Source organism: Camelus dromedarius, chromosome 23, assembly GCF_036321535.1.
Source record: "Camelus dromedarius isolate mCamDro1 chromosome 23, mCamDro1.pat, whole genome shotgun sequence".
NCBI lineage: Eukaryota > Metazoa > Chordata > Mammalia > Artiodactyla > Camelidae > Camelus > Camelus dromedarius.
This window is the reverse complement of record NC_087458.1, coordinates 26644804-26776557: the sequence shown is the minus strand read 5'-3', so window position 1 is coordinate 26776557 and position 131754 is coordinate 26644804. Positions and strand designations below refer to the sequence as shown.

Sequence of the window (131754 nt, the reverse complement as noted above, 5' to 3'; positions counted from 1 at the left end):
TCCAGAGCCTCTGGTGATGGGTCCTGTGGAGGGGACCACGGGAGAATAAGAAGTATTTGCTCGCAAAAGCTAATTTTTTGGGTGTGGAGATGAGACAGAGGTATACAAAATATTAATAATTCAAAATAATTAAAACACACAGAGAAGGTCTGTCTTTAATGGAAAATTGATATGTCTTCAAAGGTGGCCACTTGGGTTAAATGAAGAAGACTTTTGCTACGCAAACTACCCCCCGCCTCAAGTCCCAGTTTCGTGGGGTGGCAGTGAGCGCTGGCAGCCTGGACGGCTGCGGACAGAAGGCCCCTGCTGGGGAAGGGAAGGGGTAGGCTCCCCTCTTCCCAGCTCTGCTCTTCTGCTCCTCCCGCCCCAGCTGCCCCCCACCAAGACTGAGAAGAGCAGGGAGGGAGGCAGGGTGAGGGGTAAGGGGCCCATGCCAGGTGCACCTGCCTCCTGCGACAGGCCTCCGCTCTCTGAAGCTCGGAGGCCTCGGTGGGTCGTTCCTGGGCTCATTGGAGACCCTGCCTCTGGGGAATTCCTTCCTCCCTCTGGCTCTTCCAAGCAGGATCATGCTTTCCTCCTCCGGTGGCTAGCTCCTTCCTGGGTGCTGCCCCAGCATCTGCCTGCAGCAGTCTGGTTGTCCTTCCAGGATATCCTCTTGGACAGCTCCTTGGATGACCCCACGCCAGTGTCTCTCTCAGAGGCCCACAACTGGCCCATTGGAAGCATCTGGGCCTGATTTGGCCCTAGAATTACAAGGCAGCAGCTGCTCTGCGGCCAGAGCCTCCAGCCAGCCTGGCATTTTCAACTTTCCAGGCTGGAGTCAGGTCCCCAAGCACCAGGGGGCACAAGTCAGTCTCTCCAAGGGACCCACCGCACCTGCAGTCCTGGGGGGTGAGGTGAGAGGCAGGCATTCAGCCCCGTGTGCATCGGGGGAAACTCACAGGACACTAACAGCTCTCTCCAAAAACCATCACACTTTCTCTCAAGCCCTGACGTGTTTCTCCTGGGGACAGGCTTTGAGTGCCCCTCATTGGTTCTCCACGCCCTCCCAGTGGTGTTTGCTTGGTCTGGAACCCTTTGGATCTGAGATCTATCTTCTAGGCCTTGACAGAAGCCTCTTACAGGTGGAAAACACTCAATACAATGCTGGGCATTTCATTAACACCTTGTAAATGTGGTTAAAAAAAAACCCAAAAAAGTAAAGTCCCTTCTGGCCCCATTGTTTACGTCAACAAAGTGAGAGCCGTGGCCAGAGGGAGACAAAGCAGACGTCATTGAGGTCTCCCTCCTGTGGATGCACTTCCTGGTTGGGGTCTGTCCTGGTCTCCCACCCGGGAGGTGTGGCTGAAAGCTGGAGGGAAAGGCGGGGCTGCACCTGGGTGCTGCTTCTCTTGTCTGTGCCTCATTCATTCCACAACACAGAGGGGAGCCTGGGCCCGCCACCCCACGACAGCGGAAGGCTGCACACCCAGCTGTGGAAACAAAGCCATGAGCCTGAGAGAAGACGCAGGACCAGGGCTTCATCACACACTCTTCCTCATAAACTGGGCTCTGGTGCAGACGTCGGGGTGAGCATCCCAGCTTTAACTCCTACAAGCTGTGTGACCCCAGGAAAATCACTTCTCTGTGCCTCAGTTTTCTCATCTGTAAAACTAAATTAACAACAGAGCCAGCCGCTTGGGGCAGTTGTCAGCATCATGTAAGTTAACGCAGAAGATTGTTTATTACGATGTCCGGCACTGAGTAGGGACACGGCGTGTGCTAACCAGCAACTTCTCTCACACCGGGATCACTGGGACTCAGGCCAGCACCCCCATTTGGAGCTCACTTGCTTCTCGATTGAAAGCAAAAGAAAACCACTCAAAGCAAATGATATTACAGGTTCAATGTCTCCCTTCCCTGCTAACCCATGATTCCCTAAGGGCAGAGACTGTCTGCCTCATGCCCTGCTCAAGTCCCTAAATATTTATGGAAAGAATATTGTATCTACAAATGTTTTTTGAGCACCTCTTACAGATTAGCACTTGGGTTGAATGGAGGTGGAGGCAAGAAATCCACAAGCTAGGCCCTCAGAGAGAACTTATTTATCTTAACCCTTCACAACCCTTCCCAAGGCTTAGGAGACAGGGCACAGGTACCAACGGAATTACCAAATGAGCCGCAAAGGAAGTAAGTGGCTGCATATTCGTAAGTGGCAACACTAACAGAAAACACCTAGGAGCCAGGAGCTTTGCAGAGCAATTTCCATGCTTCACCTAGTTGAGTGCCCACAATTCTAAGGTAGGGCCACCATCACAAAATACCGCAGGCTGGGTGGTTTATAATAACTGAAACTTTCTCTCTCCCGATTCTGGAGGCTGGAGGTCCAAGGTCAAGGCGTAGTCAAGGTTAATGTCTCCCAAGGCCGCTCTCCTTGGCTTCTACGTGGTACCTTTGCACTGTGTCCTCACATGGCCTTCCCTCTGTGCCGCGCCCTTGGTAGCTCTTCCCCTTCTTGTAAGGACGCCAGTCAGATTGGATCAGAACCCGCCCTAACGGCCTCCTTTTAACTTAATCACTCCTCTGAAGGCCTGTCTCCAAACACAGCCGCATTCTGAGGTACTAGGGGGTGGGACTTCAGCACCTGAGTGTTGGAGGGCTGGGGTAACATAATCCAGCCCGTGACAGGTAGATGCGGTTGTCTGTGACTCCCCACTTCTACAGGTGAGGAGACTGAAGCACAGAGCGCGTAAGTAAACATCCAAGGCCACTCAAACTGCAGATGGCAGAATGGGGATTTAGAACCTTTAAGTCCAGAACCGGAGCTCTTGGCCCTGCTAGGCCAGTAGACTAGAAAGGAAGGGGGGTGGGGGGCCAGGGTGGGGTGGGGTGGGATGGGGAAGTGCGGAGGTGTGGGCAGGGGGAGCTCATGGGATGGGAAGCATGCAGGTGTACATGCCAACGCAGCCGAGGTAGGGGTGAGGGTAGGTGCGGGAATGCGAGTCAACTCTGCTCCATTTGCTAGCTCAGAAATCCGGGCTCCTGGAGAAGCTGGGGCCTGGTGGAAAGTGATGGTGGCTGAAAGACACGAAGCAAAGCCCACTGGAAATTGGATTAGCCAATCATCTGCCTGAGCTGCTCCCGGCCCTGCGTCCAGGCGCAGTTTTGTGGGTTTGTTTTGTTGCTGCCCTGCCCTTTGTGCTGTCCCTCCGTTAGTACAACAAATCCCCTGCTGTCTCCCAGCACAGCTCGGCCCCGAGCCCACCACTCACCGCCTCGCCCACAACCTGTGGGCAAGTTTTGGCTCTGTCTCCTACATCTGCCATGAGGCCAGCACATCCTGGTGCTGCGGGGCTCCAGGCATGACTTTCCCAAGGAGGAAGAAATTGCCCCATCTTCTTAGGCACTAAGACCAGCCTTGCAGGCACCCACAGGGGCAGGGGACTCTCCTCCCAGCCACATGGTAGAAAAGAATAAGGGATTTGGATGCGCTGGCTTGAGACTCAGTCCTGACTCTGTTGTTTACTTTGTGTGTGTGACTCTGGGGAAGGAATTTAGCCTCTCCTAGCCTCTGTTTTATTATTAGCCAAAGGGGGATAATAATATCCACATTTCCAGGCAGGGTGGCTGTAAGAGTTAGAGATTATAAGGGTGCAAAGCACTTGGGGCGGGAGCTGGTATGTGTAGGTGGTCAAAAAACAGTGGCTGTAAGTATGTGAGGGGCTGGCCCTGGGTTGCAGACATCCCAGCGTTAGGCCTCTAAACCTCTTCTGGGGTCAGAACCTGTCACGGAGCTGTTGGCAGTGGGTAGGTTGAATGCAACTGTACTTGCAGGAAGAAACAGGGCCTCTGTCAGCTAGAAGCAAAACGAGGTGCCTCTCACTCAGGAAGGGGCCCTGCCCTGGCCAGGGTGTTGGGACCGCTCCCAGGCGTCCTAAGAGCTCCATGTACCAGGGATCACTCCCTGGTCACACAGGCTTTTCAGTGCACACTCAAAGGACAACAAATCAACTGGACTTTGAGTTGGCAGAGTTAAAAAAAAAAAAAAATCCCTGCGTCTTTCAAAGCCAATTCAACTGACCAGGCACCTCCAGTGTGCCCTTTCCTAATTTATCCCGGGGCCAGACTTACACTTTTGACTTGTAGCCTTTGGAGAAACACAGGCGCCGTAACTGACGTGGATTTTCTCATTGAAGGTGCAGAGTACGCAAGGGGCTCTGGGCAGATTGAAACGGAGCCCACCGTGACTGCAGAGCTGCTGTGTGGAGGTGCGCCCGGGAGTTAGGGGAAGTAATTTCAAGCACGTGTTTTAAAAGTGAACTGGTCAGGGTTTTCCGTTAAGTGCTGTATCAGGTCAGTTTTAACCAATAGTAAGAAAGTGGGGAGGAGCCGGGAAGGGCGCTTCTAGGACGTGTGCATCCCCGTCACATCCAAATCTCGGAAGCCCTGGGACGGTAGCGTGCCGGGTCAGGGTGGACTTCCTCTGCCTGCATCACAGGGAGAAAGGGAGTTGACGCCTGGGGAGGCGAGTATGGGGCAATCACCCAGAAGTAATACTGTCCCTCACTGTGGCCCTGCCTGGAGAAAGACTGGACCTGGGCCAGAGGGCAAACAGGCTTTCCTTCCCGACTCAGACGTGGCACAAAGGGACCTTGCAAGAGAAGAGGGCAACTAGTGCTCGTGGGCGGCCGGGGAGGCGTGGGGCCCTCGCCCCTCCCCCTGGCAAGTGGCCCTTGGCAGGCAGCGCAGCAGGGACTTGCCGGGAGGCAGCATTCTCACGCAGAGGGCGGCATCTGGGCTCAGCCTCGGAGACAATCTTGCTCTGTCAAGGGAGCAGCTGTCAGCCACCTGCTCCCAGCCTGGGTTAAGCCCTCTTTTGAGCAGGAGTGAAGGAGGCCGATCTCTAGAATAAAGGGTGCGTTCATTGCCGCCTGCCTGGGCCATTAGCTGCGGGAGGTGAGCCGTGGGAGGGGTGTGGGGACCCAGACACCCGTCACGTTCCCTCCCGGCCCCACCTAAGGTCCCATGCACGGCCCCCTCAGCGTGCTGGCAGCTGTCCCGTCTGCCGGCCTTTCTGTCTCAGCAGCACCTGGCCCTGCTCGTCCTTCCCTGTCCCAGAGGATGTGTCTGTCTCCGAGCCAGACAGGCTGTCAGTCCTCTGGGCAGAGAGATTCGGGGGCATCAGCCTCCCGCCCCTGCCCTTCCACTGGAACACAAGCAGACCCCAGACAGAGCCAGCCACCCACCTTTGGGGTGTCTGTGCTTACCTATTGGGGGGCGGTTGGTGGGGGTAGAGGAACAGAGACACACTTTCTGAAGCTATGGAAGAAGAAGCCATGTGTATGTAGTCACCACCGAACAAGAAAGAGAGGACAGAAACAGACCAGAGGTGAGGAAGTAACACGTCTGCAATCACGGGGTTTTAGCAGAGACCTTGAGGCGGGTACTCAGTTCCTGGTGCGGGAATAATCCTGCCTGACAAGCCCCGCTCAACCCTGCCGGCAGCCCTACGACGCGGGCATCAACATTACCCTGCCCTGGGCGGGGGGGGGGGGGGGGGGGGCGTCCGCAGCCGGATCCGCAGGTGCGTGGCGGGAGGGGACTGCAGACTCCGCCCCTGCGCCCTGAGCCCTGGCCGTCCACCTCCTCCTGTGTCTGTGCTCTGCCTTCCTAAAGACAGAACTTCTCTAGGCCTCTCTCCCAGGAGAGAGCTGGGTTGTCTATTTCACTTTTCACTTCTTGTTCATTGTCTCTCCTTTTATCCAGAATATAAGCCTTCCAAGGGCAGCAGCCAAGTCTGAGACTTCCCGGCAGGCAGTCCCTGCCGCCCAGGGCCCTTCGGTGGAACACGCTGAACACCCGTGTGCTCCTCGGGGACCCAAGGTCGCACTGGCCGTCCTTCTCACTGGAGATGCTATACCCGACCCTCTCTCTGAGGGGCTTCAATATTAGAGTTTTCCCAGTTGGGACCCCCCCCCCATTCTTTCCCTTAATCGTCTTCAGCAAATTCCATTAGAAGGCGAAGACCTGAGTGAGGGCGTCTGTGGCCTTGGGAAAGAGTGATGCCTTGGTCCAGAGGAACAGGATCTGCGCCTAGGGGCCCTCTGAGGAGGGGTTTTATAGGCCCTGCCATTACTTAAATACACACAGAGCTGTGAATCCTCTAAGCCTGGGGCCAGGGAACAGCTGGTCTGCTGAGGGCATATTCACCCAGTAATTCTAAGTTTTATTTGAATGCCCATCGGCCCATCACTGACGTCACAGCGCAGCTGCACGTCTTGTTTTCCCTTCCGGTTGCCCGCGCCTGTGGTGTGGCCTTGCTCTGGGGATGATTAAATGGCTCTGTGGGTGGCCCCATCCTGCAGGGTGTGAGCATGGGGTGGGGGAGGGGGGCAGACAGGGCCGGAGCGGGAGGGGATGGATGTCACGGAGCGGCAACCACAGGGGAGGCTCCAGCACTGTGCGTGCGCCGTGGGTGGCGGAAGGCTGGGCTGGGCGGGCAGAGTCTGGGAGCACCTTGGCCACACGGATGCCCTGGAAACAGGCTGCTCCGGACGCCTGGGGAGGTTTGCCCCGTCTGTAACAAAGCGGTCAGCCCTGGGCATTAAAGGGCCCTAGTAACCCTTTGTCTAGAACCCGAGCCAGGGTTTCCCCCTACTTCTGAGTTTCCCTAGCCCAGCACAGGCCAGGGGCCCATGAGGACAGGTGTGTAAAGTGCTGAGCACACTCAGTAAATAGAAGTTCTCATCTCAAGATAAAATTATAAGATAAGTTTCCTCATTTCTTTGATACTCCTGACTACCCCCTCCTCCACTTTTCCCTCATCTTCGGTTCTTCACAGAAGTCCTGGAGTCAAATCCTCAATCTGGTTATTTACTAGTTATATGATCTTGAACAGTCTCCTTAACCTCTCTAAGCCTCAGTTTCCTGATCTGTGAAGTGGGCCCAGCATTTCCACCCCTAGACATATAAACCTCAGAAACAGTCATATACAAGGACACTGGTGGACACGCAAAAGAGTGTTCTTAGCAGCGCTGTTTGCAGTAGCAGAAGTCTGGACACCACACACAAGGCCTTTGAAAGAGGAGTGAATAAATTGTGGCACATTGGCACACTGGAATACCACCTAACTGTGAAAATGAGTGGCCTGCAGTGATAATTTAGTAACCCTATGGCTGAATCTCAGCAAAACCATGCTGAGCTAAAAAAGCAAGTCCTTTTATTGAAATTCAAATATAGCCACAATAAACAATCTATTTTGAGATTTCCATGCTTATGAAATACAACTAAAAATGAGCAAGGGCATAATAGGAGTTGGAGTTGGCTTGGGGAAGAGGAGGTCGGGGAGGATAGAGAAGGGTCCTGTGAGTAGATGTAAGTTAGCACCTAATTCCTGGGTTGGATTAGGTTCAAGGGTGTTCATCAGATCACTAAGTAAGTGATAGAAACAGCAAATGAATAAGCAGGGCCCAAGCATGGACCAGTAAGGATAGTATGAAGTGAATCAAGGATTGTACAGATTAACTCGATTTTGCACACTGAGGTCCATTTAAAAACGTGATTGCAAGATTACATTAAATGAGATAATATTTGTAGCAGCCTACCAGTGTGCATGACCTGGCATCCAGTAGGTATTTAAGAAGTAAAGTTAACCTCTCTATTCTCCCAGCCAACCAGAGCTCTTATCTTGCCCCTTGTAAATCAGGATTCTTGGGGCTTTGACCCTTCAGGGCTGGATCCTAAATCACTGGCTAATGTTCTTCTGCTTCCTTCCTCCCTCCCGCCCACTCTCCTCTCCCTCCCAGGAGCAAATGAAGCTTCTCTCTCCTATGTCACAGGTCACGGGGACAGTATGTATGAAAAGGCTCTGAGACTAAGTGTCCCCCATAAACAGCTGCTTTCCTACATGCCCTGCATTCTGTCAGTGGGTGAAACCAAGAAGACGCTGCTCCTGAGCTGGGCAGCTCCTGTGAGCGACATGGACGAGTGGCCAGGAGGTTGGTGTTTGGGGAGGAGAGGGCTGATGTGATCAGCAATATTCTAGGAGGATGCAGGAGGAGGGGCCAGGCGTTGCCCCTGGAATGGCACCTGTGGGCGAAAGGAAAGAACCCTGGGCTTGGACATGCAGCTATAAAACCTAGGCTAGGGTCCTACCCTCCCACACACTGGCTGCAGGTGAGTGAGTTACTCAGCACCACTGAGCCCTGCTGCCCGCATCCCTACGATGCAAACTGGAATGTAAATGACACACACACACACACACACACACACACACACACACACACACACACAGAGAAATAGCAGACATTCAAAACTTACTTCCTGAGTCTGAATCCCGTATCCTCTCCAGAGCCGCAGTTTCCTGCTGCAGGACTGGGACACTCACTTCAGCTAGAATGAAAATGGCTGAATCCAGATTTGACAAGACAGTATCATTTCAAGTCTCAATGCTGATAAACTGATGGGTTAGCTGGGTGACATTTGGGGTTGGAAGGAGTTCCCTGACTCCCAGCCTTACTTCCCAAGCTCCATCCATTGGCACTGGATTACCTGGAAAGGATCAACAGATCACATATACTGGTGGCTCTTTTCTTAACTTTTGTGTCCAATGGAACCAAGGGAAGGAGACAACCAGAGCAGTCCTGGGACGGAAAATAAGTTGCCGGAAATTGATTCTGGAGAGTCCTAATGGTGACTGACGTCAGGAGGAAGGTTTGAGGGTACCGGTCATTTTATAACCCATGGGCCTTTTAAAAACCATGAGGCTTGGCCTGAGACAGTTACCTCCTTTTCCCTCAAGCAAATGACTGAGCCCAGCCCAGCGCATGATTAGTTCTAGGTCTGTGACACAGACCGGAAGCCAAGGGCAAACTCTAAAACTCACTTTCAAAACAGAGCTATTTTGAACACCCATTATGTGCCAGCATGGCGCAAAGGTTTTCATGTACTTAAAAAAATCATTACAGCAGTATCTAACCAATTTGTCTCCAAATCTTCCTCTTCTAGACTTGGGACAGTTTCTTAGATTAGATGGGGTTACCCAGAGATAAAGAGTGAAAATGTGGGGGCAGAGAGCAGGCGTCGGGGTGGAGGTGGCTGCTGCAGACAGGAAGTGAGGGCATCCTGTACCGTAGGTCACACTTGCCTGTCTACCTCAGAGGCGGGGGTGGTGTCTGCGGATTCTGACCGGAGCACAGCTGTGAGACTTGGGGGCCCCAGGCTCCCCAGTTGGAAGTCTCTCCTAGCAGTTCTGACTTTGCACACTGCCCGTCCTGGCACACCAGGTGGAGAAGGGAGGGTGACTAACGTCGCTTGTCATCCCAGCACAGTCTGCATTTAACTGGGATAAAAGACTTGGCCTGAAGGGGTAGAGCTTGGTGAGATTCTGAGCATTGGTAGGAAATTGGGAGGAGGGTAGGTTTTAAAAGGACTCACTGGGTGCCCTTCTCTGTGCTCCAAAGGGCAGAATTTTGTCCTCGTTGGAAATGTGGCCAGTCTCCTCACTCCCCACACCCTCCCATAGATTTGAAGCGCTGGGGTGTTTGCTTGTCTTTGTGAGTGGGGACAGGCGTTTTTACATTTAGGAGCGGGCTTTTTTGGGAGATAAGGTATATGAAAGCGCTTTATAAATAGTAAAAGGTTACATAAGTGTAAGGCGATGCTCTCCTTGCTGCTTCTGATGGAGCCCGCTGCCGGCAGCGGCCTCTGATCTCACTCCCCCGGGAGCCTTTCTCCCTTGCTAGGAGCCTGACCCAGATTTGAAGCCCAGGAATACATCTTATGTAAGATTTGGCTAAAGTGAATAGAGCCCCTCTTCCCGGTTCAAACTTGGTTCCATTTATTTCAATTAAACATTTTTTTAAATCAAGTGTTTACAGCATGCCCAGGCACTGTGCGTGGCTGAGGACATGAAGACTAACACATGCGGGGGCTCCTGTATCCAAGGAACTTACAGTTCAAGAGTAGCTTAAAAAAACAAAGTAGAAATCTTCTTGTTAAATGAAATTTTAGTTAAAAAACTCTCAGTCCATAAAATGAAAATGGGTTGGGCTGCTTTGATGGAGGTGGAGACAGAGGAAGGAGGGGGTGATGGAGGCAAAAGTCAGGGGTCATGTTGGCTGGTTCTCACCGCATCCCTTCAAGACCCTTCTTAGGGCTTCTCAGAGGCCAGTTTGAGGCCAGTATTTGCCAAAAGGCATTAATTTATATAAGGCTTCTAGAAGGAAACTGCAGAATAGTTTCATGGCTGGGAGATAGGCAAAGATTTCTCAAGACCCAAAAAACCCTAAGCATGAAAGCAAAAAAAATGATACATTTGACTATATTAAAATGTGAAACTTCCGTTTGTAAAATGACATTGTTAAAATAAATAAGAGGGGGAGGGTAGAGCTCGGTGGTGGAGTGTGTGCTTAGCATGCACGAGGTCCTGAGCTCAATCCCCAGTACCTCCATTAAAATAAATAAATTAACGGAATTATTACCCCCACCCTCAAAAAAAAAGAATACCTAAAATAAATAAGAATGACAGAGTGAGAGACCACATTTACAGCACATGTATCTGACAGTAAATCTGTATCCAGAATACATGAAGAACTCCTATAACTCAACAAAAAAAACAAAAAACTATGTGAAAAATGGGTCAAAAGACTTACACAGATACTTCACCAATGAGTGTATCTTAATGGCCAATAAACCAAACTAAAAAACTAGCCACCATCAATCATTAGGGGAGTGGAAATCAAATAGTTTGCTAACAGTTTGCACTTAAATAGCAGCGCCACCGCTTGAAATGGCTTTGTGTCCGAGATAGTTCCATGGACTCCCCAAGTGCTTTTTCTTATTTTTGCTATAAACCTTTTTCTCACATCCTTTCTCTGCCTCCAACTTACATTTATCGACAGCACAAAAGCTGTGAAGATACAGCTCGATTATCCACAGATAGAGGCCATGGTTTTGTAATCCTCCACTAGTGGTCTCCGAGGCTGCTTTTCTAAGTTCAAAAATGACATGCTAGTGTTTCTGTTTGCTAGGGAGCCATCTCCCACAGGCGGCAGTTCGTCATGCTCTGCAAACAGGCAAACCCGCGTTACTGCCCATATAGCACCAAATGGATTTCCTCTGGCTCCAAAGAGCCGCACCTGTGAATTGCAAATGACCAAAAAGGGATTCCTGTTCGAAGCTCTAAGTGGCTCCTGCAGGGACTAGGGAACGCTTGGAAAGATTACGCCAAAACCCATGGTGAAGGTCCACTGTACACCCACCAGGTAGGTCAGATGAAAGTCCTCACCACACAAGGGTTGGCGAGGATTGGGAGCAACCGGAATTCTCACATGGTCCGGGTGTGAGTGCAAATTGGCACAAAGCACTTCGGAAAGCAGTTTGGCAGTTTCTTATAAAGTTAAATATGTGTCAACCCTATGGCTTAGCAACCCAGCTCATGGAGTTTTCATATCTGAAAACGTCTGTTCACAAGAAAGACATGCACACGAATGTTCATAACAGCTGTGCTCACCACAGGCAAACACTCCAAACACCCTAAATAAGCAGGCAATAGATAAGCAAATCGTGCTGTAGTCCGGGAAAGTCCCACTCGGCGGGTCAAAAGAAACGTGCTACCGAAACACGTGGCAACATGGATAAATCTCAAAGCCAAGCTGAGCTGAAGAAGGCACACACACAGCACTGCGTTCTGCATGATTCTGTTCATGAGAAATTCTGCAACAGGCAAACTCGTCTATGGTTAAAAATAAATTTAAAAAAAAAGCATAAGAGCCTGGTTGGGGATGGAGTGGAGTGGGATGGTAGCAGGGAACTGGGAGGGGCCACGAGGGAATGATCTGGAGTGAGGAGACTGTGCTAGCTCGTAACAGCGAGGTGGGCAACGTGGGTGAGTGCCTGTGTCAACACTCCTTGAACTAAAACCGTTAAGATTTGTATATTTTGCTGTATGTAAATTAGATCTCAGTAAAACAAAATGTGAGGCAGAGAAATCACTAGCCTCCAATTTCAATAAGGCAGAGTGGAGACCTTGTGGTACCCTCTTGCGTCAAAACCAACTCACGACTAGGAGAACAAACAGCGGAAAGAAAAAAACAACCCACCGTACTTATGGGTGAGTTGTATCCCATTACATACGTACGCTGCATCTTCTTTATCCATTCATCTATCAGTGTGCACTTAGGATGCTTCCATAATTCGGCAATTATAAATAACGTTGCTGTTAATAGCGAAGTGTGTGTATCTTTCTGAATTAATTCTTATTTTGTGATTGGCTTTATTCCTTTGATAACTATGTAAGTTTAAAAAGCTAAAGCTCTAAACATTCTTAGAAATAATGAACAGTGCATATATGTAAATTTAAAAAAATATGTGCAGTAAAAACAAAATGAAACAAAAACAACAACAGGAAAACCCCACTGTAGCTCAACGAAGCTAGGTAACATCTGTAACCTACAATAAGACCTGAAGACGGGGAGCAGAGGGAGGAATGACACGCAATTTACCAGAGAGGACAGAAGCCAAGTCTGAGCCCAGAGGGATGGGGGTGAAGTGGGAATGCTGGTTGATTGACAAGGGGAAAGTTCATTTGCCTACAGGATTCCAGAAAGGGTCTGGTGTTACAGGACTCAGCAGGGGTGGGGTGGGTGAGAGGTGCTGGAGCAGGAGGACTGTCTGAGAGCCCGGTGGGAAGTGTGAGCTCCACCCTCCCCACTACTTCCCCACGACTCCTCCTCCTACTTTCCTGCAATCCTGAGCCCTTCTCAGGGTTTAGGGTCTGGGGAAGTCTTCCAAGGAAGCCAGGACCATCTGCAGTCTACTTCTGTTTTCCTGCTCTATACAACACTTTCCACACAAAAGAAGATACAAAGTCAGTTATTTGCTTGAAGAGAGGAAGCGAAAGAGGAAATTTTAGGTAGGGGGATAAAACCCAATTAACATTGCCGAGTATCGTTCAGCTGCTCACACATGTGCGTGCACTCTGTTTCCTAGTCTTATACCTTACGCCGTATTTCCTCAATAAATGAATCTGTGAGGTGGTGCAGATGTGGTTATTCCCCACCTAACGGATGAGGGAAACTGAGGCACAGAAGGGCGACATAAGCTGTCCAAGGTCACACAACATGTTACTGTCTACTCAGAGCAAGGGGCCTGGTCCCTCGGCTCCAAGGTAAGTATTCTCCCATTAGCGATGACCGTGTGCTGCTCTTCAAAAATACGGGCAGATGAACAAAAAAAAAAGAGAAAAAGATACCAATTCCTTTTTTATACCATCCTAGAAAATACAGTCTAATCCATAGGGACAGAGAGCAGGTCGTGGTTGCCTGGGGACGCGCGGGCAAAGGGGACAGTGAGACGGGAGAGGCTTCGGGGGGCAGGGGGTATGCTCGCTGTTTTGGTCATGATGGTCTCACCAGTGTTTACATAGGACAAAACTTCAGATTTTACACTTTGAATATGCAAACTTTATTGTGTGTTGATTACCTCTTTAAAAAGCTATTAAAAAAAAAATATGGGCAGAAGTGAATCAGTTGCTGGGAGGTCCTACAATGATCATCCCCACTTTTTAAACCTCTCTGAAATATCCAAAAATATACTAGACACAAGGGCAAAATGTAGACCCTGCCTTTGTGGGGACAGGTTTAAAGAAGAAAACTTCCAAAAAGGAAGTAAAGGGAACAAATTTTACCGAGTATCCATCATGGACGGTATGTTCTGCTCAAGTCTCCCCCAAGTTCATATGTTGGAAGGCCAGCCCCCAGTGGGATGGCATCGGGAGGTGGGGCCTTTAGGAGGTGATCAGGTAGAGATGAGGTCATGAGGGTGGGGTTCTCATGATGGGATTGGTTTCCTGATGAGAAGACAAAGCGCTGAGGGTCTGCCCACTCGCGGGCCCACGTGCGGCACAGTGAGAAGGCAGCTGTCCACACGCCAGGAGGTTGACCCTCACCAGATTGTAGGTCTGCTGGGGCCTTGATCTTGGACTTCCTGGCCTCCAGAACTGTGGGAAATACATGTCTGTGGCTGAAGCCACCTAGTCTGAGATATTTTTGTTAGAGCAGCCCAAACTGACTAAGACATTATGTAACACAGTGTCTTAGAACATGTGCACTGAGCCCTATGTGATGGCCATACCATCATGCCCATCCTACTGGCAAGAAATTCTCCAGGCAGTAAGGGTTGGGGTTTGGGGGAACCAGTGACGAACACCCCTTAACCCCCACTCACTTCCTGAATTCTGAACCCTTTGTCTGACTCAGGAGTTAGACATACAATGACGAAAATGTCAGCTTCGTTATAGACAAATCTGGTTTGGAGGGCTTGGCTGAGAGGTGCTGTTAAATGGTTCTGCTAATAGGTTCTTCTGAGCTGAACTGAACTCTCAAAATTTTAGGCTTTCCCTCAGGCCCCACTAAACTTAGCAAAGAGTACAAATTTCAGGCTTCTTGGGGACAGGCCACTTTGGAAGGTGCTATTTCCCTGGGCAGGACTGAGTCAAGTTGGGGAGAGAGGCCACAAGTATAGCTCTCGGGGAGCCCCTTCACCTGAAAATGCAAGGAGTTAGAAATAATACTGCCCCTACCCTCCACCCCCCAGTCAAGTAGAATTCAGACGCAGGTCCACACGCCAAAGCATTTACTACGTCAATGGGCTTCATTCTAAAAGTCGTGCGCAAAAATAACTTCTGTGCACTGAGCTTTAAATTCAACGGGTCAAGGGACATTTGAATGAAAGAAACCCAGTGGTAAACTTTTTGTTAATGGGATAATTTTCTATATTCTTTCATTCATTTAAATATGTTCTATGCACCTACTCTGCAGGCCTTTGAACCCGTGTCCAGGCAGGCGAGGATAAATGTCACAGTCCCTGTCCTCAGGGAGCTCAAGGAATGATCTCAGTTGTATCTCCTGCCTCAACTTTCCTTTTCCACATGTCTTCCCTTGATCAATTTTGTGCCTCCTGTTACCCACAGATGGATTACTGCTTGTGGCTCCTGTACACACACCCCATACCCTCTCTCATCCCTCGCCCTTACTTAGACTGTACCTTTTGCCAATTCGATTAGGAAAAAATCTTTGAGCATCTGCTGTGTTAGGAGTGTGGGAGCTGGAGCTACAAAGAGGAGCGACACCATCTGGCTGCTGGAGATTGTAAAGGTTGGCCTTTTAAATATCTAAATCCTGTCCATCCTTTAAGGTCCATTTCCTCCATGAAGCCTTCCCAGGTTTCCCGACCAGCTGTGCTCTCTGAACTTTGCCTTGTTGGAGTATTTGAATTGTAATTTTGAATGGTGAATCTACCAGGTGACTGGTGATTCTTCAGCCTCACCTACCTAGGGGCGCGCAATGGAAACACCCCACAATTCAACGGCTCATCTCCATAGAGGAGTCCCTGGAAAGCTGGTATTTCATTCTCTCACCCCCAAATTTTGCTGCCTGGCATTCCACGGACAGGAAAGGACATGGTGGATGGATGGCAGAGGTACTCCAGATTGACCCACCCCTGCATCGCGTGTGGCCACCTCCTCCTCCAGGTCAGCTTTGCATTGTGGCTATGCCCCTTCTTTCTTCACCTGGTCTCTCCGCCTCCCCCCTCACACCCTTCCACCCCAGCCTCTGCGCTTTAAAATTGAATGAACCCAGCCACGGAGATCCTTGCCTTCTCCCACAGCTCAGAACCTCAGCCTTTCCTGTCTGCCCTTTCATCCCATCCCACAGACCAAGTCCATGCCAGGAAGCCAGAGCTGCTCTGTCCTGGGCCCTGAGCCAGATTACATTTCAAACACAACCCTAGGGATTTCTTTGGGTTTTTCCAGGTTTAGACTTACCCAGTGTCTCACCAGGCCGGGAAATATGGCCAGACTTTTCTTTTTTTCTGCTGCCTATACAGGAGGGAAGAGTGTGAGAGGCCCCTTTATTACTGAAGACTTTTTAGTTTGCAACATAAATTCAGCTCAAATCAGCATGAATAAAAGGAAGCCCTGTCTCTCCTCCCCTCTGTTTCTCTCTGTGCACCTGCTGCAGCCTTTTCTCTTCTTGCAGACTGCTTTTCTCCGTTTCCCAGTTCACCTGGCCAAAAACGGCTGGGAGCTCCCATGTTTACACATCGGTCCTAACACAGAGGCTTGGAGAGGGGGCCCATCCCCGGACCAACAGGCCCAACTCAATTCGAATGTGCTCCCTTGGGTCATGGGAGCAAGGTCACTCTGCTGTGACTCTGGAGGCAGGAGGAGGAGGGGAGGTTCCTAGAGAAGTGGGTACTGGAGTCACAGTAGGAAAGGTGTCCCCCAGACCCTCCCATGGAGCGACCTTGACAGGCTCCCGCTCTGGGAAACTAGTGCCCCCAGTTCTGCCTCCGGTCACCTGGACACTGCTGCTGGTAATACGCTCATTACGGCGCGTCTTCTCCCCTATGCCTACCCCTCCTTAAGCTCCTGGAGAGCAGGGATGGGTTAGAGTTCTCTGTACCCCCTGCTGCTTATCCAGTGCCCACACTTGGCAGGGCTGCCTGGTGGCTACTGAGAAATATAATACTTACACGTACCAAGAACTGTTCTGAGCCCTTTACACGTTAACTCTTTTTATCTTTGAAATAACCCTGTGGGGTAGGAACATTTGAAGAGACCAAGGTAGGTAAGTAACATGTCCAAAATGACACGGTAGGTGGCAGAGTCGGATTCAAACCCAGGTGGAGTGATGCTCAGGTTTGAGATTCTGACCAGCAGATCCTCCCAGCGTCTCCAGGAGTGTTTGGTGAGTTCCTGCCTGCGTCCCAGGTTTTCATGTGAGCCGCATGTGTATACGCACACTGGCGGCAGTGGCCCTGGATAAGAGGAAAGGGTAGAAGCCAGGAATTCCTTGGCCTTCCTTTCTTGGGTAGAATTCGCTGCTCTCTTTTATGCCCACCCCTTACGTGTGCACAGGTAGCACCTGTAACTCCCTCCTGGGCTGATCTGTTTATGATCCTGTTTCACACATATGACCAGTGGGGTCCATTTTTAATATTCATTTAATATACTTTTCCTTTAAATAAAAATATTGCTGGGAAATGAGTTGTAAGCTGTATATGTAGGAGAAAACACAACAACTAGCTATCTCGGGGGGTTGGGAATAGCTCAGTGCTAAACATGAACGAGGTCCTGGGTTCAATCTCCGGTACCTCCACTGAAAAAAAAACATAAAGTAAAGAAAAAAAGTCTGGCTATCTCTTATTCCCCTCCCTTCTGCTCCAGATCCCTTTCCACAGAGAAAACCACCGTCAACTCAACGTTAAGTTATTTATTTGGCAATTTCCCCTGTATTTCTAACTCACAGAGGGGGCCATTCAGTTTTGATTCGTCGACCTTAGACGTTAGTTCCAGGCTCCCCATTATGCAAATGAAGATTCTAAACTGTACCTTCTCCCTTCTCTTCTTCCCAATTTCTGGTAACAATGCTTTTATTATCATGATTGCAGAAATATTGTTTACTATTAAAGCCAATTCATGTATTTTAATTACATATCAATTCTTGAGCAATTTCCCCCCCTGGAATTAATAATCGCTCTCATTTTCATCTGTTTAGTTTTCTGTCAACACCTGATTCAGTCTGCTCACATGCTCCCACGGCTGTAAAGCATTACCCTGTAACATCTGCACATGGTCGAGCCTATCAGGTCATCCCCACACCCCACTCCACCACCCTAGACATCTCTCCCGGAGCCCCCCGACCCCCTTAGGGAGGGGCTGCTGTCTCAGTCTGCTGTTTAGATTGTGTAGCCCTTTCCTTGGCTGATTTCCTGAGAATTCCTTCCACTTCTCTCTTGTCTCCTCATTCCTGTCTCCCTCTCCGCCCTCTTTCTTCTTATCTTCACTTTTATTTCAACAGAGCACACTTTCCAATAGTCACCTTTTAAGAAAGGGTGATGGGAAATAATTTTTTGAGATCTTTGAACTAAAAATCTCATCTCTGCTCACCCTGGTTTGAGTGGTGCAGGATTCCAGGCTGGAGATCATTTTCGCTTAGAACTTCGGAGGCGTTACTATTGTCTTCTGTTTTCTATGTTGCTGTTGAGATTATTCTGATTCCTGCTCATCCTTTGTGATCTGTTCCCCATACCCCCCCAACCCTGGTTTCTCAACTTTTAGGAGCTTTTGTGTTGGCTTCAAGCTTCGGGATTTGCAGTCATGTGGGGCTTGACGTGGGGCTTTGCCTGTTCAGTGTGAGCGCTTGGCGGGCCGTGCCCATTTGGAGAAGACCACGCTTCACTTTGGGGATGGTTTGCTTAAATTCCTTCTTTGATAATTTCTTCCCCAATGTTTTCTCTGTTTGTTTGTTTGTTTGTTTGTTTGTTTGTTTTTCTGGCACTCCTATTAGTTAGAAATGAGACTCCTGGGCTTTATCCTTTAGTTGTCCTATCCACTTTTTCCTATTCTGCCTTTCTTTATCTTCTTTCCTACTTTCTGCGAAACTTCCTCAACATTGTCTTTGGACACTTCTATTGGCTGTTTTTTCTTTGTTTTGCTGTCGTATTTTTAATTGCCAAGAACTTGTACTTTTTCTCTGATTAGTTCTCAGGAAACAAAATTCTGTTCTTATTTCATGATGTAATATTTTCTCCTACTTCTCCGAGGATATTTATGATGGCTTTTGTTTTGTTTACTTTTTCCTTCTGTTCCCTGCATTGTTCCTGTTTCTCCCAGGTTGCATGTTATTACTTGCTTTAGTCTTTTTCTTTCGTGTTGGAGAGTTTGCTCTAAGGTCCGGAGACCCTTGGTTATTCACCCACATTTGAGACTGAAGCACTGAGAACAGGAAGCTGTGTGTGGGTGAGTGGGGCTTTTCCTGCGGGGAACCCCAAATGTCAAGCATGGGTAAGGCTTCCCTGTGGAGCGGTTTGATGTCTCCATTGGAAAGGGATTCCCCTGGGGCTGGGGTAGGAACGAATACACAGCTGCTGGTCATCAAAGCAGAGGAGACCTGGGACCTGTTTTCCAGGGGTGTCCTCAGGGAGGTGGCACGACCTAGAAAGGAATGGCTGGGAGGGCGAGGGGTCCATGGACCATACAACAAAATGTCGCTGTCCAGCAAGAGGAGTTGCAAAGCAGCGGATGGCTGCCGGGGCTGGCTCTGGATGGGGACTGTGGCTGTCTGAGCAAAAACCTGAGTGGACAGAGGACCCAAGCCCAAAGAGGGCCACTCACTCCCATGACCTGATGCCTCGGTGTTGTGTAAATCCTCATCACCCTGGTACCATCTCATGGAGAGTTACCTCGAGTGGGTCTGATTTCTTGTTTTGTTTTTGCCTTTCTAGCAGTCTGCAGACTGGGTGCTCAGATTGAGAAATTAGGTTAACCTATAGGAAATAAAGAGAATAGTACTTTGTGGACTGGGATTCATAGCCAGTATGTGTACATTTGCTTATAAACCAATGCCAGGTGTACCCCCTAATAATGACATGAAATAAATTCCTAGGCCCTAAATGCGGGCGTTCTGGGCAGGCTTCTGTGGGCTCCCTGGCTTCCCTCAGCCTCTGCGCTGTAAGTCTTGCCTGACTTCATCATTGGAGGAGGCTAAAGAATGATTCTACCTTGGACCATCTCACTTGCAGATCCTCAGGGGACCTCCAGCCCTCCAATGGAAAAGTCACATCAGCACAGCTGAAACTGCAGACACGTCTAGAGAGAATTTCAGTCCTTCAGTTTAAGAATCACATGCATGTGCACGTGTGCAGCTGTATATGTGCGTACAGACTGGGTTCCCAACTCAAGTGATCAGGGGAGAGATGGGGGACCAAGTTCATTGCCAGCCCGATTCCTGCCCAGGGCTCTCCAGGCAGTGCCCCAGTGGCTCTGGAGATGCATTCACAGTCCCAAACAGGTGTCAGGGGCAGCTGGGGGCCAGCCCTGCTTCTTAGAGTCTGGTCATTCCAGAAAGGCAGGGTGGAGAAGAGAGACGGTGTCAGGGCCTGGGGGCACACAGGGAGACTGTGACAGGGACAGGACTCCCTCCCGAGCAGCGTGAGAAATTACCCTCCCTCCCCTCCTCCGCCGCCCTGAGAGCCCCCGTGCTGGGGCAGCGTGTCACCATATTTTCAGTAATTCTGCTAAGCTGTGTCTCGGAGAAGTGAAAGACAAATCTCCCGAGGTTTGCGTGTTTGATCCACACCTAGCACGGCGGCTGTCAGCTGCTGGGGGAAACACTGCTGTGCGGCTCTCCGGCAGCAGCCAGAGGCTGCGCCGGCAAACTTAGAGCCGTTTTGCCTGTCTTGTTGTTTGGGCCTTGGGGAAGCGTGTCAGTGATGCAATGCCAGCCCTCCTTGCGAGGGCTGACTCAGGCATCAGCACTGTGGGAAAGCAGAAACCTGGCCCAGGAGACAGCACACAGCAAGAAAGGCCAGCAGCTTCTTCCTCATACCACAGGTGAGGTGCTGCTCCGAACAGACGCGCGTGGCCCGGGGAGCCTCAGTAAAACCTCCTGCCAGCCTCAGGAAGTATACAAAAGACTCTCTGCTCTGTATTTCAAAGAGAGAAACTGAGTCCCGAATGGCTGGCCGGGTGGCCATGATCAACCAGTAACAAAAAGACACGGAAATTCACATTCACTCTCACTGCCTCCCTCTTCCTCTCTGCCTTCTCTTTAACCAAATTGCCCATTGGAGAGGGCCAACTTGTTACCAGACCTCCGAGTGTACACGCACAATCTGATGAATAAAAACCAAGGGGGAAGAATCCAGTTCACGATAGGAATGGCTTTGGGGGTGATCTTTCTTGTCGAAAAGCAATTTTTTTCACTTTAGAAGATGACTTTCCCTTGGCAGCCCATTCATGGTGAGCTTCCATAGTGCATGTAAATATTGGCTTATGGAAAGGTATAAAGGCGGGGGGGCAACGAACCCTCAGGCTGAAACAGCCAGTTGTCGATGTGCGCCGAAGAGCGGCTGGAGATTAGCAGTGACTTCTGAAATGACGGTGTAAGCCAGTGAGTATGCAGAACTGATTCACAAAAAGGCAAGTCACGTGCAGCTTGGGTGGCCATATGTGTTTATGAAAGTGAGCCTGCCTATAGCAGTGCAAACCCAGAGCTGTAGAGCCCCAGAGGAGCTTTATGGAGGCTCAGTGGGGTGGAGAGGTCTGCCTTGACAAAGAGGAAACAAGAGATTCCGGCCAAATGGACTCATAGAGCTTGGCCACCCGGGAGGCTGGGACAGCTGCAGTCCTTGGGAATTAAGAAAAGCTGGAGGTGATTGTCAGGTAAAGGGTTATAGGCCCCTGGCCCTAAATCCAGAGGGAGTTTACTGTCTCCTCCCTTCCCATGGGTCCTGGCTGGGACTTGCCAGCAGGGATCACTCCTGTGACAAAAAATTGTCTACATTTTAACCCCCTTGGGAGACAGCATGGGCTCCTGAAAGCATAACAGATCTGAGTTCAGATTTGGGCTCAGCCACATCCTGGACAAGATTCTTAATCTCTCTAAGCCTTAGATTCTGCATCCAAAAATGGAGGGGGTAAGTAGCTACCTTGCAAAGAGGTAGTAAGCCTGAGAGATGATGTCTGTAAAGGATTTGCCTGTAACAGGCAGTCAAAATTCATAGCTATTATTTTTATCGAAAGAGAGGCTGAAATCCCATCAAGAGGAAAGAGGAAGGCTGCCATCAGCCCAGATGGGTTTGGAGCGGGGTGGACTTCAATAAAATTGGACGGAGACGCAGCTGCGAGCTCAGGTCTGCACATTCAGCAGCAACTGGACCGGTGCCAGAAGCTGCCCGTATCTGCCCAGTGCAGCTTGGAACTTTGCATCAGAAGCATCGGGGTGACAGTTAGGCACACTCATCTGGGACTCTGAGTCAGGAGCTGGTGATGCGAAGAAACGGGGGTGTGGAGAATCCACTATGAGGTCGGTGGCGGCGGCAGTATCCGGTTCCAGGGGCCGCAGAGCCAGCAGGGGTGTCTCGGGGAGTTCCAGCGTCGTCTGTGGAGCAGGCCGAGGCGTCGAGGCTTCAGCTGTGGCACCTGTTGGGTCTTCATCAGAGCGGTTTTGTAGAGGGACTTTCGGCGGCCAAGCCTCCCTTGGTTCTTGTCTGTGTTCTGAGACTTCCTGAAAATTCTGTAGGCTACCCCAAACTCCCTTCGATAATTTTTTTTTCTCTTTAAGTCAGAGACAGTCTATTTCTGTCCTTAGCAACAGAAACCTGAGCTTTCAGACCACCTTACTTAAAGTGTTCCCCTTTGCTCTCTATTTCCTTTGCTGCATTCATCACTGTTAGTGTTTTTTTGGTTTTTTGTTTTACCAGTTTGATGATTGTTCATTTTCTCTCTCCTCTCTCCAGATGTAAGCTGCCCGAGGACTTCGTCTGCTGTCTTCATCTATGGTCCGTCCACTGCCTGACTCCTAGAAGCTGCTTGGCGCAGCATCCTGGCTACCCTCAAAGACTCTGGGGCCAGACTGCCCGGGCTGGGACCATGGCACTGCCATTGTGAGTTCCTGTGTATAGTTGTTGTGAGGATTAAATGATTGCCCATATGAGAAGAGTGCCTGGGGATGAGGGGTGTAGCTCAGTGGTAGAGCGCATGCTTAGCATACACAAGGTTCTAGGTTCAATCCCCAGTACCTCCACTAAAAAAAAATTAATTGAAAAAAAAGGAGAGTGCCTGGCATAGAGTGTCTGTGAATGAATTTAGGAGAAATCCAAGTAAGAATACAGTCACTTTTCAGGATTTGATGATCTTTGTTCCCTCGCTTTAACCTTTGCTCTTGGGGGAGGACACTTCCCCTAGAGTCAGGCTGAAAGTTTACCAGCTTGGACTCTGGGGTCTGTTGGGTCACAGAACCAAGGGCCTGGTCTTCAACACGCTCTCCTCTTCCGAGCATTTCATGCTGCCTGTGTTTTGTTCCACAAGCATCCCAGCCCTGGGGGCTCAGAGCCTGGGAAGCCAAACTTCTCTGAAGCCCCGGCATCATGGACCCCCGCTCCTTCCTCAGAATCCTGCTGGGGCCAGAGGAACTGCCACTGCTTCCAGGAAGAGCTGCTCCTTCCGGACCCCCAGGCCTTGAACAACACAGGCACAGCGTTTCACCCGAACGGGCTGGGGCAGGGCAGCCAAGCAAAGCACCGCATTCCTGGACGACTGCTTTTCTCCAGGATCAGTTTTTTCCTTGGCCTTGGCTCTTCCAGTGCAGTGGGCTGGAAGCCACATGAGCCATCCGTTTCTCCGAGTCTGCTGCCCAAGTCCACTGAGGGTGCAACCAAGCCTGGGGCTATTGCTCTCTATTTTAGGATTCCTAGTTCTGTCTGTTTCCCAGAAGTTGTCAACTGGTCAGAGGAAAGGGAAAGCGGGGGTGGGAGACGATGAGGCCCCAGCCACAGGCGCTCGTTGCCTCCAGCTGGGTGGAAATTCCCACCCTTCAACCAGGCGAAGCCCTGCGCCCCAGCCCCAACCGAGTGACTCAGAATTCTTCACTGGTCACAGTCAGGACAGTCTTGCTCATTTTAATAACAAAAATGAGGATAGCACCGCATTATTTGCGTAACCATTTAACTTCTCAGAGCACAGTCACACACTTTCCACCCATTCATTGGGTAAGACAGTTTGTAACTCCCTGTTGGCAAGTGAGAAAATGGAAGCACAGAGAGGTTGGTGATTGCCACTGGTCACAGAGCTGCTTGGTCCCAGAGCCAGTCACGGAGGTCAGGTCTCCTGAGTTGTAAACCATGTTCTGCCGTTCAGTAAATAGCCGTTTATTATCTTTCCCCACACCAGGGTGCCTTTCCTGTGCTCGGGCATCCACGTGATGGAGAACAAAGCCCGGGGCTGGTCTGTGGTAATTCGCTGGACTGCCTGTTCCCATGGCTGACTGCTTCTCGACATCAGCCTCACAGGAGAAGACTTTCATTCATACAAGTGAACAGCTATTGAGCACCTACTGTGTGCAGCGACTGTGCTTTTGCAAGTTCACGATTTGTGGAAGAGAAAGTTGCTCAAGGCAAGATGACAATCAAGTGTAGTAAAGTGCTGTGTTGTTGGCAAATCCAGAATCTCTTGGGAATACAATGAAAGAGGTAATTCACTTTGTTGGGGGCAGTGAGGAAATTATCACGGATGAGGTGATCTCCCCCGCCCCCACTTTTAATTGTGAAAAGTTTCAAGGGTATAAAAGCATTGAAAGATGATTACCACCACCACCTGGATTCAATCATTGCTAGTGTTTGCCATCTTCTTCTCTCTCTTGCTATGTAGACAGGTGGATATACATACATAGATATATACACATTCATATGGGCATATAGCTGAATCATTTCTAAGTCAGTGAGGGATGTCATGACATTCACTCCTAAATATTTCAGCGTATGTCTTCAAAGAATAAGGACATTTGGAGAGGTGAGTTTGAGTTGGGTTTTGTCAGATGAATAGGAGTTTCTCAGACTCTATTCCAGGTAATGGCAATGACAATCATGTGAAGACAAATGGGTGAACAGCATGGAGTGTTTGGGGGAAAGGTGCTGGGGTGTGACCAGAGCTGAATGGGCTGAGAAGCAGGTAGAAGAAGAGGCTGGAACAGTATGATGGGAGCCAGACTCTGGAGGAACAGACATGTTCTGCTAAGGGGCTTCAGTGTGACCCTGGGGAAGGTGGGGGCTATTGGAGGCTTTAAAGAGGGTGAGGACAGGCTCCAATTTATCTTTATCTGGCACCAGAATAGGTAGGATGGGTAGGATGTGAGCAGGTGGTTTAGGATGAGAGAGGGTGGCCAATGGTTATAAGGATGGAGGGGGAAGATTCCAGAGATCGGATTAGAGTAGACAGGACTTGGGGGCTGATTGGAAGTAGGAGGGGTAAGAGTGAGGGATCATTGACTGTGGGTGAGATGTCTTTCAAGGGCAACTTAATGGATGCTTTACTGCCGTCCGTGGACGCTATTCATCTAGTCACATGTGATGGTGTGTACCCCATACTGAGTGAGGCTTGGAAAGTCAAGTATGAAGACACCTAATATGCAGGTGGAAATACGGGGCTTTTTTTATTGAAGTATAGTCAGTTTACAACGTTGTGTCAATTTCCGGTGTACAGCATAAGAGTGCAGTCATACATGTACATACAAAGATTCATTTTCATATTCTTTTTCATTATAGTTTACTACAAGATGGTGAATAGAATTCCCTGTGCCGGACAGTAGAAACTTGTTTATCTATTTTATATACAGTAGTTAGTATCTGCAAATCTTGAACTCCCAATTTATCCCTTCCCACCCCCTTCCCCTACTGGTAACCATAAATTTGTTTTCCATGTCTGTGAGTCTTTCTGTTTTGTAGATAAGTTCATTTGTCTTTTCTTTAGATTCCAGATATAAGTGATATCATATGGTATTTTTCTTTCTCTTTCTGGCTTACTTCACTTAGAATGACGATCTCCGGGTCCATCCAGGTTGTGCAAATGGCATTATTTTATTCTTTTTTATGGCTGAGTAGTATTCCATTGTATAAATATACCACAACTTCTTTATCCAGTCATCTGTTGATGGATATTTAGGTTGTTTCCCTGCCTTGGCTATTGTAAATAGTGCTTCTATGACCATTGGGATGCATGTATATTTTTGAATTAAAGTTCCCTCTGGATATATGCCCAGGAGTGGGACTGCTGGATCATATGGTAAGTCTAGTTTTAGTCTTTTGAGGAAACTCCGTACTGTGAAATACAGGTCTTGAACGCTAACACGGACCAGAGAGATGGGTTTGGGGGGTCAGCAGCATACAGATAGTGTTGACGCAGAACCCACTTCCTCTGGCAGAGGCTATCGCACCAGGAGTGAGGCCGCCCAGGGCCACCACCTTGGGCAGCACCTGTATCGAAGGGACACATAGAAAACATGAGGGGGCAGCCACGGAGGTAGGAGACGAGCCACCTGGCAGGTTCACAGACAGCATTAAAGGAGCACACATGTGAGATTCCACACTCCGGGCTAGGACTTGGAAGTTGCTGGGTGAGTGAAAGTACCACTGAGAGTGGAGAACGTTCTAGATGAAGAGCCGGGCTGCAGGGTCAAGGCTGCTGGGACTGACACAGCTGGCCTTCCATGAAGCGTGCCCTGGAAGCTACAAGTCCTTTTCCTGCTCCCAGGAGGGAAGACCAGATTGAACTAAAAGAGACGGTAACTGTTCATCTCTCGAAGCCTCTTGGAGCTGGGGATGAGAGTGTTTTGAAACTTAGGGCAGGAAAGAGTTTTCTGCAACTCTGGAGGGGGCCGTCTACACAGCGAGTGGTGCACTGCCTGGACGCTGGAGCCAGACGATCGGCTGGCTCTGCTCCCTTGTCCCTTCCTCAGTTAGGCTCTCCATGCCTCAGTTTCCCCACTGCGAAAACAACAACTGTTAAGTGTACCTTCTGCAGAGACTGGTGTGAGGATGAAATGAGAGGGAGGAACCATACACGTGGAGCACAGAAAGCGCTCGCTCCACATTAGCAATTGTCACCACCATTACTGCCGCCGGGGCTTGGGGTCCAGCAGGGTCTGCTGTGGCCACACTGGGGCAGCACAGCTGGACGGCTGGTGGACGGGGAGAGGCTCTCTGGGGCTCGGTCACACAGCTGGGCGCATGCCTCCCACACCATTAGGCAGAGCTCATTTCTTTCTCTGCCAAACATCACGCAGCCCCCCCACGGTGCTCTTCCCTCTGTCCACCTGGGCCTGTTTCTAGGACATCTGCGATGTCAGGGGCTGATGGCCTGGGAGCCTGTGAAAGCACCACCTGTTCCCATGGCTCCCTCGCCCCCTTCCCTCCCCTCCAGCTCTGCCAGCCGCTCACACACCCTGCCACGTTCCTCCCTCTGCTCGGGCGCCGTGGACACACTGTAAGAGGCACGTTTCCTCGCAGCTTGTTATGGTGCTGACAGCTAGAGCTGAGGCTTCGTCAAGCCTCCCATTTTCCTACAAAATTGCTTATCCTCTGTGTCCCTGCAACAACCGTCCCCGGACCCCCCCACCCCCACCGATTCTCCCTATTGAAATGGGGGTTCATAGACAGTCTCTCAAAGGAGGGGAGAGGGCAGCAGTGAGGGCTGGTGGCTAACTCCCAGGAGACAGCAAGCCCCTCCTGTAGCTCTGACCCAACATCTCTGCACGTGGGAGACGTTCACGTGCCGGGGGCTTGCTGCTCCCCCTCCTGTGTATCCTCTGTGGCCTGTGTAAGCACTGAGCACTCCCTAACTAGGGCAGTGGAGAAACAGCCAGGGGGCCACAGGGAATGCGGCTCAGAGACCAGAGGACAGGGCATTGAGCAGCCCTGCCTTTGGATCTCCTCGACAGAACTGAGTTCCAATCCTGGCACCTCTGTTTACCGAGTGCGTCAACCGCGAGTAGATTACTTACCCATGGCTGTCAGGTTCCCCGTCTGGAAGGCACTGGGCTCGGTATTTGGTCAAGGCGGGCCCTGCAAATGGCATTTCCCTTCCTCCAAGACAAGGTCCAGAGCAGAGCCAGGTGTTAGCCCACTGTAACCCGCCGAAATCTCTTCTTACTACCAAACACAGAGCTCGGGTGTGGCCCCAGCTTCTCCCTAGCATCGGGCCCTCTGGAATACCAAGGAGTGGGGGTTGAGGGGTGCCAGAGAGATGGGACGAGGTGGCATAGTGCCATATGTGTTTGGTGCCCTTTTCCCAGCTGGAGCTGGACCACTGATGTCTGCCAGACCTCCCCTGATTTTGCGCCAGTTTGCCTACCCTGGGGGACTCTGCAAGCCCCAGTGGGGGCCACATTTGGGAGGTGCATAATAGTGAATTTCATTGCATAAGCCAGCCCGTCTGTGACCTGTTTCCAGAAAGTCACATGGTTAAAGTTCAGCCAAGAATGCAATCCCAAGGAGCCTGGGGAAGCTGGCTTGACAATGGCTCCCCAGAGACATGCACCATGTCCAGTGGGACGCATTCCTTCATTCCTCGTCCAGTATTTCATGACTACTTACACTATGCTGGACACTGTGCCCAGCACCAGTTCGAGGTTCCAGGCTACCCCAAGGCCATTGCAGCCCTGCCCAATGAGCGCCCACATCTCACAGGCAGCTTTCCAACTGAGGAGGACACACGAAGTGCCTGAGAAGCAGGGATGGTCTGGTGCGCTGAGCTTTCCCAAGAAATGAGGGTGGATGGAGTGGGACTTACACTGCCACTCGTACTCCGTCTGTGAGAGTCTTTCAGTCCCCTGCCCTACACACACACACACAGACACACACACACACCACACACACACACGATGTGCAAGTGAAACAGTGTTTCTTCTCCACTTGTATCCCTGTTCCCCTTGACACACAAGCTGTTCGCAGAGCAGGGGTCCTTCCAGAACACTCCCTATCAGCGCTGGTGGTGGCGCTGGCTGGGGAATAGGGCAGAGGGAGTGAGCTGGTCAGAAGCCCCCCCTCCCCTCCCCAACCAGGGGGCAGCATCTATGACTCCCCCGGCCCCCACCTCGTGCTTGCTTCCTGCGGGAGGGCGGCACACGCCCGCGGGCAGCCCCTGCCTCACTTTCCAGTTCTGGAATACAGACGTGCCCCTCCTCAGTGCAGAAAAGAGCAGGCAATTGGAAATGTAAACCGCACCTTGCAGCCATTTGCAAATCCCAGGCCTCACTCCCTCCCACCCCTAACCTTTCATTCTATGTGGCTTCTCAGGGTCTTGGAAAATTATTACATGACAAAAATCCAGATTTTGATAAACTTTGCTTCTAAGTCTTAGTGAGTGGAGGTGTGATGAACTCAGGAAAATGACCCAAGTGAAGAAGAGGGTGGGGAGGGAGGGTGAGAAAAATGAAGGTAACCCTCCTATTTGAGAACTGGCAGTATTAGGGGGAGGCAGGGCTAATTCATTATTGCCATCAATTTAGCTGGTACTTTGGGGGACATGTCAGCATGTGAGCACGGGCAGGTGAAAGCTGGTGGCACGGGGCACCCCAGGGAGGGGCCTGGGACGGCCCGCTGCAGGGGGTCCCTGGGCACCGGGAGAATTCAGGATCCTGAGGCGGGCAGGCCATCCGGTTGGGGTGTGGGGTGAAGCAGGCCACCACAGCCAGGCAGGCATGCCCACCTGCAGGCAGCAGACCGCAAAACCCCACGCCCAGGGCCTGTGAAGGGCCCACCAAGAAAGCGTACCCACCAGAGGCTCCATCCACCGAGAGGATAAAGAGGAGCAAAGGTCCCCAGGGCCCAACACATTCCAAAGGCGTTGGGAACTGGAGCTCTGCCTGCCTGAAAAGCTGCCCCCGGAAGCACAGAGGGCAGGGAGGCAGGGCAGAGCCGCTGACCTGAGGTCTCCTGAAAAGATGCTAAAAGCCCAGACGTTGACCGAGGGACTTCAGCAGAGAAGGGGGCTCGGCCACGCGTGGGAACTGCATACACAAGGGACTGACGAAGCAGGAAAGTCCAGAGCCAGCAGTGACACAGCTGAGGGCAAAGACGGGAAGTGGGAAGTGTGATGGCGAGGGAGGAATGGGTTGAGCGAAGAAGGAGGAGGGGATACAGGAAGGAGAAACACAGAAGACAGAGGATGAGGGTAATGTCCTCCTCAGGCTCCCTGAGCAAATTCTGAGTTCCAGAAAACGCCACACAGCCAGCTGCGTGGTGAATGTTTGGAACCCAGGCTCTGGGGTTGGGCTGAGATCAAAACCCAGCTTGACCGCTCGCCAGCTGTGTGATCGCAGGCAGGTTACCTAACCAGTGTCTGCCACAGTTTACTCAAACATAAAACGAGGACAAGATCGTCCCCCATCTTCTGGGGTCATTGTAAGAGGTGATTATTCAAGAGAAAGAAAGCACACAGGAATGAGCCTGGCGCACAGCGAGTGTTCCATAAACATTAGCTGTTACTACCTGGATTGAAACAGAGGCCGGCCGGCCAGCATTTATAGAGCACACACCCAGCGGGGATGGTGCTCGGGTTAGGCTGAAGGCAAACAGTGACCAAGGCCCCGGCCCCTGCCCTCCAGGAGCAAACAGAGCAAACACACTGGAGACCAGCTCTGTGCGGTCCGGGCGGCAGAGGGAGGGGCACGTTCCAGGGATGAGAAAGCACTTGAGCTCGGCCTCAAAAATAAGTGAAAAACGGACTCAAGAGACAACAGGAGTTCTAGGACTCAGATCAGTGGTCGCCTCTGATGGGGGAGGTGGGGTGGGAGGTGGGCTGGAAGGAGCCCGAACGTTTCTGGGGTGATGGATTTATCCTGTAGTGTGAATCTCGGGTAAAACGCCACACAGCAAGCGGGCATGGTGCAGCCCGTGGTTACACGGCGTCTACGGTTGTCTAAACCCACTGAACTATACACTGAGTGTCTGTGTGCTTACAATTAATAAACCCTATCTCAACACACACCAGTTAGTTCATTGAAAAAAGCTCTTAAAATGAGTGGAACCTGATGCTCAGGGCTTGTAGGTGCGGGCAGCATGGTGCGGGGCTCACCCACCAACTGCTGAGTTTGGCTGGGTGTCAAGGTGCGAGGTGAAGGACATGAGATCGGGGGTGAGAGCTTTGTATGCCCCACAGAGGAGTCTAGACATGATCCTACTAGCCATGGGTACCACCGAAGAGTGTCGGCCTCCTCCCCAGGTGGCTGAGACAGTCCCGCCTTGGAGGCTAGGGGTCAATCGGTCTAGCTGGGTAGAGAGAAGCAGGTCTCCCATCTCCTCCAAACTCCTCCCAGAGAGGAGGGAGGGAGGGAAGAGGAGAAATCAGAGATGAATTGTGCAGCCATCAAAGTGAGCTGCACCCGGTGCCCTAAAGGATGATCAGGGAAAAACCGTCATCTCCTGCACCCAGGCTGAGCCCTGTCAACTCGCCCTGCCCTGGAGGGGAGGGCGCCCAGCATTCTTGTCCTGACCCAGCGGGGAACTGGCCCCCAGAGACGGTCTGTTACACGTCTGCTGGACGTGATCACTCACTTCCTAGTCCAGACACCTCAGGAATGTGCTGCCTCTGCTGTTTTTATGCTTCTAACCTAAAAGTGGCACCCAGATGTGCATCCTGCCAGCCTAAAAGCCTCCGCCTGTATGAAGGGAATTCCTAAATCTTTCTGCACCTTTGCTGTCCCCACAACTACAGCTGGATTTCCCTAGCTCTTTGTCCCACTCGAAGCATGCTTCCTCTACCTGCCCTGCGTGCTCTGACCTTCCACGGCACTCAGACCCCTCTCACAGCGCCCCCCCCCCCTTAACGCTGCTGATCCTTTCTTTTAACACTGCGGGTCACTTCCTCTCCTGGACACCTGTTGTCACAGGAGGCAATAATTTCTGGTCACCTTTCCCTCCCCCCTGTGGTCGTTCTGTTTCCTCGGGTAGGAAGAAGTATAAGGCCATTAAAGTCAGGGAAGAGACTTTAAAAGCTGTGGTTTCTCCCACCAACTTGGAAACATAGTAAATTCTTCCTAAATATTTACTGGAAGATTGATGATTGAGTTGGGAAGATCCAGACCACTGTGCAGATCGTCTGTCCCAAATCAGAAGTCGATAAAGTGTTCTCATTTTCTTTAACCATTTTTAGCAGACAAAGGTCCCATCTCGACTTAAGGCTCGGTGGAAAGAGGGGTGTCGGGGGTCAGAGGGGCTGAAGGAGGTGGGAGGCAGTGTGGCTGGGACATTGTGGGATGCTGACCCCAGATGACCCAGGCAGCAGAGCCATGGCCCCACACCCTCCATTAAAGACAGTGCAGCTGCGCTGGGAGCGGTGGGCAGAAACGAGGTCAGGGTCTGTCAGAGCCAGTGCGATTTGCAGGCGAGCTCAACTTGCTGGATTGACAGTAACTGTCGAGTCATTACGTAAATTGCAGACATGAACCGACCTACCTGCTGGGAAGAGAAATTTGGGATAAACCGTGAACTTCAAAAAGTTTCTGCCTGGAAGCTGAAGAGGTAACCATGGCAACCGGGAGGCAGGTTGAACTCGGAGAGGGCGCTTCATCCTGCGGTGGGAGATTTGTGCTCTCGGATTTGCCCGTCTGTGCACCGAGCATCAATCCCTTTGTCTTTCTTTGTCGAATGAAAAAGTACTAGCTCTGGAATCTGGAGCCTGGGCCCGGGGTTCAGCTGTTTTCAGCTCCAGTGCACTTAACTGTGGGCGCCTTAGGCAGGCTGTTCCGTTGTCTGCAGAATGGAAATGAAAAAGCTCCCCTGGCCCTATTCACGGGGATGCAGAAAGGACAGGAAGGCTTGAGGAGGTTTTCTGCTCAATCACTATTATTGTTGTCACGTGGCCACATCCAGGCTGATTCCAACATGGTGCTACTGAGGGTAAGACGGGGGGGCTCAATCCATCCTTAAACTCGCCTTTGTTGCTTAAAGAAAAGCTGTCCCAGACACCACGCACATCCCCATTTGGCAGCTGCATAATGAAAGCGTGCGCCGGCACAAGCGGCACCAGGTGAAACAACAACTCTCATCTCAGCCGACAAACCCCTCCAGCAGAAAGCCCTGCCGCTGGGCCGCGGGGTCTGCGTCACCGCGCGGACAAAGGGCTGTGCTGAGAAGCAAGCGCTCGGAAAGGCGTCCTTCCATTGCCTGGTTGCTCCCTACCGCCCGCCCCCCGCCCCTGTCCATCTCCTTGCCCCACATCAATCCAGCCCTGGACTTGTGAGGAAGGAAGAACGGGAGTCAAGAACAGGAGGAAGCAAGGACAGGGCGAGATGGGGATGCAGGGGGGAAGCCAGCACCTAAGACGACGCAGCCAGTGTGTGCTCCACTCCCAGCCCACTAGCCCCCGGGACGCTGCGGGGACCTCAACTCTGGCTTTTCAGCGTGCATTCGGTTTTGACTAACTGGCTCATCTTCTGCAGGCCCTGGCTTAACAAGGGAATCTGCTTTGACACAGACCCCGTCCACTGCTCCGATTTGGACCTCTTGGCTCCAGCAGTGACTGTCTCACAGCCCTCCCTCCCCTTCCCCTCTGCGATTTCCCTCTCTTTCCCTGACCAGCTTTTCTGGGCCTTTTCACTCAGGTTCTCTCAGGTGGAACTTCTTCTCCTCGTTTCCTCTTTTCTGACCCTCTATTTCCAGGCCTTGCTAAGCAATAGCAACTCTTAAATGCCCCTCAAGAAATAAACACTTAAACTCCAAGAGTCACACAAAACTTGCTACTTTTCCTCATTGAGTAGCAACCCCTGTACCCCTACTCAGTAAACCCGAGAGCTAACGTCGACTGAGGGCTGGTTATGTGCTGAGCCCTGTCCTAAGCACCTTACAGGTGAGGCTGCCGGGGCTGTGGAGCGTTTCCCAGTTCATTTGGGACCAGCTCCTCATCCTCAGGGTGCTGTCTGCTGGAGGCTCACAACGGTCTCTCTCAGAGGGAACTGCCTTGTTTAAGATTAGACTTACCATATGACCCAGTAATCCTGCTCCTGGGCTTATATCCAGAAGGAACCCTACTTTAGGATGACACTTGCAGCCCAATGTTCATAGCAGCTCTATTTACAATAGCCAAGACATGGAAACAACCTAAATGTCCATCAACAGATGACTGGATAAAGAAGATGTGGTATATTTATACAATGGAATACTATTCAGACATAAAAACCGACAACATAACGCCATTTGCAGCAACATGGATGTTCCTGGAGAACATCATTGTAAGTGAAGTAAGCCAGAAAGAGAAAGAAAAATACCATATGAGATCACTCACATGTGGAATCTTAAAAAAAAAACATAAATACAAAACAGAAACAGACTCATAGACATAGAATACAAACTTATGGTTGCCAAGGGGGCGGAGGGTGGGAAGAGAGACTGGGATTTCAAAATACTGTAGATACTGACAGGCATATGCAGAATAGATAGACAAGATTATACTGTATATCACAGGGAAATATATACAAGATCTTGTGGTAGCTCACAGGGAAAAAAAGTAACAATGAATATATGTATGTTCATGTATAATTGAAAAACTGTGCTCTCTACACTGGAATTTGACACAACATAAAATGACTATAACTCAATAAAAAATGTAAAAAAAAAAAAAAAAGATTAGGCTGTCCAGTGAGTGGCTGATGTGGTGCACAAAGGCCCGCCCCTTTGCTTCACTGGGAGGACGGCTCAGAAGGCCGTTCTGCTCCAGGGCATCCCCTGGGACCAGTTATGGCATTTGTTTCCTCCCTCTGCCCAGCCCTCTTCCCTCCCACCCTCTTAGTTCCGAGAATGCTCCCCAGCAAGTCTCTTCCTCGGAGGAACTGAGTTTCCGGTTTCCTGGGGAACTCTTGAGGATTAAATTTACTTAGTCCTCATAACAACTTTATGAAGTAATTGTATCATGTTTCCATCTTAGAGATGCGGAAATGGAGGCATGGAAAGGTTGAGAAGCTTGTCCAAGATCATCCTGGATACCTGTAAACGGTGGAGCTGAGATGTGAAACAGAGAAATCTCTCTAGATCGCGCGAGCACTTTTAACCTCATGTGCAGCCTCTTAATCCCAATCCCAAAGAGAAGAGAGGGGCAATGGGGAGGCTGTGATGCCTTTACGGGAAAGTGAGAGGGAGAGGCAGGGCATGTATTACCTTTATCTCACAGCTGAGGACACTTAACTAGCAACTGCTTAAAGGCAGGATCATCCACCAGTTATAGAGGCGTTAGGATTCTAATTTGTGGAGGGGCCGTGCAAAAAGCATGGTAAATTCATATCTGAGTTCTGGCAAAACACTTACTGTGTGGCTTTGAGCAAATTATTAAACCCAAGCCTTAGTGGTAGATGTACATGGTACATCTTAGGAGTAGATTCTGTAGTACATAGTAGATGCTCTGTAAAGCCATCTCCCCTCCCCGCCATTTGTCTGTTATTTCTAACTGTGATCTCGGGCAAGTCTCTAACTGTCTGACTCAGGTCTTCGTCTATAAAACGCAGGCGAGGACGATAAAGGGCTTCCTTAGACCCGTGGCCATCTGGGTGGGAGCGCAGTAAAAGGAAGTTACCAGTATAACCATGATGCTGTCTTGGCCGGCTTGTACCCTTTGCTCGGGCGCCCCTGGCTCAGGCTCAGGCTTAGGCGGTGATCGACACAGCGAGCACCGCCCCGACCCACCAACCCCCACTCAAATCCCCCTGGCCCCGCTGAGTTGGCTTCCTGCTTTTACTCCGGGCCCGACAGGTGTTTTCCTAATAAACTGGGTGTGCGCGTCTCGTCTCCGTGTGGCTTCTCTGCCGCTTCCCGCTCCCCACGCCGCCGTCCTCCCGGAGGAGGGGGCAGCCCCGTGCGCACCCCCGCGGGGAGAAGGTTGCACGAGGGTAGGGGCGGTGCCTCCTGGGCGGATCGCCCCGCCCCGTTGAGCTCCTGGGCCCCGCCTCCTCCTTCGCCTGCGCTCAGTACCGCTCTCCGATTGGTCGGCAGCGTTCAGCCCCGCCCCGCCCCTCCAACGCATTAAAAGCCGCTGGCTCCTCGCGTGCTGCTTGATAAACCCAATCCGCGTGAACAGGCGCCGGCTGCCGCCGCTGCTCTGCCTCCTCGCGCCCTGCAGTGCCCGCTGGAGCCCGCTGCCATCCTCTCCACGACGTGCTGCCCTGCGCCCGCAGCCATGTGCCGGACCCTGGCCGCCTTCCCCACCACCTGCCTGGAGAGGTAAGAGGAGCCCGTCCCCAGCTGCCTGGAGGAAGAAGTCCAAGTCCCACCAACCTTAGGGAGTGGAGCGGCAGGCTTGGGGACCGGGGTGGGCGGGAGAATGGGAAACTAGTGATTTGAGAGGCAGGAGTCAACTTGGTTCCACGTTCTCAGATGCCTCCCTTAGAGTCTTAGAGAAGGATGAGCCGTGAGAAGGGAGAAGGTGGAGCAGGGGGACCACTGCTTACTGTCATTCCCCATCCTCTGACAAGTGGCTATTGTACTCAGGAGACCTGCTGAAGACCTAGATCACGTTGGAATCACCAGGCAGAACTGAGTCTTCCCTGGTTTCTTAAGCGCTTAGTTTTATTCTAAAACACAGATACAGGGGCATGGCCTCCTCTGGCCCTGGGAAGGCAGAGATGTGTTTTTCAGGCCCCCTAGTGGGCACATCCCAGGGAGCTGCTCAAAAGCCCAGCTGGTGGCTGGGAAGGAAAACGTAAAGACAAAGGTGGAAATCAGCTTCCACACAATTCCAGAAATATTTGTGACAAGCCTAGAAAGTGCTGACCTACCTTCTGCTAATGAACAGGCACAAAGATCTGGGTGACTTAAGCGGGAGAAGCCCACGTACGCTGTACTGTAGGCCCAGAAAGTGCAAGGCCCAGCAAGACGCAGCTCACACGCGACTTTCATTGTCTCTGAGTTCATGCTACTGATGAGAGAAGCAACGTTTAGGTCCAGGGAACAGCCCAAGGAACCCAGGAACCCTCAAGGCTGGAATTTGGGGGGTGCCAGTCTGAGCCCTTCTGGGACCCCGTAAATCAGTCTGCCCTGCCTGAGCAAATGGAGAATGCAGACATGCTCATGCTTTGTCTTCCAGAGCCAAAGAGTTCAAGACACGGCTGGGGATCTTTCTTCACAAGTCGGAGCTGGGCTCCGATACCGGGAGTGTTGGCAGTAAACACAGCAAAGAGGGGTAAGTCCTGCCAACCAGCTGAAGGCTCTTAGAGAGGAGGGAGCCAGATTTAGGAAAAGAGGCCCGAGAAGGAAACTACAAGGAGAAGTTAGGACACGCCAGGTGAACCTTGGTGCCCCATTCATAGAGACTGTCATGGAGGTTCCTGCTGGGTCTGCTGTAGCTGCCTGACTGGGTGAGTGGCTCCAGGCTTCTCAGTCCACCAACAAAGGAGTGTACCCAGGGCCTGAATGTCTAGTGACCAGACTCTGCCACCTGGAGATGTCACTGCACACGCAGCCAGGGCGAGGGCAGGGTCCAAGACCACTGGAGGGTCTTAAATCAATGACTCTACTTCCATTAGCATGCACTTCACCTAGAAGCCCTTTTATATCCGCCATCAGCTGTGCCCAGTGCTGTGCTAGGCTCTGCGGCGCTGGATAGACCGAATCTCTGATTTCCTGGAGGAAGTGCGCAAATCAAGCTCTGAGACTCAGGGGAATAGAAAGCATTTTGGACCGTCAAGACGGTCTTAGATATGTACTGAGGGCTGAAAGGTCCCTGCTTTGGTTTCTGGTTAGTGAACTGTCCTCTGGAAAACACAACTATTTCCTTTAACCCCAACCAGGAGTTTGACAAATCAGCTCCAATAACCACCTAGCAAGCTTTGTGTGAGTTACACAACTGCCGTCAGCGTTATGGCTAGGACTTGTGCTTATGCACTCATTTGTCGATGTTTTTAAAATTTAAAAGGCTTTTTTTTTTTTTTTTTTTTTTTTTTTTAGCAGAAACTTCCCAGAAGACGTGCTGGCATGGAGAGAGTCGTTTGACTTGCTGCTGAGCAGTAGAAGTGAGTGGGACCCTGTTGTGTCTGTCTGTGGATGGCATGTGGGTACTCAACGTGCGGTGGGGCCCGCCTGAGGGATGCTGAAAGCACGGGCAAAATAATAGTAGTAGTAATAATAATAATGATTCCCCTGGTGTGCCAGCCTCTATTCGGAACACAAAGGCAGGTCCTTGTTCGAGAAAATTATACCCTAAAAATAGAGCCATTAACTACAATTGCTGTCTTTTCTTCTTTTATTCTGGGCTGGCCGTCCCTGCTGTCTGACCTGTCTTGTCCTCTCTCCCCGCCAACGCAGATGGAGTGGCCGCCTTCCATGCCTTCCTGAAGACGGAGTTCAGTGAGGAGAACCTGGATTTCTGGCTGGCCTGTGAGGAGTTCAAGAAGCTCCGGTCGGCCACCAAGCTGGCGTCCCGGGCGCACAGGATCTTTGAGGAGTTCATACGCTGTGAAGCCCCCAAAGAGGTCAGGGCTCTTTTGGGGATCCCCCAGACCTTGCCTGCTCCTTCCCAACTGAGAACTGGGGGCGGTGGGCGCAGCGGGGGAGGGGCTGAGTGTTGAAGCAGAGTGTCCTCATCTGGCACTGGAGACTGAAAAAGCCACCCCTGGGTGCTCTGGGTGCTGCTACCCTCGGACTCACTGATGGACCCAGAGAGGTTGGCAGGGGTTTTGCCTTCTGCCCACACCCACTTTTGTAAACTAAGGTCTTTTTAGAGGCTCAAAACACTTACACAACTGGGGAGACAGGTCGTCACAGGGACCTGGGATAACCTGGTTCTCCCCTGGCTGACCTGCCTGGGGTCCACCTTCCCTCAAAACTCCGCTGCCTCGGATAAAGGACATGGCGCCACCTTGTGGAGAGAGAGAGAGTAGTAAAGCCTAGCTTTTGGATCTTTTTTTATTTTATTTTCCGAGCTCTTTTGTTTATTCTATAAAGATTTATTGAGTACCAGTTACATGCAAGGCACTGTTGTCATTGGGGATATGGCAGGGAACAAACAGTCTCTACCCCAGTGGGAGAAGATGCCAATAACCAAGTAACTAAACATTGCTGGGGAACGGTAAGGGCTGCGATGAAACAAAGCCGGATGTGAGAGGACGTATCAGGAGACAGGGTGGGAGGAGGTGAGGTCGTTCCGTTTCATACCGGGAAGTGAGGGGTGGGCTGTCCCAGGAGGTGACGTAACAGAGACATGAAAAAGTTAAGGGAGGAAAGAACATTCTAACACAGGAAACAGAAAGTGCAAAGCCAGAGAGCACCTGTTGTGGTCACAGACCAGCATGTGGGCCCGTGCGGAGCGGGGAGCGAGCGGGAGGTGACGCCACACGGGTGGCCGATGGCCATATGTGGCCCAGGTAGTCCTGCGGGCTCCACACACACTTTGGCTTTTCCTCTCAGCGATGTGAGGAGACAACAGAGCTGCTGGCCAACTGGCTTGGGTTTTAAAAGGCTCACCCTGCTGCTGGGTGGAGAACTGACCCCGAGGGGCTAAGGGGAGAAGGGAGGGACCCGTTAGCAGGCGCTGGCACTAATCTGGGAGAGGGGTGATGGCGACTTGAACCGAGTTGTTACAGAGGAAGGGGTGAGAAGAGGCTGGATTTGTATCCATTCCTAACATAGCCTCAGTTGCTCGGAGAGACTGGAGGCAGGCATCGGATCGGAGGTGGCCACAGGCCCAGAATTAAAAGGCCAGTGGATGGTCGACTAGGGAGACTCCAGAGAATTGGTTCAACTCCTTCCACTTCCCCGCCGGCCAGTCCTCCTAGGGCTGCTGGCCCCCTGGCCTTGCCGGCCTCCCCCCACCCCACTCACCCCCGCGCTTGTCTCCATCCCACAGGTGAACATAGACCACGAGACCAGGGAGCTAACCAGGACGAACCTTCAGGCCGCCACAGCCGCGTGCTTCGATGTGGCTCAGGGGAAGGCACGCGCCCTGATGGAGAAAGACTCGTACCCCCGCTTCCTGAAGTCACCTGCTTACCGGGACCTGGCTGCCCAAGCCTCGGCCACCACCTCCTCTCCGTGCAGCCCAGCCGAGCCCTCGCACACCTGAACCTCAGGGCCACGAGGAAGCCAGCTGAGCAGAGAGGTTGAGTCACCCAGCCCCGAGAGGGAGGCAGGTTCTGCAAAGCCAGAGAGGACAGTGAAGGGACATCTGGCGACATCCTCTCCTCCAGATACTACGGGACTGAATTCCATGCACAAGAGGGTCCCCCCACTTCTAGGACCTGTGGACGAGGGCTGAAGAGGAGGGTTGCACGGGGCTCTTGGGGAAAACAACGGTGGCACAAGGATCACCACTGGCTCTGGCCATTCTCAGTGGGGCAAGGAATCTTCCAGGGCGCTTTGGGAGACGTGTGGATAAAGGGAATCTCAAAAACGAGAGCGGGGAAGACAACCAGGTCAGCCGTTTTGCCTGTTGAACAGCTGACTCTGGTCACATCCTGCTTCCCTGATTCCCAGACCGTCCTGGTCCAGAGGGAGCCGTGGAGGTGGAGCCTTCCTGACTGGTCCTCCTCGCCTGCCTCTGGGCTGCCCTGGGGGCCCCTAGCCTGCACTTAACCCTCCTGCGCTCAGCCTTGCAGTCTTGTCAGGGCCAGAGAACCAATGCGATGCTTGCCCCAAATGGGGTTTTCAGCTCAAGAACTGGCCCTCGAGCCCCTTTCCAAATCAGTAGAGAGCCCTGAAAAGAGGCCGCCTGGCTCTTGCGAAATGCATCTTGGTGCTCTTGGTGCCCTCTTGCCCGTGGCCCCGACCCTGCGTGTGCAGCCGGGCCCGCTGAGGGCCTCTTGCTGGGATGTGCCCTCTCTTCGCTCAGGCTGCCCTTGGGCGTGGGGCTCATCAGGAGAAAGGCCTGGGCCTCTTGGTGAGCGGCCAGTCCCGCTCTTATGCCGGGCAGCATGGAGCCAGGGAGAAAGGGGTCCTAAGAAACAAATCTCTTGACAGTTCCAGAAAATCCCATTTAAATCAAGACAACATGTATCTTTTTTTTTTTTTTTCATTGGGTATGCGAACAGGGGAAAAAAGAGATTCCCCAGGATGGAAGGGGAGCCTTGTGTTTCTTTCCTGTGGATGTGAGGTGCACTTATGGGGGTGTTGGGAGGAACGGGGCAGGGACCTGGAGGGCCCTCGGCAGCCCATAGAAGCTGGGGAGAGAGGATGTGGGAAGAGCAGGCCTGGGGGAAATCAGAACCTGCTTGCCACCTCAAGGCATCACGGAACACACATTCCATGCTGGGACTTGTGCACCGGCCTGGGCCGGGGGAGGTGAATGAACCGGGCAGCCCCTCTTTGGCCCCAGGAAAATCAACACTGCTCTCTCTGCACTATGAGCTCCCCCGGGAGCAAAGTGTTTTTCAGGTCTGACAGTGGTCACCGCACATGTTTTGTTGTTGTTTCTGTCCTTGTGTTTTGCTGTTATTTATTGTTTGAAACTTGAGTTTGCCTCCACTGGAGACTCTCAACAGTACCTGGCAGCCTGTCTGTCTCCCTCTCCACCAGACTCTACCTCTGAACTTGCTGGGAACCTCTCGGCACCTGTCAGGAACTCCCCACTGTTTAAATATTTATTTATTGTTGACAACTGGAGCTGGTTTCCTGGATATAAACGATGTACTTAATCTCCCCTTTTTCCTGTTTCAGCATGTTATTTTATTGTGGAATAAAAATAAAACCTAAATATGAGATCTTGTCTCCAAGGGCCTTGCAGTTGGGGGAAAAAAGGGGAAGGGAAATGCTGTGGGGAGTCTTGTGGAAGCTCTGGCTTCCGGAAATACGACAGGACGGATGGGTGTGCTTTCGAGTTATCGACTGAGACAGAATTCAAGACCCGTGTTTGTCTGGTAACTGGTTCTAATGGTGGCCACCCTGACGCGTAACTTCCTGCAGCTGGTGACAGCCCAACTTGGGTCAAGCTGTGGCGTCGTGTTGATTGGACCTGGCTCAGCTGTCTTTTCAGAATCCACATCCTCTCTCCACCAGACCCAGCAGGAGCCACTCCCAGGTCTGCCTGGAATGGAGCAAAGGGCGGTTCCCCCAGCCAAGTAGCCACACATTATCAGATGGCGGGGGGGGGGGGGGGGGGGGCTTCTGTGCCATTTTCACCTTCGCCCATTTTCAGTTTGCAGTAGTATTCCTTCATGATGTCATATAAATTCAAAGAATTAGTATTATTTATAATGTCATGGACATCTCTGAGCTGAGCCACGGGAAGCCGCTTTGCATGTGAGACTACTCCGTCCCCGGGCAGAGGCCATGGGGGTTCGCCCTGGGCTTGAGAGAACCTGGGGGGAGACTTGCAAGGATCAAATCTGCTGTTCGTGACCCATCACCTACGTATTCTCCTGTCTTATCCTACGAATCTGTTCTTTTTTTCTGATTGCCTCTATTTAAAAATTCTTCTCTGTGCTGAATTATCAGTTTGTATATAGATCTAGACCTTACATTGACTTTTATTTTTCCCTTGTTGTTAGTCTGAGTACAGTGACCAGACTTCAGGGACAGGGAGCAGAAAACCCCAGGAAATCTCACTCTAAGCCCAGATCTCAGGGGCGATTCTGTGGGTGAGGGCAGAAGGGAGTTGAAAGACCTGGGAAGGAAGATGGGGACCAGCACCAAGGCGGGCTTCTGAACTCCTTGAGTCCTTCTGGCAGCTCTGTAAGGTCGGTATGATTGCCGTCTGACACAGATGAGGAAATTAAAGCTCCAGGGGGAGGAACACGCCCAGGGCGGCTGGCTTGATAGAGTGGCGGAGATGGGATCAAACCCAGTTACACCGCGGGGGAGTCTAGACTGCGAAGGATGGTCGAGAGATATGATGGATGAAGGAGGAAGAAAGGTGGTACCCAGAGAGGTGGGGCGGTGGCAACCGTGTCTTCTCATTACTTTCCTTCTATCTTTTTGCCTCTTTTAAAATATGCATTTAGCGCATTGAGTGCATCCTGTGTGCCTGACAGAAAACCAAAAGCAGCAGCTGTCCCATCAGCTGCGGCAGCCTCGTTTAATGGTGGGCAGGGATTCGGGATAAGTCTGGACAAGGGTATTTTCTGAAGCAGAACAGGTGCCGGTGGGAAAATATGGGTGTGATCGGCGAGTGATGGAGAAACGAACGGGGATGACGGACATCCGGTGACTGGGCAGGGGGCTGGCAGGCTCCTCAGTCCAGCAAGACCACCCTCAAGACCTGTTCCCGTCCTGCTAGCCCTTCCTCTCACATTAGGGTGGTCTCGGAGCCGCGATGTGGCCTGAAGGTGGTAGCACACATTAGATATAAAGAAGAATGGCTCTTTGCTGACCTCGACATCTCCCAGGTGTCAGGCACAAACCAATACAACACGGGTTCTGTATTGGTTCTCAGAGAGGTTAAGTGACTTCCTGAAAATCACACAGCCAGCAAAAGGTCTCCAATACCTTTAAACTCACTGGCCCCTCCCCCCAGAGCACTTCCAGCCTTGGCTTAGCAAGCAAAGTGCTCCCCGAGTGGGCTGTTCATGCCTCCAGGCCTCTGCTCCCTACTCCCTCACCTGCCCACTGCAAACAACTCTCTCATGGTTCACACATTCACCTCTGTTCAAGTCTTCTTGATTTTGCATTCTGAATCGCCTCGCTGCCGTGTCCCCTCCTCTCATCACTGCTACCCACCACCTCCCTAATCAGCCGAGGGATGCATGTTTCAAAAGCCGGCTCCAGGGTCTTTCTGAGACACCTTCCCTGAGCCTGCGGGTCTGATTGCAGAAGCCTCTGCTTCACACACCATGACGGCTGCTGCTCTCCAGGGTCAGAGAAGATGCCTACTTTCTGCCTCCCCTTCCCAGACGCAAACTCCTGGGATCAGGCACGACCCTCTCCGATTTTCTACACCCCAAGTCCAGCATATAATGTTCAGCAAATAGCTCTTAATGATTAATTTTAAATCCAGCAGGAGGGAAGTTTCAATGACCATTTCCAACTTCCTGCCAGACTTCTCCCCCTGGGTGTCCCACAGGCTCTTCGTATGGAGCGAGTTCAAAACCAAGTTCATCGCCGTCCCCTCAGGTAGCCACTGCCCTCTGTGCCCCTAACCTCCCCCTCCACAGAGACGCTGCTTCTCCTCCCAGCTCCCCGAGACTTCTAGAGGAAACTGTCATCCTCTTCAATCTGGGCTATAAAAACCGCTTCCCACTGGGCCTCCCTCCCCGGTCCTCTCCCCCTCCAGCTCATATTCCACGCTGTGCCAGTCTTTATCCATAAAGCGCAGATCTGAGCATGCCAAGTCTGCATGAAGGCCCTTCAGTGACTCACCTTTGACTAAGAGAGAAAGTCCAGCTCTTACGATGACACGTGAGGCTTGCTCTGATCCAACCCAAGTCTCTCTCCTGACTTATCACCCACCCAGATGGCCCATACACACATGCTGTTCTCTCTGCTTGTAAAGTCCCCTTCCTTTTATTATTATTACTATTTTTAGAATTAGGGGTTGGGGGCTAAGGAGGAGAACGCCCTCCTCAAAATGCCTCCTGAAAATCTAGCAAAAACACTTCCTCAGCTGACGCCTTCCCAGACGTCCACCGCATAGAATGCATCTCCCCCCGTCACTTCTGTGATTGCGGGATGCCCTGTGCCTACCTTGGTGGCCTCACGTATGATGTGGGACTGTCATTCACCCCTTCACAGCTCTTCTTCTTTCACTGAACTGCTCTCTTCAAGGTCAGGAGCCATATCATTTGATAGGATGGGACAGAATAGACCATACCAAGCGACTCACAGCCCGGGCTGTTGGAATGTGGGGCTTGGAATCCTGGCTCATTCGCCATATGGTCTTGGGAAGTGATTAAGCCTCTCCAAGGCTTAGCCCCTCATCTGTAAATGAGGACAGTAAGAGTGAACCTTTCCTAGGGAACACGGAATAAATTAAAAGTGTTTGGCATAGTGCTGATATCCTATGAGTATTAGCTGTTATCATCAGATTCCAAGTACTTAGCATAGTGCCTTCCTTGTACACAGTAGGCATCATTGTCCCTTAAATAATAATAATAATAATAGTCAATGACTATTTATTGACACAATAACAAATTATTTGAAAAGAATGAAAGAGCCATGATTCAAAGCCAGGATTCCAAGTCTACTTTTTCAAGTTATAGTTCGACTGTTTCCATATTTCATCTGCTGGGTAGCACATTCCAGAATTCCAGATGAGGGCAGGTAGGGCTGAGCCATGAATGCACACGGTCCTCACGCAAACCCAGGGCAGCGGGCGCTGTTTCCGAATCAGTGCTGCTGCTTCCCGGTGACTGTGGATGGCGCTGGTCCGTGCCTCGCAGTCTGCTGCCCCCTTGTGGCCATGTCGTGTCAGGCGAGACAAACGTTCCCCTGGAATTGCCTCATTTTGCTCTTACTTGAAGTTTGGCTCCCTCCTTTGGAATTATATCCAAGAGATATAACTTTTAGTTTTGTTTATTGATGCACTTTTAATAAAGATGTGAAGTTTCAATAGAGCTGAAAATTATTGGCATAATTGCCAAGATGGCCCTGTGGGTAAAAGGGTTAAGATTTCTCTAATCAACAGGGCTGAAATTAACTTTAAAAGTTGAAGCTCTTGGGGTCAATGTGAGAAAAGGGGGCTCTTGTGCACAGTTGGTGGGACTGTAAATTGGTACAGCCAAGATGGAAAACAGTATGGAGGTTCCTCAAAAAAATAAAAATAGAACGGCCATGTGATCCTGCAATTCTACCTTTTTTCTTTTTATTGTAGCTGTACGAGAGGATGGATGTTAACTAAATTTATTGTGGTAATCATTTCACAGTATATGTAAGTCAAACCATCATAACTGAAACTTCTACAGTGATGTATGTCAATTATTTCTCAACAAAACTAGAAAAAAAACTTTAAATTGAAGTTCTTAGGTAAAGAGAAAAAAGTGTTCAGGAAATATTAAGTGCTGATCGCAGGGTAATTCACTGTCACCAAATCTCTTAAATTGGTCCAATGTTTCAAATTGCTTTATGAGGAAAAGAAAGATTGACAACTTAAATAATTGAGGTATGATCCTAAGGGTAAGGGATGTCGTGTAGTTAGGTGCTAGAGAATGGAATTTGAGTCTTCATTATTTAGCAAATATTATCTCTTGACTGACAATCCCCAGCCTGGTATTTTCAACCCTCCTTATTCTACTTTATTATTTTCTGTAGGATTTTCACTATAAAGCATATTGTATATAATTTACTTATTTTGTTTATTGTCTGGCTTTTCCAACAAGGATGAGGGCAGGCATCTTTCTCTGTGTTGTTCAGTGATGTAGCCCAAATCTCTAGAAGGAAGGAAACTACTTAATCACTTTGTGCCTCAGTTTCCTCATCTGTACAATGGGGTCAAAAATAGTACCTACCTCATAAGGATTAGATTATATAATTTAATATATTTAAAGGGCTCAAAATAGTTCCTGGAGCATACCAAAGAGCTACATAAATGCTTGTTACCATCATCATCATCAATCTTATTAGTTCAGATAGCAAAAGCAGGGTGCGCAGAGACACAGAGGTGGAAAGTGGTATGATGTGATGGGGAACTAAATGTCGGTAGTGATGATGCCCCTGAGGAGTAGGGACCATATCATAATCTGAAATCGTTATATATTGCATTTCTCAATTGTTTACAATCTGTTTCTGCCTACTACAACACAAACTCCGGGAAGACCCCCATGAGGCATTTATGTGGCAAATCACTATATCCCAAGCATTCAGGAGAGTCCTTAGCAACCTAGCCAGTGCTAAATAAATATTAATTGAATGAATGATGGGTTAAGGATTTTGAACTCTGCCCTGAACACAATGGTGAGTCAGTGAAGCAGGTAAAACACTAAATAAGAGGCTGGGAAGCAGGTCATCAGTTTCTTGCAATAAGCTTGGTCAGTCCCTTGCAGATGAAAGCAGGAGACTTGAGATGAGGATGAGGAGACGCATTCAGGTGACGGTGCCAATTCACGGAGATGGAGGAAAAGGAGGAGGAAGAGCAGATTAGGGAGAGATGAGGGTCTCTGTTCGGGACATGTTCTAGATTTGTGGGTCTGGAGCCAGAGAGGCTTGGGCGTTACTGGGGTGTAAGGGGCAACAGAAGCCCAGAGTCTGGATGGCGTGATGCTGGTGACCTTCATGTGCACACATGTTGCTCACTGTTCATGACCCTTTCGGGAGTTTGTCCCTCCAGCAAGACTGGATATTCTTTGGGGACAGGACTAAGTCCCACTGTAGCCTTCAGGACACAGTAGGCATCTCAGTGCTAGGAAAATGGCCAAGGACAGAACTCCTGGAGCAGAAAGGAACCTTAAAAACCATTTCACATGAGAGAATGGGGCCCAACATCTTTCATCCTCCTGCCTGAGGTCACCCAGCAAAACAGCCGCAGCTCAAGGCAGCCAGCCTGGTGCCCCTTCAAGGAGGCCACGCTGCCTCGGGGCGGTGAGTTGAGAGCGCCCAGGTGAGCGAGGGAGCTGGGGCAGTGGGCTCACCTGGCTGCTTGGAGCCTCAGTTCCATCAGCAGCGGGGTTGTTAGGGGTTGCTTGGGACTGTGTCACTGGTGAAGCAACCAGCACAGTGCCAGGCACCCAGTCGGCACACAGTTAACTGTTCATTTACTGTTCACGTCCCTCAGGAAGACAGGGAGTTTGCGATAACGTGGTCCGGATGGAGCGGGATGCTGTGACCTGAAAGGCGGCCGGCTGAGCGGCAAGACCTGGTCTTGGAGGGAAGAAACCAGTCCTCATCAGTCAGGGAAGTAAGTCGCTCTCCTCTGGAGGGTTTGACAGCGCTATCAGCGCAGGGCATCCCTGCCTGCGCGCGTCCCCTCCCTCCTCCGCCGGCGTCCCCTCCCTCCTCCGCCGCCGTCCCCTCCCTCCTCCGCCGGCGTCCCCGTTCTCAGCTCCGCCCCGCCGGCTCAGTGACGTCCCCAGGAGGAAGCGCTTCCCGGCTGGCAGTAGTGTTTGAAGACTGCGGGCTGCCAGAGCTAGAAGTGCGTTTAGAAGGTGAGATGGGCAGAGGGAGCAGAGCTGGAAAAGCCTGAGACGTTGTTTTAGTTGCAGGATTCCTTGGGCTTTGGGGACCGGAGACGACAATGGGCGTGGGACTCGGGAGCCGAAGGAGCCACACAGCCAGCCGGCCAGCCGCAGGGCGCCTTGAGAACCCCAGACGTTGTAACAATCCACACCTTATTTATTCAAATCATGGGTGTATCGGGCACCTCTGGTCACACGGCGAAAGTGAAACCGAAAGCAGGACGGGTCCCTCGCAGCGCTTTTGCTGGGCTGTCTGTCCTCTCCTGCTACTGTGCTCCGCGCCTCCTTGACCTTCCTTCCTTCTCTGCCCCTGTTTGCTCCAGCCCCACCCTTCACCTGCTGTGACGGGAACCGTCCACACCCACATATAGGCCAAAGATGTCACTGATGAGGATTGTGCTTACGCTGCGGCGAGTCTGATTAGACCTCTGAGGTGGGGGCTTTGAGACTGTCAGAGGGGGCCGACTGCTGAAAAACGGTTGCTTTCTGAATTTTGTAGCGTATGCAGTTATATAAATATTCAGGCTACAGTTTGGTGCTACCTGCTGTTTGAGCTGAGATCTGGTTGAGGGCAGCTGGACTAAATTGACACCCTAGGTTCCTTATTCGTGTATTACGTATATGCACATAAGTGGGGAGAATGGGGTTCGTTAAACACTTTTTTTTTCATGAAGCGGCATAATTAGCTGTACCATTTATTGAATGCCTACTATCTCCCCCCTCCCTACTTTGGTGCACTTTCTGTGGGGGGCTGTATTTATGCTTGCCCCCATTTGAGGGAACAGGAAGTCCAGACAATAACCAAGGTCACACAATTAGGAAGTTAAGTCTAAAGTCACAAAACCAGGGGCTCTACCTTCCATCTCGCTGAGGCCGGAGCCGGAGTTCTTTCCACGGCTCCGCACTACTTTGAATTTGCACCTGCGCAAAGAGCCGGGGATACACCCACCAAGAGTGGTTGCACTTCAACCAGAAATGCAAATTGACACTTTTTTTCCCTCTCATTATAGGAGGGTTCTGGTTTTTTAAAGAGGCCGTCTGTTTCTAGTAGGAGTATGTTCATGTGGTATTGGAATAAATTTTTTTATTAATATAGGTTGAGAATCCGAAAAACAATTATAGCCTTTGAGCAGTCATTCAATTCTTTGAAATCTATCGTAAGAAATCTATATAAGATCTAACGTAAGAAAACAAGCTAAAATAAGCTAAATTTGCTGCAACATTATTTAGAATTGTGAAAAAGTTCTAATTTAAAAACTCTTGTTTAAAAGTTATTTTAAAAAGCTGTTCAGTAATAGGGAACAGAAATAACTCTCTGATGGCAACTTGCACAGCCATTAAAGTGTTTTAAAACACTTTGTAATGATGTAGGATATCATGTAAAGTAAGGCACTAAATGAAAAGAAGCATGTTACAAAGTTCATTACGTAGCGTGAGTCCAACTGTTTTTTTTTTAATCTATAGAATTATGTTAAAATATTAACAGTGCCTGTTTCTGGGCAGTGGGAGAATAGAGTAATAATTTTCTTGTTTATAATTTATACATATTTATAATATTCTATAGTAAAAAGTTCTATAATAAGTAGATGAATTTTGAAAAAGTTGCTAGTAAAATTAATTTCTCTTGTCTCAAGTGTTTTCTCACTATTATAAAATTACAAAGTACCTCTCTCATCTCCAGGTGGAAAGTCAGAAGATTCCAAGAGTGTTGTCCTTCCTCGACTGGTGGTCTGTAGCCAGATAATTGCTATTCACCCTGAGAGCAGTCTCTAAGGGCTCCATGTCTCTTTGATCAAGCCCCAAGGACATACATTTTCATTTTCTCAAAGAAAAAGCAAAAAATTGTAGCCAATGGTATTTACCATTATGGAGACCAAGAACCGTAACAACCCTCAGCAAAGACCCATACCCTCTGGGAAGGCTTCAGAGGAAGACAATCATTTGTTGATTAAAGCTGTTCAAAACGAAAAAATAGAGCTGGTCCAGCAGTTGCTAGAAAGAGGGGCTGATGTCAATTTCCAGGAAGAGAAAGGGGGCTGGTCTCCTTTGCATAATGCAGTGCAAATGCACAGGGAGGACATTGTGGATCTTCTGCTCAGTCACGATGCGGATCCTTGTTTGAGGAAGAGGAACGGGGCCACTCCCTTCATCGTCGCTGCGATCGTGGGAAATGTGAAGCTGCTCGAACTTTTCCTTTCTAAGGGAGCAGACATCAATGAGTGTGACGTTAACGGCTTCACGGCTTTCATGGAAGCCGCTGCGTACGGTAAGGTCGAAGCCTTAAGATTCCTGTATGAGAATGGAGCAGAGGTGAATTTGCGTCGAAAGACAAAGGCAGATCAACAGAGGATTCGGAAAGGAGGGGCCACTGCTCTGATGGATGCTGCTGAGAAAGGGCACGTAGAAGTCGTGGACATCCTCCTCCACAAGATGGGGGCAGAGGCCGATGCCCGAGACAACATGGGCAGAAATGCTTTGATCTATGCCTTTCGGAGCCCTGACAATGGGAATGTGAGGGCCATCACTCGCCTTCTGCTGGACCATGGGGCTGATGTCAATGTGAAGGGAGAAGGAAGGAAGACGCCCCTGATCCTGGCAGTGGAAAGGAAGAACCTGGATTTGGTGCAGATGTTTCTGGAACAAGGACACATAGAGATGAACGACACAGACGACAAGGGCAGGACAGCATTGTGGCTTGCTGTCAAGCACAGTCTGAAGGAAATCGTCCAGTTGCTATGCAGACAAGGAGCCAGCACAAATTGTGGGGACTTGGTTGCCATAGCGAAGGCTAATTATGACACTAGCCTCGCAAAGTTTCTTCAGCATCATGGAGCCACCGAAGATGCTCACCCTCCCGCTGAAGACTGGGAGCCTCAGAGCTCACGCTGGGGAAAGGCCCTGAAACAGCTCCGCGGGATGCGCCGCCCTATGATCGGCAAACTCAAGATCTTTATTGATGACGAGTATAAACTTGCTGACACTGCTGAAGGGGGCGTCTACCTGGGGTTCTATGAAGACCAAGAGGTAGCCGTGAAGCGATTCTATGAAGGCAGTGCACGTGGACAAAATGAAGTCTCCTGTTTGCAGAGCAGCCGAGCCAACAGTGACGTGGTGACATTCTACGGCAGTGAGAGCCACAAGGGCTGTCTGTACGTGTGCCTTGCCCTCTGTGAGCAGACTCTGGAGAAGCACTTGGACAACCACGGAGGGGAGGCTGTGGGAGACAAAGAAGATGAGTTTTCTCGAAACATCATCTCGTCTATGTTTAAGGCTGTTCAAGAACTACACTGGGCTGGATATACTCACCAGGATTTGCAGCCACAAAATATCTTAATGGGTGAGTTCCCAGTCTTCTCTTAGAAACCGTGGGCTCTTTCTTTACAAAACGAAGGGATTTTCACTGCAAAAAAATAAAGAACTAGAGTCAAGGTGCATTATTTAGTGTGAGGATTAATGTAACAACTCCATAGTTATGGCGCCACCAGTTGTAACTTATCCCACGTGGAGGTGGCGGATGCCAGCAGAGTACCAGGCTAACTTTGTGTCACCTTTGGCAAATACAAATATGAAGGCAGGTCTTGGATGGAGCCAACTCCAGAAGTTTGCATTCTTAGATAGTCTGCAAGTCAGAGAATCCGGGAAACGTGTTCCTTTAGGCAAGATGGCAGTTACCGTGGAACTTAACGGCAAAACCGAGGTCAAAATTGGGATCCAGGACAGATTGTGACTCAGTGAAACAGACTGCAAGCAGGCCGAATAAGTCAGCGTCCGCTGGTGCAATCCCAGAACAAAATAAACTAATCCAATGTCAAAGGTAACAAGCAGAGCTCAGCGTACGATCCTGGAGGGGGCCGGGTGGGGGGCAAGGTGGCACAGTGTACAGAGCCTTGGCTTTGGCCCCATTCAGGATGCCTTGCAGCCTAGTCCCACCACTTTGTAGCTTTGCAACCTTGACCAAGTTGCTTAAATCTGGGAGCCTTTGTTTTCTCATCTGAGACTGATAATACCTCCTTCATAAGGTTGTTATGAGGTCTAAGTGCGGTGTGTCAAAGGGACCAGTCACCTGTGCGTTGTAGGTGCCCAGCAAAGGCCAGGTGCTTGACTAGGGGGGCAAGCAGAGCCTAACCTACAGATATGCCCTGAGATTTAAGCTTCATGTCAGGCACCAGGGCGACAAGAGGGTGCAGGCATTGAGAGGCAGGGAACAGTATTTAAGGTCCTGGAAGAGAGAAATTAGCTCTGCATAAGAATATAGCTGAGATCTGGTTTTTAGTTTGAAGACAGGTGCTCGTGGCACGCCTTCCTGATTTTAAGCAACTTTGCTGGGGAGACGGACGAGGGCCAGGAATATGTCCAGCTCTGCCAGGTGAGGAAGCATCTTCAAGAGTCAGGCAAACGTAACTGCCCATCTTGCTGCCAAAGGGTCATATATCATGCTCCAAAGCAAAACAGCTTGTGATCCCTTGGTCTTTGAAATTTCTGGCACCACTTCTTCCATTCTTGAGCTGGAACAATAAAGACTTGATTCTATTTTGGCCTCCGGGTGGTGGCCCTAGCCCATACTGTAGACTCTTCCTTGTATTGAACTCCTAAAATGACAGGACAGGGGTTTTAAGATTTCATAGCTGAGATCAACATAAAAAAAATCCTTACAGGATGAAATCTTGAAGAATCATGGAGAGACCAAATGTAGGCAGGAGGGGACTGAAGACTAGCACAGGAGCCCAGGACAAATGCGAGGAAGCCACAGCAAAGCTCTCCTCATCATGAAAGTGGGAACAGAGCAGAAAAGGGCCACTTGGAAGTGATGGAAGCCAGAAGCAGGAGAGGACCAGGGACCAGCTAGCAGGCAGATCTGTGCATCAGTAGGAATTAGGGAGGTCAGACTTGGGGCTTCCCTTCTTCCCCAGGGATCAAGCATCCATGACAGGCCTGTCTGTCTGCAAACAGGGGGCCTATGTGAGTCACTGGGTGGCTGGTGATCTCAAGAGAAACCAAGAGCAGTTAAACCCACACAATTTCTGCCAAAGCACCTACTAAGTGGCATGTCCTGCTTGCCCCAGAGCTCCACTGAATAAAACCCATAGCGGAAGCTCTGGCAGGTACATCCATCCCTCCCCTACGTTGGGTGGAATTGACAGAAGGAACTCATGGGATGTCAACTGCAAAGTAAGGCTTCCAGTCAAAAATCACTTAAAATATTTAAGAGCTGCCAATACCCTGAAAGAGAGGCCTGGAACAAAAGAATTTACACCCAAAGAAACATAGCTAACCAAGTGTGTAAGTTTCCCGTGGCTACTGAAAGAAATTGTCACAAACTGGGTGGCTTAAAACGACAGAAATTTAACCTCCCACACTTCTGGGGGCCAGAAGTAAGAAACCTGTTCCACTGGCACCAAGTCAGGTGTCCGCAGGGCCAGATTCCCTTGGGACGCTGGAGGACAGAAACTGAGTGTCAGCGTGAAACAATTTTATAACACTTTAGCAATGTCTGTTGAAACTGAAGTTAAAAAAATTGGGGCCTATAAACAAAAAAAATCAGGAGTTAGAAGAGATGTGAAGAGTTCCATCAGGCACTTTCAAATTTCGGTAGCAGGAAACTCAAGGTGGCTTAAGCAAGTGAAGGGAATTTATCATTTCAAATAATTGGAAACAGTCTGTGGATTATGATCTGCACCCCATCTGCCCCTTCAGCTTCATTGCAGGCCACCTTCTGACTCCATCCCTCCTCCCCAGGCTATCAGTCCTTCCTTCGGTGAGAGAGGAGTTCCCCAGGAATTCCCATCTGGAATTCTCTCTTCCCCATTCCACTCACCCACCCAAATTCTACTGACCTTTTCCATCGAGGTGTCTCTTCCTGAAGGAAGACTTCTCCCCTCCACTCACAACCCAGTAGCCCTTCCATGTTACACTCTCAGGGCCTCCTGCACTTTGGCTAGCATTTTCAAACTTGCAATGAATTTTATGTTTATGTGTAATCATTCCTTATTGAGTATCAGTTCCCTTGCCCAGAGACTCTGAACTGTCTAGGGCCAGAACTGTGTTCTCCTTCCTCACCACCGCTTTTTCCCTCACTAAACACTTGTTGAATAATTTGATGGGTTCATTTTTTGTTAGACTCTGGGTTTCCACACAACGTTGATGTCTAAGTTCATAACGAAAGCGGTGTGAGAAGCACACAGTGGTACTTGCCATCATCCTATCTGGGGTTCCCCAGCCTTCCTTCTCCGACTCCTCCAAGCCACCTCCTCGAGGACAAGTCACTGACCCACTCACCTTTCATGTTGTTCCCAACCTCTCCCATCCACACATCCCTCTTTTTGAGGACTCAGTGGCTTCCATTAAGGGAGAAAGATTCTGAAGGGGACAAGGAGGCAGTGACTCATTACAAGCACGTGGTTCCCAGGGTAACTGATCACCACATCATAGTGGGCAGGAGTGAGTGGGCTTGATTTGGTGGGACGCTGTGCTAAGGTGGTCTTGGATTTGGACCTTGTTGTTTATTGTTCTTTAGCTATAGGATGTAACCTTAACTCCCTCCAGCAGCTTCTTTACAAATCTGTGCACTTTGTCCCCAAAAAGGGCATGAATGGGGAGCTGGTTAAACTTATCCTTGTGTTTCCCCACCCGTTGACTCAGAAAAAGATAAAATGTAACTCCTGCTCTTAGCAGATACCTAATATGTGAAAGGACACAGTGCACATGATAGTGCTTTGAGGAGTAAACAAGGCAGGTATGAACTTACTGTTGCCTTCCTCAGCGATGATGGATTGTACATTGTGTTACATATTTATTTAAATTAATTACAACATGGAGAATGAGGGTTTTTCCTTGCATCTCTACAAATTACCCCCTAGATGCCAAGAATGGTGCTTGCCTGGCAGATTTTGATAAAAGCGTCAAGTGGGCTGGAGATCCACAGGCAATCAAGAGAGATTTAGAGGTAATTTCTACAAACAATTTACTTTTCTATCTTTCTGCTTCCTTATTTGTTCATTACCTTACTTCCTGTGGCCAAATTAGTGGACGTTCCCATTTTAACCTGGTGGGAAAGATGGTTCAAGCCCTGCCCCTCCCTGTACCCATTGCCCTCACTCCCTTGCAGACAGATGACAGACGACAGACAGCATTTCCCTGGGTTGGGATGGGGTTGGTAGTCGCTGTGGTACTTTCTGTATCTCTCTGGATCCCTCTCCTTCCACAGGCTAAATAATAAATACACTGAGCATGCCACATTTCTTCCAGAGTTACCTCCAGCAGGCATCTCTAAAATAACTGCACAATTCCTGCAGGAGATGTTTGCTGCCTAAAGACAAAGTAAATGAGATTTCTTTCCCTACTCCACTCAAACGTGTGTGCTGAGCTCCTGGGAGGGCCAGATGCTAAGATCCTCTGAAGCACATGGGAGGGATGGGATTGATCCCCAGCTCAAGGGAGACTGAACTGAGCCCCAAAGGTTAAGATCCTGAAACAGCGGAGCAGAGACGGATGTAGCCTCTGCAGAGCGCAGCTCCCAGCTCCATTCTGACCCGGTGGGCGGCGCGCTCCTGGAGCTGTCCAGGGTGCTGGAATTCCCATGCAATAGCAAGAGCTCTCCATCCATCCCTGTCTGGCCTTTCTGTGGCTCCAGATCTGAGCTCCTCCCCTGACTGGTGTCTTGCCGGGTGCAGAGGTCCCTATGCTGGCCTTCTCCCTGGCCTTGCCTCCCTGCTGTGGCCTAACTTCTGGGGCCATCACTGTGCTCTACTGGACCTGGTCTGGCTCCTTTATCTGCTGTCTGACAGCAGATAAAGCCCAGACCCAGGGTCCCAGTTCCCAGCCAGACTCTGGGCACCCCCCTTATTTAAAACCTTCTCCCTTTCCTCCTTTTATCTAAATTGTATCTAAACTTTGGGGTCTAGCTTGAATTCCTCTTCCTCCAAGCAGTCTGCTCTGAAAACTCTGGCCTGGGACTATCTTTAGTTCCTTATAAACCTAAATCGTGGGGACCATATACTGCCTTGATGAGTTCTCTATGCACAAGCTTGTGTCTTCTTTCCCTGACCAGCCCGTGGACTCCTCGGAATTCTGTGTGTTTTCCATTTCCTCATAGCCTGCGCCACACCCTCCATGGTTCCCCCACTAGAGAGATAATTCATAAGCACCTTTGGCTCGATTTATGACTTTTATGCAGGCGCTCGGGCTGCTGGTCCTGTATGTGGTGAATAAGGGGAGCATTCCTTTTGGGAGACTGAAGGATCAAGGTAATCAGGATACGGAGGAACTGATTCAATTCTCTCCAGATGAGGAAACTCGGGACCTCATTCGTCGCCTGTTCTGCCCTGGTGACAGTGTGAAGGACCATCTGAGTGGCCTGCTGGGCCACCCCTTCTTTTGGAGTTGGGAGAGGTAAGAAGACTGCTTGTATGTTACAGGCCTCCAGGATGGAGACAGTGAGGGTACAAGTCAGGGCGCATCTCTCCGCCATCTTCAAGCTGAAGACCCAGGAAAGCAAATGGTGTGATTTAGTCTGAATCCAAAGGCCTGAGAACAAGGGGAGCTGAAGCTGTAGATCCCAGTAAGGGTCTGAAGGCCTGAGAGCTAGCAGAGCCGAGGGTGAGAGAAGAGAGCTGTTCCAGCTGAAGCAATCCAGCAGCGAGGGAGGATTTCCCCCTTTCGTTCTATTCTGACCCTCCACGGACTGGACGCTGCCCACTCACACTAGGGAAGGCCATCTGCTTTGCTGAGTCCACTGGTCCAAATGCCAGTCTCCTCTGGAAACATCCTCATAGACAGCTAGAATAATGCTTAATCTGAGCCCCCTGTGGTCAGTTAGGTTCACACATAAAATTAAGCATCACAGTGAGGTGGTGTGGGCAGGGGTCAGGCTGTGAATCAGCAGAACCAGGCCCTTCGGTCAGCTTGGCACTTCCTGGAGGGGGGTCACTGAGCAGTGACTTCACTCCTCTGGATTCTAATTTTCTCCACTGAAGAATAGGAAAGGGGTGGCGGGAGTTAGAGAGAGGGAGAGAGGGAGAGAGAGAGTGGAGGGGGGAGAGAGATGGGGGAGGGGGGAGAGAGATGGAGGAGGGGGGAGAGAGAGGGTGGAGAGAGAGGGAGGGAGAGAGAGAGACATTGCTTTCCCATTGTGCAGAGTTTTTAAAGACGTACTTTTACCAAAAGCCAAAATCGAATAGTTTTCTCTTTCTGGAAGGTGTGGGGAGGATGGGATGACTCTGATCATTCTGTCAAATTCAGCCGCTACAGGACCCTTAGGGATGTGGGAAATGAGTCTGACATCAAAACGCGAAATCCTAATGGCGAGATCCTCCAGCTACTACAGCCTGGACCATCCGAAACTTCCACAAGTTTTGCCCAGTGGACGACTAAGGTATGAACAATTCCCACAGTCTGGGAGTTTTTCCAGAAATAAGTGTCTGGGTCGTGTGGTCTGTTAGTTTTCCTAAGTTTTTTTTTTTTTTTAATACTGTGAGCCTGGCCCAACTAAGGGGTGAGAGAGGGGGGTTTTCTTTCCCTCTGCCCATCCCAGCCCCTCTTCTGCCCATCCCAGTCCCCCTCTGCCCATGCTGGGTCCCCTCTGCCCATCCCGGGTCCCCTCCAACCATTCCGGTCCCCCTCTGCCCATCCCCTTTTGGGCCTCTGCATAAGCCAGGCCCTCCTGACAGACTCCTCTAGGCTCCTCTTTAGGATGAGGTTGGCCTTGCCCAGCCCATGAGCCTTTTCCTTTTCTGAGGCTCTTTCTCTCAAGCCTTGTTTTCTGAATGAGGCCTAATAATTCTATTACCATTGTGACAAGAGCAGCTGATTAAATAGAGGTTAGCCCAAAGGAGGTGTTCCCCCCTGGGGCGTTTCGTCCAGGGAGAGACAGGCTGCCTCTGCTGCCCGTGAACAGCCGAGCTCTGAGCATCCCCACACACACCTGCTTCCTGCGTGAGAAAACAGACAACGAAAAAAAAAAAAAAAAAAAGATGATCTTTCAAATTCCTTCTTTTCCCAGGAAGGTCCAACTAACTTGAGATGAATATAGTGGAACATAAAAATTAATCACCATCTTAATCTAGTCAGTACTCTCAGAACTTCCATTATTATTAATTAGCAGACATCTGTCAAGTGCCAGTGTGTGTTAGGCCCATGCAAGGTCAGGCATGTGCAAAGCAGACTGCAGCATGTTCCATGTAGGGCTGGGAGACCCGCAGGAATGATGGGTACCCCAGAGACCCGTGCAAAGCATTATGGGAAAACCCGTAATTCTCAGCTTCACTATCTTAGGCCTGATCTAGGACTCTGCTTCTCTTTGTTTCTAGGTCTCACTTTGCTTTCCTTCCTTTGCCTGCCTCTAGACCACACATCGTACTCATAGTTGCTGGCTTAATGTCTGTCTTTCCCGCTACCCTGTAAGTTCTACGAGGGCAGAGATTATCCACTGTCTTGTCATTGTATTCCCGGCCTAGAGTAGGTGTGCTAGGACTCTTTGCTAAATGAATGTCTATGAAACTTCAGCTGAAAGTTAATCTTTTGTAGAAACAAAGCCATTGGAACTCAGAGCAGATGCTGACAATAGCTAACGATTATGTAGTCCCGACTACATGGCAGCTCTGGTTCTCAGGACTTTACATGGGTTGCCACAGTTCACCTTTATAACAACTTCCGAGGCAATTATTTCCATCTTGCAGGTGAGCAAACTGAGGCACAGACAAATGCTTTTTGCAAAGGCACAGAGTCAGGAAGGGGCAGCAGGAGTTGAAGCCGAGCAGTCTGGCTTAGAAGCCATGCAGGAAAGCCACTCTTTGTACAAAGTCATGATGCCATAAGGTCCATCAACTCATTTAATTGCTAAGGAAACTGAGGCTCAGAGGTAGAACCCAAAATACCCAGGACCGGAAAGCCAGAGGGTGGCAGAGCTGGGAAGAGAATCCTGTTCTTTTGTCTCCCAATTCATTGGTTCTTCCCCTTAAACATCTTTGATTTGTGTTGACTTTTTTTTTTTTAACATTTTTTATTGATTTATAATCATTTTACAATGCTGTGTCAAATTCCAGTATAGAGCACAATTTTTCAGTTATACATGAGCATATATATATTCATTGTCACATTTTTTTCTCTGTGAGCTACCATAAGATCTTGTGTATATTTCCCTGTGCTATACAGTATAATCTTGTTTATCTATTCTATAATTTTGAAATCCCATCTATCCCTTCCCACCCTCCACCCCAATGGCAACCACAAGTTTGTATTCTATGTATATGAGTCTGTTTCTGTTTTGTATTTATGCTTTTTTTTTGTTTTTTTTTTTTTTAGATTCCACATATGAGTGATCTCATATGGTATTTTTCTTTCTCTTTCTGGTTTACTTCACTTAGAATGACATTCTCCAGGAGCATCCATGTTGCTGCAAATGGCGTTATGTTGTCAGTTTTTATGGCTGAGTAGTATTCCATTATACATATATACCACAACTTCTTTATCCAGTCATCCGTTGATGGACATTTAGGCTGTCTCCATGTCTTGGCTATTGTAAATAGTGCTGCTATGAACATTGGGGTGCAGGTGTCATCCTGAAGTAGGGTTCCTCCTAAATATATGCCCAGGAGCGGGATTCCTGGGTCATACGGTAAATATATTCCTAGTCTTTTGAGGACTCTCCATACTGTTTTCCACAGTGGCTGCACCAAACTGCATTCCCACCAGCAGTGTAGGAGGGTTCCCTTTTCTCCACAGCCTCTCCAGCATTTGTCATTTGTGGATTTTTGGATGATGGCCATTCTGACTCATGTGAGGTGATACCTCATTGTAGTTTTGATTTGCATTTTTCTGATAATTAGTGATATTGAGCATTTTTTCATGTGCTTTTTGATCATTTGTATGTCTTCCTTGGAGAATTGCTTGTTTAGGTCTTCTGCCCATTTTTGGATTGGGTTGTTTGGTTTTTTCTTATTAAGTCGTACGCTGCTTATATATTCTGGAGATCAAGCCTTTGTTGGTTTCATTTGCAAAAATGTTCTTCCATTCTGTAGGTTGTCTTTTTGTTTTACTTATGGTTTCCTTTGCTGTGCAGAAGCTTGTAAGTTTCATTAGGTCCCATTTGTTTATTCTTGCTTTTATTTCTATTGCTTGAGTAGACTGTTCTAGGAGAACATTTCTGAGATGTATGTCAGATAATGTTTTGCCTATATTTTCTTCAAGGAGGTTTATTGTATCTTGTCTTATGTTTAAGTCTTTGATTCATTTTGAGTTGATTTTTGTGTATGGTGTAAGGGAGTGTTCTAGCTTCACTGCTTTACATGCTGCTGTCCAGTTTTCCCAACACCATTTGCTGAAGAGACTGTCTTTATTCCATTGTATATTCTTGCCTTCTTTGTCGAAGATGAGTTGACCAAAAGTTTGTGGGTTTATTTCTGGGCTCTCCATTCTGTTTCATTGGTCTATATGTCTGTTTTTGTACCAATACCATGCTGTCTTGATGACTGTAGCTCTCTAGTATTGTCTGAAGTCTGGGAGAGTTATTCCTCCAGCCTCTTTCTTTCTCTTCAGTAATGCTTTGGCAATTCTAGGTCTTTGATGGTTCCATATAAATTTAATTATGATTTGTTGTAGTTCTGTGAAATATGTCCTGGCTAATTTGATGGGGATTGCATTAAATCTGTAGATTGCCTTGGGCAGTGTGACCATTTTAACAATGTTGATTCTTCCAATCCAAGAGCATGGGATATCTTTCCATTTTTTAAAGTCTTCTTTAATTTCCTTCATCAATGGTTTATAGTTTTCTGTGTATAATTCTTTCACCTCCTTGGTTAGATTTATTCCTAGGTATTTTATTACTTTGGGTGCTATTTTAAAGGGGATTATTTCTTTACTTTCTTTTTCTGTTGATTCATCATTACTGTAAAGAAATGCAATTGATTTTTGAACATTAATCTTGTAACCTGCTACCTTGCTGAATTCTTCGATCAACTCTAGTAGTTTTTGTGTGGACCTTTTAGGGTTTTCTTTTGATTGACTTCAGCATCTTACCTTTTAATTCCCACTCTAAATTTTGCTTTCCTGTTGATCTTTGTGACTTGCCCATTTTCATGGTTGTACAATCGGTTTTCCAGGGTGGACCCCCTCTTTTCTTTGCACAGCTGCCCCTTCTACCACACATACACTGCTTAGCATTTCTCACACGTGCTCCACACATCAGACACCCGGGCAGCCTTTGAGTTGCCAGTCACTCTTCCTAAGGGACCTTCTGGCTGCATGGTTGTTGCCTCTTACTCTCTTACCCCATCAGAACCATGTACAAGAATGGAAGCACAAAGAGGAAGGCATTATTAATATGAGAGCAATTGCCCCTGGACGCTTAGAGACAAGGGAAAACATGTAACCTTTGGAAACATTATTCAAAACAAAAACAACCACACTCACTGTAGCAATGGCTCCCAGGCCTGGTGTCAGTCAGGGAAAACCTCTTTAAAGAAGAAATGTAATCAGGTATGAATTTGGAAGGGTGGCCACAATGATAACAATACTGTATAGTATAATGAGCAAATTTTTTTGCACAGTAGCCAACGATTTCCTAAACCATATTTTGATATGGTTAATTTTTATGAAACCAATCCATTTGGAAAATAGATATATGAGTTTAAAGTTATTTCTAATTCCACATCCAAACACAACTGCAGTTAGCATTGTGGTGTACAGTGTTTACTTCCATTTTTTTCTTTCTGTTAATTTACTTAATCAGTGGGAATTTTAGCATATTTTCAGATTTGTATTCTGTCTTTTTTTTGTATTCTGCTTTTTGGTATTAACATTCTATCAGGATTTATTTTGTGTTGCTATCACATTTTGTGTAATATTTTGGTTTGTTTGGTTTTTTTAGATCAACGAGTCTGTTATGAAAAAAATGGATGCATTTTATAAAAAAGGAAACAATCCCTATCAGGACACTGTGGGTGATCTGCTGAAGTTCATCCGGAATTTAGGAGAACACATTAATGAAAAAAAAAATAAACAGTAAGAATTTTTTCCCTCCTATAAGTCATACATCAGCTGAGAATAATTTCAAAATTCCAGTTCTGAATTTATATCTACTGGTTAATGGAAAGAAGAAAATTTATTCCAATGAAAGAAAAGTAACTCCTCCCCTCTGTTTGGAAAAGGGCCATCACAAGGGTCTCACCATCGACAGTGGACATGCCCAGCAGGGGCTGGTCTTCCATTTCAGCCTTGGCTCAGCTGCATGGGAGAGCAGGCCGGTGACTCCCTGGTGTGAAGAAATGGGGGACTGAGTGTCTGGGCAAAGCGAACGTAGTGTTATGAAAGTAGCCCCATGTTAGTTAAATCAACTTTTGCTACCAAAAGTCTTGGCTGCAAATTCACAAAAACTCTTGTAGCTTTCAGGGCCCTGGGATTTGGGAATTGTAGCTAAGGGACTGTGGAATTGCATCATCTCCCTTGTATGGACAATAAAACTGAGATTCATAAAAATTAGCAAATTAGTTGGCAAAGTTCACTCAATTAGTTGGAGCGTCAGGAAATGAAATTTGCTCTGTCTGATAAAGCAAAGTCCTGCTTTATTCTGCTGTAGAAACCAGGGGAGCAAAGAGAGTTCTAGGGCCACATGCTGGAAAAGGTGGGGGAGGGGAGTGGAGTACGGGACAAGCATGTCAGAATGTTTATGTTTCATTTCAGGATGAAGTCAACAATTGGAGAACCTTCCAAGTATTTTCAGGAGAAATTTCCCGATCTGGTCATGTACGTCTATACGAAACTACGGAACACAGACTACAGCAAGCATTTTCCAAAAACTCACCATCCAAACAAGCCTGGGTGTGATGGAGGTGGTGGTGATCAGCAGGCTGGCCAGCCCTAGTGCCCTTCTGAGTTGTTCAAGGAGCTTATTAGCTGTGTAATCCTGGGCGAGTCACAGCTCTCTGGGCCTCTTAACTAACCTGGTTGCTTGTGAGAGATGAGTTGCATGGCTGTGTCAGTTCCTGGTGCAGTGTCCGGCATCCCCCACATGTTTACAACCAAAAAATTACATGCCCAGACTTCTCTAGTCCTTTTTACGGGCCAAGCTTAGTGGCAGGAGCTGGGAAGGCATCCTGCTAAGATTCCTCTTGTCAATTGCTCGAAAGGAGTGAGTTCCCAGGCCTTTAATGCTGTATGTTTTATATCAATTACCTCATGTAATTCTTCCAACAAACTTGCAAGATAGGGGTAACATCCCCATTTAGGAACTGAAGAGCCAGAGAGGCTCAGAGGGTTGAAACCACTTGCCCCAGGTTACACAGAGCGCCGTATAAATGGACATGGTGTTGTTCTTCCCTCTCGCTCGAGCACCTTAGTGCTTAATTGCTGGCTCAGCTCTTCTGGACGAGACCCAGAAGGAATGTGTCAGGGCAGCTCTGGGTGGCTCATGCATTCGTTCATTCACTCCATTCATCCATGCAGTATTTTTTGAGCACTGGTTAGTGTAAGTCTACGCATTCTATTCCTTCTAGAATCACCTGTGCTGGTTTTCTGTGACGTTAAGGCAGTATTTCTCAACTGTGGGCAATCTTGCCACTCAGGGGCCATTTGGCAGTGTCTGGAGATACTTGGGGCTGTCAGAGCTGCGGGGAAGGGGTGTTACTGGTCTGATAGAAGTCACAGATGCTGCTGAACATTCTACGCTATGCACAGGAGCCCCCGCCCTCCTGCAACACAGAATTATCCCGCCTAAAATATCAGTGACACTGAGGTTGAAAAACCCTGCTTTAAGGGACTGTGACGCCTTTCAACTGGCTGGGGGCCCAGGACCGTGAAGTGTCGAGGAATGATTTGAATTTAATGTTTTGCTTTTGGCTCTGTAGTGAGACAGTTCCAGGGTCACCTCCTCAGGAAGTCCTCCTCCTTTTCAGAAAGAGCCCAGGATACTGGGTTTTTTTTTTTCCCCAATGCCTTCCCTCCCCACACCCCAGTCTGAGTGTCCTCTCTGGCTCCCTTGCACCTGTCGGCACACCACAGCGTGCTTCTCTCCACCTTGAGCATGACTCTTCCCTACTGGAATCTAAGCTCCTTAGGATCAATGGTCTAGACTTTTGATTTGTATTGTTACTGCCTAGCAAAATGTCTGCTGCACGGTAAGAATCAACGTTTATCGAGAAATGAATGAACCATCTTCATACATGAGTAATAACGCACGCTTACATTTTGATGGTGCTTTATAATTTATAAATTACACCTGCCTATTTTTCTCTCTTTTAGTTTTCAAAACAATCCCATAAGTGTTGCAATCCTCATTTTGCACATGAGGAAACTAAGGTTAGAGACGTGGTGATTTACTGTAAGGCAGAGCTGGGAAGTGTCACTGTCTTGACTTGAAAAGCTTTTCTGACATGAAGCCTGAGGTCTTTCCACTTACCCTCGCTGTGGCGGTTAAGATGCTGTTTTGTGATGGGAGGAACCGGGTGAAGAACTAGTATCTCAGGCTCTTTCTGAAAAGGAGGTGGTCTAAAGTGGGTGTCGCTGAATGAAATTAAGAAGTGCCGGGAGAAACAAACTTAAGGCTATTCTTTATGGTTTCAGCAGCAGTTAAGACTGCTTTAAGTTTTAAAATAAAGCTTTGATTTCCTGATTTGCAGTGAGTACCTGGATATGACAATCAAAATGCCCATTTGTAAAGCATATTCAATAAAACTATGAATTATTCGAATGTCTGATTTTCTCTGAGTGACACTTCCACGTTAGAGAGTAGGAATTTCTGCAATAGAAAATACTCGATGATTAATTCCCGGGTAAGTTCTAAGAAAGGGCGTCCAGCTCCTTAATCACGGGAAGAGCCTACTTTCATCCCTCTGGTGATCCGGGAACAATTCGAGCCCTGGGCATCCATGTAGCAAAAGAAGGAAAGAACTGATCACTTTACTCTCTGCTTTAATTCCATAAGGGTTTCCCCGGACACACTGCAAATTTTTCTCATTCAGTTGCCATTATCACAAACATTTAACTGGGCCTGTAGTTCATGTTAGGTACTGTGTTGGGCAAGGTGATCTGTGTGTGGGCTTGTCAAGCAGAGATGCCTGTTACTCAAAGAAGAGGGAAGGTTGGCCACCCAGAAAGAGCAACATAGGAGAGGAAACTATGGTAGAAATAATACTGTCCACTTCTCGAGCACCCACCGTCTCCCTGTGCCTCATGCTTTTATATGACATCCAGCAACACACACGACGACATTACAAGATGCAATTACTCCCACTTTACACAAGAGGCAACTGATGCTCAGGAAGGGCAGACAAGCTGCCCAAGTTCATACGGGTAGTAAGTGGAAAAGCCAGGATGCAAACCCGGGTGTGCAAGTCCATAGGGTGTGGTCTTTCCAGAGAGTCAAAGCTGATTGGTCATTGTGAGGATGGGTATGGGGGCTTTCGTGCATTCCTTCCCATTGACGCCTAGGAGGTCAAGGCTACCCATGACCTTCGTAGCAGCCAGATCCAGTGGTCCTTCTTGTCTTCACCTCACAACAGCAGTTGGTTCGGCTGACTACTCTTGCACCTGTCTTCTTTAGCGTCCTCAGCACCACGCTCAACTGCTTCTTCTCCCCATTGGCTGCTCCTGCATAGCATCCTCTGCCAGCTCCTTCTTTGCTCAACCTCTGAACGCTGAGTGCCTCTGAATTAATCCGCCAGCAATTCACTTTCCCCCCTTTCTCTGCAGGTGATCTTCTCAAATGCCATGACTCACATCAACATAAATAGGCAGACACCATGAGTAACGTCATCATAAATAGGCAGGTGATACCCATGTTCTGAAATCCAGCTTCCACCTGCGGATGTTACTATCATCCACCTACTTGCAATGTATCAGTCTTGTTTGAATCTTTTGTTCCACACGCCGCCCCCACCATCCAATCTATTAATAAGTCCAATTGGTTCTCCCACCAAAATAAATCCCAAGTCTGTTCACAACCCTCTGCACCTGCTGCCTGGCGCACAGCACCATCATTTCTCCTTTGGACTGTACGCATGAGCCTCGTAGTTGACTAATTGTGCTTTCATACCTGTGCCCCAACTCCTTTCTCCACAAAGGGATCTTGGAAAAAATGTAACTCAGATCGGGTCACCTCCTTGATTAAAATCCTTCAATGACTTTCCATGGCTGTTAGGATAAAACCCAACTGTCCCCACCACGTGCGGGGCCTCATGTGAACTGGCAGCATCTGCAGCTCGGGGCTCACCGCTTTGCTCTTCTATCCTGCAGGCTCACCTCCTCCCTCGCTGGCCTTGTCCCTGTTCCCCAGGAATGCTGAGACCAGAGCCTCCTCATGGCCATGGCTCTGGTGCTCCTTCCTGCCTGCAGTTTCGTCCTGCCAATCTTCACATGGTGGTTCCTTTCTATCATCTAGGCCTCAGCTACAGCATCTCTGCTTTGATGGCCTTCCTTATCCAAAATTGTTCACAACTGTCATTATTTTTGATGACACCATAGCACTATCTGAACATGATCTGAAATTATCAAGTTTGTTCACATTAAAGAAAATCCTTCTTCCTCATGGGGACAGAACACAAGTTCTGTGATAGCAGTGATGGTGTCTGTCTGACTCATCATTATATTTCACCTCTGATACCAACACAGTGCCTGGAGCAAAGCCAATTTTAATACATTTTTATTGAACAGAGAAGTAAATGCTCCAATGAATGTAATAGCTCACTGAGTTACAATTATTCTGTTATAAGCCTTTATTTATTTCATTTTCATATTCTCTTTCACCATCAGTTAAACAATCTTTCATTAAAATATAACCACCTATAAGGCCAGTATTTTTTTTCCTTGTTCATTGTGCTTGGCACCAAATAGGGGCTTGATAAAAATCTGTTGTGTTTGGTCGAACTCCCCACCGCTAGGGGACCCTGTCATATTAACATGGGTCTCTCAATGATGCAGAGGCTTTGAGGCCCTAATTAAAATACAATTGAAAGGTGTGGCTTCAGGTGTCATGGCAGGAGGTAGGGAAGGACATTGGGGCGCTTTCTGGTATCTTTCAAATTATTTTAAGGCATCTGCCATAAGAGAAGCAGCTCCTGGGTCCTTAACTCCCCATGGCCTGTGGAGCATCCCAGAAGTCCTACAGCCCAGCTTGTGCACTCACACCAGCCCCGCTCCCTCTGAGGTTTCGTTTCCAGGTGAAACTTTCTCTGGCATCAGCTTGCTCGCACTTAAGGCAACAGCTCTAGCCCATGTGCGGTATTCACTAGTGGGTGGTGTTTACACCTGACTCCCCAGAGCCTAGCACAGTGCCTGGCGTGTTTTGGGTACACAGGAGATGCTTCTTCAATTCGTTGGAATCGAGCAGAAACTTTCTAAACCGGAGTTTGGGAGGGTTCCTCCTGGAGCTGCAGCCTGGGAGAGAGCGAGGTCTCGGAGCTGACTCCTAGCAGCCTCTTCCTGTTCCTGGCTCACCTCCACTCTAGCACAGTGGGGACTCTAGATGCTCTGGGAGAAGTACAGCCGAATTCCCCCTCCAGAGGCGGCGCTGGGAAGGCCAACTTTCCCTTTTGCTTTCTGTGGGGCTCTCAGGATGGCCCACACGCCCAGCACAGCGCCTGACATCCAGTGGCCCTGAATCTCGGTGGCCGCTCGGGCCAGGCTTGCGGCAAGTGTTTCGCGCCCCTTCTCTCGCCACCTGTTCCAGGAAGCAGAATTATCAAGGTACAAGGTCTCACCTCCACCACGGTGTTGTCCATTGGAGTCCCGCTCTCAGTGACTTCATGGCCTGTTTACTTAGCCTAAAGACCAAGAGACGGTAATAACAAAGAGAGGGAAGCGGGTGGGAAAAAACAGGCGATTTTCTGAGGCTCCAGAGAACCACTGATAGGATTAGATGTTAATAATATTTATTTTTATTGTTTTTGAAGATTAGCATGTGCCCTTCGCTGTGTTTATCCCTGTGCAGATTTAACACAAGAATCCTGCAGTGATTTCATGTCCCCCGAAGGGATGAACACAAGTAGTGAGAAATATCAGCCCAGAGATCTTCCTTCTTTCTCCTGAAGGTTCTCTCTTCTCCTGGAGTGTTAGGTAGGATTTTGTTTTTGTGATTTTGTGAAGTTAAGTAGGATTTCACTCAGCAGCTCTTTTTAATAAAGACTAAATGAAAGAGACTTACGTGAGGCGGAAGTTTGGCATTTCTTTCATGGTAAAGACTCAGCTGGCCGGTGGTCCAGGAAGCAGGCATTTATGCCCCACGAGTCAGGAAGAGAACCATGCTTTGCTATCCTCGGTGACTAAAGCACTGGAAATACTAGAGTGAACAAGCCCGACCAAGATCCCTGCCCTCGTGGGGATTAGGGAGGTGGAAGATGGAAATAAGCATTAATAAAGTTATAGCACATTAAAAGGGGATAATGACCAGGAGGAAAAGTAAGACAGGGTCAGGTGATTGGAAGTTAGGGAGGGCAGGAGAAATTTAAGTGAGGTGGTCAGGTGGACCTCATCAAGAAGGGGATAATCAAGCAAAGACTAGAAGGAAGTAAAGGAGTAGGCTTTGGGGATATCTGAGGGAAGAGCTGGTTCAAAGGTCCTGGGGGCAGGATCATGCCTGGCATATCTGAGGAATAGACACAAGGAAGGTATGTCATACAACAAGTGAGCAGGAGAAGGGGAAGGAGGTGGGAAGACAGAGAGAAGACAGGAAACCAGTCACCAGTCAAGAGGGTCTTACGGCAAATGTAAATAAAGCTTTGGGTTTTTTACTCTGAGTGAGATGGGAAACCCCAAGTGGACTGTGGGCAGAGGGTTGGCATGCTGTGACTTAAATTTGAAGAGAGTCACTTAGTCTTCTCTGGGGAGAGGGGAGAGGAAAGGCCAGGAGAGCAGCTGGGAGCCTGCTGGATCATCCTGAGAGAGAGATCGGAAGCTTGCATCTGTGAGAGCAGCGGGGCAGACTTCACGTAGTCGGACTGTGGTAGAGCCAGCAGGATTTGCTGACAGAGTGGGGTGGGCCACGAGGGAAAGAGAGGGGCCCAGGATGAGGCTGCCAGTAAAGGAGAGAAGAAGGTTTATAGGGAAAATCAAGCGTGTGGTATTTGAAGACACAAAAGGGGAGATTCTCATGAGACATTAAATAGAGCTATCACACACACTAAATCTGTTATTAGGAAGGGTTGCAGGAAGACCCTGGATGGAGAGAAATGTGTGCATCGGCTGACAGGTGCACGAAAAGCCGTGAGAGTGAGCGCAGGTAGAAAGAGAAGGGGTTTGAAATCACCTGGACAAAAAAAAAAAAAAAAAAAAAAAAAACCCAAAACTATTGAGAGTCTAAGTGTGCTCACAGCATTTCTTGTTCTGCAGAGAACAGGAGACCTTCGTTGTGGTTCTGCTGGTCCCTCTGTGGGAGGAACCTGGAGAGCACTTCCAGGGCTGGAGGTCAGCCCAGGGGAAAGAGGTCATCCAGGTGCCCTGGAGGCTGTGAGAGAGACGCACTCGTCTGGATTTTCCCTCCAGGAGCTGCAGCGAGCAACGTCTACACGGGTTTGTGCTCCTCTGTTCCCTGCCACTTACGTGTGTTTGCAATCGACTAGGAGAATGTAGAAAATCATGTCGACACTAATGGCAAATTCCAGCTCATAACAATACTTTTAGCAGAGCGTGGCCATTCTCAGTCCTTAACCTCTTTCCCAGACCCGTGGGAGGACCAGAACCGTGAAAGAAGTCCGAGTCCCAGCATCTGGGATGGGGTGGGACGAGATGGGACTGTCTTGGATATGGAGCAAAGAGGGGAGGGTCTAGAGGAAGTCCAGGGGCCAGTAGGTGCTAAAGCAAGCACTGACTCTAAAGGGACAGAGAACAGGGATTAAAAACTGGCCTGAAGCTTTGGGTCTGCAGTCAGAAAACGCGAAATAACTCACCTAAAAAGGGTAACGCTCTGTGTCCCGGGTTGGAGGTGCTGCCCGTTAAGCCCTTCGGTGTGAATTCGAGAGACGTTAGGCAGATGCAGCTCTGAATCAGGGCTCACAGCAGGACACACACGTGTCCGCCCCACTTTCCTCTGCCCCTTGACAATGTGAAGGGCTTCATTTGGGCTTTAGAATTTCTTCCTCCCTGTCAGATTCCAGGAACAAAGCTGTCCTAGCTGACTGTGATGAGAGCTGAGTGAGGGGCAACGGGAGACAGATCACAAGGGACCTGAAGGCACTGATGCTCCATCTCAGAATATTTTCTCACTGTGATGGAAACCTCACTGCTTCTAGTTGCCAGTCCCTCCCTCACCTTGATCTTGGGGGTCATTCCCTTCCCTGTGGGTTGGCTTTCAACCTCAAGGCCATGGCTGAGGGCTTTTTCTCAACTCTCTAGGTCTGTGAGCAGGCAGGCTCACATCCTTTCATTTAGGCTTCAGGTTGAAGCTTTTTCTTCATTGTTCCTCAAACTGATGACACTCTCACTGGGTGTCTCCTGGTTTGGGAGACTCGAGGTAATTCGATTAATTTATTTTTAAATGGAGCTACCGGGGATTGAACCCAGGTCCTTGTGCATGCTAAGCCCATGCTCTACCACTGAGCTGTACCCTCCCCCCAACAAAAATGTTCTAAAATTAGATTATATCAATGACTGCACAACCCTGTGAATATACTAAAAAGACATAAAATTCTACAAATGTCATATGGACACTTCCTTTAATACCCAAAGAATCAGATCCTGCTCAGAAAAGGCTGACGAGTGACCAGAGGACAAAGCCCTCTCTGCTCCTTCCCATTGCCTACCTCTCTCCTTCTTCAGCAATAAAGTGTAGGTGGCACCATCAGTAGTTCCTGAAACCATCAGTATGTTAGAATCACTTGGGTCCCATCCGAGACCAGCCAGAACCTTGGTGGGGCCCAGGCTCAATCTTTTAAAAGAATCTCCTGGAAACTTCAGGTTTCTGATCCATCACATAAGGAGCTTAGAAGTTATCACTCTGTCCCAGCAGTAAGTAAAAGCTGAACAAACTGAAAAATTAAAAAAAAGATGGGGAAAAAGGAACAGAATATCCAAGAACTGTGTGACAATTACAAAAGGCATAACGTAATACGCAAAGGGAAAACCAGAAAGAAAAGAAAGGAACCAAAGAAATATACGAAGAAACAGTGACTCAGAATTTCCCTAAATTAATGCTAGACACCACATCACAGATCCAGGAAACTTAGAGAAAACCACGAAGATTATCTACCAAAAAGCTACAGTTAGGCATACCATATTCAGACTACAGAATATCAAAGATACAGAAAAAAAATCTTGAAAGAGGACAAAGGAATAAAACACCTTACCTACAGAGAAGGAAAGGTAAGAATTACATTTGACTCCTCGGAAGTCAGGCAAGCAAGAAGCTAGAAGAGAGGTGACCTCTCTGCCCCTCTATCAGCTCATCTGTAGTGAGTCTTACAATTCCTATCATATGAAGTGTGAGTATTTTAACATATCAGCGAGGGGCTCAGGGCGGACGTGCAGAGGGCATGGGAGGAGATCCTGCCCTCTGCTCCTTCTCTTAAGTCCTGCTCTGGAGCCCTGGTCCTGTTAGGGCAGGAAGCCTTCCTCTGGGTCTTCCTCGTGCGGAATGCGTGGTTCGCTGGACCTTGGCCCAGTGTCCTGAGAGGCTCCGCCCACCTCGCCTACATCCAGTCCTCCCCGAGCCACGTCTGCCTACAGCCTTCCTGAAGCTGTCACAGCCACAGCCCCCCGCAGACGACCTCGCAGTCCTAGTGTTCATGAGCCCCGTCCTGCCATCACACCATTGGTCATCCTGAGAAAAGTCTAGGAAGTTAAGAACATCAGTCCAGCAGGAAACTTCGGCTGGAAATTGGAAAGGATTCTCCAGTAAGCTTTCTAGTCTTTCCTTGTCCTGCAACCTGTGGAGTCAATGAGCCAACCTCTCCTCAAGGATCTCAAGTGGAGGGCGCATTCAGGGCATTCGGTCATACTACTTCTGTGTTCAAAGGACAGAAAATGAGTCTAGTCACTCTCAAACCGTGAGGTCAAAGATTTTCCCAAGAGTCTCTTTATCTATTAATTGGCAAATGGACAGGATTCCAGGGAAGAACTGTGCCTTTTGTGTGTGAAAAGTTGTGTGGATGGTGACCGTGAAACAAGAACTGGTTGAAGAATCAGAAGAGGTGTGTTCTGGTCCAGACTCTGCCGTTCACTCCCTGGTGACCCTGGGAGATCACTAGGTTACTCAGAGGGTTGGGAGGATTCGCTGAGACAATGGGTGTGCGTCATTGTCCAAGTGGGGGATCCTAGCAATAAACCATCCCATTTGGAAAAAAAAAACAGCACTTGCTTCCCAGAGTGTTTAATGCCATCTACATACATCTCTCCTGGATCCTTCAACACCCTTGAGCCAGGGATTTGCTCAAGGCCATGCAGCTGCAGTCAGACTAGAACCCAGGTCTCCTGACCCCAAGGGTAGACGCTCTGTGACACTCACGCCCACCGTGAGAAGACGTGCTCTGACAGGACCGCCAGGACCAGGGAGGGCGGAGGTGCCCCTGCTGGTGCTCTCTGCCCGCAGCTCCCCCACTGCGGCCGGTCCTGCCGCGTCTGGGCTGCCGGCCCAGCGATCGTCCCGGGGCAGATGGCGTCGGGGCATTTCGCTTCCGGCCAGAGAAGGTTCTGTCAGTGGGAGGAGGCTCCTGAGAGACGACGTGCCTCTGTCGTGGGCCGGACTCGACTACTTCTCCTTTTTGGTGCCGGCTAATTTCAGGCTGAAGGGAGAGAGGAGGGCGCCAGCTGCCACAGTGGCAGTGAGGCAGCGCGCTGCACCCTCTGCTGGCTGGTTGCTGCCACTCCCTTTAAGCATGGCAATGGTCAAAATCAGAACCCTTGGCCTTCAAGCAGGGCCCCTCGCATCCTTATTCTCATCATCCTCCCTAACAACGTGTAACCTCTGAAGTGATGCGTGGCCTTTCTGTGCGAAGCACTCCCAAGTATCCGGCTTGTCTTCCAGGCACCAGCACTGGCAGGTGACGCCTGCTGGACTTGCAGCAGGCCTGAGAAGGTGGGGTGGCTGCTGAGAAGCCAGGCCCGCCACCCACAGAGCCTGCTGCCTATAACATTGACCTTCAAGCACCGATCCCCTGGGGACCCCCCCTACGGCCCCCTACAGTCCCACTTGTACAGAAGTGAATTAGGCTAAATCAGATTCTGACAGCCTCGAACCCTTTCCATTCTTATTGCCAGTATCCTGCCAAGCAGAAGAACAGGTCTCCCTTCCCACCTTATGCGTCTTCCCCCGCAGCTCTGGAGCATTAGGGGAGCCAGCAAAAAAAGATCACCTGGGACACTTCCCTCAGTAACAGCATTCTACTGGAAGGCAGGTCAGAGGCTCCACTTTCCCAAAAGTGCCTGTCTTGGCTGGAGGTGGATCACAGCCCGCAGAGAAACCTCTCCCTCACTACCCTGACTATAAGCCTCTCGGGAAGCAGAAAGCTCAGCTTCTTGGTTCCGTGTGCCAAGGAGCGTCAGGATGCGGAGGGAGGTCTCAGGGAAGTTTCTCCTCCATCTCCCATCGTACACTTGGACAAAACAGCTCTGAACTGAAGAAGAGGACTTCTGGCTCATGCCTACCCTGGGACAGGACACAGCTGCATGGAGGAGAACACGTGTCTTGACTGGGTAAGGATGCTGGACGAAGCTAAAGACAAATACAGAGAAAAAAATGCATCAGGACTCATGTCAAGGCACTCGCTACTCCCTGGAGGGCCATTCCAGGACGGCGTCCAGGGAAAACCTCCAGGGGAGGAGTTGGGAGAGGGAAGAGGAAGCAGCGATGCTCCAGGGACTTTCAGGAGACCTGGTGGGTATGCTGCAATGTGTTTTTATGTCATAGGAGAATTTCATTTGAATGCAAAGGTCATGATGCCAACCTCATAAACCCAGGGAAGTAAAGTAAGAATATTAGGCCAGATGAACACAGGAACCACAAGACTTTAGGGCTGTTTGGGTCCTATAGATCACGGGCAATGTTTCATAGTGGCCTCCCCCATTAAGCAATGAGGAGACATATACAAATGAGCAGGCTGGGTAAGCTGGCATCGCAGACCTTCAAGAAGCAGAAAAGAACCTGGAAATAGATGCCGACCGTTGGGATAGAAAGGAAAGGCTTGCTGCGAGAGCCCACGCAGAAACAGAGGTGGGTTTAGAGCTTAGGAGAAGGAGTGCCTCCTTGAGGCTGAAGATGGGGAAGAAAAAGGATGTTAACAAGGGCCCCGACAAGGGAGGCTAGGGCCAGCGTGTTCATTGCAGGGATAAGAAGATCAGGGGCCTCTGGGGAGTAGGAGGTATGGGACGGGGGCCCTGTTCCAGCCGGCAGGTGCTCTCAGTGGGAGGAAAAACCAACCACTGGGATGTTATGAACTGTCTCTTAATAAAGCTCACACACCAAACCTGGGAGTGGGCCGAGGTGCCAGGAGGTACATAGAGAAGCTTATGCACCCGCCTTCAGGGGGCCGTATCAGGGGCTGTAATCAGGGAGGCAGAAGTACTGAAAGGAGGGCTGTGCACAGACCCTGGAGGGACGGTCGGGAGATCCGGTTCTCACCGCATCCCTTAGGAGTGATTTTGGGGGTCTCGGTCTCCTCATGGCCAGTAGGAGACTGGCCGAGCGGGCCCCCGAGCCACCCTCTAAGTGGGTAGTGGGCTTTGATACCAGTGGGGTTCCAACTCAACTCACAGTTTTGGACCGAGCTTACTGCTGCTTCCCGCTGCTGGGGCCGCAGCCACTCGATACCTCTGAGCAAGGTGAATCTTAAGACGGCGTGGTCTCCTGGAGGAGGACGAAGGGGGAGCGTCAAAAACCCTCACGGCAACACCCAACAAAACAAATCTTTGTAAGTAAGCAAGAAAGCTCCTGCTCCACGCTGTCTGGGTGACAGGATGTTAATGACAGAACACCGCCCAAGCCAAGCCTCCAGATCTGCGATCGATCGGGGTCTGGGGCAGAGGGAGGGGCCGTGCGACGGTCAGGGTCCCTCAGCCCCACACCCTGACCCTCCAGGCCTAGAGCCCAAGTGGCCTTACCCCTCAGCTCAGGGCACCCTGCTGCCCTCTTCCAACTCCAGACATCAGAAAGGAACGGGGGATTTACTTCTAGGAGCTCAGCAGTAGGAGGTGAGCCAAAGGCTGGGAGCTCGGGGGCTACCACCGAGGGACATTTTCTGGCTCCTCTGAGTGAGCATCACTTGCCCATCCTGCCTGCCCGCCTCCCTCCCCTTTTTCTCCTACTACTCCCCTCCTCTTCCCCTACCCCGACCCGCATCCTAAATAAGCCCTTGCACCCACAGGGACCTTCTGCCCCACCCCACACTGAAAAGATTGCTAATTTCCGTTTACTGATGTGACACTTGGCAAGGCCCAGATAATAAGCAATGTTCATGGACCCTTGGGGCGGCTGCAGCCAGAGACGTAGGTGATTTGTTTTGCACTAAGGTGAAGACCCTCTCAGAGGGGCAGGCGCCAGGCTCCACAGTCAGCCAGAGTTGCTTCCCTGACCATCCAGGCTGGTCAGAGGTGGACTGAGGTCTCAGGGGCTCTCATTTGCACTCCAGGAAGGGGGTGGGCCGCTGGTCTGTGAGGGCTGGAGTGGGGGCGGGGTAAGTATATGGGGAGACGGACAGGAGGATGGGGCAGGTTTGAGCCGGAACAACAGAAGGCTTAGCTCCATCATGGGACAGTTAGCTGCTTCTTAAAGGCTCTTAAAGACTCTTGTCCTATCTCCATATTTTGTTCCAATGCTGGTACTGCTCCCAGATTCACAGACCTGTTATCTTTAGTTCCCTGAAATTTTCACTGCGGAGATATCCGGCCTTGCCCACATCAGGCACTGCCCTGGGCACCCTCCTCCTTCCTCTCTTTAAAATTCCCTTTTGCTCAAATACTGATCCCAGCGCAGATGTCAGGAAAGGAACTGAATTTATCTGCTCTGCGTTAAGAAAGTATATATGTGTATATGTTTATTTATTAATAAAGATATTAATAATATATAACACATGAATAATAAATGTATAAACCTCTCATAATCATACTACCCAGAGATAATTCTACTGATGCTTTATTTCTGAGTTCTTTCCCATATTTTCATAGAAATTACATAAATACAAAAGATTTATATATATTTACCAAATGAAAGTCCTACTCTACACCCACTTTTAATTTTCTCAGTTAACACTATAAAACAGATGCTTTTCAAATGGTGGGACTGAATGGAGACAGTTGGAGCAGGGGGCTCCACCAACAGCGGTAAAGCCGTCCATCGCCTCCACTGACCCACCGCGGAGTCTGGGACCCGCGTACCCGGCGGCGTCCTGGGAGGTACTGCTGGGGAGCAAGGCACAGGTCGGGTGCCCTTCTGCCAGCACTGATCGCCACAGATAAAGCATGTGTTACTGCGCCTGTGAGGGCCACGTGAATGAGACGGCCACCCCTCCGGCGACCCCCTCTGTGCAGTCTCACAGCTGGTCCCTCCGGCCCTCCCTCTCCCTGCGTGAGCATCGTCTGCTATAGACAATGGGGCTGTGGGTCACGGCGGGACTCACCTCCGCTCCAAGGAGGGTACTTGCACACAGATTTAGAAGCAGTCTTTTTGTCCTCGAAATTCTTCCCCCTGTACTGGAAGTAAGAGCAAATTGCCTTCCAGACACAAAACCTGTGAGAAAAACGGCTTCTGGTCACAGGGAGAAAAACCAAGCAAGGCGGGAACACTGAGCACAGGAGAGGCGGGGAGGGGTCAGTCCTCGCGGAGGGCAGGGTGTCCGACAGAGGCGAGGGGGGCACCTGGCCCAGAGGCCCTTCATCTGAGGCCTCCTCTCTGTGCAGGCCTGGCTCCGGTGAGGGCCTGGCCTGGGCAGGAGGCTGGGACCCCTCCTGGACACACCAGACAATGGGGTAGACTGCGCAGCGCTCGGGCCTGGGTGGGGGTGGGTGACCGCTGGGGGCTCGCTCCAGCACTAGACTCTGAGGTGACTATCTGACCCCACCCGGTGCAGCCAGAGTGCCTGACTGGCCTCCTCTCTGGTCCTGACCCTTGGTTTACATCCTGCCCCTTAACTGAGGGCTGTGACTCCCTCCCCTTCCTCCTGGGCCCTTTCCCTGGACTGGACCCTGGTTCCTCACAGAGGCGCGCGTACTCACGGCAGCCTGGGGACTCCTGCTCCCCAGAAGTCCTTGTAACCCTCTCCATCTCTTCCTCCCTGCTCTCTAACCCTTTGCTGTCCCTCAGCCTGCCTTGGGATTGGACCTCTTGGAGGTCGGTCTTGGCTAAGACTGGATTTATTTTCTCTCCTGCTTTGTCTTGCCTGCTGCCCTCCCTCCTCCTCCCTGAGGGGTACTTTATTCATTCACAGTTGGTTTCTCCCATTCCACTCACTGAACTGGGTCTCCCTCCCATCATGAACCACCCAATTTGCCATAAGTGCATTCTTTATGATGCTTAAGAGACCAAGAGATCTGGTTTCTAAGCCTAGTTTTACCACTTACCAAGTGATCGTAGGCAAGTCCCTTAACCACTCTGAACCTCAGTTTCCTCATCTATAAAATAGGGATAATATTTGCCCCACCCACCTCACACTGTTGTTGAGAGGTTCATCAGAGATGACGCACATGGACACAGTTTGCATGATATAAAACTACTTATAAGTGTATAGGGAAGCAAGTCAAGAACCAGCTGCATGAGGATGAGGGCTTCAAAGTCTGCCGGAAGCCCCTCTATACCGCTCAGTAGGTATGAGGGACAGCTCAGCACTGACTCCAACCAGGAGCAGCATATGTATCTCAGGGGCTTCTGATCCTTCAGAAATTTTCAGGAAGCTTTTCTCCTGGTTAGAACTAGAATCAAGTCTAGCATTAAATGCTAGATGACAGTTGGTGTTCAGGAGGCTAAAATGATTATCTTGAACCTGGGTTTTTGAAATTCTTTCAATCCTGTATTAAGCAAGTTATCTTGGAGCTTTTAAAGTAAAGGTTGGTGATGGGTAAGCGACCTCTGCACTTCTATTTTAATAAAGTAACATTTTTTGAGTAGGAGAGGGGGACTCCAAAGAGCCAGGATCACGTAATAATCTGGATGTCCCAGACAGCCTGGTCTGGGGGCATCCCAGCCAGCTGTCCTCTGGTCACTGTCCCCCGGGGCACTGCCATTCACTACATGGGTGGTATGAGCTGGAGCTGGAGTGGATCACAGGCGTAAGTCACCAGACGGGAGAACCCGGGCTGGCCTCCTCACAGCTTCCTCACCACGTTTCCCTTTTGAATCAGTTGCCACACATTTGCCACTTCAATCTTGTAATCATACAAATCTGAATTTGTAGCTCCTCCTCTTGGAAATTGAGTATCTAGCAACTGTGCCCCTGGTGACAATTGTGCGACTTGGGCGTCACGGAGCAAAGCTTTTCTGGCTTACTGCCTCCGTGAGGCTTCCTATGTGCAAGCACAACTGTGTTAGTCTTGACAGAATTTCTCCCCAAGTAGCTGCGGTCCACAGGCCTGCTCAGGGGAGGAACCCAGACCTAAGAAAACCTAACACCTGTTCCACGCAAGCTCAGGCGAGGTGGGAGCCAGGCACTCTGATCCCCAGTCTTGCTGGACCTTCCACCCTCAGATTCAGTGCGCAGTGTGCGAGCGTGAGGGACATAGTGCAGTGAGTAGGATACAGATACACCATCTCAGTTCCCACGAAACTGGAAACTGAAACAGAGGGCTAGAGGAAGCCAGAAAAGTCTCTGGAAAGTCGAATGTGTTTTCCTGACCTCGTGGTCCTCAGGTGAAGGGAGATAGTTACCTTTTCCAGAAGTACATAATGACGGGGAAGAGAGCCATGATAGCCCCGTGGAAGATGCTCCGGTCTAGGTGGCCCTCTGAAATGGCAGCAAGGATGGCATCCTTCTGGGACTCAGAGATGTTCACCTACCCACAGAGTGCAAACCTGTCACTGGCAGAGGCTCCAGGGAAGGTAGAAAACCTCTTTTGGCCCCCAGGACTTTCAAGACCACACCCTCCCCAGAAGGTGGGAGCTTCTCATGGGGTTGATAGGTAAAGGACATCTGGTTGACCCTGACTTCGCAGTGCCTTACAATTAGCTTTCAGGTTTCTTGTGGGGAAAACGCTTCTTGGCAAAAGGCCAGAGAGGAGTGGCGGTCCCCCTTACCCGCAGCCTCGGGGGGACCTCTGAATGCAGGTAGAGCTTTAGGATGATGTTAATTTTGGACTTCATGAGGATCACATCGTTCTCGTTGTACGCCCGGTTGACTTGCAGCACATGAGCTGAACTCACCAAATCATTGAATCTAAAAAGAGGCAGAAAGAAGGAAATCACCGAGGAGAAGATGAAAGGCCAGGCAGGGCTGCCGGCCCAGACCCATCTGCGGCCTAAAAATGAAAGGACCGTTCTGGGCCCAGGTGTGACTTCGTACGTTCAATTGTAATTCATCCGTCGGCAGATGTTAATTGAACACCTGCCACATGTCAGATGACGCGCTGAGTGCTTCTTCACCACAAGCTCCCTCATCTACCCCATCCTCCCGTCTTTACCCATCTTGGCCCCTTCATCAGTTTTGCCTCTGACTCTTTCTTTCCTCTCCTGTGCTGACCAGTTCACAATTACCAGCACCGCTCTCTGGAGCAACACATTCCTTTTCTTAACATTTTTATTCTAGTAAAATAAGCACAACATAACATTTACCAGTTTAATCATTTTTAAACGTGGAGTTCAGCGGCATGAAGTAATCCACGTAAACTGTGCAATCATCACCATGATCCATCTCCAGAACTTTTCTCATCTTCCCAAACTAAAACTCCGTGCCCATTAAACACCTTACCCATTCCTCCCTTCCCTCAGCCCCAGGGGATCACCACTCTACTGTCTGTCCCTCCTAGTGACATCTTCTTTCCACTAACTGAAACACATGTCAGGTACACCTTATCTTGATTTAAGCACACAGTCTGCTGCTCTCAGGCCATTTGCAATCTTAACCAGTTTAAATCTTCCTAGGAGTAGAATATAATGGGGTTCCCACTATAAGCCTGTTTCGCATGTCCATTCATGTATTCTATCAGTGGACATTTATAAAGGGTTTACTCCGTGCGGGCACCATTCTGGGAGCAGGAATTCAGCAGTGCACACTGTAAACACAGTCCTGCTTTCCAGGAGCTCATGAGCAGTGAGAGGAAGACGACATATAAATGAATAGAGGACTAATTAAATATGCGGTAGAGAGCTATGAAGACAACAGAAGGGGATGACATGGTTGGGAAGGGGGTGGACCCTGAGACTTGAACAATGAGAAAGAAAAAGACAGTCATCTGAAGACCTGGAGGCAGTGGCTTCTTCCCAAAGAGGGGGCAGCAAGTGCAAAGGCTCTGAAGCAGGCACCAGCGCAGGGGGCATGGGTGGGACAGAGCAGAGACCCTCATGGCTAGAGGGGGGAGCAAGCAGTGAGTAGGAGGGGGCGAGCTCCGGGATGCAGGCAGGCCCTGTTCATGTAGATCCTTTTAGGCGATGAGTGGAGGTTTGGACTTTATCCCAGGGGTGACGGGAAGCCACCGGGACATGGTAGGCAGGAGAGGGATATAATGTGATTTCCACTGAGAAAAAGCTACTCTGGCTGTTGTGCAGAGAACAGCCTGCAGGGGGCCAGTGAGAAAGCAGAGACGGTGGTGATGCAACAGAGCAGCGGAGGGAGGGCTGTTCGCTCTGGGTTTTGTTTTTTTTGGTTTTTTTCCTGCTCACTATCCTCCCCCTTGCACACCTTTTTTTTTTTCCCCCAAATCTCACCACCCCTACTCAAAGTTCAGCTGAGGCGACCTGTCTCCCAAGAAACCACACCTAAGGACCCAGGTGTCTCAGTGCACTTCCAGGGCCTGACTTGACACCTATCACCCTACTTCCTAACTTTCATTTGTGTGTTTTGTCTGCCACCCTTATTAGTCTGTGGGACCTTGGAGAATACAGAACATCTTAGCTGTTTTTTTTGTATTTGCCACGCCAAATCCAGTGCCTAAGAAACAGTCAGGTGGGGGTTGGTAGAGCTCAGTGGCAGAGCATGTGCTTAGCATGCACGAGGCTCTGGGTTCAATCCCCAACGCCGCCACTAAAAATGGATAAATAAATAAATAACCTAATTACCTCCCCCCTAAAACACACACACACACACACACACACACACACACACACACACAAGAAAGATCAAAAAGAAAAGAAAAGAAAAGAAAAGAAAAGAAAAGAAAAGAAAAGAAAAGAAAAGAAAAGAAAAGAAAAATCAATAAGCATTGGTGGAACTGAATTAAATCCCTCACTGGGGGGGCCACGGAAGATCCCTTAACCAAGTGGCCCTAACCGGGGTGCTGAGCTACTCGGTGCCCTGCACACCTGGAGAACACCCTGCCTAATGCTGCTGGCGCATCCACCGTATACGCTGGTGGTGTCCTTTCACGGACTTCCTCATGTTTCTCCAACTAATGGAGGCAAATATTTACCAAGAGTTATTCATATTGCTTCCCAAATATTTTTGCCTGTTGTTACTATAACTTGTAATTGATTAAAATTGACAAACAATGAACATGAAAAGAAAAGGAATGTGCTGTTTCTGTGAAAACCCACTTGAATGCTTTGGGACGTTCCCATAAAGACAAGTTGCTATTTTAAAAAATTGCTATTGAGTTAGATATGTGTGGCACTGAGATTTAAAACATTGAGGAAACAAGGATAGAAATTCAGAAGGATTAAATTGCTTTGCAGTAACCTACAGTTTCTCCCTCCACTGTAAGGGGAGAAAAATTAAAAATACTAGATGGCATTTTGAGTATTGTTTATACAAGAAAAATATGTGAACCTCCAATTAGTGGAATGGTTTTGGCTTTACTTCAAAAGTTTAACAAGTGAGCGAATGTACATTAATATTTTTTTAACTTGAAAGTATCTGTTTAATGTCATGCACACACACACAGACACACGCAATTTTTATTATTATCATTCCTTGCTTTAACTAAAGAACTCCTGGCCCAGTGGTGCTACACAAGAGGACTTCTATCATATCAATAAGCAACAGGAAAAAAGTGCTCCGCATCCGGGGCATAGGTAAGTGCATTTCAACACCGGGAGCTGCAGAATACTGTGGAGCCTTTAGGAACCAAAGGAAAGAATGGCGGACATGGATACAGTGACAGCTTGCAGTGAGATTTTCAGATGGAGAGTCCTACCCAGCAGAGCTGAAGTCCCTGTGTCACTTCCAGACCACTCCAGTCTTTGTTGGAAAAACTAGGGGTGGAAAGCTGTGAAAGGAAGGAGAAACCAGACACTTACTTCTCCATTTCAGAAAAGAAATATAAATCATTGATGGCAAAGTTAACAATGATGATCCTGTGGCCAAAAATCCGGCGCTTCACAAGGGTTATGTCTCCATTCTCATGGTCTGCACACCGGACACTGGTGGGATTTGTGGCCAGGCGCCCTGGTATGTTTGGGGATACGGAGAAATCTGAGAGAGAACGAGAGAGGAATTAACAAGATGTCACTCTTAAGCATGAGGCTTTTGACCTGGGCATAACCCAAATGAAAAAAAAAAAAAAAAAAAAGGAAACTGTGCACCCACCTTTGGTCCTGTTGAAATAGTGATTCCCTACCCTTGGGTTCAACCTGTAACTTAGGCTTGAACGTGCTGAAAAAACATCTGCTCAGATTAGTATGACAACACACATACCGAAAAAAAATCAACTGAGTACAGTGTGTTCCTGGTGCTTGACTAATAGAAATACAATCAACACCGTACTTGGGCTAATCCTTAACGTTTCTTCGGAGGCCGAATATGCGGACGAGATCTTCAAAATACAGTGAGTGGGTCCGATGATGCTTATCAAGGGTTATTGGGGAGGCAATTTAGAAGTAACTAGGAAAACAGCACAAAGGAAAAGCTAAGCCACGAAGAATAGAGAAGAAGTTTATTAATGTAACTGAGTAGAAAAAAGACAGAAATGAGTAAAGAAAAGCACAGACACTTCTAGAAAGTTTGGATTGTGTCTCAGAAAAATAAGACGCTTATTTTAGCAAGTTTCTTGACTAAGATGTAGCCTAAGACACTCATTCAGAGGGATTCAGGGCTGACAACAGTTTGGGGCTGGAGCTGACGGGTAGACCTTGGTTAACTGCCTTGTCAGCCGAGGGGGGGCTGAAGAGGGATTCGAGCAGGTGAGCTGTGCAACCGGAAAAACGTGCGAGGAGCCGACATGGAGCAAAACGGCACTTTATTGCAGTGCAAGCGGGCGGCAGCGGGCGGCACTTTCTTCTAGTTTAACATGATGGCGCCCCCCCCCCCACCCCCCGCGGTGCACGTGTCCTGCTTTTATCTGTTTCCTGCCTGCACATGTGCAGTGCTCATCTCTTTGTTCATGAGGCTTCCGTAACACCACCAGCGCGTGCGTACTTCTACTTTCTTTCTTCTAAAACTTACATAACTGGCGCATGCGTACAATCATTATTTGCCTTACACTACAAGCATGTTGTTGTGGCCTCGGCCTTGAGTCCCGCCTACTCATCCGAGGCCACTGACATGCCTGATATAAGAAAATTGTTTAATTTGGCTCTAGAATGTACTCTATAAATAAACTACTAACATACATTATAAACGTACTAATAAACCTATTATTCTGGATATCCGTTCAGGAATAACTGGTGTGGGTATAGTGCCCCCTATGGGTTAGGGTTAGGGTTAGGGTTCCTTTTGGTGCAGTGTTACACATAGGACAGGAGGGTAACTGCAACATTCAGTAAATACCTGCTTCCCGTTATGTCCCACTGTGCTATGTCCTGGGGTTACCACACTGAATAAGACATAAGGTCCCTCCCTACTACCTTACAATCTCTTTCTTTATCTCTCAGCCTCGAGTTTGAAGGGGAAAAATGTCTGGATAACAGTGGAAGTTGAAATGATAGTCAAGTAGTTTAGGAAAAGAGGATGCTAAATCCACCCCCAAAATCTGAAAGCAATATTGTACTTGTAAACTGGCTCTGGTAGGGGAGGGGAAGACCCAGTTTGGGTTATTTGCCAATTTCTGTAGTAAACACTCCCCCACGGTTGATTTCAAGCTATGGATGGTCTGCCAACTGGCTCACAACATTCCTGAATATTTAACAACTGGCTCTCCACTGGGCTAAGGTTGTCAGGTCGAATTTTTTTAAAGCAAGGCCTAACTCTATGCTGGCTACAAGAAAAGTATTTTACATGTAAGGCATAAATAAATTCTAAGTAAAGGAATGAAAAAAAAGGTATTTATGTTAACACTAATAAAAAGAGAATTGGAGGAACCATTTCAGTATCAGACAAAGTATATTTCAGGGAAAGAATATTACAAGGATAAAGAAGGTCCTTTCATAATGATAAATGGGTCGGTTACTTGAAGGACAGGACAATCCTAGGAAAGGCTAAGTTATAGTAGTAGAAGGCAGACTGCTGATCAAGCAGGTCTCCCACTGAGCTGCAGAAGCACCTTTGTTATTGGCTCTCATACAATGCTGGGGTGTGGGAAGTTGAAGGAGGGTGAACATGAACTTCCTACCATTCTTGAGCTAGTTTTATTTAAAGAGAAGGAACCAAAGAGCTATTCTTAAATCCTAAATGTTTGATTGTGAAGCAATTCATAAAACATACAAAAAATTTTTGTTAAAAGTCAAAGTTGGGACAACTTAAAAATCATCAAGAGAGGTGAGATTTGTTACTACCAATCCTTCCAGCCTTCTCTCAGGCACTTTCCCCATCTTATGACTCTAGTCCAACTGGCCTGATTGCAGTTCCTAAACTGTACCATCCTCTTTCTTATTTTAGGATTCTATGCACACCTAGAAGTTGCTCGTCTCCTACTTTGCCTGTCTAACTTTCTCATTCCCCAAAACTCAACTTTTATATCATTTTTCTGGGAGAAGTCTTCCCAATTCTCCTTGACTAGTTATGGTCTTTCTGCAATTATCATTGGAATCACTCATCACAATTATATAAAAACATTAAGAATATTCGTGAACCTTTTTATAGCACTTACTGCTGCCAAGAATAGTTCTAAGATGGTTTATGTGTACTAACTCAATTCTCACAACAACCCTATGGGAAAGACACAATTATTATTGCCATTCTGCAGATGAGGAAATAGGCACAAAGTCACGTTCACAGGCCCCCTCCAGTTAGAAAGTTGCAGATTCAAATCCAGGCCCTCTGGCTCCAACATCTTTGACTCTCATTTTCTGTCTTGTCCTCAAAACTGTAGGTGCCACGAGGGCAGAGCCTATGCTGTACGCTCATTACTGTACCTCCTGCACCTGACAAAGTGCTCGCCACACTGTGGATTCTCAAAACTGTGTCGAACTAACAAAAGGATGAATGAATGAAGCAGCAGAATAAATCGATACTATGGACAAACCACATAATGAAATAGTTTTATAAAAACGTGAGATCTCAAAGTGCCTGAGACTAATCATTCCTTCCCCTTTCTGGCTCCTTTAGCAGAATCTACTGGGCTCACATCCTTTCTGGTGGGGGGGGCGGGCTAGGCTTGGATTTGCACCCAGGGCCTGGAGTCCTTGCTAGACCCCAGGCTAACGCAGGCATTGAAACTGAGTAGGATCATGTAGGGCCTTCCCAGGGACAGACACCCCTGTTCCCCATGTCCCCTGACTCTTGTTAGTAGAAAAGCTTTAGTTTCTTAGGTCTTTCCTGAGTTCCAAAGAGGAAATTTTATCAGAGAAATGAGAAAATGCAGAGACAAAGGAAAACAGTGAATCAAGACAAAATAATAAGAGTTTAGCCATAAAACAAAGTCAAGGACCTTTAGTTCCTCCTCAGGGGTTCTAGATAATATTTTGATCCATATCCTTGAGTTGTATTACAGATACTAAAACCTCCACCAGGTGAAAGAAGTTAACTGCATGCTGACCACCAGCGCATAGATCCCAGACTGGCTGGAACCAGAAGGTTGATGATGTTGACTTCAATGACCTAACCGCCAACCAATCAGAAGAATGTCCACACACCAATGATCAGGCACCCTCAGCTTGCCTTTAAAAACCCTTCCCTAAAAGCCATCGGGGAGTTTGGGTCTTTTGAGCATGAGCTGCCCATTCTCTTTGCTTGACTCCACATTGGGTGCCTTGCAATAAACGCTGTACTTTCCTTCACCACAACCTGGCATTGGTAGATTGGCTGCACCACATGTGGATGACTGGACCCAAGTTAGATTCAGTCGCAGCATGACACAAAGCAGTGAGCTCTGCAGTTTCTTGCTGGGACTAACCCTGGTAGCTAAAATACCAGTGGGAAAGGGGAATAAACAGAGAAGTGACTTACTTTCCTTGTTATCATGTACTTCCAGGTGAAGATAGTCTTCAAACTCCCGGCGCTTTTGGAGATTAGACATACATCTGCGGTACTTACAAAAGCTCTTGATAAAGCTGATCATCTTCAGCAAGCCTCTCTTCTGCAGAAAGAGAAAGGAGCAAGACATTTTCCTTAGTATAGCCTGCTGTTCATGGGCTGTCTACTATGTGCCAGAAACTTGACATTCAGTACTTTAAAAGGAGTAATTTTTAGTTGCAATTTAAAGGTGAGGAAACTCAGGTCAGAGAGATATCGGATGGTCATTCCCCAGTTTATCTAGCCCTTAATAAATTGGTATCTTATTCTGGGAAGGTAATGCAAGTTCTTTGTGGGTGGAAAATTCTGGCTTCACCCAGGCATGGCTGGGGCCCTTGGCAATTCTCCAAACTCTACAGTCTTTCTACGGTGAAGATTTGAGATGCCACGACTGGGAGAGGAAGTGTGAGAGCTAAAAACAGGAAGAAACAGAGGACAGAGATAAGTGTGACTCATGAGAAAGGAATAACGGCTCAGACAGATTTTGAAATGTTGAAGAAATAAGGAAATGAGTAAACCATTTTTAAGAAATACTTAAAGAAAAACATAATTACATGCACACACCACACGGACACAAACAAATGCATGTTATGTTTCTGCATCCATTTCTTTTTTTCTTTTCTTTTCTTTTTGGTGGGGGAAGTAATTAGGTTTATTTATTTATTCTTAGAGGAGATACTGGGAGTTGAACCCAGGACCTCATGCATGCGCTCTACCACTTGAGCTATAACTTTCCTTGCTGCATCCATTTCTTAATAGATACCCAGTGACCATTCTCCAGTTGATCTACCCCTTAATAAATTGCTATTTAGAGCCTGAAAGAACCTTGCTGATCAACTAGTTCGGCTGTCTCATTCTGTAGAGAGGGAACTTCAGTGTAAGCTTGGCTTTCGCGAGCCAGTGGTTAAGTACAAAACCACTGGATTTAGTAACAGAAGCTTTGAGTCTGGAGCCTAGCTTCACCTTAATTGGGTAGCTCGGGTCAACTTCCTTATGTCTCAATGTCTCCATGTGTAAGACAGAAACAGCAGCCTTCAGGGCTGTGGTGAAGGTTAGTGATGATATATGTAAATCACCACGTACAGTGCTTGGCACAAAGTAGGCACTAAGTACACGCTGGATTCTTTTCATACTTTCTTAACTGAGGGCAACTGGAAGGCCAGAAATGAAAACAAAGCATCCTGGTGCTTTAATATGACACATGATCCTTTGTGGTACCCTGACATGGAGCTATCCACATATGATGAAAATAAAGAGGACGAAGGAGGGAGTGGCACATTTATTGCATTAGTGGGCAGAGGCATTGCTTTTTTTCACTATTCTAATGTAATTGTTTTTAATTCAGCCAGCGTGTATATAATTTTATATAGTTGTGATTATAATACATATACAATTTGAGAATCTGCTGTTTTTCTTAAAATTTTTTCTCATGTTTTTTAATTGAATGATTCTTGAAACTCTATAGTGCTTTACAATTTTCAGAAGTTCCCCACATGTGATTTCATATAATCTCATAATAACCCTTCCCCCCACCCTTATCTGGCCCCTCCCCTCGTTCCTGTCCCCACCGGTAACCCCTAGTTTTTCTGTCCATCTGGGAGTGACACAGGCGTTGTTTTCAGGGGCCTTAGCACGATCTTTAGAGTCAGGCAGAGCTGGGCTCAAATCTTTCTGATAATAACCAATTTTGCGACGCAATGAGCAATTGATTAAGAGGAGCGTGTATTTTTTTTTCCCTCCAACCATACGAAGAGTCTCTTTAATGACATTCCTGTCTCCTCTTTCTTTCCTTTTTCTCCCCTTCCACGGGAGAATGAGCTGGATGACTGATGAGATTGGAAGAGAGAAAAGGACACGCCCTGCTCTTCGGCCTTCCGCGTCCCCTCGGGAGCCGCCGGTCTGCAGACCCCTGTGTTGAGGCCTGCCCTTGGCCGTACAGTAAGGGGCTCACCCGGGTACATGGAGGCCTAATTGTTCCGTCATGCCAGTGACTGGATGTGTCAGTAACTAAGTAAGGGTGCAGAGAGGATTGTCAAATGTCCTCCAAACTAGCTTTCAGCAGTAAAAAACAAAACAAAACGAAAAACCTGCTGTTTTGATCTCCATGCGACCATTCCCTGGGCCCATCACTCAACTGGTTCTAATCACAAGTAGCGAGGACAGGGATTCCCTTGCGTTCCCACTAGAGCAATCCTTCTGAGCCACAGATTCCGCCTTTGTAAATGGGGATTTGAAAACCTACCCCAAAAGGTAGTCGTTTTGGTGAATAAATAACCTAACAGTGTAGTGACAATGCCTAGGCTGTTTTTTTGTCCCCAGTGTCCTGTCGTCACCATCTTCCGCACTGACCTGGGATCCATGCAGGTAAGTTGCCGTTGTCTTTGAGGACTTCCTGGTCGAAGTTAGGGTTTCATGTTCCCTCTCCTGACGGTGATGTGGGAACAGATCTTGGTAATCTTTAAACCTGCCAACAAAGACGGGAAGGGATAAATTTGGGAGTTCAAGATCTACAAATATTAACTACTATATATAAAAATAGATTAAAAAACAAATTTATTCTGTATAGCACACGGAACTATATTCAATATCTTATAATAACCTTTAATTAAAAAGAATATGAAAATGAATATATGTATATATGTGCATGACTGAGACATTTATGCTGCACACCGGAAACCGACACACTGTAACTGACTATACTTCAATTAAAAGTAGCAAAGAAGGCAAAAACCCAGCACATAAAAGGTAACAGTCAAGGCCAACCTATCATTATGAGAATGGGTTATGAGACTCCTTGAGTAAGTGATGGTTTTCAGAAGCCAACCAGCGGCTCCAGAGAATCACTGCCTTCTCACTGTCCCCCGGCAACACTCACCACCTGTCTTCCAGAGACTTCATGACATAGCTCTGGAGCAGTAACAACATGGTTGTGCTAATGTGACTCATGTGAGAGACTTCTTTGATAACAGGGGCATCGCACTGCAGTATTTCTTCTAGAAAATGCAGGAGAGAGAAAGAAAGTCATCATTTTCTTGTCTACCATTTCTGATAGCTGTTTTTTTGTTTTGTTTTGTTTTTTGTTTGTTTGTTTGTTTTTTCTCATCTTAGAGCCTTATGGTTCCTTATTCTCAATCTGGTTACACTCAGCTCTCTACAATTTGTTTGAAAATCTCACAAGAACATTTGGACTGTTATGTGTAAGTGTGTTTGTAGAGCAAATCCTATCCTGGTTTGGTTCCATTCAAATTTCAAAGGTAAGTGCTTAAGGGGAAAGAAATGTTTAAAGGACTCATTTCTGCAGCTCGTTTAAAGTTGTAAGTTTGAAGTTTAGAAAGAGAGTTGAGGAATAAAGGATTAAAGTTAAATGGCTGAGGCAGATGGGAAATCCAAGATTACCAATAAGTATTCTAAGGGCAATATGATTTTCCAGGTGTTCAAAGACTGCTGCGTTCAGTAATAAAACTTAAAAACTTATCAGGGACAGGGTCTACATACTCGTCTTTCTCTTCTAGCTCATTCAAAATGATGCCCAGAACTTGATATCCTGAGACTCAATAAATAAATATTACTTACAAGTAAATACTTGCCAGTTTTATCTCTTCTACTTTCATAAAATGTATAATCTTATTCTCGGTTTACCACAAGCCAAATGCACACCAACCTATCTGCTCATCTGTTCCAAAATAGGAGGCTTTATCTTCATTGCTTTGCTTTAAGATTTGTTTACCTCCAGGATGGGACCACGCTCATTTCCTTTTGTTTTCCTCTAGAATTATAGGTCAGTACTTGCAACTCTGCTTCTGGCCGAGATCAATTTACATGGGTGAGATTTACCTTCCCGCCTTAGGCAAGAAAGTGAGACAAAATTGATGAAACAAGGATTTTCAGGGAGACAGCTCTCCTTTTCAGTACCTTTCAGCGCTCTTCACAGCCTATGGGGGGTGGACATGCCAACTGTGCATGCTGCTAACTCTTGTTTTTGTATCTAACTCCAGTCTGGTTGATTTGAGGATCGAATGACTTGAGTCTGAATTCAAGTTCCAACAACTGGACTAGTTAACTTCTCTGTGTTTTACCTTCCTCATTAGTAAAATGGAGCTATTTGTCCCTACCTTTTAAGGATTAAATAAAATCCTTTTCTCAGGGTTAAATAAAGCTAAATGAGAGGATATATTTTACATATAAGTGCAAGTGTTTTGCACTTGGCTTCTTTCACTGCTGCTATTATGTTAGATTTATTATTATATTATTATTTCAGTTTTTCTAAAACGATTTTATTTATTATAAAAAACTAAATACTAGCACATGTTGAGAATTTAAGTAAAACTCTTGCTTAAGAACTACAAGCAAATTCTGATTTTAATCAACCATCCATTCTGTCTTTTGAACATTATACTTCAGAATGGTTGCATATCAAAGAATAACAAAGCAGATAGGTTTTTTTTTTTTGTTTGTTTGTTTGTTTGTTTGTTTTGCCTATGCTTCCTTAAGTTCTCCTCTTTTTTCTTGGAGGAAAATAGTGATAAACTTGATTCATTTTTTTCCTTTTTCAAATACTGTATTTTATCACTTATATGTGGAATCTAAAAAATAAAATGAATGACTATAACCGAACAGAAACAGACTCATAGATGTAGAGAACAAACTAGTGGCTACCAATGGGGAGAGGGAAGGTGGGGCAAGATAGGGGTGGGGATTAAGAAGTACAACATACTTGGTATAAAATAAGTAAGATACAAGGATATATTATACAGCACTGGGAATATGGCCAATATTTTATAATAACTTTAAATGGAGTTTAAAATATATAGAATCACTGTGCTGTACATATGAAACTATTATAATGTTATAAATCAACTGTACTTCAATTTAAAAAAATGGATTTACTATTTCCTGCTTTCACTGTCCCTCTTTTTCATTGAAGTGTAGTTGATTTACAATGTTGTGTTAGTTTCTGGTGCACAGCATAGTGATTCAGTTACACATATACTCTTTTTCATCATAGGTTATTACAAAATATTAAGTATAGTTTCCTCTGCTATACAGTAGGAACTTGTTGTTTATCTATTTTATACATAGTAGTATGTATCTGCCAATCTGAAACTCCTAATTTATCCCTCTCTGCTCGCTGACCTTCTTCATCTTTGTCTCAATACTGCCTCGTGTGGCCGCTGCTCTGCTCTGAGAGCAGCAGCCAGTTCTGCTGCTCTTTTCTGTTTATCTTGTCTCCTGTTCTATGTCTTGAGTCCTGTTCTGTTCTGTTGTTTCCTGCCTTGGGAAAGACAGGCTCTTTCCCAAACTCTCCTAAGATTTGAAAGGGCAAAGGAAACATTATCAGGAGAGAAAGATGCATACCAGGAGAGTTTTTGCCCTGGAAGAAAGTCTTAACTATGTTTTCAAGGAGAGAATTGTAAATCTTCTCATTCCTCTCAACAGTGATCTTCTGTATGGCCATCAGGAATTGCAATGGGCTGTCAGCCTTCCGTTCTTTCAGGAACTCCATGAAGAACTCCAAGTGGTGTGGGTTTAGGAGGACTTCTGTCAAGTTTCTGGAAAACAAGAAGGCATCACTGGTGGAGAGACAGGGCTGGTGATCCAGGATTCTGCTCTGATTGGGGAATGGGGAAGGGCACCTCCCAGGCTGCAAGGCTCTGGCCATGACTGAAGAGCAGGGTGAATGAGTTACTCACCTTATTTCCTTGGAGATAAACTTAAACTTTTATTTACCCATCCTAAGCTTGGTCCAGTCATGTGACAACCCCAGTGGAAGAGGAGAAGGAGTATTTTAAAGGGGACATTTTTTTTTTCAAGAAAATCTTTTTACACTGTGGCTTCAATGGGCAATCATTTCAGTGAGGCAGAGCACGAGTGATCAGCAGTTACTGGTCAATATTTCTAAGTTTCCATGACTAATTTCCTCTTTCATGGTTCCTTAAATACAGGTGCCCCTAATGTTTCACCTTCAGTCCTCTTTACTTTTGCCTTATGAACCTTGCGTCCCTCCTCCCCCCAACCGCGGTTAATCTCTGCATCCTCTGTGGTTTCAATTTTCATTCTTGTGGGGAAGTGGTTTCGATTTTCATTGATATGGTGAAGCTGTGTCTCTAGTTTCTATGAGCCCCACTTCAGAACTTCAGGTGCCCATTGAACCTCGTCTTTATGTCATTGCTATTGTTTCAATCTCTCCACATAAACCCCCAAGTTGTCCGACTTGCTCTGCCTCCGTCACACACCTATCTCATTAAGAATGACGTTAGCTATAGGTTTTATTAATAGATGCTCCCTTTTAAAGGATGAGACTGTTCTCTTCTAATTGTATTGAGAATTTTTATTATAAATGGGTGCTGGATTTTGTAAAATGCTTTTAATGCATCAACTGAGATAATCAAGTGCAATTTTCCTCCCTTATTTTATTAATACGACACATTGTATTAACTTATTTTCAGATGTTAAATCAATCTTGCATTCCTGGAGTAAATCCCACTTGGCCAAGCTATGGCATCCTTCCTACATGTGGCTGAATTTGGCTTGAGGAATTTTATATCTAGATTTAAGACGGACATTGGTCTGTAGTTTTCTTTTTTTTTTTTTTGATAACTTTGTTCGGCTTTGGGATCAGGATGCTACTTGCCTGCCTCATAGAATAAGTTAGCAAGTGTCCTTTTCCCCTGTATTTCCTCACAGAGGTCTTAGATGATCGGCATTATTTATCCTTTAAATATTTCACAAGTTTTTGCAGTGAAGCCATCTGTGTCTAGACTTTTCTCTGTGAGACTTCAAATTATTAATTCAGTTTCTCCTCTTGTTACAGATTTACTCACATTTTCTATTCCTCAGTTGCTCTTAGAAATTTATCTATTTCATCTAAGTTGTCTAATTTACTCCTTACATTTTCTTACATATGTATTAATTTCTGTAGGGTCAATGGTTGTGCCCTCTCTTTTTATCCAGATTTTGGCGATGTGTGTCATCTCATTTTTTTCTGGTTTTGTCAGTGTAGCTAATGGTTTATCAATTTTGTTGATCATTACCAAAAAACCTACTCATGCCTGGATTTTCTCTATTTTTTCTCTCTGTTTTATTGATTCCCACTCTAATACTTATTATTTACTGCCTTCTACTTACCTTGAGTATAGTTTGCTAGCATCATCTCACCAACTTTAGTCTCCATTTTCTTTTTTATTGAAGAATAGTTGATTTATAATTTTATATTAGTCTCATGTGTATAATATAGTGATTCAAAATTTTATAGATTATAGTCCATTTAAAGTTATTACAAAATAGTAGCTATACTTCCCTGTGCTGTACAATGTATCCTTGTTGCTTGTTTATTTTATATGTAGTAATTTGTATCTCTTAATCTTCTACCCCTATCTTGTCCCTCCCAGCTTCCCTCTCCCCACTGGTAACCACTAGTTTGTTCTCTGTATCTGTGAGTCTGTACTGTTTTGTTTATATACATTCCTTTGCTTTATTTTTTTAGATTCCACATAAAACTGATAATGTAGATAATATTTCACTCAGCATAATACCTTCTAGGTCCATCCACATTGTTGCAAATGACAGAATTTTTCTTTTTTTATGGCTGAGTAACGTTCCATGGTGTGTGTGTGTGTGTGTGTGTGTGTGTGTGTGTGTGTGTATCACAATTTCTTTATCCATTCATCTGTTGATGGACACTTAAAAATGCTTGAGATAATTTCTAGCCTCTTAAATTTGTTGAGACTTATTTTGTGGCCTAACATGTGATGTATCCTGGAAAACATTCTGGGTACACTTGAAAAGAATGTGTATTCTGCTATTTTTGGATGGAATGTCCTATAATATCTATTAAGTCCAATGGTCTAATGTGTCATTTAAGACCACCATTTCCTTACTGATTTTCTGTTAGATGGTCTGTCCGTTGATGTAAGTGGGGTGTTAAGGTTTCCTAGTATTATTGTATTAGTCAATTTTGCCCTTTATAAAAGTCCATTAATATTTGCTTTACATATTTAGCTACTCCTGTATTAGGTGCATATATGTTAACAAAGGTTATACTTTCTTCTGTGTTAATTCCTTTGTTATTATATAATGCCCTTCTTTGTCTTTGGTTATATAATTTGTTTGAAAGTCGATTTTGTCTAATATGAAAATTGCTACCCCCACTTTCTCATTGTTTCCATTTGCATGAAATCTTTTTCCATCTTGTCACTTTTAGTCTGTGTGTGTGCCCATGACTTTTGGTAGGAATGAAGTTTGGTGCAGCCATTATGGAAAATACTAAAAACTGAAAGTAGACTTACCCGATGACCCAGCAATCCCACTCCTGGGCATATATCTGGAGAAAACTCTAATTTGAAAAGATGCACGCACCCCAGTGTTCATAGCAGCACTATTTACAATAGCCAAGACATGGAAACAACCTAAATGTCCATTGACAGATGACTGGATAAAGAAGTTGTGGTATATTTACACACGGAATATATGCTACTCAGCCATAAAAAAGAATAAAATAGTGCCATTTGTAGCAGCATAGATGGACCTGGGGATCGTCCCACTTTTAGGATTAAGCAAAATAATCCAGAAAGAGAAAGAAAATTACCATGTGATATCATTTATATGTGGAATCTAAATTATAAATTAATAAATATGTGGAATCATTTATATGTGGAATCTTGGTCCCACAGGACCAAGCTTCACCCAGCAGTGGGCAGGCACTGGCTCCTCCTGCCAGGAAACCTGCATAAACCTCTAGTCCAGCCCCATCCACCAAGGGCAGGTACTAGAAATAAGAAAAGAACAATCCCAAAGCCTGTGGAAGGAATCCACAAACACAGGCCAGACTCCACCCTGGGCCTGGCTGGACCCTGGCCCTTGGGTGACAAGAGGGGAGTGCACTGCTGGGACACATAGGACGTCTCCCACAGAGGGCCACTTCTCCAAGGTTGAGAAATGTGACTAACCTACCTAAAAGTACAAATACAAAGATAGACAATATGAGGTGGCAGAGGAATATCTCCCAGGCCAAGGCACAAGATAAAATCCCAGAAGAAGAAATAAGTGATGAGGAGACAGGAAATTGACCTGAGAAAGAGTTTAAAGTAATGATGGTGAAGATGTTCAGAGAACTCAGGAGGAGTATTGATGCACAGAGTGAAGTTTTTAGCAAAGAGTTGGAAAATATAAAGAACACCCAGAGCTGAAGAATAAAATTACTGAAATAAAAAATACACTAGAAGGAACCAAGAATAGACTAAATGAGGCAGAAGAGTGGGTCAGTGAGCTAGAAGACAGATTAGTGGAAATCACTACGACAGAACAGAAAAAAGAAGAAAGAATGAAAAGAAATGAGGACAGTTTAAGAGAACTCTGGGGCAACATGAAGCGCTCTAATATTCACATTATAGGGGTTCCAGGAAGAGAAGAGAGAGAGAAAAGACCTGAGAAAGTTTTTTGGAGAGATAATCACTGAAAACTTCCCCAACTTGGGAAAGGAAACACTCACCCAAGTCCAGAAGTGCAGAGAGTTCCACACAGGATCAACCCAAAGAGGAACACACCAAGACACATAATCATCAAATTGATAAAAATTAAGGATAAGGGGAAGATTTTAAAATTAGCAAGAGAAAAGCAACAAATAACACACAAGGGAACTCCCACAAGGTTATCAGCTGATTTTTCACCAAAAACTCTCCAGGCCACAAGGGAGTGGCAGGACATATTTACAGCAATGAAAGGAGAGAATTTACAACCAAGAATACTCTACCCAGCAAGGCTCTCATTTAGACTTGATGGAGAAATCAAAAGCTTCACAGGTAAACAAAAGCTAAAAGAATTCAGCACCACCAAACCAGCCTTACAACAAATGCTAACGGACCTTCTCTAGTCATCAAACCGTAAGAAAAGAGAACAAAAAGAAAAAAAGAGAGAGGGAAAAAAAAGCATACAAAAGATTGCTTTGGCAGTTTGGGGTCTTTTATGGTTTCATATAAATTTTGGAATTGTTTGTTCTAGTTCCATGAAAAATGTCGTGAGTATTTTGACAGGGATTGCACTGGATCTGTAGATTGCTTTGGGTAGTATGGCCATTTTGATAATGTTGATTCTTCCAATCCAAGAGCACAAGATATCTTTCCATTTCTTTGTGTCTTCTTCAATTTCCTTCATCAATGTTTTACAGTGTTCAGAGCATAGGTAACCTCCCTATTTAAGTTTATTTCTAGGTATTTTGTTGTTTTTGATGCAATGGAAATGTTTATGCCAGTTATTAAATTCTGGTTTTTGAAGTGAAAAAAAAAGTGAAATATGCCCCTTTTTTATGGGTGAGTTTTATTCCATCACATATATATGCTGCATCTTCTTTATCCATTCATCTATTGACATGCACTTAGGATGCTCCATATCTTGTCAATTATAAATAATGTTGCTGTTAATAGCAGGGTCTATGTATCCGTTTGAATTAATTTTTATTTTGTGGTTGGCTTTATTCCTTTGATCACTATGTAAGTTTAAAAAGCTAAAGCTCTAAATGTTCTTAGAAAGAATGAACAGCACATAAATGTAAATTAAAAAATATGTGCAGTATATTGTGTATATGCATTTACATGCAATACATTGTGTATGTGCAGTCAAATTGTAACAATTCTACGTAATAAAATCGAAAACTGAAAAAAAAAGTAGCTAAGTAAATGATGCTACATCCATACTATGGAAGGAGGTAGATCTATTCATACTCACATGAAAGGATACCCATGATAATTCAGTAAGTTTAAAAAAGTAATTCTATAATATAGAGAGCACGGGGCCAATTTTAGAAAATAAATAATGATTTGTGCATGTATGTATGATTAAAGACAGCCTGTGCCCAGACATGTGGCCATAGCCAGATCCTATGTCCTACCTGGGTCTTACTGAAGGCTTCCTTAAAGCAGTCTTTCTGAAGCGTGACATTTTCCTACGCGAGGTTGAAAGCATCCTTGGTTCTTCGACAATTTTCACTGTAAAATCTAATTTAAAAAATCACAATATTGGGGGACACCGTGTTATAAAGAACATTGCAGAGATTAGGAAGGTACAAAGTAACAAGGGCATTAATCATACATCGAATGCACGGGGTCCCCATAAGTGCTGCCCTCTCAGGCCGTCAGTGCCAATTTCCACCCCGATACTCACGCCAGTCCAGTGTTATCTAAGTCTGTTGGCCATTAGGCAGGGCTCGCCTTCCTCAGAAGACGGCTGAGACCAAGTCCATCATACTTCTCATTTGAACTCCAAACGTCCCCCCTCCCTCAGTCAGCCATTGGTACTAGACCATACTCCTCATGGCAGTCAGTCTTCCTTGACACCTCTGCTCCCCTATCCTAAACCCCTCCACTCGCCCTCTGGAACTCCTGCTTTGTAACCAGCCAACACCTGCAGACGCTTGACCTCTTCATGAAGAGTATCCTCCACCTTCTTGCTTTACCTGAAACATTTTCTTATCTGAGGACACTGCTTCCACTGCAAGCTTCTCAAGTGGGATTGTACCACACCACACACAATTCAGAGTGGGCATCTGGCTCCCCATAGCTGTTTAAAAACCATTATTTAAAAAAAAATAAATGAAAACATTACTATTGAAGAGTAGTAGACTCCAAGGATCTCAGTATTAGAAGAGCCTTTTGAGCTTAATATTGTAGAATAAAGTACAGATTATCAACTCACTAGGGGTAGGGATGGCATGTTACTCAGCTCACCCCCCAAATTAGAACGTAGCCTAGTTTATGCTTTAAAACGTTTGTTAACTAGATGGTAGCCCACAGGAAATTTGGGGGGCGGTTTGCTAATGTTTTTAGTAACAGCATACAAAAACGACTGAAAGCAATAGAACTATGTACTGGATCTAAATAAATGCAATTGAATAGGTAAAAAATAAAATCCAGACAATCAAACGTTAGGTATAAAAAAACAAAAAAACCAAAGAAACCCCAAACACCTAGAAGTGCTGGATAAAAACACACACCCTTTTAAACTCGTAAGCAAATGTGTAAGGAATTAAGATAAAACGTGTAGAGATTAGAAACAAAGGGAGTGCTGGAAACCAGAAAGGTAGGCGGACACCAACGCGCTAGCTGCCTTAGAGGTGTCTGCAGGGCTGAAGCCTCAGCGAGACAGAAGACGAGGCTACAGGCCTTTAGAAAATGGGCCGAAAAACCCTTCCAGTGCTGCTTTTACCCTAAAGGCACTGGGCAATTATGACAACTGCTGCTGAGAAGCTGAGTAAATCTTTGGCAGGCTTTCAGGGCAAAAGGGAAAAAAAAATGCAAAACAGCAAAGGAGAAGAGGCCCTGCTAAATGCCCTGGGTTTCAGCTGGGACCCCACGCAGTCAGGGAAACCAGAAACAGCTCATCCATCAGAAGGGATGAACGCAGCTTTGAACCAACTCCATCCCTAAATGGATTAAGGGTCTCCGGATGCTGTTAGCTCAGTATATGCCAGAAGGAAGAATCTTCTCTGGAGGAAAATGACGTCACCCAGAGCCTCAAATTACCTCTACAAATTTATACCAATAATGTTCACAAATAAAACAAATAATAAGGTATTTAAAAACATGTGACCAAAAATCAAGGGGAGAAAACATGACGTTTGACCTGTAGACATGTATAGATGTTTCCAGCACAGACAGGAGATCCAAATATGGACTTTAAATTACTATTATTAACATACATCAAGGAGGTAAAAGAGAACAAGGGAATCATCAACACAGACTGAATATCAAAGAAAGAAAAAAAATGGAAATTCTAAAAAATAAAAAAGTTTAGTGACAGAAACTTAGAAAATTAAGAATTAATAAAACGTTTAATGACAAATGACACAGCTGAAGTGAGAATTGTTGAACTAGGAGTTAGATAAAAGTAAAATATCCAGACTGAAGCAGAGAGAAAAAATACAAAAACAATACAGAAAAAAGCATATATGACATACGGCTAAAATTTCAAAAATATATGTAGTACGATCGAGGGGAGAGATTAAACAGGGCAGGACAAATATTTGAAGAGGTAATGACTGAAATTCCCCTAAAACTGACAAAGAACACCAAGCTAGAAATGCAGGAAGTCCTAACACCATGAACAACATAAATACTTAGGCGCATCATAGTGAAGCTGCGTAAGAGCAAAGACAAACAGAAAAAAGGGGATGAGTGGACGGAAAAGGTGAAATATTTCCTTCTACTGAGCAATGTCGGTGAAGGCTGAAGTCTGGCTCCTCAATGTGAACTAAGGAAGCCAAGAGACAACGGAGTAACAGCTTCAAAGTGCTGAGAAAAATAACTCCAACAAGAATTCTACATCCAGAGACTATGTTCTTCAAAAATGAAATCTACGACATAGAGATGGGCTGTTGCCCCACACAAAGTTCAAGGGCAAGCCACAGGTGTGAAACGTCTGGGCATGAAGTGGTCCTCTAAAGGATGGGACATTCTGTTTGCAGTTAAACGTCAACTGTTTACACTTCAGCCTCATGCAACATGCCTTAGGCCCCTTCACCACACTTGTCCATCATTCTCAGACCCATTTATGCAGTCACATGCAAATCCACATCTTATTGGAGACAAGCTTAATAATGGTCTTTATAGGAGGCACAAAGGTCAATTCCTCAAGCTCTTCCCCGATTCCCCTGGCTCCCCCTTTTGGGTTGAGGCATTGGCCACCATGGACCATGCGTCCTGGAGTCTGCAGACTAAACACAGCTCCTCTTGGCTGCTCTCCACAGCCATCTCCTCATGCTCCCTTAGAACATCAGATTCTTCTGCTTGTCGGGCTTTGGGAGACACAGAGGCTCCCGCAGGAGTGGAACCTGTTGTCCTCCATACCCATGTTCCTGTCACATCGTGGATAAGGCATGTCCCCCAACAGTGGCTCAGCACGACCATATCCACCTCCTCACAGGAAAATGGTACCTTCAGGAATGGGCTAAGCCTGACACGGCAGGTCTTTCCAAATACAGGAGGATGTGACTTCCCCAGTCCCGACCCTGAGGGGCTGATGAGGGCGCCCCTGCTGCCTAGACCTCTGGTGACTTGGGCTAACCCCTGGGAAGAGCTGACGGGACAAGAAAGGGAGACCATGTATTACACGGACGGCAGTGCCATCATCGTGTGCGATGGAGCCTGCTTATCAAAGACAGCAAGTCAGGGTGATCTCAGCTTCCTGAGCCCGTGGTGGTACAGATGGCCATGCACAGCGCCACTGCCCACGACAAGGCTCTGTGCGTATTTTTACTGACTCGTGAGCAGTTGCTAACTAGCCAGTGGTTTGTTAAGGCCAATGGCAGTGGGGTGATTTTCACGATCAAGGCTGTCCCATTTGGGGTGCCCCAATTTGAAGGAACCCTGCCTCAGCACCAGTCATAAATAAGGTTGCACCTGCTCCCGCAGACACAAATGCTACCACAGCAGAGGCTGTCTTCAATCTCAAAGCGGCATGCTTGTCTGAATCCAGTTCACCACCTGCTCAGGACTCTCAACCTCCAACTCTTCACCAAGTCCATCAGCTCCACCCACCACCAGAAAACCATAACCCCCCCAGTTCCCCCACCCCCATCCCCACCATTCTGGCCCTCCCTAGTCACCACTTTATACTCTTTATTCTCTGGCTGAACAGTCCCATCTCTCTCTGAGTCATGGGGGAGCTGCTGCCACACTGGCCTGGGCCTGCTGCACGGGTGTTCCTCGGACCGCAGCCCTTGCAAAAATTGCTTTAAATTGCAAATTATGCTCCCAAACCAAACACTGGAAACTGCCTTGGCAAGCTCCAGTTCTGCAAGGGGATCTTTCAACGGCTGGTGAGTGGATTTCACGGGGCTGCTGCCTCCATCTGCAGGCACCACCTGCTTCACCAGTGCACGTGCGGATGCTTCCACTGGCCAGCAGCTAGCCACATCTGCCAGGACGCCTCTGCTGAGCGGGTAATCTCTTTTCCAAATACATCCTGCCCTCATTGGCCCTCCTGACATCACGGACTCAGGTCAGGGATCTACCTCATTTTACTGCCTGTACAACCCAGCACTGGGCTCTCCAACGGGGCATCCCATGGAACTTTCATTTCCCACACTGGCCAGAGGCCTCTGAATTACTGAATGCCACAGTGGTCTTCTAAAATTCTTGTTCCCTAAGTTACAGGGCCGTAAAAGGGCTCCTTGCTGCTAAAAGCACTTATCAGTTAAGCTCTAGGCCTTGTGGCCACCACGGTCCTTGTCCCAACTGGGTTGGCCAGGCCGTGTTGCTTATGATCGTTAATATGGTGGAATCTAATGCCTTCATCTTACAGAACAATGTCATTTACATTTTCCCCAGCAATTCTGGGTCTCCTTGCAGATTTAAGATGTTGATCATCTTGCCTTCCAATATTCACCGGCAACCTGATCGGGGAAGGGCGCTTAGCTGTGGTCCCCTGGCCCATTAGAAGAACACGCACTCACCACGCTGCTGCTGGCCTACACGTGACGCGCGGCATTTATAACCCTTGGCCCTACCCCACTTTTGAGGAGGGGCCCCCAACAAGTGGCTGACCCACAAGGGCCCTATGATCAGTGTTCAGGTGGGGCAGTCAGTGGGCAGTCACGAAACTGCGAAGTGCAGGCGCTTGCCGCTGTTGCTTTTACTCTGTGCCTTTGTGCCATCTGGGTCATGGGGCTTCTCCTTAAACCTGGAGAGGCGACACTAGAAATGAGCTGGAACTGCACAGTGTGCGCCACAATTGCACTCAGGATGGGGGTAGGCAAGTGGTGGAAGTTCAGCCCTAGAGGGGATGCACCCGAAATGCCCCCAGGCACGGATGCCAGCTGGGTGATTCCGGCCCTCTTTCTTAAATGGGACCAACGGCACAAATGCTTGAAGGCCACCAGCCCTGCCCAAACAGTCACCAGCATCCTGACCTCTGGGCACTGGCCACAACACTGCCCTGCTTTTAACCCTAATTGGCTGAGAGGCTTATGCAGTTCAGACCCACCTCTGGCCATACAGAGCCAAACATTAGATTTTCAGGAGCATAAAACTAAATTTTCTTTAAACTAAGTTTACATATGTGCCTCCAACCTTGATTATTTATGGACGGAACCCTCTTATACCTCAAAAAAGAACACCGCCCAGTTCATTTGCAAGACGCATCCTTGAGAACCCCCCAGATCTCCTGAGAATTTGTGATGCTAGCAGACACTCCCAGTGGTGCAAGCAAACCTTGAGCAGGGAGTCCCAAATCTTTGTGACCCTGTTCAGACCCCCTGGCCTCTAAGTTCTCTCCTGGGTGGCTACCTGGGAGAGCCACGCCCTTTGGGATGACCTCCTCCAGCGGCGACAATGTTAGAAGAGGCTATGCCCCAGCCCTCAATGTCACAGGATGTGACTTCATCCTGAATGCCACCTCCACAACCTCAACCTCCCGCTGCAGCAGAGCTGACCCCCAGGAAGACACGGCGGCCGATGACGGCCAGCGCGCCCCAGGACTTGGCTTCTGAGCTAAATGCTTGTTTACCTCAACTTACTACTGACAACCCCCTTGAGTGGCATTTTGCAGAGTTAACTGTGTGATTACCCCCAGAGCCCCCTTGCTTACTACAACGCTTGCTGCTCGAGAGTGAGGCGGTGCTCTGACCGCCAGGCTGCGCTCTGCCTTTGGAGGGCCTTTGCGCTTCGCAAGGCCGCAGTATGTGTCAAGTCTCATGACCTTACAGGGGCCCCTTTAGACACCTGGTTGCCTGCCCTCATCATACCTGTTAAACTGGCCCCACTGGGGGTTTAACTTCTGTTGGGAGGACCCCCTCCCTGGCTGTGGACGCTGCCCCCACCACACCTCAACTACCCTCGAGGACCACAGCCACAGGGTCATCTTCCTACACCAGCACCACCCTAAAGGGGACCTTCTCCCATCGGCAACACTCAGGGCCCCACAATCCTCCCTTTCAGACCCTCTAATAATCTTAATATTTTACTGTAATGAGCAGGCACTAGGTCTCATTTCTGGCCCATGGTAATTGCTGAGCGTGTTACCAGGTTCAACAAAGGCTTCTGCCTGAGTTCATGGCCTACCTGGCTGGTTGGCTGACCCTGTCCCCGTTTGTCCAACAGCAGGCACCCCACACTACCCTGCAGCTCGCCTGGCTGATCTTTGCGGTGCTCAGTTGCTCTCACGCAGGACACTTTACAACAGAGCATGTGACGCCTGGCAGGAGCCCCTGTGTGCCCTCTGAAATCCTCCGTATCTGCCCAGACACTGACACCAGGTGGATGATTATAACCCACACCTTGTCCCAAGGAGCGCAGTTCCCACGGGTCCCGCTGCCCAGGAGAACCCCAGCTGACTTTGTCTTCCCGGATCAAACGGTCGGTGTGCACTGTGGGTCTGTGCCCCGGGGCCGTCACGCACCCGTGGTTCTGCACATATGCATTTCTCCTTCCCGCAACCTCCCACGCGTTCGCCTCCTCGCTGGCCGCCAGGAGTCTGTCCTGTCTGCTCATACCGATGCAGTTCAGTCTCCCCGGGACTACCCTCACAGATCGTCGGACACACCCATCAAACCTTCTGCCCCCTCCCAACAAAAGCATGTGGTATCCATCCCGATTAAGGTGGGAGTAGGTCTGCTACCACCCCTCAAAAAAGAACTGGGTTAGGCAGCACCATAAGAGGTCCTTAAGGCAAACACCAACCTGTCCGCCACCCTGTCTGAGCAGGATGGGCTGCTACGCCAACGCCCAGCCTTAACGCAACAATGACACGACTAGCGCAGACGGTTTTGGATAACGCTTTAACTGCAGATTGCTTACTGGCCACGGAGGGAGGTATACGCACTGCAAAGGGCACCACCTGCTGCATGTGTGTTAATAGTTCTGCACAAATTCAGACAAACTTAACAAAAGATGGCCCAACAGGTACAGATATTCTGTAGTCTCACCCAAGTTTTTAATGAAATACCTACCTTAACCTTATCCAGGGATTTTGATTTATTTTCTTGGATGGACCCCAATAAATGGGGGGGGGGTGGTTATGGACAGGGTTACAAATGATAATCTGTCTATTGATTGGCAGTTTTTGTTTCTTGCTCAAATGTTTCAGGTATCGGGTGACCAAAACCCTGCCAGTGGCTTTTAACAGCTCCATCATCCAGACAGTGCCCGTGATTTTCCCCAAAGACTAACGCCAGGGCATCACAGGGCCAATTGTGGCGAGGAAACAGTCGCTCTGAGTTGCTGCCTAGGCTCTGTGTGGTGTGGCAACTCTGCTCAGCCAGAGTCTGGACATTTAAATAAGGACCTGAGCTTAGGTTTCCTATCCCAAGCTCCCGCCTTGCTTTTCTTGAGGAACCTTTTAAGGTGACCACTCAAAGTCTGAGCCAGCAAAAATATTAGTGACTGCTGCCTCGACCTCCTCCAGGTAATAGGTGCTCACTGCCCTGCTCACTGTCTCCTGCCCCCGCGTGACCTGGGATGGAGGACGGCCCTTCCCTGGCTCACTGTACCCTTGTTTGGGGACTTGTAAGTAATAACGTTTACTTCCTTTGTGTGAGTGTATCGAAACTGTGCCTTCAGTCACAACGGCTTTGGGGTTTTCAGTTCCCCAAAGTGGGAGCCTGGATGTCTAGGGAACTGCCTGCTGACCCTGGGCAGGTGGCCTGTGCCTTCTCCTTCAGCAGGTCATAATCTGCATATTCTTAACACACCAGCTCCAAGCTTTCTAATACACTTCCTTCTGTAGGTCACAGTTGACTATGATCAAATTGAGTTTTCTAATAGCCATGGGGGTAAAATCCTAAAATCAAAGAAGCGAGGTGGAGGTGCTTAGCTATCAGAAGTAAGGAAGATGCTAGCATTGAAATGAGTAATAAGGTCAGAGTGGCAGCCGGGAGGATCTGACCCTCAGAGAGCTGTAAATGTGGTTGATAGAACATTAACCATGAATAGGTTAAACAGATGGGCAGCCAACAAAATTACTGCTTTAATATTCTAGTAAAAGAATAGAAATTATAATCTGCTGTCAGATCACAATGCAATTAAACTAAAAATCAATAATGGAAAGATGGTTGGAAAAATCTCAAAACAGACAGAGATTTAACAACATGCTTCTAATAACACATGGGTCAAAGAAGACATCTTATAATATTTAGAACAAAATAAAAATAAAAACACAACTTTGCCAAAATTTGGGGGATGCAGTAAAAGCAGTGCTTCAAGGGAAACGCATAGCATTGAACGTGTATATTAGAAAAGGAGAAGGATTGCCTACATCAATCATCTGAGCTTCCACCTTAGGAAACTAAAGAAGAGCAAATAAAATCCAAATTAAGCAGAAGAAAAGAAACAACAGGAATTAGAGCAGAAATGTAAGAAATTGGATTCAGCAAATCAATAGAGAAAAGTCAATGAAACCAAAACCCGGCTCTTTGAAAAGATCAATAATATAAATAAGGCTCCAGCTAGACTAAGAAAAACACAGAGGAGACACAGATTACTAGCATCAGAAATGAAAACAACAATGTCACTGCTAATAGCATGGTTAGAAAAAGGGGAATAAAAGAATGCTAAGAACTTTATGCCACAAACTTGATAACATAGATGAAACGGACCGATTCCTTGAAGGACAAAATTTGCTAAAAATCACACAAGGAGAAACAGACAATCTTAACATACATATGTATTTGCAGCGTGAAGATCTTTGTATTGTATCTTAAAGCCCAGCAATAAGCAACCAGGATGAAAGCAGCACTGAACAGCCAAGAAAACAGAATGGCTTAGCCAGATGGTATCAGCCAGTCTCTGCCATCCTCCACCCGAGCCCTGGCACAGTGAGCTCATGAGCGGAGTAGGTAGGTGGCAGGGATGGAGGCGGGGTATGGACCCAACAGCATGGGACCGTGGCTGACCCAGCTACCAATGCTGCCAAACGTTCAACTTGCCAGCAACAGAGACAGATGCTGAACTCACATATTTTAACATCCCTTGCAGAAAACCAGCTACTCACTTGGTGGCAGACTGATGGCATTGGACCTTCCTACTCTGAAAGGGGCAGTAGTTCATCTGGACTGGAACTGACTCGTATTCCTAACTGTAAGGCCACCATCAGCATCACTGTCTGGGGGCTTACAAGTGTGTGATCCCCTGGATAGGATCCCACATAACATTGCCTCTGATCAAGGGATACACTTGACAGTAAAGGAGGCTGGCTACGGGCATGTGGGGAGGGGACCCACCACGTCTGTCACCTACGAGGGCTGCTGGCTTGGTAGAGTGACAGGGCCATGTTCTGAAGGTCTAGCTATGAAACCAGTTTGAAGGTGATCCGTTGGGAAAGTGGGGCCTCATTCCCCAGGATAAACTGAAGACCATTAAAAGATGCTGTGGTCCCAGTAAGTAGATTATTGGGTGTGGGAATCAAGGGATGAAAGCAAACGTGATCCGTTCACCACCAGCATCAGTGGCTTTCTTAGGGAAATTTTTCATCCTTACAACTTTAGGTTCTGTGGGTCCAGCCCAGCACTGTCCAACAGAAATATAAAGTAAGCCACATATATAATTTTTCTAGTTCTAGTCAAATTCAAAAAGCTAAAAGGAAAAGAGAAATTAATTTCAGTAATATATTTTATTTAACCTACTTGTATTGGCTGTGTTTCAACTGCTCAGTGGCCACATGGGGCTAGTGGCTCCTGGGCTGGACAGTGCCAGCCTGGAGGGCCTGGTTCCCAGGATGGGAGTGCTTCTACTAGGGACACAGTAGGAGCTCGGGCACTTTGAGTTCCTTATTTACGCCAAGAGGCTGGCAGGCAAGCAAAGCACTCACTGTTCTGGCAGGGCAGTTGACGACAATCGTCAGGGCCATTGGTTACACAGGAGGGGCAGCGGAGAATTCATCTGGCACTCTTGTATTCCCTTGTCCGGTTTTGAGGATAAATTAACAAGGGAGTGGCCACAGCCTGAGAAGTCATCATGACCAGGAGCTCATGTCCCTCACGGATGAAGGTCTAGGCTATCCTGCCAGGTAAACCCCCCAAGACGAGCAGAGCCCTTAGCTGAGCACAAAAGGAATCTACGGCAGGCAGCAGAGGAGGTTGGACAGGAGAATTTGCTGTGACCTCCAGACAAGCTGTAGTAGTGCGTGTCGGCCTTTCCTGCATCAGCCGCCTAGGAAGAGAAACCAACCACACTCCGGGAAGAACTGTTTCAAAGATGGGGCAAGACTTCCTCACAAAGCAAGCGGACAGTCCTGGGTGCTTGGCTTGGCTGCTCCCTTTATGAGCAAAGCATTCATTCCCTTAGCTGCCTGGAGTGCTGGCTGCTGACAGCCCACAGCTGAGGTCCCTCTGGGAGCGGCCTTGGCCAACGGGCACCGTGCAACCCAAGGTTGTATCCCCTTGAGGGCATCCACATCCCGTATAAATCAATGTGGAGGTACGAAAGTTTCTGCCTCAATGGGGCGCCACTCTGAAGGGCGACCCTAGCTTCAGCGCTTCCTATAGGCTATGCTGACATCTATCATAACTGCCGCACGGTTCAGCATCACCTCTGCCCAGTCCTGCTTTCCTCACTCCCTTATGGGAGTTATTCCTAGGAACACGCCACAGCAAACCACCTTCCACAAATCTCTGACTCCAGGAACCTTGGCAGAAACACAAACCTGCATTATCTAAAACCCCAGAGTGATAACTGGGTAAGAAGGTAGAAATTAATGGTTTCATTTTCATCCACATTCATTTATAATTGCATCTGGTTTTCACGATGCCCTTCCATGGGTTTGCAGGAGAAAATAAAGACACGATGATTCTCTGCTGACCATCCTTCTTTCGGCTTCTGCATCTTGAGTTTGGAGATTCTCTCTTACCTGGTTGTCTCAAACCTATCCCTGAATTTAAATGTTTACCTGTTTGAGGTGCTTTCTTGCAATACGTCTTGTAGTCATCACTGATCTTCTCTATGGCCACCTTTGGGTACTGATAGCAGAGTTCCTCAAAGGACATTTTCTCCATGTCTATCAAATAGGGGAAAACAGGGAAGCCTTTAGTTGCCCATCCTGGTTTCAAAGACTCTCATACTTTTTTTTGGAAGGTATTGCCTTTAAAATGTTATTTAAGTAAGACAATAGTGTTCTAGTGGAATGTTTACACAGGGAATACAAGTTTCCTAGGCTAAATTAGAAGCAAAAAAATACAGCCTCCCTTGCTCTCCGGAGTGAGCTTCCTGCCCTTCTCGGGGACACCTGACCCATGGAGATTGTCTACCTGAGGTATGCTAGGGTAACTGAGATATGACTTTGGAAGAGGTACTGACTGTTAACACATATATCAGAAGTGATTCGTCCAAATGAATACTGACCCCTTCAAGCCCCATCTTTTGCAGGGAGGAGCTGCAAATGCATTCCAAACATTCAGCTATTGCTTCAAATAATTTTCTGCATTTAGGGATAGCATGTGGCACATGATTCACTAGGGCCTTTTTCTCTTTCTTGGCTCTGCCTTTGGGAATTACTTTCAGAACTGACAGCTCATATATCTGAATATCGTGAATAGTGGTAAATCATTGTCCACTGAGAGTGAACAATTTTTTTCTAGAGATAGCTAAATATACAGTTTCTAGTCATGCATGGTGACTCGAGAGGGAACACCTTTCTGTATCCCAAATAACATGGGACAGTAAGACTGAGGCAGCAAGAGAAGTTTTCATGATTATTGGGCAACAGCTGAGCAGCAGCACCGCACCTACCAAGGTGAAAACGCTCATGTGTGTTGTGATTTCTGGGGCAGAGTAAGTCTGACCACACACAGCTGTCCTGGAGCTCTCCAGGGCAGCCCAGTACTTTCTGAGGTTATACTGATGGCGTCTAGAAGGACTATGGGGTGTGGATGTCCGCTGTCCACATGTCAGCCTTGTCACTGTCATCATTGTCATCTCTCACCCAGGGGAACCTGTGAGTGGTGAGAGCCACGTGGATTGTTGCTGCAACGGTCCAGGTTTCCAGTTCTAGATCAGTTCCTGCCTTGCTGAGAGACCCTGGGCAAGTCTTTTCACGTCTCTGGGATGCAGTTTCTCCATATGAAAGATGAGAGTATTCCAGCTCTGGCGCTCAGTGAATTTAGGGTGCAGTCTGAGTGGTGGTGTCAGCCTACCCGGGAGGCAGGGCCCTGGCTTGGACAAATGTACAGGTGGCCCTTTATCAGGTTAGATTTGCTTTCCAAAAAGCTCTGGTGGAGGAAGTGCTGGGGTGTGCTGCGGGGAGGGAGGAGGCGTCCCCATGGAGGTGATTCTCACTCTTCCTTACCTCCCCTGGCATTCCGTGGCCACCAAGGGAACACCCCTTGCCCAGTATGTGTGTGGGGTCAAGTTTACCAGCCATCCTTTCTTTCACTTTTCTCTTGATTTCTGGGAAGAGGATTTGGAATGTTTGGGATTTAGAGAGAAGGAAGGTGAAATTCTGAGATAAAACAGAAGGCCTATTCATACTAGGTTTAAATAACTCATGCCCAAGCATGCTCTGAGGGGCAGGCAGCCACAGCCTCTGGCTTTGTACACGGAGTGCACGGAAGAGTTGAGTGTTACATCTTTTTGTGTAAATCTAGCGAGTACTGCTTATCGAGGACCTGCTTGCTGTGCAAATGCATCACCTCCAGTCCTTTCAACAGCGCCAACATCCCCATTCTACAGAGGAGGAAATGAGGCCCGGAGAGAGAAAGTAACTTGCTGGGCAAGCTCACAGAGCCAAGGAGTCATGGAAATGAATTCTCAGAGCTCTGGCTTACTCCTAGTTATCTGTGTTTTTCAAAGTATAGGTCACGACTCTACAGTATGTCAAAAAACAGAGTCATCACCAGCTTTCACAGAATGAAATGGAAGAGCATGTAAGTATAATATGTAATATGTATAGAATAGAACAGAATATATGAGAGTGTATCATCTTACGCAGTAAGGGCAGGTGTGGCTTTGTGAAAAATTTTTCTACATATATGCACACACATATTCACAGGTGTACACTCCCTGGATCCTGAAGCCAAATGCATTGCGGACCGAAGTTTGAGAAGCACCACAGCCCTCTGTTGCCTCAGCACCGATAACTAAGGCAGCTCGCTCAGCCTGAGTGACGGCTGCTCTTACTGTTGCCAGATGTCGTGCTAACAGCTTTCACAGATGGTCTTGGGACATCGTCACAACAAGCCTGTTGTTATTCCCATTTTACAGACGAGAAAACGGGGGCTTAAAGAGAGTTTAGATTCAGTGCTCAGGTTCACACAGTCACCAGTAGAGCCAGGATGTAACCCCAGCCTCCTCCCCACTGCCAGGGGGGCCGGTGTATTATGTTGGGGGTGGGGTAGGTGTTAAAAATATTTCACAGAAACGCTTTGATTCTGGGGGAGGTGTGGTGAGGTGGAACATGCTTCTTGGACGCATGAAACGAAGCAGTCAGGGTAAGGGGGTGATGCCTCGGTGGGCAGGAGTCTGGCCCAGTTTGAGTGCTCTGGCTCCCTTCAGTCACTCAGTCTGGATTCACATCCTGGCTCTGCCACTTTCTGTGTGACCTTGGGAACGCAACTTGTCTTCTCTGTGCCTCAGTGACTCCGGACTTACCTCATCGGTTACTTTGAAGATCAGATGAGGTCATGTGCATTGCACAGCGCTGACACACAGCAAACACTCACTAAATGTTAAATACTGACATTTCCCAGCTGCCTATGTGTAAGGACAAGAAAAGTGATGGTGACTGTCCTTACCTGCCAGAAACACTGGCGACCTCCTTTCTACGCGGAGGGATCCGCCTTGCTTCAGGTCCTCGGTAGCGATCTTCTGCCACTGCATGGATTCCATTTCTTCCATGTTAGTCAAGCCCTGGCTTAACTCTAGAGATTCCTCAAACCTCTTATAAAGAAGGAGATTCTCTTCTTTGCTTATCGAGTCTCTTTTATGCCACCTGGTGCTGACGACCTTGGTCTGCGTCTAAGAGAACGGGGTGGGGGCGGACAGCATTTGCCACAGAAACTAGACGAGAAGCAAGATGTTTACAGCCCGGTCCTTCTGTGCCTCCCAGTCACATAGACTTCGCAGATTATTTTCAATGTGTTGAGAACTATTGCTCCTTTACACACAAACCCACCCCCATCCCTCTTCAAATCAAACTCATTCTCTATAAGGGAGAAATTCTATATGAATGTGATTTCTTCAGAGTCAGTGTATGCACTTGAATCTTTTTCCCGGGGAGATTTATCTTTAGAACACGAGGGACCATGTCAACCGCTAGGTGTTACTAGGAAAAATCAGAATTTCATTTGCTTTAACAAATAGCATGTCTAAAAGAGCGATTACTCTCTTTTTATTCCCTCAACTTCATGATTCCTCCCCAACTCAAAATCCTTCCTACTGTAAAACTGAGAAACCAGTAGTCCTCTTCATCCAGGAATTCAGCATACCAGGGGCTGAGCATCTGAAACCCAAACACAACGGAAGTGCTATGAGATGCCTGCGGGCTCTCTCCTGCTGGCATTTATGTGGGAGGAGACTAGGCTGCGGGTTCTGGATTCTCCAGACAGCAAACACCAGTCATGACCACACAGGGGGTATTCCTTTGCCTCTCTGAATACGGCAGCTCATGCAGCCTCTCTCTGAATCTCAGACAATAATAATCAACAGTTACTTAAGAAGAGATACAACAATTTACTGAAGGACAACTATTTGACATCCTCATACGTCTTTGCTCCTTTGCAAAGTACTATCTCATTTAATTCTTAAAATGGTCCTGGAAACCAAATATCTCCTTTAATATGTCTACTCTTAATATCTCCCACTTGAAGACCTTACCCATTTGTGAAGAATATTTCATTACATTAGAACAAACAAACAAACAAACAAACAAAAACATCCCCTACAAGTCAGTGCTTAGCTAGATTTATTTATCTGCACTCTCATTCTTATTCATTTATCTGACAAACATTTTCTGGGTGCCTGGCGCTGTGCACATGGCTGGGAATACACAGATCAACGTGCTACAAGGCTGGTTCTCAAGGAGCTAACCTTCTAGCAGGATGAACAGCAGTGGGACTCGTGCTAAGACAGAGGTAAGAATGAAGTTCTTTGGGAGCAGAGAGGAGGAAACCATTATTTATGTTTTGAGTTCAGGAAATCCAGGAAAAGTTCATAAAGACAAGGGGGTTTAAACCAGAATTTGCACCTTGCAGGATAAGGAGGAGCTCACCACGTGGAGTAAAGGGCCATCCAGGTGGTGGGAAGAACTCAAGCAAAGACACAGAGATGGGAAAGAACATGGAAGAGAATGATGAGTACTCCAGCATGGCTGAGCTGTCGCATCACCGCAAAGAGCTCAGGGATGGGGCGGTGGCAACGGATGAGACAGGGAAGGTTGGCTGGGACTGCACATAAGGGACTTGAGTGCTTTGGTAAGTAGCCTGGGCATTATCTTGCAGGCAATAAGTTGCCAATAATAATTTTTAAGGAATGTAAGATTGTCTCCAGAAACTGCCCAAGTAACGTTGCCAAGAACAGAGGTTAAGAGTATGAATTTTAGTAACTTTATCAGCTCTCCTAGGCTCCTCGGGGAACCAAAGTCAAGTATCTTCCTGAAAGAATGAAACTCAGTGATTGAATAATAGCAATATATAATGTAATATAATGTTACTGACTAATGGATAAGCTCTAAATATATATATTAAATATGAAAAATAAAGATGTATAAAATGAGTAGTCTATTCATGTCTATTTTGGTTTAAAAGATTTATGAGTGATGTCAGCATCATGGTATAATGAGATACTCCCTCTGTCTTTCTCCTTCAATTTACGAATAATAAAACACCCATAATTCAACAAATGTTCCTCTGCCCAACACACCAGGACGTAAAAGGTTTCCACACATCTGTACAAAGATGGGTGGACAGGTAGAGGCAAGCACAAGTCCAGCTCCTACCCCGATCTTCTCCCTGCCCTCCCAGCAGCTAAGCCCACGGTCCAGGTATACCCAGGCACGATGGCGGTGGCCACCATCCCAGTGCCCCATGCAGTTATGCCAGCAACAGCAATGGCACTGGCAGCAGCAAGGCACCAGTGACCAGCAAGGCACAAGGAGTGACAGCAGGGGCACCAGGGACAACTCTGGCAGAGCTGGTGGAGCATGGAAAGTGCCAGTTCTTAAATATAGTCAGAAGGAGCTCAGGCCGAGGAACCAAAAACTTTTGCAACAGCACCAAAAGAAAAGACCCTAATTATTAACGTCATGAATTGTTAGAATCAAGTTTAAAAGCTTTACCTAAAGAATAAAGATGTTGCTACTTTAAACGCACCGGCAGAGAGAAAAACTCATCAAGCACTATGAAAAACACGTAACACTGTATCACAAAAAGAAAATGACAGTTCTTCAGAAACCAAACTTAAAATCATAAAATATTGCAATCTAACTGATAGAGAATTCAGAACAGCTGTCATGAAGAAACTCAATGAGCTTCAAGAAAACTCAGAAAAGCACACAACACAGGCAGTAAGACTCCATAGATGGCGGACTTGAAGAAGGAATGAAAGGAGGCTAGGGACCACTCCTCTCCCTCCATCCTAACTTGGGGTTTTGGCTGCTTCTGGAGAATTTATACAGGTTGCTCCTAAGAGCTGAACCAACTCTTCAATATGTAAAGGGCTGTGTGGGTAGTTGTATGATTAAGTTAGCCAGTGGGGATGACCAGACGGGATCTTTGGTCAGTCTTGACCTAACCTTCCGTATACTAATGGCCTACCTGACAGATCTCCTTCTGAGCTCTGGGAATCCAGGGGTTTGCATCCCCAGAAGGCAGCAGCTCCTTCAGGCCTTTGATGGTTTGGGACTTTAGTGGTAAGCGTGGACCGATCTGCTCATTCAGGTAGAGCTCACAGATTCGGTTGCCCAGCATGTGCCGAAAGATGGCTTTCCCAGTCTTCCTGTTACTCATCAGGACACTGAGGAAATGGTGCAGGTCCTGCCAGAGGTCCAGGAGTTGGATCTCCTCTTTCAAATTTTGCTTCCTCAGGTGGTCCCGGAAGGGACCCCCCGCACAGGCATCAGCACACAAGGCCCAGTGGGTGTACCCCAAGGAGAGGTTTTGCTTGATGGCTTTCCTCATTGTCATGTGGTGGGAGTGACTGATGATGGGGGTGACAGTCCTCAGGTGGGTTGAGAATGCTGTCTCAAAGAGGCCCTCCATGTGGAGGTGGCTCTTGGCTTTCTTCTTCATGTTGGACTTCCTGGTACAGAGAATATCTTTTTCCAGAAAACTGCTTCTTCTCTCCTTTGAAGAGGCCTCTTTCAGGGGGGACAGTTGTATAACCACCTTCTCTTGAGGACACAGCTCCTGGGGGAGGCAAAGGTTGCTCTCTGGCTTGAGATCCATTTCCAGAGACCAAGATCGAGGGTCTATCAACTGCCACATCTTCCTCTTGGTCTTCCTGCTCGAGTACCACCTCTGGGGGTGGTGGCATTTCCTGATGCTCATGTTCAGAGGGAGCCCTCCTACGTGGGTGTAGCAAATACTGTACAGGCGAGTCTCGTATTCTTGCATCAGCACCTGGCACGACTCCTCCTTGGCCATGGCCCCCTTGGCGTGAGTATAAAAGTTGGGGAGCCAGTAGCTCTGGAGTTTGAACAGAGCCACTTTCTGCATATGGCTCAGGATCTCTCTCCTGGTGGTTGACTGGTTGGGATGCCAGATGGAAAGGTTCAGGAGGGACTCTGGAAAGAATAAAGAGAGATAAAGGATGACAATGATGTGGTGATGGTGTGGTTTTTGAATTTTTCCAGATGTCTGTGGGCACAGCACTTCATTCATTCCTCATGCAATCCTGGGGTGTAGACAGGTCAATTACACAGTGTGCATGTTTCTAGGGTTTGCTCAGCACACAGTGACCCCTTTCTCTGATTACCTTCCTTCTTCCTCATAGAAATAAGCCATTTTATGGGATTCCTCTGGTCATTTTTCAGATTACTGAATGTTATAGTAAAGAAAAGCAAAAGGTACAAGAAAATATTTTTAAGAACAAAAAACATGTACCTCTGAATGAGATTTCTCAACGTTAGATCTGACTGAAGGAAGGAGTTTGGACTGGACAATCTGAAAAAGTTCTGACTAGCCTTGATTTTAATGTCATTAAAGCTCAATTACCTATATTATTAGAGACAAGCATGACTAATCCCAAATAGCAGATCTTCTGGAACACATTTCTATTTGGGTTAGGAACACCTCTTCCAGTAACAAAGAAAAAATTTGAATAAATCTAATGTTCTAGAAAAGAGAGTGGAAAACTATTCTCTGTAGAGAGCCAGACAGTAAATATTTTAGGCTTTGTGAGCCATATATAGTCTCTGTTGCACAGCCTTCTTCTTTAAGCCTTTAAAGATGCAAAAATATTCTTAGCCCATAGGCCACATGCACTGCATTTGGCCTCTGGACTGTAGTTTGCTCTAAAGAACCCCAATTGAAAAAATAACAACCAAAAACAAAATAAAACAAAGCAAAAAAAATCAAGGCATGCAGGCTTAGATGTTGCATGAGCTGTTCAATTACCCTGTCCCAACTCCTCTTCACTCTTTCCAGCCCATCTTCAGAGATAAGCAATGTCTCGGGAAGAGGCACATACCAGCAAGGACAGCTGGTCTCTCTCAACCCTGCCCTGTTAAGGGTTGGGGTTCTCACTGGCATTCCTGATACACAGAAGATGGAGAGGGTAGCAGCCTGCACAGCAAGATACTGAAGACAGTCAGACACCAGGTTGATTTCTCCCTGGCGTCTCCCAGGGATTTCACTTCAGATACGCTTCATGATTCTTACTTATGTTCGTGTTACAGAGAGTCGCCACCCTGGAGCTCTCCTGCAGGTGGGTGGCCTTCAGCACGAAGAGGAGGGACAGGTAGGAGTCTCTCACTTCCAGGTCCATCTCATCTATGCTTAGGATCTTCTCAACAAGAACCCAGAAATCTACCAGCTCTTCACCTGCAGACCAGACAGGGTAGGCACTGAGCTGCACCCCAGTCTTGCCCCTTCAGTGGTTGCATCTGAGCGTAGCAGCTGAAACCCCACCTCCCCACCAGTCTGCTGTACTGCCTCCAACATCACTTTTCATCACTCCTTTGGCTTAAAGCATCATCTCCAGAAATGTCCTAATTTGGGAGCAGATGGGAAGCATGGTAAAAAGGGACTTCATGGATAGGAATGTTTCATGATCGCTTTTGGTTATTAGAAAAACTGTCACTTGAGGAGAACTGCACAACCCTGCGGAAGAATCATGAGACATTTGAGTTTTGGTCAAAAAAAAAAAAAAGATTAGAGGAAAGGGAATGTTTCCTAGATCATGGACCCAGAGCAGCCTGCAGAAGGACACTGGAGCCAAAAGACGTGAAAGACTGTGTTCTCTGTTTTACAACTTGGCCAGGGAGATGAAGTGCGAGATAGTCTGTCTAGTTTATCTCCTCCTGATCACTGGAGATCCAGGATTTTACCCTTAAACTGGGGTTTGCGTCTGCTTGAAGTTTAATAATGCTGAACTGGAGTGTCAGCCAGTGCTCATGGCCGGCCTCCGACTCAACAGCTCCTGGACCCAGTAGAACAGAAAGCAGGACATCCCAACACTTTCGCTACAGGGACTGGTTTATTTGCTTGTTCCTTGTCTGTCTCCCCACTGTCATGGCAGCTTTGGGAAGCAGGGACTCATGACTCTTGTTCACCTTTGTATCCCCACCCAGCAGCACAGTGGCTGCCATAGAGTGGCGCTCAAGAAACACTGTTAAACGAATGAATGAATGAATGAATGAATGAAAGGGACTCTGATTGCTTTTCTTGAACTTACACAATGGATCCCCGTTTTCAAAGACTTTTACCCAAACTGCATTACAAAGCATTTTTTATATTCACCATAGACATACACAACTGTCAGTTGTGTTCAGGGGTAACCTGGAAGCTGTTAAGAACTTGCAAAGCCCCAGAAACAACTCCAAGAACCCACCTGCACTGCCCTTGAGGTAGGTGCAGAAGCGCCACATCCCTCTGACCCCGCCAATGCATCTCTGGAGCAGCCACTGGTCTGCCTTCCTCCATCTCATCATCGTGGCTGCCAGGAAAAGTCCATGGTGAGAGACTAGAATGAGCTCTTTCCCCGGCCCCTCTCTCAGCCTTGCACATGCTCAGACCCCCATTCGCTCAGTGTGAGTGAGGGGGAATGGTGGCCAGTTAGATGAGTAGGGCCCTGATTATGTGGTGCCTTTGAAGCTAGGCACCAGACCCTCTAGTGACATGCACAGGTGACATGCGAGGGACCCACAAGCATGCATACAATAGATCAAAATCACCCTCCAAACAAAGCCCCTTGCCTTCTATGGTCCCCACCTGACAGTGATTTCCCCAAAACACATATTAAAGGAGGGTCATGAATAGAGTGGACATTTGTTGCAACATTTTACTCAATGAGATCTCCTGAATCTTAACTTTCCCTAGTTTCCTTCGGCTGCTTGAGGCAGGAGTCAAGTCACCAATCAACCTTAGATGGAAATTTTATTCATTCATTCTTCCAACAAATATGTATCACATGCCCACTAGGTGCCGAGTACCCTTCTAGGTGTCTGGGATACATCAGCAAACAGAACAAAACCTCCTGCCCTCGAGGAGCTTATAGTCTAGCAAAGGAGACAGACCATAAGCAGTGAGTATGATAACCACATTTTCTAGTAAGGTTGAAGGTTCTAAGCCCTACAGGGAACAGTGAAAAAGTAAAGCAGGTACAGGGAGTGCGGAGGCGGGGGCTGGATGAGCGGACATCGGGCCATCAGGGCAGCCTTCACTGGGGAGGTGAGAACTGCACAGAGGTTGAGGGGGCAGTGTGAGTATATGCAGGAAGAGCATTCCAGGCAGAGTGAACAGCCAGCGCAGGGGCTGGAAATGGGAATGTGAGAGACGGGAGCCACTGGTAGTGGTAGGTGGTGGCGGGGAGGGGACAGGGAGCAGCGGAGTGACATGATCTAAGTGCAGTTTGAAAAGGCTCCCCCTGGCTGCTAGAAGCAGGAGAACAAGGGCAGGAGGGAGGAGACTGACTGAGAGATGATTTCAACAGCCAAGTGAGAAATGAAGATGGCGTAGGCCAGGTGGCGGCATGAAGGTGGCGAGCTGCTTTGATTCTGAATGTATTTTAGGTGGACCATGTTCTGTGGCCGTGATTAACTCTCTCATTTCCGGCTGCAGTGAGACAAATAGCCCAGCCCACGTGACTCCTGCCTGTTGCTCTAGGTACCAATTTTTTCACTCTAAGATTTCATCTACTGCCACAGCACAGGCTGAGGCCCCGCACACCTAGGGCTACAAAGGCGGCCAGTATTTGTGCTTTGCTGTAGGACTGACAGGCACAGGATGGCTATGCCAACCTGGCTTCCCATGTTTCTCCACACACACCCCCACGTGCTTACCTCCTTCTGGGGACTTAATGAAACTGATGAACTTCTGACAGAGAATGTAATGGAAACACAAGTTGGTTTTACAGAAGAAAGGTAACCGGTATTTTTCCAACCAGGTCAATAATCCTTTGTACTTTGCAATCTAGAGTCCAAACAAAACAGGAACAGAAACGAGAAATGGAACTGAATTGCTAAGAAATGCAGCTTAGCAAGGGGCAAAAAACCAACCTCACGTTTGCAGTATTTGGCCCAAAGGAGGGTTGTATTGATTAAAAATAGTATCAAAGGGAAGTGGAGACTGGGGTTGAGGCTCCCAAAGGAGTGAATGGATTGGTAGGAAAGAAAAAAAGCTTGCCTTTTTCATCAAAAAGTCTTATTCCTGGGTGAAGTTTTTTTTTTTTTTTTAGATCTAAGTAACAAAAAAATCTAAGTTTTGCTTGATAAAAGAGAAGCAGAAGAGATTTCAGTCTATGGTGTCAGGTCATAACTTGACTCATTTGCTTCTTTGTAAGCACACTGATCACTTCGCACAAGCTCTCAGCCCATATCAACTGCACAACATGTACAAAAACACACACAGACTCACATACAACATCATTAGAGTGCGGGATGGATCCCTGAGGGATTGAACTACCAGAGAAGGGAGAAGAAAATAAAACTTCATAAGTTTCAGGGTTCTCCTAGAGAAACCAAAGGGAAGAATCTCAGTGGAGGCTTTTTCTCAACCCTCCAGATGCCAGAGGAAAACAAAACCTTGTCGTGAGCACTGCTTAGAGTGATCCTTCTGAGCCCACACGCCACGGGTCGGGCAGCTGGAAGCCATCAGGAGGTGTAAGTTCTGCAGGTGGAAAAGGAGAACAGGAAGGGGGAAAGGAGAGGAGGAAGACAATGCACAAGGACAAGGGGAAAAGATATAAAGAGAAAAAAAGCCTGGGGGACATGCCTCGTGGCCAAGCCTTCATTAGGAACCACAAGGTGGCGTCTTGACTTGTGCTACACCTGATAACGCCAGTCATTGCCATGTGGCCCGTGGCCCACGCTTCCTATCCCACACCCGTGGCAGGCATTACCAATCGATTCCCAGACTCCTTCTGGCTTAGGTGTGGCCTCAGGGTTCTCAACACAGTGCTCCAAGCACCTACCACCCAGTCATCACAGTGGACAAGAGAGATGAGTCGCTTTTGCTAACCATGAAAGAGCTCGCCAGCAATCGCCTGCCCAAGTGGTAAAAACGCAAAAAGGAGGAATGCCTACCTGGCTGGATGCCGTTTGTTCTACTCGCCCACTTTATTGTTTCTTTCATGGTTACCCTCGGGAGCTCCTCTCCCCCACCCTCTCCCAATCCACACTTCAAATCCAGCTCCCTCTTCTCCCATCCCAAACCCTCTGCCATCCAAGAATCATACTCACCAAGTCATGAGGTATTTCTGGCCACAAGCTCCACTGTGAATTTTCAACAGTGTAAAATGGTGTCTGACCAAAGACCTGCAAAAGAAAGCTAAGAAACAGCCAAAGGGGTAGAGCTTCTCCTCCTGAACGAGTCACGGTCCAACTGCAGCCACAGGGGAAGAGGGGTTCCATGGCTTTCCTATTTCAAGGGACATCAATTGTTAAATTTATTCCACTGAATCAACTTGCTTTGCACAAAATAACCAAGAAAGACTACATTGCAAGATTTGTTTATCTTTTGGCTCCATCCTGCCCAGACCTGGGAGTTATCTTGCCTGTGCACAAAGGCCAAAGCCCATGACATTAAAAGGTATTGACTCTGTGTATTGCATTATTCATTTCTCCAGGACTTAGAAAGTTAGAGCAAAGCCTTTTTATAAAGAGAAATAGCTTTGGATTTATCTAAATCCTTGAACTGAAAAAAGTAGAGAGAACTGAGGATGTGAGGATTAAGGATACAAATTACTTTGGGTGGGGGGCATTGAGTGTTCAAAATGGACAGATAATTCTAGGCTACTGTCCTTTTTTGTCATGGAGAAGGGACTGTGCCCTGGGCAACCGGCTTTGAGACTAATGGGAAAGCGTTTCGATGCTCATAGGTATCTAAGCTTAGAGTCTCACATAGGCACCAAAATGTCATAAAATGTCCCCGAAGTATTTGTGATAAACTAGACGAGGTGAAGCCCCAACTCCTGGCTAAACGCTCAGCACATCATGTCAGTCGGACCATCTCGAAAGTCTCACAGCCCCAAATTTTGTCCATTTGTGTCCCCTCCTTCTCTTGCTTTTGCCCTTGGCTGTAGCAAGGGAAGGTGACGGCGCTGCCCGCACGTTACAGATGTTGGTCTAGAAAGGAGACCGGGTCCTGAGTGACCCCTCCCTGCTCTGGACTCGGTGCTGGACACGCCCTGCCTGGCATGTGAAGTCACCTCTGCGGGATGTGCGGTGGGAGCGTGAAGGCATGCGATTAGGTGGGACTAGTGCGTGGAAGCAGGTTCCCCACATGACATGACATTTGTACCACAGAGGGCGTGAGACTGACGCGGAGAACACGCCAGGCTGGGAGCCGCGGGGCCTGGCCGGCCGCAGGGCTGCCCCGGCTTAGCCGTGGGATCTCAGGAGATCCACCTGTCAGAAGGGAGTGATGGCGACCTCGCAGGGTGACTATGGAAATTAAACGGTAGAGATCTGTAAACTGACAGCAGGATTCAACATGAAGTACCAGTGTCTTCCTAAACAGACCACAGCCTCCTCAGCAGCCAGGACTTGCTTACGTTCTCGGCATTCTTCTTCCTCCGCGTCTGTAACGTTACTGAGGGCTGCGTAGTTAAGCTGACAAACTGATTAGCTACAATGCCTTACGGCTACTTCGGACACCTTTCATTAAGACAGTGGCAGATGCAATCCTGAGTGAGGGTCCCCCCGAACACGCGCTCTCAGAGGCCACGTCCTCCCTCCGTGTTTCACCCTGTCGCTGGCACCACCCATCAAGGCACCCAAGCCTGACACCCTGATTCCGCTCTTCTTGTTTACCACCTCCCCTCGACACTCAAAGTGACAAGGTCCTGCATTTCGCTTTGTGAAAAATCTGTCCTATCCATCCCATCCTCTGCATCATTTTTGCCTTTAGACCTGCATCACCTCCCACCTCGACTACTGAGACAACCTCCTGACTGGTTTCCCTGCCTCCACTGTGGTCCCGACAGCCCAGCCCATGGCCAGACTTCCGCTGAAATAATTTCCTTAAATGAAAGTCAGATCACGTTACTCCTTTACTTAAAACCCTTCAGTGGCTCTCTCTCACCTTCAGGGTGATGCCCCTGAGCACAGCCCACCTGCTCTCAGGGATGGAGAAGCTGTGCGGCCTTGCCTCCCGCTGTGTCTGCCTCTCACGACTTTTTCTTCAGTCTTACTGAGCTGCTTAAAGTTTCCCCCAAAGCGCCAGGGGACTGTATTCCCTGCTGCCTTTACTCACTCTGTTCTCTCTCCGAGGCCTCTGCTCCTCTCGATACTCAGCTCTCCAGCCTTTCCCTCCTGCCTCTCTATCCACCCTTCCTGCCCATCCTCGTGCCCAGACAACTGTCAAACACAGAGTCTTCTTTCAAGGCTTGGCTTGTGTCACCTCTTCACTGAATCCTTTCTGACCTTCCCGGCAGAAATGGCCTCTCCCTCCGATGCACTTGTACCCCACTCCCGCCTAGAGACGTCAGTCATGTCACCCACAGCCCTTTTTGCACTCACCTTAGGGACTGGTCTCTCACATTAGACTGGGAATTCCTTGAGGACACACGTGGTGTCATTTATGTCTCTGTCCCCAGTGCTAAGCCCAGCGGCTTGCACAAGCTGACCACCCGATAGGTGTTTGTGAGATAATAAGAGTATTTTTCCCCAATTGTATGAAATTTCATCTTTCAGCAGGTAGCATTCCATGGAAACAGGAATTTATAAGGCACCAGCATTCAGATGCAACCAAAGATTTAAGCCAGAAACGATGCAGGATTAGTGTAGGTTTGGGTTCAAGACTACCTTGATGTTTGAGGTTTGTTTTAATTGCATAGATTGAGAAAATATACAGATTTGGTTCCAGTTAACAACTCAGCAGTTGCTATGTGCCAAACACCTGGTGACGGGACTAGAGCAGAACAAATAACCCACAGTCCTGGTCCTGCAGGAATTCGCAGCCTCACGGTCCAGGGGGAGAGACTCACATACAGCACAAGAGAGCCGCAAAGCGCAAGGGGGCCAGTGGCAGGGAGAAATTAGTTCCGACTGGGAGGGCCTAGGAAGTCCTTAAGGAGAGCAGGGCTTAAGCAGAGATCTGAAAAGTGGTTAAGACTTTGGTAGGGGAAACTACGGAAAACTAAGAACACAGCCGAGGACAGGTGCACAGGTGGGAGAACGCCAGGTGTCCTCTGGGAGGCTGGAGCCGCTGCCCCTGGAGCCCTGGGCACCAGCGAAGGGCCTGACGGGGAACAACTGTGGATGGGCAAAGGCGGCCAGGGGGGCTGCGGCGGGGGTTTGACTGTGTTGATCATGGGGACTCCTGGAGATTCGAGAGGATATTCTGATTCATATTTATGTGCTCAAAATGAAATTGTTTTGATTTGGTAAGAAGTGTAATTAAAAAAAAAAAAAACAGGCACTCAGCTTGGTAAGGCTCACTATTCAGCTGTCGAGGAAACATTTGTATTTAACTCTGAGAATGCTTACCGGGAGAGAAAGAAACGTGTTGAAAAAATCAGCAAAGATTTCATCCTCTAGCAGAATAATAAGATTTGTAGAACCAATGATCTCTATATAGGGAGAGAAAAATAAACTCTTATGAAGCAAGATTGCTTTTAGGGTGAGAAAATGAAGTAACTAAATGAATGATCTCGCAAGGGCAAACCTCAGCATGACGGTGGCCCTTAGGGTCATCTAACTCAATCTCTCCCCCTCTTCAGGCCCCTCTTCAACATCACTCACACACTCCCAGCTGTGGGAGCTCGCCGCCTCCCCAAAGCCGCCCACTCCATCAATGAAGAGATGAAACGAAGGTCTTTCCTACTGTGACCTGCCTTCATCTATCTTCTCTCCATTTGCTGAAATTCTGCCCTCTGAAGCTAGACAGAAGTCACCTACATCCTCTTTTAAGGGACAGTGCTCCCATACGTGTAAAGACAGCATAGCCTTCTGCTCACCTCCCCCCACGCTGACGGGCCACTAAGCAATTCTTTAGCGATTCCTCCTTGCATGGCCCCCTTTCCATCTGGTTCCCGTCTCGGTGGCAGGAGCGGCACCCACGACTCAAGCGTCCCACGTGCTTCCCAGGGAAGAGCATAAGACAACGAACTGCATCCCACGTTCTACGTGACATCAGTGTGACCGGAAGTGGGCTTGGCTCTGGGCATGCACACATTACACTATTAACGCCACCATCCTTTATTTAAACAGTCACTTTTCAGCAACCAAAGAAGGAATTTACATTTATTCCCGTTAAATTTCAACCTGTTGGTTTGGACCCAACATTGAAGCCCCCAAAGAGCTTTTTTGAATATGTTGGTGGGGCAACACATTTATTTCTCTCAAGCTTGATCATTGGGCTGCCCGAGTTAATGCAAGGAGATAAACGGACTCTCAAAGCCAAGCACAGAGACCACAGGTGGGCCAGGTGACTTCTCTAAGTCACTGTCCATGCTCTTTGGGGTACAGTGGTTAACTCGTGAAGAAGTTAATTGCTCTATCAGTGGCCCAGCATTTTTCCATCATACCTAAAGTTTATAATGAAAGACTTATAAAATGAGAGAGACAAATATACACGGGTCCTATCTCTCAGTCTAGTTAAACAACTGGTGAGAACAGTACGTGCCTCTCCGCTAGAGGAAAGTCACAAAAACTTAAGAAAACTGAGCAATCCCCTCCTTGCTTCCCCTAATGACACTTCGGTGGTTATTGTCTTCTTATAATAGAAACAATAGAAATGGAAACCCAGGCCATCAAACACTATTGTAACAGAGCTGATACCAGTTCTTGCCCTCCGTTTTATAGATGTCTTTTTTTTTTTTTTTTTGCTATCTAGTGTTGTAATTTTTATATGTTTTTTCTGTCTCCCTCCTCAGCCCTCTGCTCATCTTTTTATGAGAATTCCCTGATTTATTGAATCTATTCCACATGGATAATTTCAAAATCTATGTTTTCAGTCCAGACTTCTTTCTTTGGCTCCAATTTTAAATATCCAGTGAGCTATGGGGCATCTCTACATGGACACCCACCAGGAACTTTCAACGTTTTCAAAGCTGATCTGGTAATATTTCTTCCCAACCTGCTCCTTTTCCTGTATTCCTAGTCTGAGTTACTGAAACCACCATGCAACTGTCTAAACCAGAAACCTGAAATTCACCTTTGATTCCTCTTACTCTCTGTTTCCCTCTCTTTCTCAATACTCCTCTACGCGATGGAGGGGCACGTGATTTCTCCTACATGTCTGTCCTTGCCTTTCCATCCACAAAGCCACTCTTATTTCAGGCCCCTGTCATCTCTTGTCTAGACTATTGCATCAGTTTCTTAAAATGTTCTCCCTAATTTAGTCACTGCCACCGTATTTTTGTTAAAACCCTTCAAAGACTCTTCAATGTCCTACAAGGTAAAGTCTAAATTCCTTAGTACAGTATCTGAGGCTTCACCCAATCTGGCTTTTGGGTTCCTTCCCAGCCTCACCTGCCGCCACTCCACACCACGTTGCCTCCTGTGGACAAGACTTTGCTCTTTCCTGCACATGCTATGAACTCTCACATCCAACCTCTGCATCTTTGTCCCACATTCCAATCACCTGAAATGTCCTTTCAACCCCGGCCTGCTTTGCAAATTAGTCATCTGGCAAGAACTGGTTACATATAATCTTCCTGGTGAGACAAGAATGGTAGAACCCACCACAAGAGTAATATTGATTGCTACGTTCCCCATCCCTGCCCCACATGGTCACGTAGAACTTCCATCACGACAATTAACACATCATTGTTTTCACTCATTGATGCATCTGTCTTCCTCATCAGACTGAGCTCCATGAGAGGAGGGACGTTGTCTTTTCGTCTTTCTTCTTCTAGACACTAAGAGTGTTTGCATAGCATCTAAGTTTTCTGTATGTTGAATGAATTGTTCTTTCGAGAGAAGATCTTCAATCTTCTGGGCTTTTATTTTTCTGTCCTTCATAAAGCCTGGCATGGATTTGTTGACTAAGATTATTAAGGCGATCTGAATGCAGGAAGCAAAGTTTGGAAGAAAATTTCTCCCCAGTTGTTTCCTGTAGCTGCACACACTGTTGGTGACCAGAGCTTGACTGTGGCAGTGCTTGCATTAACAGCACAGTCTTCGTGGGGTCTAGGAACAAGGCTCTCATATCTGCCCCTTCCCCATCCGACTGTTCCCTCATTCCTGGGTTTCCATTCTCTCCTGTTCTGCTTTCAAACTTCCTAAGAACCTGAGAAGGCTTTCAGCACTCATTCCACACAATCCTGATACTGATCTGGTTAACAAAGAAACTGCTGGATAACCCCACCCCTCATGCTAGCCTTCTCCCTGGAGGAGGTGCGTGCAATTTAATTCTTCCCTCTTAGTGATCCCTCCTAGCTGCCTTAGTTGTCTTATGAATGGGACCCGATTTGATTCTCAAAGATCTGGTGGCATAAGGTGGGTAAAGGGGACACGAGAGAAGAAAAACAAAGGGCTTGAGTAACACAAAGTCTTCGTGTGGTGTCCCTGAATGACTCATTCCTGTTAACGGCTGGGCAGGGGAGTGGTCTGCCTCATCTGGGGGCTCGAAGCCTCGGAGACCTCCCCCTCGGGGACTCACCAGCATTGTTCATGCTGCCATGCTCTTCCTGCCACTGTGACTGACTAGGGACAGAATTAGTCTCCAGTCAACAGAACTCTGCACCTTGTGACTGCACAGTGACACCTCCTCTACGGGGTTCCAGATTCTACCCGGAAGTGGCCTGCTTGCCTCTGGCATAGACCTCAGTCTGAGGATAGGTCTGGACGTCACCTGATCCCCGGGATTTCCTGGCACGTGCGGACTCTTCCCACACTCAGGCCTTTGGTCCATACTGTTTCGTGAGCATTGACAGTTTCTTTATAATTGTTGTGTAATTATGGATCCTGAGTTTAAGTTCTGTCTCTTTAACCTGATTTAATGCTTTGAGGGAGGAGGGGTCTGTTCATTTATTTCTGATGTGTCTTTTGGATCTAACATCCTTGTAGAAATTTAACAGGTACTCAATGGATGTTTAATGATTTGACATGTCACTCAGATGAGCTGGAAAATTCAACCTAATATCCACTTTTTGTTTTCTACCCGCTCTGTTTCTTCCCAGTTTCCTCTGGTTGGTTGTGGGTTACATCCATTGACTTTGAAAAGAGATTGAATAAATACTAGCTGAATGCCCTCCACGAGGAGGAGTTAGGCTAGGTGATTATCCTTTATTCTCATTCAATTCTCAGCCCTGCAAAATAGAGATTATCAGCACCCTCTTTGCAATGACAGATAGTAAATGCCACACTGAGATCAGACTCTGTTTGATTCAAGTGCCCATCTTAGTTCAAATGTGCCAAGAAATCAAACCTCCTTTTTACATGAAAAATATATTTTAAGGGGCTTAAAAATAGCCCCCTCGGACTTCCTCACAATGATTGTCTTTTCTGTATAGTTTCCCCCACCACTTCTTCTATGTATCCTTTTATGTTTAATTAGCCTTTCTTTGCCACAGATGTAATAAAGGAAGAACTATGCAATATCCATATGGAAAGAAATTACTTAGAAAAAGGTACCCCACATATCTAAGAATTTTACCAGAAGATTGAAACGATGCCATTTAATATTTTCATCAAATTATAGCAAACAAAAGAACTGGAGATTTTCTGTGACCAGTTTTGACCAGTGTTCTAATCCTAATCAGACCCTCATTCATCTAGACTGATCATGCCAGAAAAGACAGTGCAAGCAAGAGGCTATATGGGGGAAAAGTTATAATTGTCCTTCATTTAAATTTTTCTCAGGATGCTATAATGTTTTTCAACTGTATACTGGGCCAGGCCTACTTTAGGATCATGACCAGTTCAATAAAAGGAGCAGAAAAATTTTGTCCACATAGAAATAGTCCTAGAAATGAGAAGACAATAATAAATGATGAGAAAGGAGATGGGAGAAATTTCTAGAATATCCCCAACTTACCAAGGACTAAAACATTTGTTGCAAGTTGGAAATTTGGAACTCAGCATGAGTTTACTAACAGGGAATAACTTGTTTTAACACAAGTGTATAGAATATTTTAATGCGGAAATTAACTTTTTGTACTCATATTTTATTGCCTTCAAAAGAGTTTGAAGACTATGCTGTTGTTCACTTGAAGGAGAGGGAAATCATTTTGGGTTCATCCAGGCTTCCGGTCTGATTTGCCACATTTGGATCCCTCTTTACAACGTCCTAGGATACCTGTAAATTAGCCCGGAGAGGGTCCAGAGCACTGAGTGGGTCAGGAGCGAGTGCATTTATTGGGATTTTGTGGGGTTTTGTTTTGGTCCTTCAGTCTCTGACCATCCTTCCTATTCGGGATGAAAAATTGTGTGAGTAATAGAGGAATTGCCTCCCGTTATGGATGCCAGAGGGGCCGAGGACGTGGACAGCTGTCCTAGACCCAGCAATCAGATTCTCTATCTAGAACTTTTCATCTTGAAGGGGTGACTCAAAAGCTCAGGGACAATGAGAGGTTACGCATGGTGGTGCCTATGACAACAAGTGCTCGGTGGTGACGGTGCCAGCAGCACTGTGGGGGTGGCCACAAAGGCTGAAAGAAGATGCCTCAGTTGAAAATTAGCTTTGATTTCAGTGGGAGGTGGTGCTAACCACCAAAGACAAAGGGTATGTAGATATAATAGCAGCCATGGCAGCAGGGGTATCAGACTGATCTAACCCACAGATTCTTAGTGGGGGCTATCATCATAGCAACCCTTAGGAAAAATGTGTGGCAGCTCACTAAGATTCCACCTGAGAACATAAGCTTATGGTGGTGGGAGTTTTTGACTGATTCAAAGGTGCATCCCAGACACCTAGAGCAGTTTCTGTCGCATGGAAGTGCTCAGTAAATATTTGAGTGAATGAATTGATATGAATAAGAACAAAAAAAATGAGCCACCATGTAGGATACCAGGTCCCTCATCCAATTTTCAATCCTGAGTCAGAACCAGAAGATCTTAAATGAAAGGAAAGCATTTTGCCTTTTAGGAAGAACTTTGGAATATTCTTGCAAGTATTTACTGTGAATCTTCTTCCTAACTTTTGCCAAAGAGGTCTGCTGCCATTTCGAGGGTAAGTGTGCCCTGGAGTAAAGGTGATGCCCAGAGATTTGAGAAATCATTGCACACTGGGTCTGATTCAATACACAACCAGTAAGTTAACATTAGAGCTAAGACATGAGCTCAGTATAATTTTTTAGAAAACAATATTTTTTTCTACTTTCCTGATAATAATGATCATCTGGGGCACTTGTTAAATATACCGATTCTTGAGCCTCACCCAGACTCTGCTAAATCAGAATCGACAGAGGAAGGACTTGGTAACATATGCGTTTAACAAGTGCCTGGGTGATTCTTATCATCACAGAAGTTCAGGACACTTCTGGAACCCTTTCACTTTGGGAATTAGAACAATAAACGTTGGAGAGAGTGTGGAGAAAAGGGAAATCTCCTACACTGTTGGTGGGAATGTTAGTTTGCTGCAGCCATATGAAGATTCCTCAAAAAACTAAAAATGGACTTACTATATGATCCAGTAATCCCACTCCTGGGCATATATCCAGAGGGAACTCTAATCTGAAAAGATACATGCATCCCAATGTTCACATCAGCACTATTTACAATTGCCAAGACATGGAAGCAACCTAAATGTCCATCGACAGATGATTGGATAAAGAAGATGTGGTACATTTATATAATGGAATACTACTCACCACAAAAAAGAATACAGTAACACCATTTGCAGCAACATGGATATTCCTGGAGAATGTCATTCTAAGTGAAGTAAGCCAGAAAGAGAAAGAAAAATACCATAATGATATCACCCATATGTGGAATCTAAAAAAAGAAAAAAAGAGAACACTAATGAACTCATCTATAGAACAGAAACGGACTTGCAGAAATGGTAAACAATTTTATGGTTACTGGGGGAAAGAGGGTGGGAAAGGATAAATTTGAGGGTTTGAGATTTGCAAATGTTAACCACTATATATAAAAATGGATTTAAAAAACTAAATTTCTTCTTATAGAACAGGGAACTGTATTTAATATCTTGTAATAATCTTTAATGAAAAAGAATATGAAAACAAATATATGTATAGATGTGTATGACTGGGACATTGTGCTGTGTACCAGAAATTCACAATAACCATAACTGACTATATTTCAATTAAAAATAAGTCTTAAAAAGTTCAGGGATCTAATGATCATGGAATTCAAGCCTCTAGCCAGCAATGCTGGCTTTTAGTCCTTGCTATTACTGGGGTGACAACACTCCATCTGGCTGCCAGTAGCTCCAGTAGTCAACCTCTTCCAGCTGCAGGGAAGGCAGTGGGGCAGTGATTAGGAGTAGAGAGTGGCTTCAGACAGCTTCATTGAAGGCAAGTCTGAAAGCACAGTGTCTTAAGGAATGTAGGTGTATATCAGTGCTATATAGGTTGCTCTTTTAGGAAAAGACCTAAAAGAATTTCTTTTGCCCAGGTTATGATAGCTCTTTTTCAAAGGTGATAACCTAAGGAATAAAATGAGATTATTAAACTATCCAGAGCGTCACCCTGAATTATCTTAAGAAGTGTGTGTGTTTGTGTTAGTTACACTGACTAATGAATGAAGTAACTGATGATTGAAGAAATACGGTAGGCTACAAACTCATCTCGGAACCCAAAAACATCAAGAGATAAAGAATCTCTTCTTAGCAAAATCACTTCAAAAAACTTTCTGGTCTTTACATAGACTCAAGAAAGTACAACATTTTTTCAAATGTAAGTGATATATTATTGGCAATTCACTATTAACAACATTCCTTTCAACTTCCAAATTTCTTTTCTTTCACAGGATAAGGGTTTTGAGATATACATACCCTTCCCAACAACCCGAGGACTTACAAACTCTTCCCTCTCTTGGATGTGACATTGAATTCCTCCCTTCCCAGTAATTTTGGGCTAAATTATTAGCATTCACAGAGCTGACGGTCTTTCATCTTGATATTCACTTCCTATGAGAACAGGACCAGAGGAGTAGAAGAGTTGTTTAAGGAGAAAATTGAGTGCCTGACAGCCTTTCAGAGAAAGGGAATTCAAGCTCTTGGAAGCTGATGTTTTAAGCAGACAGAATATCCAGGAGATGTTGCTTATTAAAATGACATCACACATAAGAGTTTACAAAACCCTTGGGAGCTGAGTTTAGCAATGCAGAAGTCACCCCAGGGATGGAGAGGATGGCGCAGTATGGAGAGGCACTCAGAGGTTATTAAGCAAATAGAAAATTGGATGACAATGAAATAAGTAGCTACCACTTTCCCAAGCTGTTATTGCAACATGGCATCCTATTTTAACAGTAGAAAAAGAAGTCACAATAATTAGTAATTGAACGGACTCAGGAGAGACGGCAACAGAGGAGGTGGTCCTCCATGTCCAACTCATCTTCATGCCGCATGGGCCTGGCCCTCGTAGGTGCTCAGTAACATTTGTTTGATTCGGCAGAGAAATGGATGTGAAGGCAATGTGGAAAGCTTTAAGTCCTGCACAAATACAAAGATCTAACAATTGTCTCAGCAAAGGGTCAGGACACTGAAAGAGGGTGAGGGAGAGACTGAGCGAATAGCACATTTACTGTTCCAGTGTTCACTTATAAAAGCTTTCGATATAATGTTGACAACCCATGGAGTCCTCCTGGGCAGAACAGCACCTCCTGATTCAGAGGTTGGCGTCTGCTTTTGCCCCTGGTCAGTCACCTGAGGGAAGGACACAGCACACAGAACTCACAGAACTTGTGTTTTACCCCTTGTTGTTGTGATCTTCGCGGGTAAAACAGATTTCAGCACTAAGACCTCAGAATGGTGGTCAGTGCAATACACACAAGATTTAAAGTCAAGAGAGGCGCACTTTCCTTCTGAGCAAAGGGTTCAAGATACTATGGCTGCATATTAGGTGTTGATGCAACTGTACTGCAGTAATACAGAAAGAAAATAAAAGCTGGAAAGTCTTCCACTAAAATAAACTTTAACAATTCATTTCAGGGGAAGATATTGAGTATTAAGAAGTACAGTCTTCTGTGATTGGTGATTGGCTAAGTCCTGGTCAAAGGTTAAAAAAAAAAAAAAGAACTCTCATGTGTATGATCATATGAAGGAGTCTAGCCAACAGTTGTAGGGTCAGCCTTGGAAGGTCTTTCTTGCTTCTATATTCGTTAACCCAAAATATACTTGAGACTTCCAAGTTTCAGGCAAAGAAGCCCCAGGTAGTTGGAGACATTAATTTTATTTCTTTTGGTTGGGTGAGTAAATTTAAACCCAAGCATATAAAAATATTTCCCTTTGTTTAAGTTTTATTCATGCAAATATACTTTAAAAAAAACATCTGGTATCCTGTAAATGTTGTTTTTTCTAGAATAAAATGCCAAATTTTTGTTTTGCATTTATTTTAAAATATGACATT

General features: G+C 47.5%; 3 protein-coding genes across 5 annotated transcripts; 2 read left to right on the top strand and 1 right to left on the bottom strand.

The window, feature by feature from the left end:
- The first annotated feature begins 35380 nt into the window (after window positions 1-35380).
- RGS16 (regulator of G protein signaling 16) lies at window positions 35381-40992 on the top strand. Of its 2 annotated transcripts, none has more exons than XM_031435640.2 (5): window positions 35381-35526; window positions 36389-36484; window positions 37252-37313; window positions 37606-37772; window positions 39146-40992. In XM_031435640.2, the coding sequence occupies exons 1-5, from the start codon at window positions 35483-35485 to the stop codon at window positions 39359-39361; spliced, it is 585 nt and encodes a 194-aa protein (XP_031291500.1). In that variant the 5' UTR covers window positions 35381-35482; the 3' UTR covers window positions 39362-40992. The 2 variants fall into 2 exon arrangements, with proteins under 2 accessions (XP_031291500.1, XP_031291499.1); XM_031435639.2 differs by having other exon boundaries at window positions 37249-37313.
- A 6198-nt stretch (window positions 40993-47190) lies between these two features.
- Window positions 47191-64007, top strand: RNASEL (ribonuclease L). 2 transcript variants are annotated; one of them, XM_010988539.3, is made up of 7 exons: window positions 47191-47303; window positions 49015-50670; window positions 54191-54276; window positions 55507-55721; window positions 56571-56703; window positions 61195-61328; window positions 62007-64007. In XM_010988539.3, the coding sequence occupies exons 2-7, from the start codon at window positions 49185-49187 to the stop codon at window positions 62185-62187; spliced, it is 2235 nt and encodes a 744-aa protein (XP_010986841.1). In that variant the 5' UTR covers window positions 47191-47303; window positions 49015-49184; the 3' UTR covers window positions 62188-64007. The 2 variants fall into 2 exon arrangements, with proteins under 2 accessions (XP_010986841.1, XP_064334131.1); XM_064478061.1 differs by lacking the exon at window positions 47191-47303 and adding an exon at window positions 47439-47766.
- Window positions 64008-71603: 7596 nt separating this feature from the next.
- RGSL1 (regulator of G protein signaling like 1) lies at window positions 71604-125895 on the bottom strand. Its single transcript, XM_010988541.3, has 21 exons — window positions 125883-125895; window positions 122765-122847; window positions 119516-119590; window positions 118118-118247; window positions 115497-115658; window positions 113433-114400; window positions 111059-111121; window positions 110415-110637; window positions 107576-107683; window positions 96591-96696; window positions 91064-91257; window positions 88584-88701; window positions 88058-88172; window positions 85643-85772; window positions 81619-81793; window positions 78466-78604; window positions 78100-78224; window positions 75860-75969; window positions 73999-74091; window positions 72894-72960; window positions 71604-72031 (listed from the first exon to the last, which is right to left on the bottom strand). Exons 1-21 carry the CDS (start codon window positions 125893-125895, stop codon window positions 71998-72000), a joined length of 3231 nt encoding a protein of 1076 aa, XP_010986843.2. The 3' UTR covers window positions 71604-71997.
- Window positions 125896-131754: the final 5859 nt, after the last annotated feature.

Excerpts from the sequence above, each read along its gene's own strand:
- RGS16 (XM_031435639.2), top strand. The coding sequence starts at position 35,483 with ATGTGCCGGACCCTGGCCGCCTTCCCCACCACCTGCCTGGAGAG. Across the intron at positions 35,527-36,388 it reads CCCACCACCTGCCTGGAGAG|AGCCAAAGAGTTCAAGACAC; the intron begins GTAAGAGGAGCC and ends TTTGTCTTCCAG. Across the intron at positions 37,314-37,605 it reads CTTGCTGCTGAGCAGTAGAA|ATGGAGTGGCCGCCTTCCAT; the intron begins GTGAGTGGGACC and ends CCGCCAACGCAG.
- RGSL1 (XM_010988541.3), bottom strand. Across the intron at positions 91,258-96,590 it reads AAGCCTTCAGTAAGACCCAG|AAACTTGACAGAAGTCCTCC; the intron begins GTAGGACATAGG and ends CTTGTTTTCCAG. Across the intron at positions 72,032-72,893 it reads CAGCTGTGTCCTGTCCCAGG|CCTGAAATTAGCCGGCACCA; the intron begins GTAGGCATGAGC and ends CTCTCCCTTCAG.
- RNASEL (XM_010988539.3), top strand. The coding sequence starts at position 49,185 with ATGGTATTTACCATTATGGAGACCAAGAACCGTAACAACCCTCAGCAA. Across the intron at positions 50,671-54,190 it reads GCCACAAAATATCTTAATGG|ATGCCAAGAATGGTGCTTGC; the intron begins GTGAGTTCCCAG and ends ATTACCCCCTAG. Across the intron at positions 61,329-62,006 it reads AATGAAAAAAAAAATAAACA|GATGAAGTCAACAATTGGAG; the intron begins GTAAGAATTTTT and ends GTTTCATTTCAG.